General features: G+C 36.1%; 4 protein-coding genes and 4 pseudogenes across 13 annotated transcripts in view; 6 read left to right on the plus strand and 2 right to left on the minus strand.

Annotated features, from left to right (window-relative positions):
- LOC143571610 (cyprosin-like) overlaps positions 1 to 433 on the minus strand; it is a 6,786-nt gene extending 6,353 nt beyond the window's left edge. Inside the window, exon 1 of the mRNA XM_077056990.1 lies at positions 288 to 433. The gene's annotated coding sequence lies outside the window, so the exon portion shown is untranslated. The remainder of the gene's footprint in view (positions 1 to 287) is intronic.
- A 15,495-nt stretch (positions 434 to 15,928) lies between these two features.
- LOC143571605 (WRKY transcription factor 6-like) lies at positions 15,929 to 20,024 on the minus strand. The gene is made up of 5 exons (XM_077056986.1): positions 19,793 to 20,024; positions 19,593 to 19,697; positions 17,743 to 18,135; positions 17,009 to 17,122; positions 15,929 to 16,706 (listed from the first exon to the last, which is right to left on the minus strand). The coding sequence occupies exons 1-5, from the start codon at positions 19,958 to 19,960 to the stop codon at positions 16,080 to 16,082; spliced, it is 1,407 nt and encodes a 468-aa protein (XP_076913101.1). The 5' UTR covers positions 19,961 to 20,024; the 3' UTR covers positions 15,929 to 16,079.
- Positions 20,025 to 25,344: 5,320 nt separating this feature from the next.
- On the plus strand, positions 25,345 to 35,167 carry LOC143571615 (cellulose synthase-like protein H1; annotated as a pseudogene). The gene is made up of 9 exons (XR_013142123.1): positions 25,345 to 25,692; positions 25,856 to 26,187; positions 26,263 to 26,388; positions 27,414 to 27,515; positions 27,640 to 27,849; positions 28,029 to 28,140; positions 28,236 to 28,421; positions 28,550 to 28,987; positions 34,596 to 35,167. The product of XR_013142123.1 is annotated as a cellulose synthase-like protein H1 (transcript).
- A 3,211-nt stretch (positions 35,168 to 38,378) lies between these two features.
- On the plus strand, positions 38,379 to 76,642 carry LOC143571612 (cellulose synthase-like protein H1). The gene is made up of 9 exons (XM_077056991.1): positions 38,379 to 38,779; positions 38,958 to 39,288; positions 39,375 to 39,500; positions 42,738 to 42,842; positions 42,999 to 43,208; positions 43,481 to 43,592; positions 43,689 to 43,876; positions 44,139 to 45,383; positions 76,590 to 76,642. Exons 1-8 carry the CDS (start codon positions 38,505 to 38,507, stop codon positions 45,063 to 45,065), a joined length of 2,274 nt encoding a protein of 757 aa, XP_076913106.1. The 5' UTR covers positions 38,379 to 38,504; the 3' UTR covers positions 45,066 to 45,383; positions 76,590 to 76,642.
- Positions 51,301 to 65,746, plus strand: LOC143571624 (cellulose synthase-like protein H2; annotated as a pseudogene).
- LOC143571616 (cellulose synthase-like protein H1) lies at positions 72,188 to 76,509 on the plus strand (annotated as a pseudogene). Its single transcript, XR_013142124.1, has 8 exons — positions 72,188 to 72,624; positions 72,798 to 73,128; positions 73,222 to 73,332; positions 73,636 to 73,740; positions 73,890 to 74,099; positions 74,437 to 74,548; positions 74,642 to 74,829; positions 75,346 to 76,509. The product of XR_013142124.1 is annotated as a cellulose synthase-like protein H1 (transcript).
- An 8,239-nt stretch (positions 76,643 to 84,881) lies between the features above and the next one.
- Positions 84,882 to 96,653, plus strand: LOC143571613 (cellulose synthase-like protein H1). 7 transcript variants are annotated; one of them, XM_077056998.1, is made up of 8 exons: positions 84,882 to 85,159; positions 92,554 to 92,884; positions 93,096 to 93,224; positions 94,134 to 94,235; positions 94,382 to 94,591; positions 94,945 to 95,056; positions 95,153 to 95,340; positions 95,679 to 96,653. In XM_077056998.1, exons 1-8 carry the CDS (start codon positions 84,885 to 84,887, stop codon positions 96,588 to 96,590), a joined length of 2,259 nt encoding a protein of 752 aa, XP_076913113.1. In that variant the 5' UTR covers positions 84,882 to 84,884; the 3' UTR covers positions 96,591 to 96,653. The 7 variants fall into 7 exon arrangements, with proteins under 7 accessions (XP_076913113.1, XP_076913108.1, XP_076913110.1 ...); XM_077056993.1 differs by having other exon boundaries at positions 84,885 to 85,159; positions 93,096 to 93,239; positions 94,146 to 94,235; positions 95,150 to 95,340; XM_077056995.1 differs by having other exon boundaries at positions 84,885 to 85,159; positions 95,150 to 95,340.
- Positions 96,654 to 100,730: 4,077 nt separating this feature from the next.
- On the plus strand, positions 100,731 to 110,050 carry LOC143571625 (cellulose synthase-like protein H1; annotated as a pseudogene). Its single transcript, XR_013142128.1, has 8 exons — positions 100,731 to 101,056; positions 101,224 to 101,559; positions 101,648 to 101,773; positions 107,738 to 107,842; positions 107,992 to 108,204; positions 108,420 to 108,531; positions 108,629 to 108,816; positions 109,078 to 110,050. The product of XR_013142128.1 is annotated as a cellulose synthase-like protein H1 (transcript).
- The last annotated feature ends 2,027 nt before the right edge of the window (positions 110,051 to 112,077 follow it).

Genomic DNA, 112,077 nt, shown 5'->3' on the forward strand with positions numbered 1-112,077 from the left:
AATAAACACAATTCCTAATTAAGGTAACTTATCGCGAATTTCACACACGGAATACTATTTTCTACTAGACGGATCATACTAACAAGTTAATAACTGAATCAAAAATCAACTGCAAATGTAACGATAACCGAACCACATATTATAAATCAAGTAATCATAGCCGATTGATTGATAAACTTTATCGGCGATTGAAACGATCACTAACAGTTACCATCAGTTGAAACAAATTAAACAAAAGAGATGAGAAATAATAATAGTAATATGATAATATGAAGATGAAATCATACACAAATAGTGGATATCGAAGTGATCGGAGGCGATTGGTGAGAGTAGAATCGGTGTGACAGAACAATACTGAAAGCGTGTATGTTAAGAATTGGACAAAGGTGCAGAATAATAAAGCAGTTTTTGCAGTGCGCAGGTTAGTGGTTCCCCTTTTGTTTATATGCGTGTTTACGTAGGGCCCTTTCAGGTTATATGTGTTGTCAGTTACAGCCCTGTTGTTTTGCATTCATTTGTTTTTTTCTTTTCGGTTAATCACATCATTTTACTTTACGGTTTTCACCTTTATTTAAGGGGTTTGGCCGTTTGGTTTTAAACGAACTAAGTTTAAATCAAGTTAAGTTAAGTTAAGTTTAAATAAAGTAAGTTTGGAGGAGAACGAAACTTTCTTTACAAGGAGATGGATACCTTCTTTTTTTTACTGGGCAAGCAACTCGTTGTGTGAAAACAAAATTGTGAATTCCTAGTGGACAATCTATTTGGGACAAAGAGGACAATTTTTTGGTGTGATCACCCAGAATAATTTTGAATTAAGTTATTTAAACCAAAGTTTCATAATTAGTTTTCTTTTTCTTTTTGAACGGCCAAAAAGTTTTATATCTTAATCTTAAATATATATAAACGAAGGGTTAGGTTATTCTACGACGGGTAAAAAATTGAGAAGAATGAGAAAGATTTGTAACCACACAAAATATCTCCTAAAAAAAATCATAACTCAAAATTTAATAAAAAAATCAAAAGAAAGTAAAAGCACAAAAATGTTTTCATCGTTTTCATCGTTCTATCATTGTGTTATATTAATCATCAAATTCTAAGTATATAATTTACTATCTTACAACAATAATATTAAAATACAAAAAAATAAATAAATATTAACAACGAATAATGTAATACAACCACGTAATACGGAGGATAAAAGCTAGTAAATATATATAATGAGGGAGCTTTGTTCAACGCGCTATAATATGCCTAGAAAAGGGAATAATCGTGATGGTATTTATCGTTAATAACGTATTAAAAACAGAATAAGACTAGGAGTAACTTGTCTAAAGTTATGTATCACATGTGGATCTTATCTTGAATGGATTTTATTCTTTGCTTTCACGCTTAGTATATTTTCCATTAAAATATATTAAGAAAAACATATATAGCGTATATATAGAGGTATCAAAACCATGACATAACTCAATTAACAAACATGCCTAGTTTGGGTTGATACATGTACATATTCATGTTAACATGTTTTATAAGTTTAGCAGAAAACAGAATGTGATGACAAGAGTATAGTGATCACATTTGGCCACTTTAATTGTGATTGCGTAGTATAGTAAATAGTAGGTGTTGTATGTTGTAGATTAGATACTATAACCAAAGAAACAACAAAAGAAAGCTTGATTTGAATAGAGTACACATCTCTAGTACTACAATAGCAAAATAACCGAATTAATCAAACTGTAACGAATTAAGTGTCACATCATATGATTACTGATTATCAATGTCAGCCAACGAGTGATATAATTCAAATATAACACACATCATGTTTTTCATTTCCTACAACTAAACCTCAAGAACAAATACTTATGTTTTTTTCTTTACTTTAATCGAACTTGTAACACATTTGGTAAACGAAGGCCTAGAAATCTTAGCTCCGTCAAATCATCATTAACATCCTTATATTAACATGATAACACCCCCAAAACAGTTCGGTTCAGCCAAGATCATAGAAAGGGGTCGCCTAATAACTCAAGAATGATAAACGATAATTAAGGCACAACTTAGAAATAACCGACTTATATTATAACCAGAAAATATAACTCAAAAAACTGATTATAATAACTTTGGTAGTGATGGTGGTGATTGTTGTGTTTGTTGTTGATGTTGTTGTGTTGTTGTTGATGTTGTATCTAACACTAACTTTGTACATCTATTTATACTAGTAACCCAACTTGGTCGCCAAGCATAATATGTGGTCACCACTCAACTTGGCCACCAAGGTGAACTTAGGAAACAAGGTCAACTTGGCCAACAAGGTGAACTTTGCCACCAAGCATATAGAATGTTTCATAATACCCCTTAGACTTTAACCGACTTGTTAAAACCTCTTAGGCCCGGTTCACCAACTTGTGACCCGGAATAGAAATTAATCCAACATTCACCCCCCTAATTTCTGATTCGGATTAGAAAGGTCTTCAACTCCAAGTAACTCGCGCATCTCCGTGAACTTGATTCTTGCGAGTGCTTTAGTGAGGATATCAGCCCGTTGCTCTTTCCCGCTAATGTGCTCAACATCGACCTCGCTGTCATTGTAGCAATCTCGGATAAAATGAAAGCGAGACTTTATATACTTTGTTCGGTTGTGAAAAACCGGATTTTTCACAAGGGCTATTGCGGACGAGTTATCAACTTTCAACACAACTTTCTGCAACGCTTCTCCAGTCAACTCGCTCAACAACTCTCGGAGCCATACAGCTTGACACGCGGCTGCTGAAGCGGCCATGTACTCGGCTTCACACGATGAGAGTGCAACTGTCGCTTGCTTTTGTGAGCACCATGTAATTGGAGATTGCTCGTAATAAAACACGTGCCCCGTGGTACTTCTACCATCATCCTCATCTATGTTGTGACTACTATCACTATAACCTACAAGTCGTTTAGACCCATTCTTCCCGTACTTGATCCCGTAACTCGTCGTTTTCTTCAAATATCTCAATAGGTGTCGTATTGCCATACCATGAGATTCTCGTGGGCTTTGCATATATCGACTAACAATACCCACAGAGTATGCCATATCCGGACGAGTGTGTAATAAATACCGTAAGCAACCCACTACCTTTCGATACTCGGTTGCATCGAGTTCGATTTCATTCTCGGCTTTTGAGTATTTCACACCATGATCCATCGGAACTTGGGACGGATTACAGTTTTGCATACCGGTCTCCTTTAGAATCCTTTTGGCGTATCCTTCTTGTGTAATTACTATCCCATCCTCTTGTTGGACTACTTCGATTCCGAGATAGTTGGTCAATTTCCCGAGATCCGACATCTCAAACTTGGTCGCCATACCCTTTTTGAAATCGGAAATTATACTCGAGCTTGTACCTGTCACAAATAAATCATCCACATACACGGCTACGATCAAAAAATGTTTCTCATCCGTCTTTCGGTAAACCGATTGTTCCCTGGAACATTTTTGAAACTTCATGTCTCGTAGGATGTTATCGAGCTTTGTGTTCCAAGCTCGGGGAGCTTGCCTTAACCCGTACAAGGCCTTTGACAACTTGTAAACTTTTTCCTCCTCGCCTTTTTTCTCGTATCCTTCGGGTTGTGAAACGAACACGACTTCTTTCAATTCACCATGTAGAAAAGCCGTTTTTACATCAAGATGGTGGATTTCCCACCCGTTTGATGCAGCCAATGCGATTAGTAGCCGAACAGTCTCGATTCGGGCTATCGGAGCGAAAACATCATCAAAGTCAATCCCGGGTTGTTGCACGTAACCCTTTGCAACCAACCGAGCTTTGTACTTGTTTATCGTTCCATCCGCATTTCGTTTGATTTTGAACACCCACTTCAACCCGATACATTTTGTACCATTTGGAAGTTCAACTAACCTCCATGTTTCATTCTTGTTTATCGAATCGATCTCGGTATTTGTGACATCTGCCCCGATCCGACCCGACCCAGGTACCCGTTTCTCTGACCCTATCTCTTTCTTTTATGATTTAGTATTTATTTATACTTATACTTTATTTTTAATAATAATATATATATTTTCCTTCCCGCCTCTTTCTCTCTCTTTCTTTCCGCCGTCCCGTCCCTCTCCTTCTCTCTTTCCGCCTTCTTTTCCCTCTTGTCGCCGTCCCGCCCTTACGCCTTGTTTCCCTCTTTTTCTTCTAACTCTTTGCTTGTCCTTTGTTCCTTCCCGCCTAAGGTTGTCTGCGCAGCTCCACGCGCCAGACCCCTTACAAGGAAATCTGCGTAAAGACCACCTGTACAGCGATTCGCGAGACGAACTCTTCTCGCAACGCGCTAAGAATTGTAATTCTTCTCGCAGCGCGCTAAGAACGGTAGTTCTTCCCGCGACGCGCTAAGGATTTGTAGTTCTTCTCGCAGCGCGCTAAGAATCGTAGTTCATCCCTCGACGCGCGAAGAATTATAGTTCTTCCCGCGGCGCGCTAGGAATTTTAGTTCCTCCCGCGGCGCGCTAAGAAATGTGATTCTTCCCGCGACGCGTTAAGGTTGGTTCTGTCCGCCTTCGCGCTCGCGCACTTTTGCCTTAGCGCCTTAGCCTTCTCGCGCTAAACCTTTTGAGTTTTCTTCTGTTTAATCTAGCCGTTGCTTTTGAGTTGTCTTATCTTTTGAGCTGTTGACCTAATCTGCTTTATGTCTGAAAAGTTACTTTCAGCGCAGCATGCGCACCAACCCCATTGGTTGGCAGATAAAGTGACTGACATAATCTTTTGAGATCTGCTTTTGCCATGCTTGACCAGTAACTTTATCTGTCCTCTCCCATGCCTTTTTCTGGATCCTGTCAACCTTTTCCTCTTTTTCCCTGCTACCATATCTTTTGATATCTTTACTTTTCAGAACTTTCTACTGTTGATATCTTTTCTTTTACTTTTGGAGATCTTTTCTAGGGTTTGTGTCCCCTAGGGTTTGCCTATATATAGTACTATTTTCTTAACACTTCACACACTACACTTATTCTCTTCCTCCCTTTTTGCTCTCTGCCGTTGTTCTTCAGCCGCCTCCCTCCTCTCTTGCCTCCGTCTTCCTCCCTGTTCTGCCCTGCTTTTCCGGTAATATATATATATATAATAATTTACTTATTAATTATGCTAACTTATAATCAAGACTTAAAACCGATCGTTAAAACAATAATCTTTACTTATAGGTTAACTTGCTTGTTTGGTTCTTGCTTTATCTATCATCGCATCTTTATCAAGTGAGTAATCTCGTACCTAATCCCTTTTTGCTTTTAATGTTTTGGGATGTTCATGTGTTCATACAAACTTAGAGTCTTAAACTTGTTTATGAACTTTAGTCGCGCAGTATCCCATGTGTTGAGGACGTAGACTTGGCTGTTATTTGTATGTGTGGATCATTAACCGTCTTGTCGGTCTATTCCGCAGTTTTCATGGTACCATTAGATGAACACGGGAGAACTATCGTTTATGATTTTCTCTTTTGTTACACTTGCACAGTTAGTCTTGTTTGTGAGCTCAATTGTGAGCACTGGCAGTCTTGTCTCTTAGAGTTGGTCCCGATCTGATTACACCCTTGTTGAAACCCAGACATACACATGTTGCGCGCAGATTTATTGTTATCTATGTATTGTATTAAACTTGATTTCTCACCAACACGCAAGTGTTTGACGTTTATTTTAACACATGTTCAGGTTTGCAGTAGCTGTTTTGGAGCTTGTGGACACGTAGGAAGTTTTCTTTACTTTTGACCTAGATTAAAATGTATCAAGACAAGTTATTGCTGTTCGGATATTATGATTTATAATATATTGATTTATGTTGATTTATATTATTTGTGTTTGCTTTGCGCGTGCGCGAATGAATGTATTTATTAAATATTGACACCCAATAGTGTCACGAGTAATGAAACAATATGTGGCGCCCCGATGTATAATCCGCCTTTGGTCGGGGTGTTGCAGATTGGTATCAGAGCTCGTTGACTTTAGGATAGGTGGTTAGACGTAACGGCCTAGAATACCTAAGAGTCCCTTCTCGCGCATGAGAGAAATCTCATGTTTGCGCGCTTATTGTTAATTACTCGTTATTTATGAGTATGCTCGCGCTTGCGCAGTATATGATTTTATGTTTTATTCCGCGATATTTCGATTTTTGTGAATTTCGATTTTTATTGATTTTACTTACATATTCGTTTGTTGGGATTGAAAATCCGAAAAGTCATGGTGATACATGAATAGTTGATTTTCAATTTCCATTTACGATTATGTTCTGAGGTTGGAGACTTGAAAAGTCATGGTGATACATGAATTGTCAACCTCCAATACTCATTTTCTTGTATGTTTTATATTGAGGATTGAAAAGTCATGGTGATACATGAATCGTCAATCTCCAATACTCGTTTGCTCGTATATTTTAAATTGGGAATTCGGAAAGTCATGGTGATACATGAATTGTCGATTCTTGATTCGAATTTGTTACCTTTATTAAGTCTGCATTTAGGGTCATTTATTTTACTTTAACTTTTGACAGTAACTGACTCCGCGAAACCAAACTTTATGAGATTAAAACTTTGCGCTAAAACCAAGATATTAACTAAAATTAAAATTTTTATAGAATGCCTCCGCTATCTCGCCGATTTCAGAGAAGAGAAGCCTCGCGCATGCGTAGACAGCAACGTTCCCAGGAAATGGCCGCCGCGATAGCCCAAGCCTTGAGCCAAAACAATACCTCGAGTTATAACATTAAGTCCTTTAACGCGGGTAACCCTCCAAAGTTCACAGGTCTTGAAGGAGCCACCGTGATGCTCCAGTGGCTTGAGAAAATAGAAAACACTTTCCTCCATACCCAATGCCCCTCAGACAGACGAACCCTGTATGCTTCCAGTGTCCTGGAATCCAGAGCGCTTACATGGTGGAATGGAGTAGCTCATGCGCGTGGCGCAGAAGCTGCTTCCAGCATGCTCTGGGAGGAATTTAAGGAAATTCTTACGCGAGAATTCTGCCCTCCCAACGAAGTTAAGCGCCTGGAGGAGGAATTTTGGAATCTTAAGCAGTACAGTGGTGAAGCGCGCGAGTACGCGACGCGCTTCCATGAACTAAGCCTGCTTGTCCCTCACCTTGTTACCCCTTCCCGCCGAGCCATAGAGAAATTCCTTGGGGGTCTCCCCATGGAAATTCAAGATTCTGTATGGGCCAGAAACCCAGTTACCCTCTCTGACGCCATTGAGTTGGCCGCTGTGCTCAGCGACAACCATGTCAGAGCAGGAACCCTGTTCCTGCGGGGAACTGAGAAGACCAAACTCACCAAGACTGCCCCTGAACCAACAGAAACCAAACCTGAACCCTCAAACCGTAACAACCTCAAGCGCAGGCGCAAGGCCTATGCGCTTACCAACCCGCCCATTGTCCAGCAACCCATCTACCAACCTCCAGTTTACGCGCCTAACCCACTGTCAGCCTACCCAACTCCCCCTGTAGTTCACAACTATGCCCTAACCAATCCAGCACTCCCTGCCCCACCAACTAAGAAACCTTACACAGGAAACCATCCCTTCTGCCCAACCTGTAGATTTCACCACCCAACCCAAACCCCGTGTCGACTTTGTAACCGATGTGGCCGTACTGGTCACACTGCTGAGAACTGTAGAGTCCTTCCCACCAATCCAATTGCGCCAACACCACCAGTCTACCCGCAGAACCCACAATCAATCTACCAAAACCCACGACCCAGATCGTGCTTTAACTGCGGTGATCCCAGTCATTTCCGGAACGCGTGCCCGAGACTACAAGTGCAAATCACACAAGCGAATCCGGTGAACCAGATTTCGAACCAAGTGACGCGTGGACGAGCTTTTAATATAACCGCGCACCAAGCGCAAGCGAATAATGACGTAGTTAATGGTACATTTTTGCTTAACGGATTTTATGCTTCTATACTTTTTGATACTGGCGCCGATCGAAGTTTTATCTCTCGCGCCTTCGAGCAGAAGCTTGCGCGACCGCGCAACGATTTAAAAGAAAATTTTTCAGTTGAATTGGCTAATGGTGAAACTGTTTTAATAAACTCAGTGATTAAAGATTGCACGCTTAACCTTAACGAAAACGATTTTCTGATTGACCTCATCCCCATGCCTCTTGGAAGCTTTGATGTTATCATTGGTATGGACTGGCTCTCGAAGAATCGCGCCGAAGTTATTTGCGCCAAGAAATTGATTCGCATACCTCGAGAAAATGGTGATCTTCATATTTACGGCGAAAAACCCTCCAGTGGTCTTAAACTTATGTCTTGCGCCGAAGCCCAAAGACTCATGCGGAAGAAGTGTGTTGCATTCTTAGCCCATGTGGTTAAACCTGCTGAAGAGAAGAAGCTTCACGATATCCCTGTTGTGCGTGATTTCCCTGAAGTTTTTCCTGATGATCTTCCTGGTATCCCTCCCGCTCGTGAAGTCGAGTTTCGTATTGATCTTGTCCCTGGTGCTTCCCCCGTAGCTAAATCTCCTTACCGTCTTGCGCCCGCTGAGATGCAAGAATTGGCAAGCCAACTTCAAGAGTTGACTGCTAAAGGATTCATTCGCCCTAGCTCTTCGCCCTGGGGTGCTCCGGTGTTGTTCGTTAAAAAGAAAGATGGATCGTTTCGCATGTGTATTGATTACCGCGAGTTGAACAAACTCACCATTAAAAACCGGTATCCCTTACCGCGTATTGACGACCTCTTTGATCAACTCCAAGGTGCCTCTTGTTTCTCGAAGATTGATCTCCGCTCTGGTTATCACCAGTTGCGCATCCGCGATGAAGATGTTCCGAAGACTGCTTTTCGAACTCGTTATGGCCATTTTGAATTCTTGGTCATGTCCTTCGGTTTAACCAATGCACCCGCCGTTTTCATGGATCTAATGAATCGGGTGTGTAGGCCTTTCTTGGATAAATTCGTGATTGTGTTTATCGATGATGTTCTGGTGTATTCTAAGACCAAGGCCGAGCACGAGCAACATCTTCGGTTGGTGTTGCAAAAGCTTAGAGCTGAGCAACTCTATGCTAAGCTTTCCAAGTGTGAATTTTGGTCTGATGAAGTACAGTTTCTTGGTCATGTTGTAAACAAGATGGGTATTCATGTCGACCCATCCAAGATTGAAGCAATCAAGAACTGGTTTACGCCATCCTCTCCTTCCGAGATCCGTTCCTTTCTGGGCTTAGCTGGTTATTACCGGCGCTTCATTTCGAACTTCTCGAAGATCGCTTTGCCTTTAACAGCTCTAACGCACAAAGGTAAACCATATATTTGGGGCTCGAAGCAAGAAGAAGCCTTTCTAACGCTCAAGCGTTTGTTATGTGAAGCTCCTGTTCTTGCGCTACCTGAGGGTAATGATGATTTTGTCGTGTATTGCGATGCATCCAACCAAGGTCTCGGTTGTGTTCTTATGCAACGAGGCAAGGTTATCGCTTACGCATCAAGGCAACTTAAGGTTCATGAAAAGAATTATACAACTCACGATCTCGAACTTGGTGCAGTTGTTTTTGCCTTGAAGATCTGGAGACACTACCTTTATGGTACTAAGTGTATCCTCTACACTGACCATAAAAGCCTTCAGCATATCTTTGATCAAAAGGAACTTAACATGAGGCAACGCCGATGGAACGAACTCATCAGCGATTACGATTGTGAGATCCGGTATCATCCTGGTAAGGCTAATGTGGTAGCCGATGCGCTCAGCCGAAAACCCTGCCAGCTTAACTGTATTTTGCCGCGCACGCAGCTTCACTTCGCGCCGATTCAAAGCAACCTTGAATCGCGTATTCGTGACGCGCAGCGCGCATCCATCAGTAATGGTAACCTTCGCGCCGAGTTAGCGTGTGGCGCGGAAGCACTCTTTGTCCCTAATCTGAGTGGAATTCTCTGCTATCTTAATCGCATCTGGGTTCCCTTTGATGAGAATCTTCGCGCTGATATCCTGAGTGAAGCGCACAAATCTCGGTATTCTATTCATCCTGGCGCTGATAAGATGTACAAGGATTTGCGCATTACTTATTGGTGGCCCGGTATGAAAAAGGATATTGCTGTGTTCGTAGCTAAATGTCTGACTTGTTCTAAAGTGAAAGCTGAACACCAACGCCCATCTGGTTTGCTCGAACAACCAGAAATTCCTACGTGGAAATGGGAATGTGTAGCGATGGACTTTATTACCAAGTTACCTTTGACAGCAAGCAAACATGATAGCATTTGGGTAATAGTGGATCGTTTGACTAAGTCTGCTCACTTTCTGCCCATTCGTGAAAACTACCGTGTTGAGCAACTCGCGCAGCTTTATGTCAAGGAAATTGTCTGCCGCCATGGTACTCCTTTGAGCATCATATCCGATCGCGATGGCCGTTTTATATCTCGCTTTTGGAAATCTCTCCAATCTGCGCTAGGAACTCGCTTGGACATGAGTACGGCATATCATCCTCAGACTGACGGTCAGTCTGAGCGAACTATTCAGACTCTTGAGGACATGCTCCGATCTTGTGTTCTTGATTTTGGAGGTAATTGGGATTCACACCTGCCTTTGATCGAGTTCTCTTATAATAACAGCTATCATTCCAGTATTGGTATGGCCCCATTTGAAGCACTTTACGGTCGTAAGTGCCGCTCCCCGATTTGTTGGAGCGAAGTGGGTGAAACTCAAATCACAGGACCCGAACTTGTTCAAGAGACAACCGATAAAATCGCCAAGATCCGTGATCACCTGCTGACTGCCAGAAGCCGACAGAAGAGTTACGCAGATCGTAGGCGGAAGCCTCTCGAATTTCAAGTTGGTGATCTTGTTCTCCTCAAAGTGTCGCCCTGGAAAGGTGTTGTCCGCTTTGGGAAGAAAGGTAAGCTTGCTCCTCGATATGTTGGTCCATTCAAGATTCTCGCGCGTGTGGGAAAAGTTGCCTACAGACTTGACCTGCCGCCCGCGCTCAGTAATGTGCATCCAACGTTCCATGTATCCAATCTCAAGAAGTGTTTAGCTGACGAGAACCTTCACATTCCACTTGATGAAGTTCAAGTTGATGAAACTATGCATTTCGTTGAGAAGCCTGTTGAGATTATGGATCGCGAGGTTAAGCAAACCAAGCGCAGTCGTATCCCTATCGTGAAAGTTCGCTGGGAGTCCAAGCGCGGAGCCGAGTTTACATGGGAAAGGGAAGATCAAATGAAGATCAAGTACCCGCACCTGTTCTCTGCGCAACCTACTTCGAGATAAATTTTGGGACGAAATTTCTTAAAGTAGGGGAGACTGTGACATCTGCCCCGATCCGACCCGACCCAGGTACCCGTTTCTCTGACCCGATCTCTTTCTTTTATGATTTAGTATTTATTTATACTTATACTTTATTTTTAATAATAATATATATTTTCCTTCCCGCCTCTTTCTCTCTCTTTCTTTCCGCCGTCCCGTCCCTCTCCTTCTCTCTTTCCGCCTTCTTTTCCCTCTTGTCGCCGTCCCGCCCTTACGCCTTGTTTCCCTCTTTTTCTTCTAACTCTTTGCTTGTCCTTTGTTCCTTCCCGCCTAAGGTTGTCTGCGCAGCTCCACGCGCCAGACCCCTTACAAGGAAATCTGCGTAAAGACCACCTGTACAGCGATTCGCGAGACGAACTCTTCTCGCAGCGCGCTAAGAATTGTAATTCTTCTCGCAGCGCGCTAAGAACGGTAGTTCTTCCCGCGACGCGCTAAGGATTTGTAGTTCTTCTCGCAGCGCGCTAAGAATCGTAGTTCATCCCTCGACGCGCGAAGAATTATAGTTCTTCCCGCGGCGCGCTAGGAATTTTAGTTCCTCCCGCGGCGCGCTAAGAAATGTGATTCTTCCCGCGACGCGTTAAGGTTGGTTCTGTCCGCCTTCGCGCTCGCGCACTTTTGCCTTAGCGCCTTAGCCTTCTCGCGCTAAACCTTTTGAGTTTTCTTCTGTTTAATCTAGCCGTTGCTTTTGAGTTGTCTTATCTTTTGAGCTGTTGACCTAATCTGCTTTATGTCTGAAAAGTTACTTTCAGCGCAGCATGCGCACCAACCCCATTGGTTGGCAGATAAAGTGACTGACATAATCTTTTGAGATCTGCTTTTGCCATGCTTGACCAGTAACTTTATCTGTCCTCTCCCATGCCTTTTTCTGGATCCTGTCAACCTTTTCCTCTTTTTCCCTGCTACCATATCTTTTGATATCTTTACTTTTCAGAACTTTCTACTGTTGATATCTTTTCTTTTACTTTTGGAGATCTTTTCTAGGGTTTGTGTCCCCTAGGGTTTGCCTATATATAGTACTATTTTCTTAACACTTCACACACTACACTTATTCTCTTCCTCCCTTTTTGCTCTCTGCCGTTGTTCTTCAGCCGCCTCCCTCCTCTCTTGCCTCCGTCTTCCTCCCTGTTCTGCCCTGCTTTTCCGGTAATATATATATATATAATAATTTACTTATTAATTATGCTAACTTATAATCAAGACTTAAAACCGATCGTTAAAACAATAATCTTTACTTATAGGTTAACTTGCTTGTTTGGTTCTTGCTTTATCTATCATCGCATCTTTATCAAGTGAGTAATCTCGTACCTAATCCCTTTTTGCTTTTAATGTTTTGGGATGTTCATGTGTTCATACAAACTTAGAGTCTTAAACTTGTTTATGAACTTTAGTCGCGCAGTATCCCATGTGTTGAGGACGTAGACTTGGCTGTTATTTGTATGTGTGGATCATTAACCGTCTTGTCGGTCTATTCCGCAGTTTTCATGGTACCATTAGATGAACACGGGAGAACTATCGTTTATGATTTTCTCTTTTGTTACACTTGCACAGTTAGTCTTGTTTGTGAGCTCAATTGTGAGCACTGGCAGTCTTGTCTCTTAGAGTTGGTCCCGATCTGATTACACCCTTGTTGAAACCCAGACATACACATGTTGCGCGCAGATTTATTGTTATCTATGTATTGTATTAAACTTGATTTCTCACCAACACGCAAGTGTTTGACGTTTATTTTAACACATGTTCAGGTTTGCAGTAGCTGTTTTGGAGCTTGTGGACACGTAGGAAGTTTTCTTTACTTTTGACCTAGATTAAAATGTATCAAGACAAGTTATTGCTGTTCGGATATTATGATTTATAATATATTGATTTATGTTGATTTATATTATTTGTGTTTGCTTTGCGCGTGCGCGAATGAATGTATTTATTAAATATTGACACCCAATAGTGTCACGAGTAATGAAACAATATGTGGCGCCCCGATGTATAATCCGCCTTTGGTCGGGGTGTTGCAGTATTCATATCCCGAACCCATTCTTGGTTCGACTTAGCCTCAAAATAGCTACTCGGTTGACCACTTGCTGTGAGAAGCAATTGCTCATAGTCAGAGTCAATATGTAACACATAATCTTCTTATAATCTTCTTGGTAAAACCGAGACTCGGGTCGAACGTCTTAGACCCGTTTGGGCCTCATTATCACCCGAATGGACCTGTGACTCATTACTCGTCGACTGAACTTGAGAGCGGGTTGAGGAATTAGGCCCTATATGACTTGGTTCGGCTGAGTCGTTGGACTCGGGTTGAACCGATGATGTAGGTTCAGAGCTTGGGCTACCCGGGTTGCTTCTAGATGTTTCTTCAATAGTGGGTTCGATTTGACCAGATCCATTGTCAACCGCACCCCCCCCCCCCAAACAATAGAAAACATACCCGGCTCACAGTCATTCTTCTCGACTTTCTTTACCCAATTCCACCCTTTGTTTTCGTCAAACACAACGTCCCGACTAACAACAATTTTCCGGGTGTTCGGATCGAAGAGACGGTATGCTTTTGAACCCGTCTCCGACCCGAGATAAACGAGTTGTCTTGACCTATCATCAAGTTTCTTTAGATGTACACTATCAACTTTAGCATACGCCATGCACCCAAATACTCGAACGTGTTCAATAATCGGTTTCTTTTTCTTGAACCGTTCATATGGAGTTTGATCAACCGAGGCCCGGGTTGGGACCCGATTGATTAAAAAAGTTGAATGCCGGACCGCTTCTCCCCACATATAATTCGGTAATGCATCGCCTTTAGAATACTCCGTACCATCCCCATTAATTTTCGGTTTTGCCTTTCTACCACGCCATTTTGTTGTGGCGTGTACGGGGCGGTTAAATGCCGAATAATTCCACTTTCATCGCAGAACCGATTGAAATCACGTGAAGTGAATTCTCCTCCCCTATCGGTTCGGAGAGTTTTCATTGGTAAAACCGCCTCCGTCTCGATTAGGGCTTTAAACCTCTTAAAACTTTCAAACACTTCACCTTTTTCTTTCAATAAAAACGTCCGCGTATATCGTGAGTAATCGTCTATAATAACAAAGACATACATATTACCTGAGATAGTGGATGGGGTTATTGGACTGCACATGTCACCATGAACCAACTCCAAAGGTTGGAATGCTCTAAACGAAGATGTAGCCGGAAACGAACGCCTCGTTTGTTTACCCACCAAACACGATTCACACAACTGATTTTCGTGTTCAACATGTGGTAAACCTCGTACAAGATCCTTCTTAGCCATCGATTTCATTAACTCGAAATTGATGTGCCCAAGTCTTGCGTGCCAATGCCATGCATCATCTTCAATCTTTGATTGCAAACACACGAGAGCTCCAATTTTAATTCGTATTGTGTAGAGTTGGTTTTCGAATCTCTTGACCTTCATGAGTAACCTCCCGTTCTCATCGTATATGGTCAGAAGATCGTGTTTCATCCGAATGTCACATCCGGACTCCGTTGCTTGACCGAGACTTATTATATTATTTTTTAACTCCGGAATATAATAAATCTCGGTTAACAAGTCTTGGTCACCCGATTTTCCTTGGAAAAGAATTGAGCATTTTCCCTTGATTTGAACAAATGACCCATCTCCGAACTTAACCCTCCCGGTTATGTTCTCGTTTAACTCTAAAAAATACGACCGGTTTCCCGTCATATGATTACTTGCCCCATTATCCAAATACCATACATCATCTTCGACCCGCTCGGTCTCGTATTTCTTTGGTATTAGGTTTTGTTCATTTAAGAACACAACTTGATGCATATACGCCACATCATCAAAAATTTCATGGGCTTCGGTTTTGTTTGCTTCTTGACCATTTTGAACTCGGTCCGGGCAACCGGATGCAAAGTGACCAAACTGGTCACATTGGTAACATAAAATCTTTGACCGATCTTTCTTCACCCTTACTTTTCCCCGACTTGATGACCCTTGTTCGGTACTAGGGGTTCGGTATTGGCCATTGAAACGGCCTCGACCGCGACCTCGACCTCCTCGTCCTCGTCCCCCATTAAATTCAAAACTTCTATGACTTGATGAATCATATTTGTCGAATAAAAGTTTACCGTGGTCACCCCCTTGAATTTCTTCTTATCAGATTCGCTCCTCATAGGCTCGGAGTCGGCCTACAACATCTTCAAATCCCGTTTTATTGAGATCCATATGGAATGTTTCATAATACCTCTTAGACTTTAACCGACTTGTTAAAACCTCTTAGGCCCGGTTCACCGACTTGTGACCCGGAATAGAAATTAATCCAACAATAACAAGCTATACATTATCTGAAAACTTATAACCAAAGCCCTTCGATAATAGATTCAAGATCAACATATAGCAACCTACACAACAACTTCATAACATTAATATCAGTTCGGAGGTGACCACACATCATGGCATCATCTACCAAAAGAATAAGTTATAAATATTTATTAGCACGTCTGATACTTATCCTCACGCCTGAGTTTGGTCATACGGAGACCTTTCTCTCCGGCGGTGTTAAGTGTGTAGGATTTCGGTGAATTCCACATAGTGCCAACAATGGCAGTTGGTAAGACAATAAGACATCCTGCCTATAAAATTTTTTTATTGATTTTTTACCGGCATAATAGTTTTGTAAAAAGATGGATGGAAAAAGTGGTTTGAGTGCCTAATCCAAATTTCAAACAACAAACAATAAAAAAAAAGTGTTGTATAAAATAATAAACAAATGTATTTGAAAAAAAAAAGTCAAAACTAAACCCTCTTAGCCAGTGTTTAACTAATTGCCTTCAAAACTGGAGTAGTTGACTTAATTGTTGCCATGGCTATTGTCATTGCTAGTACTTGCACTGCCATTAATGTTGCTATTGCTATTATTGGTGTTACCACTGCTGCCACCATTAAGAACTGATGAAATAGCCGCCGCTAGAACCGCAGAGAAATTAGGATCAGCAGTGAGGGCCGTGACCGTATCAGCAAAAGCGCCTTGTGGCGCCCCTTGGTGGTGCAATGGTGGGACCGCAAGTCGTGAACCACCACCAGCCTCCATGCATTGTGACATTTGGAGCCCAGAGAATTTAGATTGGTTGTATAGTGCTAGTCCCTCATTTTGACCCGAAAAGTTTTGATTCTGGTGGTTTGAGAAAGGAACTGGGAATTGTAACGGGTTTGGAGTTTGGGTCATGTCTAAGGAGACGGTGGGGAAAGGGGCGGAGGCGGAAATGGTGGCCATGCTTGAAGCGCAAGAAAGGAAGGTTCTTCCTAAGAAATTTGAATTCATGAGGCCGTCCGAGCTAGGCATGGATCCGGAGAGTAGCATCCTGGCTGCGGAAGAGGTGGTGGAGGCCAATGCCATGGCGGCTGGCGGCAAAGGGTGGTTGTGAGTGCCTTCGTATGTGGTGATTAAGATCGTTCTATCTTCCGCACATCTTTGCACCTGCATCATACACCATTTTAATGAGATAATATCACGTAATAGTAACCAAGTTTTTTAAACTCTCACTAAAGTTAATCTAAAATGATATCACAAAATCTACGACAAATAAGAATGTTCAAAACGTTTGTGGCTCGCTCAAAAATAACTCGTTTACAACCGAGCTAATCTGTATATAAACAAGGAGCCTGACCTAAGGTCGGCTCAATTAATAAATGAGTCGAGTTTGAGCCCACTTGGCTTGGTTTGACTTGACTTGATTACAACCCTATGATAAAAGTATTAATATATCAATGCAATCGTACTTGTTTCCTAACCGGACAACCGGCGGCCATGGTGCACCGATAATACGCTCGTGGACACGGGTTTCCTTTTGCCATTTTTTGTCCATACTTCCTCCATTGACATCCATCAGCAATCTGAAAGATAAACCATGATAAGAAGCTAATTCAATAGTTAACAACTCTTATTTGTACAAATTGATTAATGACAAACAAGGTGAAAGTAGGGATGAGAGGGGTACCGAAAATACCAGTACCCAATTTCTGGAAAAGTGGGTACCGAATTTATCGGTACGATACCGGTTCGACATGATACCGATACGCATTACAAAAAGCCCATCTTTATATGGTAGTGGTACCATACTGGTACCGGTACCAAAAAACCAACAATAATGAATTTCTGGAAAAGTGGGTACCGAATTTATCGGCATGGTGGTGCTCGGTACCTTAAGCAAACTTCATTCCTTTTCGTTTTTTTTTAGAAAAAGACGCGTGAATCATTGATCATCATAATTTACACGTCTATTTATGTGTTCAAATTCAGTATTTAAGTCATAATTTTAATTTTGGATATCTGACAAATCTATCAAATAAATCCTAAATTGTAATTAACTAATTATACAATGTGATTGTGATGACGAGTATTCAAATATATAACATAGTTTAATGAGAATTCATCTTTGTGTTATTCTTTCTTATGTCAAACCATAAAACATCAAAAACAAACTGAATTTGATTAGTAATTCGTTAATATGTACCGTGGGAGCTTCAGATCGAGCTCGGACAGAAACTCTAGCCTTTCGAATGGTTGCTTCGGTAGCTTGATCAATGCTAGTGTTTGTGTTATTCTTGGAACAACTCAACCTTGGAACCTTATTCGATTCCGGTGGTGATCGTGGCTGTTCATCATGACTCTTCCCCTCGGACGACGATTGTGAATTGTCGTCGGTTTCAACTGCTGCTGGAGCCGCTAAGCTTAGATCCATAAATGATTTCGGCACTTCATCTCCATCGTTCGGTTGATTTTGTTGTACCATGGACACGAAATCCGTTTGTAGCTTGTTGTATTTGACAGTCATTTGACTCAAAGCTTCTCTCAGTTGTTGATTCTCCATGTTCATCCTTCCTAATTCAGCTTTAGCCACTGCTAACTACACAACACAACACAACACAACACAACACAATTCGAAATTTCAAATTCTATATACAGTATAAAATACGATTCAACGCACAAATGTGAATATATAGGTAAGCTCATTTTTCATTATTAATAACTTTTAGCAATGTAAACAAAAAATTAAATCGTTTGTGAGCTGCTCGAGATTAACTGGCTAAAAGTTCGAATCAAATCGAGCTTAAATAAGCTTGAGTCTAAAATTAATCTTGTTTAATAACGAGCCCGGGCTTCAGTCATTTTGATCACACTAAACAAGCCTATTGTTTATATAATCTTTATTTGATATTAGATACATGCATGTAACAAATATTATTATGTATACAATTATGGTAAATATAACTAAATAAAATTTATGTTGTATACAAAAGTCATGATTAGAATACAAAAATCTAATTATAAATGTATATAAACTAATCAATAAATAACTAGATGAGAGCCCACGTGATATGGCTGAGTGTGCACACAAATCCAGCATCGAACACGTAACCTCGGTGTCAGCACGTGCGGAACCTTGCAATGGTATGTGCGTAACCCTACGATGGTATATGCACAACGTGACATCGGGTGTGTAACCGGTGGTGGTAAGTGCGTCACACAACGCTTGTGCACGTGCAATCCGTTGTTGGTGCCTGTGTAACGCGTCATTATACACGTAACTGGTGCCAGTACCACCATTTTAATCCGAAATCTGTTCTGACCCGACACATTTCGATCTAAACCCGTATTAACTTAACCAGAACCAAATTAACCCTTTTTTGTATCGACCTGTTCCAATCCTAATCTGGTTTGTCCCATGACCCGAGCCCGCCTGACCTGCCTCGTACCCGTACTTAACATGTTAATTTTTTAAATTTTATAAAGTATAGTAATACCCTACTCATTTTAAAGAGGATAAAATGCTCGTTTTTATCGTGTATTTTTTTTAAAATATTGACGCGTGTAAGTATTATGGTCATTAAAAGTCGTGAGGATAGTTGGTTCAAAATAAAGGTTAAATTTGTAACTATTTAATAAATTAACAAAACTCGATTTGAAGTTGAAGGACCATTATTGTAACTATTTTTTAATGTATGGTGTTTAACCGTGCATGGGTGTATGGTTAAAAGACCATGTTACCCCTATATTTTCAAAATTTTATGTATTGTTGGTTGTATAATATGCAACAATAATGATACCTCTTAAAATTAAAATTTAAGAGTTCATACCCTCTTATATCTTAAATAGTATAGTATAGATATTGATAAAAAGCCAAGCACGTTAAAAATAGCTCAAAATTTAGAAACAAAGCTACAAAACAAGTCACCTTCAAGATTTAAAAATAAAGCTAGAAACAAGCCACGCCAAGCTCAAACTCGAATTCTAGTAAGTCAAACGATGGCCGGCCCGGCTCGTTTACACATCTAAATATAGTATCTAGTAATAGATAAGCACCTCATTTTTATGTCGCTTATCTTGAGATTTGGGAGATGTTTGGTCGTCAACAACAACCGACTCACGATCACTGCTTGTGTTTCCAGTCACAAGGTGCAAGCCAGTCTGTAACAACAATAATATATCAAAACACGTACAATAATAATTTAAATTCCAATATACTAAGACAATTCAATATTATTTAAATTACAACTACGTACGTTAATATGGTGATTGAATTCGGTGAGGACTGGAGAGTTGTGGCGATGGTGATCATGATCTTGGTGTTTTTTATCAGCGAAGAAATCGACTTCGTTAATGACGTGTTGTTTGTTGTTGAATTTGAGGTTGATTGGGAATTGAATGGTGGTAACAGGTGGTGAAGACATAATGGTTGATGGCGGTGGGTTTGTGTTTGTGTTGTAATCTGATGGATGAGATCTGAATCAAAGGAGAGTCCACACGATCACCATTTATGAACATAAGAGAGAGAGAGAGAGAGAAATCAAATCTCATAAGAGGCAGTGGACTCGGCAATTAAAAAGGGAAGTTGTGACTGATGACTGAAGAATACTTACAAATAAATATACATATCTAAAATAATAATAATAATAATAAATCACATAGGTAATTGATGCTTGCTACCTTTAATTAAATAAAAACAAACTTTAAATATAATGAGGGGTATTCTAGGAACACCATCATTTTTTGCTAAAAAAAACCAACAAATACATACGGAGGGCATATAGGCCCCAATATATGTCCCGTATAGCCCTATACGGGGACCAAATACGTCTCGTATAGCACTATACGGGACGAATAGATGGGTGTTTGGGATAGTAGGACCCTTATATAACTGGATTATCAAATTTAATATTATATTATGTACAACTAATCATTGTAGTGTTACTAAATTCTCTATTTATATTTCAAATTAATTTTGTATTAAACGTGTATAACATTTACAAATACCGGATGAGGATCAGTAAAAACACTATAATATTACGAGAATAAATTGAAAAAAAATCTAAAAGGTTATAATATTACTATTTTCTTTTTAATTTAAAGTTTTTAAGATTAAAAAAATATATGTTTTATTTTAGTTTTTTGTAATACTTTGTGTTAGGTTAAATGTCTTCAAATTATTGTATGGATATATGTGTTTATATAGATAGATAATTCTTTTTGGTAAAGAATTACTGAAATTGGAGTTTTTTTCCCCTTTGTGGACAAAATTATTTTCTTAGCATTAGACCAAGCAAATTCAATTTAAATAATAAAGAAACTAGAAAACCTAAGGAATTTATGGAGAAAGAAAAGGGCAGCACAATGGAAAATGACCACACAACTTGGATGTTTTGGATCTAATAGTTTTATTCAACGCGATAGTTTATAGGGAGTTTGTTCAATCAATTACAAAAGGTTATCCTGATGAAATTTCTATTTCAAATTTAATGTTATACAAATTTATAATATTTTTTTAAAATTTATACATTTTCATCCCATATTTGTTAAAAAAAATTGTCATTTTTATAAAATTTAAAAAATTATTTCATGTTATATTAATGTGGAAAGAAAATACTGTAAAATAGTTTATAGTCTCACATCCCACATACCCCATTTACTAAAGCGAGAAAGTCGTGTGCTACCTTTGTTTTTATCAAAGGCTCATTCAATTTGACCTTTACAAATAATTCTAGGAGCCTTTAGTTAAGATGTCTTACTTTTTTTTTAATTGTTTCAATAACTATTTGCACATATGGTCCATATAGTTTATTTAAATGCTTGATTCATATGTATTACAAAGATAAAAGATTGTTAAAGGCTTAAAGCAATTATCCGTCTATAGATCTATACAAGGTCAACCCTGAAAACTTAAATACCTTAGCCGAGTCAAAATAAAAACGGCATATTCTTACTTTTTAATCTTGTTGCTTTCACCATGCCACAAATTTTCTTTGAAACCATCTTTCAGCCCAGATAATCAAATATTGATTACCTTGGGCCTGCCCAAACATCAAAATATAATTCAGCCCTAGTTATTTTCTTTTTATTCCAACCGAGCTTATTCACCAAATAGTGAGTTAAATTAAGCCAACCTTTAATAAGCCCAATTTCTTTCAACTTTTGTTTCTCACACACAGCCCACTAACGACCAATTTTATACCAAGACTTAATTTTTGTATATTCATCCCAATACTTTCCGTATATGTTCTTAACATGTTTTCAATTTTGCGTAATAACTTCACACTCCTATTAGGGGTGTGCTCATTGTTTGGTTTCAAACCGGTTAAACCAAAGAACCAAACTTAAATTATTTAAAAATGAACCATACTATATATTAAGTTCTTTGTTCAGTTTTAAATTGATAAAAAATTTAGTTTTCAGTTCACTATTTTGTTTAAAAACCGTTTCAAACCGGATAATTATATGGTCATTTAAGTTTTGTCATTTGAATTCACTTCAAACCACAATTTAGAAGTAGAAGTTGTTCGAAGTAGTTTAATTTTCCTTAAAAAAATGAAAAATGAAAACACCTAACAACTAAGTTTATATTGTTCATTTTTATATTAAATTAAAAAAATCATTAAATAGAACTAGGATTCATACATGTTTTATTTAAGTAACTTATAAAACGATTAAAACAATAGAATAGTTTAACAATATTTGAAAACATAACTGTTTGTTATGAGGTAATGGAATGAGCTATGAAATGGAATAAGCGAAGGAATGAGAATGAACGGGGTAATAGAATGATTCATTACCATTCTATTGACATGTTTGTTTATCATGTGGGCCCGAAAAAACCATCAAAACAAAGTGACATTGTTAACCAAAACTCAATATAAAGATCTAAACCATTCTTCTTCTACAACCTTACAAACAATAAATCAATTCTAATTCAAACTCAAATAAACTATTTAAATAAAGTAAACTTTTTACTTTAACCCCTCCAATAGGATTAACTTCCAACCATGTACATCAAAATATAAAGTTTGAAGTTCAAGTTAAAATATATATCAAGTTTATTATATTTGTTAGGTTCACAAAGAACTTAATTTTATACAAAATAATCCAAGTTACTAGTTTATATAAGTTCTTCCAGAAACTAATAAATTAAAATTTTAAATAAAATAACTTTTTTTAACAACAAAATAAGAGTTACTATAGTAATAGTATATACATGTGTTTGACATGATTGGACTTTTGATGGGCCGTCAAAGCGTCGGTACCTCGCTTTCGTCCAAACTCGCGACCAAACATGACCAGAAGTAGGCCATGATTTTTTTTATCTTCACCTTAATTAAATTTAATTGTGTGGCCATAAAGAAAGCCGTGATTCTGATTCATCGTGAGATTTGTTACTTCTATACACTTCTATACGATGCTTTTGTCATGTTGTGGAGAGATTATTTTGGAGTTAATAAGAAAATATGGCTTCTAGAATGATGCTCTTCCTAGCTTGCGTTCAACATAGTGTTTTTTAGTATGATCTACTTATCTAGGTTTTTTTTGTCTCAAGATGCTAATATTTTGAGGTATTTGACTGAATGATCTCAGAAACTTATTGAACAAGAGATCAACGCTCAAGCTTGAAGCTAGTGATATAGATGGCTAGCAACATCTTCAGTGACAGATCCATAAGTTTTTATCAATGAAAGAAAATATTATTTCAAGTTTTTATACTTATTACCTAATTAATGGGCCAGTCAAAATAAGTCTAGTTATTAGAGTTTGGGTATAAACAATCATTTATTTACTTAATGATATTCCAAGTTTTTATACTTATTACCTAATTAATGATCATATGATGGATTTACAACATTTTCCTATCAAACATAAACGAGTATAAATTTTTGATTATCACAACAATATACCACAAAAAGGAAAAAAAAATAAAAATCACTTACAATCAATAAAAAAAAAAAGGAAAACACTTGTAAACCACAAAAACAATTCTAAACAAAAAAATTAGAAAATAAAGAACACAATCAAGTATTCCAGTTATAATAATAACATAGTATATTATCTTCTTAATGCAATTTACTTACGAATTACGATTATATCTAATGTAAGGTTAAATAACTAAGTTGTTTAAATCTCAAATCAATAAAAGTCTAATTTGTTCTTTTAATTGAATAAAAAGGGGTTGTTTAAAAAGTTTATTTAATCTTTAAATGACCATGTGTTTCATGACCACATGTTTTCGTACATAAATTTACTTTTCAAATGCAATGTCATCTTCTCCATCTATTTCTTGAGAGCTTTCACGGTAAAACAAAATAAAAAAACACTCAAGTCTCTTTTATTTTCTTCACCCTCTATCAGTTTCCTTCCCATATAAGGTGCTTCCTAAATATTTGAGAAGGGGCTTGCTAAAAGAAATCAAAGATTTTCTACTGTGAGACGAATCTCATTGGGGGTCTATACCCCACCAACACTTAGTTCCACCCCGATACATCTTATAATCAATTTTGTCTCAAGTATGTGTTGAATATACTTATTGATGTGTTGTACAACGAAGTGATTGTCAAAGAATTATGGGAGGCATTGGATTAAGTGTAAAACGAAAGATGTCGAGATCAAAGAATCTATGATTGCTCGTTTCTTAGACAATAAGATGATCGATTGATACAAAGATCGCCATCAGCCATCTTAAATGCTCAACGATATATAAAATATTTTAATGTTGATACAACTAATAGTATGTTTGTCAAATGCTTAAATACAAATGAACAAATGTCCATACACAATTCTTTCAAAATCTTGTATGTGATTAAAGACCACTCAATGAAGACAGAAATAATAATAATAAAAACTTTATGGTCAATATGTGGATTGACTAGAAATCGCTCGTCATATCTGCTTCAGTTATCTGCAAATAAGAAAAGGATAACTACGACCGCGATATCAACCCTTGTAATTCAAAATTGTGAGATCTACAACACAAGACACAACAAATCCACAATCAATATTAAGGTTGATCAGTGGCTAAACTTAAACTTTTAGTTGGAAATATTAGAAATTAAATGGACACATTGGCTATTGTAAAGCATTGTAGGCCTCAAAACCGGGTGGTGGGACATGACCAGACGTTGGGCTATGTAAAATTGGGCATGGGCCTTGCATTAGCATCAGTGGGGGTGGTGGGATCCAATAATTTGCCTAGTTAAGGGCATTCTTACAAGGAGCTAAATTGTCCTGCGGTTGTGATCCTCAGGCCCACCCACGTGCGTTGCGATCTCTTCCTCAAACTGATTATACGAAGGCAAAAAGGAGCGAACCCCTTGAATCAACAGTGGCAAATGGGAAGAAAAATGATGATGCTTTAATTTAGGGTTCAGGTAGAAAAGGCTATAATACCATAAAAGAATTTATACTATCAATATTTTTCAAGATTTCATTCACATAATAATCCCCTATATATAAGGCGGAACTACAAGGACAAATATATATGGTAAATACAATTACAGTTATAATCAAATATATACTCTAATAGTCCGGACTTATGAGGTCCATCAAGGTGGACGATATATATAATATTTTAACTTTTATTGGAGTTTGTGCAGGTTTGTTGTTGTTGAAGAAAATGAGTGTTTTTTAATAAGCTTGGAATTTTATATGTAGTTGACATGGCGATCGGTAGAGATTTGTTATTGTGGCACTCTAACAACACTTTTTTTGCGATCGTCATAGTACGGTGGAAGACTGGAAGTCCTTAGGTGTTTTAGTCACATTTTGGTATATCTTTTTGATTCTTGAAAATCCTCTATAAAAGATCATTTCAACACAACTTGACACGCCAAAAACACTCTAAAACACCATCCTTTATTGCTTTGATGCATTATGGCTATAAACACTCAAGACTCAACTTGTCTCCCTCTACAAGAGAAAATAGTCCATAACAACAACACAGCCAGGGCCATAGAGCTCATAATTCTTTCTCTTCTTGTCTCCTTGCTTGTTTACCGGTTCATTTCTTTCAATGACCAAACCCACTATATCCTATGGTTGCTCGCTACTATATGTGAGTCATGCTTCACTTTCATATGGATTCTATGTATATGTATCAAATGGAATCAATCCTCCATAAATACGTACCTGATAGACTCTTGAAAAGGTAAAGCGTATCTCAAAATTTATAATGTTGACGGTTCATAGGTTTTACAACGTTTAAAGATATATTTTAGTTCTTGAGTGCTTTATTGTGTGAAAAACAAAATTACTTGTATATTTAACGTTTCTTAATTTTTCTCTCATGTTTATGTTGCTAAATGTTTAAGGGTAAACGAATCTGAGTTTCCGGCAGTAGATATCTTTGTCACCACTGCGGATCCCATCCTAGAACCATGTATCATAACAATGAACACTGTTTTATCATTGTTAGCCGTGGATTACCCGACAAACAAGTTAGCTCTTTATCTTTCTGATGACGGGTGCTCACCGCTTACGTTTTATTCGCTTGTTGAGACCATAAAGTTTGCAAAACTTTGGGTACCTTTTTGCAAAAAAGTATAATATCCAAGTTAGAGCCCCGTTTCGGTACTTCACTCGAAACTCCACCCCTGTAGAACATGATTCTTTGGAGTTCCAATATCAACGGAAAAAGATGAAGGTAAACTAAATATTTTTCTATGATTAATTAGCACTGCACAAACTCACATGCTCTTTTATCTGCATGTGATTACAGAACGAATACGCCGATCTATACAACAAGATAGAGGTTGCAGCTCAAAGGCCATTCAGATGTGATCGTGATTCCGATTTTGTTGTTTTTTGTGACGTTAGCCGGTCGGAACACCCCACTATCATCAAGGTACCATGTCCAAGCATTACCTTTATCCCATTTGATAGCAAAATCCTGAATTTTTGATGTCATCCATATGTTTAATAAAACTCACCAGTGAGACAAAAATAGCATAAAAATGTCACTTGCTAGCTTTTTGGTGGTTCACAATAAAATTGCCAATTTTGATGTGATAATGCTAGTTTGTAAGAACTTAACATTATCTTCTAATATTTATATTTTTGTATAACAATATTAAAAAATAAAATTTTAAAGTGTTATAAGAAATATAAACAACCTGTAGAATACAAGCAAAGCCTAGCCTCTTACACGCCAATATCAAGAGATATTAAGGTTATTCGCCAGTACTAAGTGCTAATGGTACCTGGTCACGTGACCTCACTCTTACTCGCCACTATCAAACGAAATTAACCTTACTCGCCACTATCAAGAGAAATTAATCTTATTCGCCACTATCAAATACAAATAAGATTCTCTTACCTGACAACCATCTTACATTCTCTTACACACCTATACCAAATTTCTTATTCGCCACTATTAAAAACTACTACCCTATTTATGATTAAAAAACAAAGCCAACCCCCAAGTGATTAGGAATCTCATATATACCCCATTTCTAAAAAAAAAATTCTCTACCAAGCTCTAAGGTAATTGCCTTTTAAAGAAATCCTTAAGAGGTTACCAAACAACAACCCCTTAACCATGCTTAGATAAGAGTACTATTAGTTAGTACGAGAAGCCTGGTGTTATATGGTTGTTAAGCTAAATGTTAGAAAGAACAAAAATAATAAAACCCTCTGTTACTAAAAGATATTGAGAGCAGCTAGCTTTGCTATCATTTTTTTCTACATTTGACATATCATTGGCATTATACAAACAATTTCAGTTCTCCAATTAGCCGTTTATAAAATCATAGTCTTTTCAGGGACAATTTTAATTCCTATTGATGTGGATCATAGTGTTCTACCTAGGAATTATATTATAGGATAATTTTGTTTTTTTTCTATTTTTAAAAAAATTGCGAACTGCCGTAGGTTATATCAGAGAACACAGACTTACCACATGTAATATACATCTCAAGAGAAAAAAACACCAAGCATCATCATCATTACAAAGCTGGAGCTATGAATGTTTTGGTTAGTACATTTATATCTTTATTTACTAAAATCTCTTCCAGAATATGTGAGTGTATTAATTATAAAAAAAACTGACTCGCAAAGAAGATATTATTAATATGCATCTTAATTTTTAAGTGAGCAGGCTAGAGTGTCGGGAGTAATGACAAACACACCTCTGATGCTGAATTTAGATTGTGATATGTATGCAAACAATCCCCAAGTTTTTCTTCATGCCATGTGTGTGGTATTTCATTACAAGAATGATCCAGATTTTGGTTTTCTTCAATTCCCTCAAGCTTTTTATGACGGATTGAAGGACGACCCGTTTGGGAATCAGCTTGCTAATCTTTATGTGAGTATATTTAACTTCTTTAAGCTTTTGTTCTTAATATCCTGTTTTTCAAATTCTAGTACAAATATCTCACATGAAAATAAATAATCTCATTCACAACACGCACCCAAACACCTTCTAAATTCTTAAATAGCCATCAGAATTAATTAGTTCTAACCTTTTTGTTACATTTATATCAGTATTCATTAAATGGAATGTCATCTATTCAAGGGATGATATATGGAGGAACAAATTGTTTTCATAGACGAAAGGTTATCTATGGTTTATCTCCAAATGATAAATTGAAAGCCGGTATGCTCATTTAAACTTGTTTAGTTTTCTTCTTTTATTTCATGGAGTTGTATGCTCATGGTTAACTATTCACAACATTTTTTTTTGTTAAATAGAAAATATAAGAAATGAAGATCTACATAAAGTCTTTGGAAAGTCATTTGAATTCAGAGAATCAGCTGCTCGGATATTATTAGAATCGCAGGCAAAAACAGAAAATCGAACGAGTCCCTCTAGTTTAATTCAGGCCGCAATCGATGCAGCAGGCAGCAACTACGAGTATGGTACACATTGGGGAAAAAGGTAAAATAATTTTAGTGAATAAATATAATATCAGGTTCAGTCGGGCCGAGTCTGGTAGACTTACAAACATGAAAAAAGAAATATTCTAACTGTGATATTATTTAATTATCCTATAAATATATTTTTCAGGTTGGTTGGCTTTACGGGTCAGCAGCAGAAGATTTTCTCACAGGAATAAACATACATGCTAGAGGATGGAAATCCGTCTTTTGCTCACCAGAGCCGCTTGCCTTTCTTGGTTGTGCACCATCAACATATCAGAGTTCATTGACCCAACAAAAAAGATGGGCCATCGGGCTTCTTGAGGTCTTTTTCTCCAATAAAAACCCGATACTTCTTACTATAAAAGAAAACCTTTGGTTCCGACAAGCCCTTGCTTACTTATGGGTATGTATATGGGGAGTCCGATCCATTCCGGAGATATGTTACGCATCTCTTCCTGCATACTGTTTGATCACGGACTCACATTTCTTGCCCAAAGTCAACGAACGGGCTTTTATTATCCCTGTGGGTATTTTCGTCATATACTATGTTTATATTTTGTGGGAGTGTAAACGTCTGTTAGGTATTACGTGTACGCGGCTGACCCGAAAGGATCGGATAGGGTAACAGAAATCAATACAATACAACGGCTCGGGCCTTAAGAACTTAACGGTATTTCTAATTGATTTCTAAAACGAAATAAAAACGTGCAGCGGAAACAAACGAGAAGTATACTGAACTCGAATTAATTAACCCAAACAACCAAACTAAAACAGAATATAAATCAGAACCTGGATAAGTAAATTGCCCTTGATCCGAACTGAACACAGCAGCTTCCTTCTGATCGATGTTCTCAAATTGATTGTTGGCTTTGACTTTTAATTCAAGAAAGACAATTGATTTATAATATCAATTATTAATGATGATGGTGCATGCTCTCAATCTCACGTACAAAATAAAAAACCAATCACAAATGCAATATAATAATGTTAACGGCGGCAGTAGGTTATCACAAACAATAATATAATAAAGCAGTAAATATGACACGAGATTTACGTGGTTCGGTCACGATGTGTAACCTACGTCCACGGGCAACGAACATGGTCTCTTCTTTTATTGAGGTGCTCAAGAAATTACAAGATACAACATTGTTTATATAGGGAGGCTAACTAGGGTTTATTTCTTTCTCCATAAGTTACAAGAAATAATATAAAACGGGCCACTAAAGTTGAGTGGGTGGCCAACCCATTCAACCCTTCTAGTCTTCAACTGCCCAACCCAAGACGGGCCGGGGCTACACCCGTATTAAACACAACAATCTCCCACTTGGAGCCTCGGAACGTCTTCACTTGCTCCACATGTAAACACACCCGTACCTATAATCTTTTGTCTTCAATATAAACCATGTCTTCTACCTGTTCGTCGCCACATCCTCAACACTATTCCTGGAGACCAACTGAAGCTACACATAGCTTCAGTTTGTCCAAGGTCACAACCTTGGTAAACATATTCGCCGGATTCCTGTCTCCCCTAATGTTGTTCAACCGAATAGTCCCGTCACTGACTAAACCCCGAATGTAATGATAACGCATATGAATGTGCTTTTTTTTATCATGATACACAGGATTCTTGGCTAATTTCACAGCACTTTCATTATCGCAGCACAATGGATAATCTGTTTGTTCCCTGCCTAACTCCTCTAAGAAAGTCCTCAACCAAACAAGCTCTTTACTCGCTTCAGCAGCTGCCATATACTCAGCTTCTGTGGTTGAGAGTGCCACACTCTTTTGCAGTCTAGACTTCCAACAGATTGCAGTATCCCCCATAGTGAACACATATCCCGTAGTACTCTTATAAGTCTCCTTACATCCGCCCAAGTCAGCATCTGAAAACCCTTTAAGAATTGCATTCTTGCCTTTAAAGCATAACGCCATCTTTGAAGTTCCCTTTAGGTACCTAAGCAGCCACTTCACTGCTTCCCAATGTGCTTTCCCTGGATTTGACATGAACCTGCTAATAACTCCCACTGCGTGAGCGATATTAGGTCTCGTGCATACCATTGTATACATAAGACTACCCACTGCAGATGCATAAGGAATCTTTGCCATCTCTGCCTTTTCTCCATCAGTACTAGGAGACTGATCCTTAGAAAGTTTAATATGACTACCCATAGGTGTACTTCGAGTAGCGGTTTTCTCATCGCTCATGTTAAACTTCTCTAAAATCTTCCATATGTATTTCTCCTGAGATAAAGTTAGAGAACTGTCCTTCTTGTTTCTGGTGATGCTCATGCCAAGAATTTGCTTGGCTGGACCTAAATCTTTCATTTCAAATTCTTCAGACATCTGTCGCTTCAACTTATTAATCTCTGACATGTCTGAACCGGCAATCAACATATCATCTACATACAACAGTAGAATGATATAAGAATTGGCGAATTTCTTGAGATAACAACAGTGGTCCATCTCACATCTTTTGTATCCATTCCTGCCCATAAAATCATCAAACTTGATATACCACTGCCTGGGCGCCTGCTTCAACCCATAAAGACTCTTCTTTAACTTGCACACCATGCTTTCTTTACCAACTGTTTGAAACCCCTCTGGCTGTGCCATGTAGATATCCTCCTCAAGGTCACCATGCAGAAAAGCTGTCTTCACATCCAACTGCTCCAGATGTAAGTTTTCTGCAGCCACAATACTAAGCACCAGTCTGATTGTAGTCATTTTTACCACAGGGGAAAATATCTCATTATAATCAACCCCATGCTTTTGTTGGAACCCTTTCACTACCAATCGTGCTTTGTATCTCTTTGTATCATCACTTTCATCCTTGATCCTGAATACCCATCGGTTCTGAAGAGCTTTCATCCCGGCCGGAAGCTTTGTAAGAACCCAAGTCTCGTTCTTGTTAAGTGAATCCATCTCTTCTCTCATCGCTTTCTCCCACTGAGACGAGTCTTTCAAGCTCATTACTTCAGAGTAACACTGTGGTTCACCATTCTCTGTCAATAGAAGGTAATTAACAGAAGGAGAATATCTCTTAGGAGGTCTAATGGTTCTGGAAGACCTCCTAACCTCTAGCTGAGGTGTAATCATTTCTTGTTCTAGTGGAGACTGTTCAGTATTAGGCTATGAACTCCCACTGTCAGAGAAATCCTCAAATTCATCTGCATTTTCTTCCAAAACCTCTTCTGATGTTTCTGAGCTCTGACTATCAACCTTCTCACTTGAATCTTCAAACTCTACATGTTCTTTATCAACTTCTTGTGTGAATGACTTTCTATCTTTGTAAAGTCTTGCTTCATTAAAAACCGGATCACGAGCCCGACATACCTTTCTGGCCTCTGGATCCCAAAGCCTATAGCCCATCTTTGCGTCTCCATAGCTTATAAAAGTACACTTCTTTGCCTTAGGGTCAAGCTTGTCCCTCTCAGTATCTTTTATCCCAATGTAAGCATCACAACCGAACACTTTAAGATGTTTGAATTTAACCTCTTTTCCACTCCATACTTCCTCTGGAAGTCTGAATCCAAGAGGAACTGACGGTCCTCTATTTATAAGATATGCAGCAGTGTTGACTGCATCTGCCCAGAAGGTCTTTGGAAGCCCTGCATTTAACCTCATTGCACTAGCTCTTTCATTCAGTGTCCTATTAATTCTTTCGGCTACTCCATTCTGCTGTGGCGTACCGGGAACGGTATTAATCATCTTTATACCCCTCTCAGCACAGTAATTAACGAAGTCCTTGCTGATGTACTCCCCACCATTGTCAGACTTTAAACACTTCACTTTCAGATTCGTTTCCATCTCCACGGCTGCCCTCCATTTCTTAAAAATCTCAAATACCTCGAACTTGTTTTTGAGAAAATAGACCCATAGCTTTCGTGTAGCGTCATCAATGAAAGTAACGTAGTAGTTTGAGCCTCCTAATGATGATACTGGTGTTGGTCCATACACATCAGTATGAACGAGCTCAAGTTTCTTTGCTTTAAGTGTTTTTCCTGATTTTATGAAGGTGACCCGTTTCTTCTGCCAAGCACACAAGGTTCACAGAACCCTGTATCAAGTTCCACCTTTTTCAAATCAGGGAATTTTCCTTTCTCTGCCAGTATCTTCAAACCTTTCTCACTCATGTGGCCGAGTTGTTGATGCCACAAACATGATGGACTCGGTCCACTAGCCACTGAATTCACCTCTCCTGCTGAGATTTTTTCCATGTACAACGTACCCTTTTTCTTCCCACGAGCAATTACCAAGTTACATTTTATGACCTTCCATTGCCCTCCTCCGAAAGTAACACTATAACCTTCAACATCAAGCTGCCCAATAGAAATCAGCATCTTCCTTAACCCAGGAATTATTCTGACATCTTTCAGAGTCCATGTAGTTCCTAAAGAAGTCTTCAAGTCGATATCCCCCATCCCGGTAATATCTAGAGCCTCATTATTCGCCAAACGGACTTTACCAAAGTTTCCTGTTCTAACATTCATTAGGCTCTTTGTGCTAAACGTGGCATGGAAAGACGCACCAGAGTCCATGATCCAAGACTCAACTGTGTTCTCAACACAACAGACTAGGGCTTCATCATCTGAAACTTCATTTGTAGCAGCATTTACTTCCGAAGTAGATTTTACTTCCTTTTTCTGTTGAGGTGCTGGAGGGTTGGTACATTGACTTCTGAAATGCCCATTCTCCTGGCAATTCCAGCAGGTAATATCTTTTCTTGGTCTAGACTTGCTTCTTTTCCTAGATTTTGATCTACCCCTGTTGCCTCCTCTGTTCTTGCTTCTCCCTCTACCTTCAGCACTTAGCAAAGTGCTTGATGATTCTCCATTATTTCTCCTTCTAGAATCTTCATTCAAAATCAGGTCACGAACTTTGTTGAAAGTCAAGGCATCCGAACCAACTGAACTGGTGACTGCAGTGATTGTTCCTGACCAGCTGTCAGGTAATGAAGACAAAAGTAGGCAAGCTTGCAATTCATCATCAATCTTGAACTTCACAGATGATAAACGTCTCAGGTGAGAATTGAAGGTGTATATGTGTTCGGTAACAGAACCTCCCTCTTTCATGCGTGTGTTTACCAACTCCCGGATTAGGAACACCTTATTTGCAGATGATGGCTTCTCATACATGTTTGACAACGCCTCCATGATTCCACGCGCTGTGGTTTCGTCTAAGATGTTGTACGCCACGTTCATAGACAAGGAAAGCCTAATTGTTGACTTCGCCTTCTTGTCAATAGCTTTCCACTCATCTGTAATATTTTCTGGCGGTTCCTCCAAAGCCACATCTAGATCTTTCTGTATTAGCAAATCCGTGATTTGCATCTTCTACCATCCAAAGTTTTGTCCATCGAACTTCTCGATTTTCGTTTTACCCTCATCAGCCATAATACCGGAGATCAAAGAGTGAGAGCCAACACTGGCTCTGATACCACTTGTTAGGTATTACGTGTACGCGGCTGACCCGAAAGGATCGGATAGGGTAACAGAAATCAATACAATACAACGGCTCGGGCCTTAAGAACTTAACGGTATTTCTAATTGATTTCTAAAACGAAATAAAAACGTGCAGCGGAAACAAACGAGAAGTATACTGAACTCGAATTAATTAACCCAAACAACCAAACTAAAACAGAATATAAATTAGAACCTGGATAAGTAAATTGCCCTTGATCCGAACTGAACACAGCGGCTTCCTTCTGATCGATGTTCTCAAATTGATTGTTGGCTTTGACTTTTAATTCAAGAAAGACAATTGATTTATAATATCAATTATTAATGATGATGGTGCATGCTCTCAATCTCACGTACAAAATAAAAAACCAATCACAAATGCAATATAATAATGTTAACGGCGGCAGTAGGTTATCACAAACAATAATATAATAAAGCAGTAAATATGACACGAGATTTACGTGGTTCGGTCACGATGTGTAACCTACGTCCACGGGCAACGAACAGGGTCTCTTCTTTTATTGAGGTGCTCAAGAAATTACAAGATACAACATTGTTTATATAGGGAGGCTAACTAGGGTTTATTTCTTTCTCCATAAGTTACAAGAAATAATATAAAACGGGCCACTAAAGTTGAGTGGGTGGCCAACCCATTCAACCCTTCTAGTCTTCAACTGCCCAACCCAAGACGGGCCGGGGCTACACCCGTATTAAACCCAACAACGTCTAGGCGTGTCACTAAGTATGTGGTGGAATTTACAAAGAATGGGGAGAGTGACTGCTTTGACAACATGGTTATTTGGGTTTTTAACTTTGATGTTAAAGCTTATGGGTTTATCAAAAAACGTCTTTGAAGTGACCCAAAAGGAACACAAATCGACCAATGGTGATGTTAATTGTATTGGTGATAATGATGAAAAATATGATGGTAGGTTTACTTATGACAAGTCACCCGTGATCGTGCCAGGTGTTGTCATTTTATTAATCAACATAGTTGCGTTGGTCAGTGGCATGTTAAGATTATTAAAGGTGGACTATAGTGAACTTTGGATGGAGGTATTAGGACTAGGGTTAGGAGAAATGTTTTGTAGTATTTAGTTGTTTCTATGTTTTTGGGAGTTCTTCAAAGGGTTGTTTAGAAACGGGAAATATGGGATTCCATCATCGACGATCTGGAAATCGGTAGTCTTGGCTTTATTCTTTGTGCACTTATGTAGAAAATCTTCTCAAGAGTTTTAGATGATTCAATAGATGATAATTTATGATGAATAATTTAGTGTTTTTTTTATCGAACTGTAACATTGTTGCTATAAATAAAAATCTAGATTCTTGGAGTTCCGTCTATATGAAGCCAAATTACATACTATATAATAAGTAAACTTTGATGAATAGTGAATGCTTTTGATTGGTGCATGGATGCGGTGTGCGATTGGGGGAGGGGGTGGCTGCCCAATCAGTGGATGTCACCCGGCCGCTTCGACCCTAACAGTCTAACCTGCATTTTTGTTTTGTTTTACAAAGTGTTTGTTTGGGCCATTAATTAAAACAAAAGGAACAGTTAATTAACTATATATACTATTCTTCAGTCTACATACATCGCAAGATTGAGTTTATCTCCACTTTGGTGGGATGGTAAAGGCTTTGGCCTTTGGGTGAGAGGTTCAGGGTTCGATTCCTGACAATGGTGGTATATTGTAAATAGTAGGAGGAAAGCATTAACATTCAAAAAAAAAAAAAATTGAGTTTGGTTTTTATAAGATATATATACTTTAGCGTGATTTGAATTTCAATTTTGATGGTCCGCTTTTGTCCAAACATGCATGATCAGAAGTAGGCCACGGCTCTTTATCTTCATTCTTCACCTTTAATTTAATTGTGTGGTCATAAAGGATTCGTAACGAGGGTTATTGCTTCTAGACTTCTAGAAGATATTATTTTTGAATTTTATAAGAAAAATTGGATTTTAATAATCCCAACTTAATGCAGTTGACCAATAATAATTCCAACTTTAAAAATAGCTGTCACTGGTCCCAACTTTCACACTATTTGTTTTCATTGGACCTCCGTTAAAATTTTTTTAACGACGTTAACTTTTTCTCAAATTTCAAATTGATGTTTTAGGGCTTTTGATCGGAATGAGAATGCGAATCGATTGTTGTAAAACTTAACTTGAAATGATGCTTCAAACAACTTGATTTTTGTTAATTAGAAGTTTAAACACCAGAATTGAAGCATCCTTTGGTCGTTTGGACCACCTTTTAGAGGTAAGTTTTACATCAATCGACTCGTATTCTCATTCCGATCAAAAGCCCTAAAATATCCATTTGAAATTTGGAAAAAACTTAACGTCATTAAATTTTTTTTAACGGAGGTCCAATGAAAACAAATAGTATGAAAGTTGGGACCAGTGACAGCTATTTTCAAAGTTGAGATTATTATCGGCCAACTGCGTTAAATTGGGATTATTAAAATCCAATTTTCCTTTTTATAATATAATATTGTCCCGATTAGACATTAGATGATCACCATCACTCGGAACAACTTGCTACAACTGGTATAACCCATCGGTCGATCATTTCCCCAACTTTCTCCGCTCTCTCTTTGTCGCTAGATTGGCCGTCGTCCAAATGAGAATACATGGATCGAGATGGTAGGAATACCCAAAATCTTACTCCCTCTGTCCCATTATAAGTGTCCAGGTTTGAAAAACACAAAGTTTAAAATGGATTGAATGATTACTTTTTTTTCTTACCAAATGACAATAATGCCCTTAAAAAGTGGGTCGATTAACATTGTTTATTAATGTTAGTTGTGCGTGTTTAAGGGTAAACTTGAAAATTGGTTAATAAATTTTGAAAATGAACACTTGTAATGAGACAAATAAATAAGGAAATGTGGACACTTATAATGGGACGGAGGAAATATATATTTATGAAAAATGAATACCTCCAAATCATCATTAATGTTATAACCTCTCCCCTGAACGTACTCCAAGTGTATAAATCAACTAGCTAGAGACCGAGTAAATATCGAAATCGATCCAAAATCTTATAATAAGAGAAAAGGATAAGAAATTTTTATTATATGTTTACATGTGCATACCAACCTTAATACATATGTTTCTTTGTTCATTAATTGCACGTCACAAACAACCATGGGAACCAACCAACCTTTTAGTTTTCCATCGTGTTTTAGGACAATGAATATACCTTTACTAATGCTTGAATAATAATAATATCTGAAAGATATTCCCCAGTCGTCATGCCTTCATTCCCAAGTACTTCCAAGTTCCAACATATTAGGATCTAAGAACAAAACATAATTAGTTAAGAAACCTGAAATCTTGACTTGGAGTTGATAGATCGATACTCCATTTGTATTCACCTCCAAGGGTAAGAAGCCTTATATTAATTTAGTAAACCGTGTTCCTGAGTCTCTCATTTAATTAAGGAAGAGAAAGGAAAATAGAGGAATATATGAAAAAGTCATGTTTCAGAGATTTTTTAAAAAAAAGGAGGGGAGGGGAGGGGAGGGGAAATGAGAGGAAATGCTAGAAAATTTGAGCATATTATCATCCTTCCAAATTGAAAAGTTTAGAAGATAAAATATTTGTGTCTAGTTATAACTTCTATCAATTCTTAAATTACCCTTATATCTAACTCCATGTAATAGTTTACTTAAATGGCTTAATAGGAAAATGTATCTTTCGTTTCTTTTCCTCTTAACTATTGTGAGAGTTTCCTCTCTAGCGGTGAGTCTCATTTGTCTATATTTGTGTTTTAGAAAATGAATCATATGTTCTTTTAGTATTCCTACTAAGGCTTTATAAATAATTATTTTATTTAAATACAATAATGACAATTTTATGAAGGAATTTCTTGAAAAAAATTCTCAAAAAAGTCCATCTCAACAGAGAAACCATATTTGGTCCAAAAATTTTTAAGCTTCAAAAATTTTTTTTCCATAACTCATGAAGCCGTGACATTTAGGTTCGTGTCAATGGTTTTCGATAGCCAATAAAACGGAACACCTAAAATGTTTAATTTTCATTTATTTCATTTTTTTCATTAAACTCGGGAACACGAAATAAAATCACATATTTTCTTTCCCCTAGCTTTCTTTCATGTCATCATTCCCCTTCCTTCCCCTCCCCTCATTAAATGAGACTCGGGAACACATATAATTTTATTACCTGAACAAAAAATCATCTTTCAATAAAACTCAATAACGTGAATATTGAAATAACCTTTAAAAGCTTATATGGATAAAATCAAATAAAACCCGTCGTATATTTTATATTTACACTAAACAACCCAAAATATGACAGAAGAATTCATTTGAAAAAAAAATGATTAGTAACCAGACAAAATAACGCATACCCCACTTGATAGACATGATACGAAGATAGAAAAGTTGTGACTCTGGTGAAAAACTGATCATGACTCTAAACCATAAATATAATGACAACTATTTTATGTGATCGTCTTGCATTACGTGAAAGTCCTTTGGTATTTTAATCACATTTTACTACTTCCTTTTGACTCTTGGAGATTGTCTATATAAAGCTCATTTCAACAGAAATTGACGTGAACACACATAGATTCATCTAAAACATATTTGTTTATAGCTTTGATGTACTATGGCTATAAACACTCAAGACTCAAGCTGTCTTCCTCTACAAGAAAAGATAGACCATAGTAACAAGACGGCTCGGGCCATAGAGCTCGTAATTCTTTCTCTGCTCATCTCCATGCTTGTTTACCGGGTCGTTTCTTTCAAAGACCAAGATAACTCTGTCCCATGGTTGCTCGCTTTTCTATGCGAGTCGTGCTTCACTTTCATATGGATTCTTTGTGTCTCCATCAAATGGACTCCATGCAACACTAAAACATATCCTGCTCGACTCTTAGAAAGGTAAAACATATCCCAAATTTTTTAGTCCTTGCGGTTCTTAGGTTTTAGTATTTTTAAACGTTTATTTTATTATCGAGTGTTTAATAGCTTAAAAAATAAAAACAATTATAGTTACGGTTTATTTAAATTAAATGTTTCTTATCTTTCTCTCGTGTTTATGTGGCTAAACGCGTTTCAGGGTAAACGAATCTGAATTTCCAGCAGTAGACATCTTTGTCACCACTGCGGATCCCATCCTAGAACCATGTATCATAACAATGAACACTGTATTATCCTTGTTGGCGGTGGATTACCCGGCAAACAAGTTAGCTCTTTATCTTTCTGATGACGGGTGCTCACCGCTTACGTTTTATTCGCTTGTTGAGACCACAAAATTTGCAAAACTTTGGGTGCCTTTTTGCAAAAAGTATAATATCCAAGTTAGAGCCCCGTTTCGGTACTTCACTCCCGATTCCACCCCTTTAGAAGATGAATCTTTGGAGTTCCAACATGAATGGAAAAAGATGAAGGTACGTAACAAAATTTCTTTGATTTGGACTGTACATAATCTAGCTTAACTGTGCGTGCTCTTTTGTCTGCGTGTGTATGAATACAGAATGAATATGGTGATCTTTACAAGAAGATTGAGGTTGCCGCTCAGACGCCATTCACATGTGAACCTGATTCTGGGTTTGCTGATTTCCGTGATGTTAGCCGGTCAGACCATCCAGCTATTATCAAGGTAGTATATCCAGGGCCATTAGCCGTGGTGGACGCAGAAAATTTATTCATGGGGGACGAAAATTTTTAACGGTCATTTCGTTATCATTATATAATCACTTTTTCGGTTGAGTCTGGTTTGGTTCAAGTCTAGTCATATTAAAAAAATAGATAACTAAACTAATCTTCATAGAATGAACAAAAATACATCTAAAATAATTACAAATATATAACCAATAGTTAAATCATAAACTTTTAACCAGCCCGTATAATAATATGTCTTTAGCGATACAAAATAGATAAAAACTAAACTTTTAAAAATAAATTAAATAGCTAGATAAGTACAAATAAATAAAATAAAGATAAAATCAAAGCAAAATATAAGATTACTTTTAAGTTTTTATTATTATGATTAAAATAATAATAGAAATAATAGATTTTCAAATCAAATAATATGAAAAAAAAATAATAATAAGACCGTAAAGTTCAATAAAAAAACCTAAGATATTCAATAAACAATAAGTAAAGTGAAACACAGAAAACTTTAAAATTTACTATACAATATATGTTTAATATATTACTATACAATATATGTTTAATATGATAGATGAAGTACGTATTCGTAGTAACTATAGTAAACAAATAAATAAATTATATAGTAGTACTTTTCAATAGACTGACCCATATTTGACAAAACAACCGCCTATTGTTTCTCATCAATATACCATATTCTCCTGTTTTAGACCTTCTTTCTCGTTATCTCTTGATTTTTATTTCAACCATTGAACCAACTGCAGCGTCATAAGCCACCACTATTTTACCGGATTTTTTTTTCTGTTCAGATAGCAATTGTTTTCTTTCTTCTCTAACGATTTCAAAAGCTTAAAGAGGGCGATTGCAAATTTTACAGGGGACGCTCAGGATTTTCACATGTATGTAACACTAAAAGTAAAAAAATCAAGCGGGGCGGTTGCCCCCTTCCTTTGGCACTAGGTCCACCTCTGGTGCCGTCAGGAGGTGATACAAGGCTCAACCGCAGTCTAGGGCCCTTTGTCGGCGTGGCTATATATTTAAAAGAAGAAACTTATATATATATATATTAAAACAATAAGTGAACATGCTTTTTTTAAGTATAATTAACTTAAGCCTATTTATATATCTATCTATCTATTTATATAAATACCTACTAAAAAATTCTATGTGTCACTCTCTGCAGGGCCGGCCTAAGGGGTGCGCGAGTCGCACCCCTGGGTGGAGCATGTAAGTTTGGTGGGGTGGGGGGGGGGGACTTTTTTTATACATATATATGTTTGATATATAAAAGATCTTGAGTCAAATGACTTCGTCAATTAGTCGAATCGGCCGTTAATTTTGATGTTTAAAAATCACCGGAAAAATAGGTTCACCAGATAACTTTGCTGGAAAGTCTTGGTGGAGAAGATGAAACCAAAATCAAGTTTCAAGTAACGGCAAAAATAATTTATGCTCTTTATTCATAGTTAAAAATATTAGTTACATACCCACCCCTTTTAGTTTTGTTCTAGTTATATTTCACCCTTAACTTTTATTTTAACATATCATTTAAAATCCTTTAAACAATTTTAAAAAAATTGCGTATATATTAAAATAACTATATTAATCTTAATAAATTTTGTATTAATAACTCGTTTAAGTATTGAATTTTAGGGTTTCGGAAATTTGGGTATTACATTCATATTATATTTTTGTTATGCTTATTGTTATACGTTAATCGTCGGTTTATAATTAGTTTATATATTTCGTTATTCGTTAAGGCCTAGCTAGGGGCTTTTTGTTTCGGCTCGATCGAGGTATTTAAATCCTCGGAGACGGACCTGACTCTCTTGTTGCTCCTCACCCACTCTCAAGCCACCAATTGTTTGATTTGTTATTTGAGGTTTCTCACGCGTTGAGCCCAAATTTGCAGGCATGAGTTTCACCAAACCCGGATGGTCCTTAAATGGGCTATGACATATCATTTATTTGTGAAACCTTTTGACAATCTAACAATATTTTTTGCTGTTCATGTCTCACCATTGTCGACCTCCTCTCTATCTCATGCATCAACTGCCCCTTTTTCATAAGACATATATGTTCGTTAAGAAAAATCAACATGTTCGTTTCGTTTATGCTCGTTCATTAAAAATATAAAAAACCAACACATTTCAATTGAAAGAGCCCAAACGTTAAATAATATAATGAACACAACAACTTAATATACACATGTTTAAATCAAACCAAAAGTACACTAAAAAAATAAAACAAATCATTACATAATATAAAATATCAAAACAATTAAAAACAAAAATCTAAATAAACACCCGTAACCCAGGGGACAAAATATAAAATATCAAAATGATTATAAACAAAAATCTAAATAAACGCACGTTTTTTTTTGTTTTTCTATTGGGCATCCAAAATTAAACCAACACACCCGATCCTATTGATAGCAAGCAAAAATCTGAAATTTTGATGTCATCCATGTGTTTTGATAATTAGACAAAAATGTCAGGAAAGTCTCACCTGCAACCTTTTTGGTGGTTCACATTAAAATGAAAACTTTGATGTGATAATGCTGGTTTTGGTTGATTCGTAACGACAATCAATACCGTGACATGTCTTAGTCAAAGATAAGTTACAAAAAGGTAGGTAGTTAACATTCGGCTATTACAAAGCGATTACAATAAAGTGGCAGGCAAACGGCGAATATTCGTTAAGGATTATACGCTAAGCTTGTTGAAGACGATGATTACTTTTAGGATGGGAAGTTTACATCTGAGAAAAAGCAACCGAACTTGTGAACTCCAGCGGCAAAGACAATAATATTAGTTAGTATGAGAAGTCCGGTGTTGTATGTTTGTATAGCTAAATGGAAGAAAGAATAAAAATAATAATACCATCATCAATCCCTAAAAGATTGAAAATACCTTGCTTTGCTAGCAATTTAAATTTGACCTACTATTACGATTAAGATTATACTACAACTTAGCAGTTAAATTCATGGTTTTTTCACCTTCAAGATTATACTACAACATTAATTCTTATTGATGCATGTGGATAATTTTAATAACTAAAGGGTTAATTTCTTTTTTCCAAATGTCTTTGACGAATTCAAATTCACTCGAAATTTTCAGTGTTTGGTAAACACACCCTGGCTTAAATTGTTCAGCCAAGGATTTTTATTAAAGGATTGATTTTATTATTTCTTTTTCCATTTTACTAGAGTTGTTAATTGTTGTAGGTTATATCCGAGAACACCGACGAACTACCACATGTAATATACATCTCAAGAGAGAAAAACCCCAAACATCCTCATCATTACAAAGCTGGAGCTATGAATGTTTTGGTCAGTACACCTTAATTTATTTTTATTTACATAAAAACCCGTTCCAGAACATATATATAAGTCATGTATTAATAATAAAAAGTGTTTAACGAGCAAACAAGATATTATTAATATACATCTTGATATGTCTATCTATTTTTTTTAACTGGTGAGCAGGCTAGAGTGTCGAGTGTAATGACGAATGCACCCTTGATGCTGAATGTAGATTGTGATATGTATGCAAACAATCCACAAGTTTTTCTTCATGCAATGTGTGTGGTACTCCACTACAAGAATGATAAAGATTTTGGTTTTGTTCAATTCCCTCAAGCTTTTCATGATGGATTGAAGGACGATCCGTTTGGAACTCAGCTCGCTAATTTTTATGTGCGTATTTTTAACTTTAATAAGCTTTTGTTCTATATATTCTGTTTTTCCAGTTCTAGTCTAAAGAGATCTCACATGGATCTTACTTGAATTTCAAGTAATTAGTTCATTCGGACCATCAATTTCGTATAAGCTCCAAGAAAACTAATTCTTGAGAGTTGTACACATGTAAATAATGTCTTTAACCATCACTTCTTATTTGTTTCTGATGATTAAATACACATCCAAACACCCCCTAATTAGCTCTAATCTTTTTGTTACACGTGTACCAGTATATTATAAATGGAGTAGCAGGAATTCAAGGGACATTTTATATGGGATCAAATTGTTTTCATAGACGAAAGGTTATTTATGGTCTATCTACAAATGATAAGATAACATCTGGTAAGCTAACTAAAACTTGTTAATTTTCTTCTTTTATTAAGTGGGATTTCGTATTCACGTTATCTCTTAATATTTTATTTTTCTTTTGTTAAACAGAAAATATAAGAAATGAAGATCTACATAAAGTCTTTGGGAAGTCATTCGAATTGATAGAATCAACTGCTGAGATATTATCAGGAACAGATGTAAAAGTTGAATATCGAAAGAGCCCGTCTAATTTTATTGATGCAGCAATCGATGTTGCGGGCAGTAACTACGAGTATGGTACACATTGGGGCAAAAAGGTAAATGGATATTATTTAAGTCCAACTGGTCATGTTGAACCAGTCCGGATCCTGGTCGGGTTGGGCGGGGCATTTTACATGGTCTTACAAACACTTGTATTTTTTTCATTGAAACCGCTAAGTATATATGTATATATATATATATTGTTTATACAAGGCGTCAACATGTTGTCCTCCTTTAAAAGGCAAGAGAAGGGCTTTAAAGATAGTAAAATATTCCAATTGTGATACTACGGAAGCAGTTACATAAATTTCTTTTCAGGTTGGTTGGCTTTATGGATCTACAGCAGAAGATATGCTCACGGGAATTGGTATTCATGGTAGAGGATGGAGATCCGTTCTTTGTTTACCAGAACCACTTCCTTTTCTTGGTTGTGCACCATTAACATATCCGAGTTCGTTGACACAACAAAAAAGGTGGGCCATGGGGCTTCTTGAGATCTTATTCACCGATAAAAACGCGTTACTTCTTACTATAAAAGGAAAGCTTTGGTTTCGACAAGCTCTTGGTTACTTATGGGTATGTTTATGGGGAATCCGATCCATCCCTGAGATATGTTATGCATCACTTCCTGCATATTGTATCATCACAGGCTCACATTTCTTGCCAACATTCAATGAATGGGCTTTCATTATCTATGTGGGTATTTTCGTCATTTACAATGCTTATACTTTGTGGGAGTGTAAACGTATAGGTGTATCACTACGTATGTGGTGGAATTATCAAAAAATGGCGAGAGTGACTTCTTTGACAACATGGTTTTTTGGGTTTTTAACTATAATGCTAAAGATCATGGGTTTATCAAAAATTGTCTTTGAAGTAACACAAAAGGAACACAAGTCAAATTACGGTGATGGTATTGGTGCTAATGATGATGAAAATGATGGCAGGTTTACGTATGATAAGTCACCTGTGATTGTGCCAAGTGTTGTCATTATATTGGTCAACATGACCGTGTTGGTCAGTTGTGTGTTAAAATTATCGAAGGTAGACTATAATGAGATTTGGATGGAGATAATGGGATTGGGGTTAGGAGAGGTGTTTTGTAGTGTTTGGTTGTTAATATGCTTTTGGGAGTTCTTGAAGGGGTTGTTTGGGAACGGAAAATATGGGATTCCATCATCGACGATTTGGAAATCGGTAGTTTTGGCTTTGTTCTTTGTGCACTTATGTAGAAGATATTCCTAATCGTTTTAGGTTACTTGATACTTGATTTATTTATAATGAATTGTAGTTCTTGGATCAAAATGTATCGGTGTTTCTATTAATAAAAATATTGATTCCATCTGTGTTATATCTAATAAAGCCAAAAATATAAGAAGTTGCATTTGTGGTCTAGTGGTAGGATGATTGGGTTCTCCAATGAAGACCCAAGTTCGAATCTCACTGTGTCACTTTTGGGTTGATATTGGCAATGGAGGATTTGAGCTAGACTTTATACAAAGGTTGTCAGTTCGAACCCTGAGCCCATCTCGGTTTTCGTCCCACCGTGTGTTACGCCAGAGAGTTCTGCTCTTGTCGTGACACAACGACAGTTAAGTGGCGGCCGGCGATATGATTTCCCAGGGGAACATCCAAGCCAAACTCTGAAGCTAGCGTGGACCCGGTTAAGACAACATAGTCTGACCAAAGTGAGGCATCGAGGCTCTCCAAATTTGTAGAGTGCAGCAACCTAAATACAAGAAAGTAATCATTCTAAAAAAAATACAACATGTGTTTGAATAAGAATTTAAGAAGAATAAGAGTAGTCGGGAATTATATGTATCGGTCTTAAGCTAACAAAACGATCACTGTGCTTAATTATTTTGTTATTATTAATCATTTTATTTCTACAACCGAACAAAAACCCCTAGAGTTCTATATAGGTTTTCAAAAAAAAACGAGTAAAGTGTCATTTTCGTCCTTATGGTTTGGAAAATAATGCAAAATGTCACACCCCCATCTTAGGCCTAGGAGTGTGATCGACAGTTGGTACCATGTTTGTAAATAAATTAGAGTAGCGGGTTAATGTGGAAGTCTTATAAAACACGAGGATCGATATTATAAATATTTACATTAAAAAAAGACGAGACGAGAGTCTCGTTTAATATTTACTTGTTTATATGTTTTACAAAAACACCATATTTTAATATTCAAACAAAATTATCCGAGCCATCGGATTCTTGAGCCCTTCGTCCGTTAAGCTCTATTCTTGGTTACCTGCAAAATGTTATAAAATACGTCAGCAACGAATGCTGGTAAATATGCTGACGCAAAAATATTTTCTTTACTTAATCACCCCTCGAGACCACGTAAGCCTCGGCCCATCTTGGCTTAGGAATAATCAAGTTAAACAATCATCATAAACTCGAGTCTCTACACTAGGTCACCTCAGCAAAACACCGCAGCGTTTCGACATAACTTAGGTATCATAAATATACACATGGTCAGTCTCACTCGGACGTAACTTAGGTCCGGCCCATCGTGGCTGGAGGTCGTGACCAAGCGTGGTGCGATGTGCCCACCGCGTTCCACATATGTAAGGATCCAGAAAAACGTATACCACAGCCTGAGGGCTAGGCTTATACTCTTTTACAATGTTTTTAGAGACACGTAGCCTCATGTAAAGTTTTACCCATAACACGTTTGATTGTTTGAAAACAAGTTTATAAAAGTGGAGCATATTCACCTTTTCAATGGGATCGGCTTCCAACACCGTCCGTGAGTCTTTCTCTTGCTATCTCGCACCTATAGTACGAGTATAACTTTTGTTAGTCGGATACACGGTCCGGCGTAAGACCTTTAGTCTTATTTATCTCGATGAACCTTTAGTTCATTATCTCTTTTTACTTTAAAACCTTTAGTTAAAAAGTAGTCTTTATAAACCTTTAGTTTATTTATAAAAACCCTGCGTTTCTTCTCCTTTAAGAAACGTATTCCTTTCATTATTATTTAAGTATACCCATTATACTTTAAATAATATATTTTATAACAAAGAATAATCATATACATATATATACTCACATATATATTTTATTTTTCTTTTTCTTTATTTTCTTTGTTATATATTTCTTTGTTTATCGAGAATAACTTTGACTTGGGGTATTAAGCCCTTATAATATTTTATTATTATTTTATTCAGGCATTATGCCTACCTTTGTCGGCTCAATAAACCCTATTCACTCGGGCAGCACTTCGACTCTATTTCTTTATCAACGCTCGATTGATTAACCCTTTGCTTGAACACACGAATCGAACACCAACACTTCTCGGCACGCTCTTCGAGATGATCGTCGGGATGCCAAGACAGCACCTCCTTCTTGTTTATAATGTTGTCGGGGAGTGGCACGAATATCGAGGTATAGCACGCCTATCGACGAATCGGGACACGGTTATCGAGATGGACCGAGAGTCGGGTTCTCGGGGTTTTAGAGAGAAGTTAGAGAGAGAGAGAGTAGTGTGAGATTTGATATGATGGAATGAAATCCCGTGGCCGCTATTTATAGGCTTGATTTTGGTCCCCATCGCGGTACGCGATGGGTTACTTGGCAAGCCCGTCGCGTACCGCGACGTAGGCTTGCCGAGTCACTGCATGGCCTTACCACGTGTCAACACGTGGCATGCATCGTGCCACGTGGCGAACGTGTTGCCACGCTGTGACACGTGGCGGCAGATGGTGCCACCGTGTGCTACGTGGCATACGTGTTGCAACATGCAGACATCCCATCGCGGTACGCGATGGGAGTCTCTTCTGATCCATCTCGTAGCGCGATGGGTCAGGAAAAATAGAATTTACATTTTAGTCCTTCGAGTTTGGAATTTGGTAGGATTGTGTAACATCGTGAAAATTTCGAGTTTAAATTTTCAACTTTCCAAAGTATAGGGACTAAAATTGCCAAAATCCAAACTCGAGGGTTAAATTTGAAAATTTTGTTTTTCTGACCATTCGCGTAGCACGATAGATCAGAAGAGAGACCCATCGCGTACCGCGATGGGGTGTCTGACAGCGAGACGCGTGGCACGCCACGTGTCCACACGTGGCACACCGGTCGCCACGTGTCCCGACACGTGGCCACACGTGGCATGATGTCCACCACGTGTCAACACGTGGGCTATATCACGATACGCGACGGGTGCCTAGGAGCCCATCGCTTACCGCTATGGGATCCAAATTTTTGTCTATAAATAGCAACCTCCGGGATTTCATTTTCCACACCTCACAAATCAGTTCTCTCTCTCTAGAACATCTCTCTATAATACTAAAAACACATATTCGATCCACCTCGATAAGCGTGCTATAATTCCTCGATAAACGTGTCCCGATCCTCGATTTCCGTGTCGACGTTTCCTCGAAGTTCGTTCCACCCTCCACCCACATACGATCAAGAAGGCGTTTGTTGTAATGGCGAGGAGTCTCGAAAGGCGTGCCGACGAGTGTTGAAGTTGGCATGCTCAGAATTGTTCAAAACGATAAAGGAGACCAAGCGGCGTTGGAGTGCTGCTCAAGTTCCTAGGGTTTCCGAAACGCCAACAAGGTTAGGCGTAACGACAAAATATAATATTATATTATATTATATTAAAGGCTTAAGCCTTAAGTCGAGGTTATACTCGATACCTCGATAAAAGAAAAAGAAAGAAAACATAACAAAGAAATGAATGAAAGAATGAATGTTGGATGTTTTTAAATACGTATATATGTGTGTAAGTATATATGTATATTCTTTGTTATGAAATTATTATTTAAGCAATAATGAGTATTCTTAAATAATAAAATAAAAATCATACGTTTCTTAGAGAAGAAGAAACGTCGGGTTTCTATATAAACTAAAGGTTTATAAATTACTTTTAAACTGAAGGTTTTTAAGTAAAAGAAAATGAACTAAAGGTTCATCGAGGTTGAGATATAAAATAAGACTAAAGGTTTTAAGCCGGATTGTATATCCGACTAACAAATGTTTATACTCGTACTATAGGTGCGAGAAAAATAAGGGAAAGACCCTCGGACGGTGAGTGAAGCCGATCCCAAAGCGACAAGGTGAATACGCCCCCAAACTTTTATAAAATTATTTTCAAACGAGTCAAACATGTTATGTGAATACACCCTCAGGCTGTGGTATGCGTGTGTCTGGATCCTTACATAGGTGGTACTACGCGATGGGCACATCGCACCACCCTTGGTCGTAGGACGCTCTCCTGCAGGGAGTACGACCTTATGTGTATATTTACGGGTACTTAACTAAGTCGAACGCTGCGGTGTTTGCTGAGGTGACCTAGAGTAGAGGTTCGAATTATAATTGTGTTGTTTGACTTTGTTATTCCTAAGCCACGTTGGGCCGAGACAGGCGTAGTCTCGAGGGGTAATAAAGTAAAAGAAAATATTTATGCGTCAGCGTGTTCACCAGCATTCGTTGCTAACGTATTTTCTTACATTTTGCAGGTGAATAAGATTAGCGCTTGGAACGTCGAAGTGCTATACTTTAATCCGATGGCTCGGTTTTATTTTGTAAAACACTTAATATATTAAAATAGGTGGTTTGTAATTATAATGTTTTAATTAACAACTTAAACGGGTATTTTATAATCCCGCCTTTTGTTATATGTATATATTACATTTTGACCCTTAAAGTTTTATAAGACTTCCGCTTACAAACGTAACTCTGATTTATTTACACTTGTGGTACCAACATATGTGTCATGCTCCTAGGCCGTGTTTTGGGGTGTGACAAGGGTTGTCATCAGAGCCATCGATCTTAGCGAATTGGGTATCATAAAACAATACCCAAGCTTCGATCCAAGTATAGGAAATAATTGTTTATTTGTTTTAGGGATAAGATAGGCTGGTAACCTTTCTTTCCCTCTCCACATTTTAAACTACCCATAATATTAGATGTCATTCAAAGCTCATATAGAGAACTTTATACGCAAGGCCAAGGAAGCCGGAATCGCCGAACCTTACCCCGAAGACAACATGAGCGACGGTTATTATGAAGTATACTTCGACCAAGATGTGGAACATGATTTGACAAAACCCGTATATTACCCCGGAAGAAAACACTACCCAATAGACATTCCCAATAGTCCACCAAAACAAGGAAATGAGCCACCAAGACACTCAAGTTACCATCCACCAACAATACCGATGTATAATCCTCCGAAATATCGACATACCATCCAACAAAGATCGCCACTTACCAACCCTCGGAGATACCGCAATACTATCCAACCGGGTACCTACCAAACTCTCACCCATCCTCCGACTGGATGAAATACCTCTCTTATCAACAACAATGGCATACCGGAAGCTCCACTTTTAATGAAGTCAATTCCCAACCAAAAAACGGTGAAGGACCGTCCCGCAAACCTAGAATGAGGGTAATGATGCCCTGTGAAATTTTCCAGATGCCCCAAATAAACAATGAAACCACACAACCCATGGAGGAAGATGGACTGGAGGAAGAATAACCTGAAGAAGAAGAAGAACCTGAAGACGAAGAGGAGGACCCCGAAGAAGAGGAGAATCCTGAGGAAGAGTTGGAACCAGAAGAAGAGCATCCTGATAATCCTAATGAGATATCAATGGATGGATCACTCACTTCCCAAAATCCAAGCTACGGTTATGTTGATCCATATGTTCAATATCTTGAAAAACTCAAGAATCAAGCTTCATCAAGCTTCCCACCATTCCAAGGTGTGATCCCAACAGAAGAGGAACAAGCTGATGAGATCCGAGAGCAGAACCAAGCTGCCAAGACTTACCTTTACCTTGCATCCGACATGACTTACATTTCGTATCCAGAACCAAGGAATCACTATGAGATGGTGACATTGGGTTACCGTGACCCACCTCCACAGTATGGATACCCTAACGCAGTCCCGCAATAATATGAAGAACATTTGGATCGTGCTCTACATGAAACCGATGATTGGAGAAAGAAGGTGGATGAGGAAGAGAAGAAAAAGAAGGTGGGAGAACCACTCCTTCGTAAGTGCAACAAAATGACGAAGGTTGTGAAGAAGTTTTTGAAGGGTTGAAGATGATGTGTGTTATGTGAAGTTATGTGTAATATAGCTTGTATGATATGTGAAATATGTGTAATAAAGAACGTAGAAACATTCTTAAAATAAAGATAGGATAATCTATATATATCGTTGGAACGATATATACATGTTTGTGTATTATGAAATAAATATATATATCCTTGTGATATATATATATATATATATATATATGTGTGTGTGTGTGTGTGTAATAAAACATGTGTGTAATAAAAGAATTGTTGTTAAAATTTTCAGACTTAACTGAAAAAGAAAAAGAAAAATGTCTGAGCAAAGTAATAACAACGAGAATGCTCGAAAAGAGAAAGAAATAAAAGACAAAGGGAAAGGCCCCGAGAAAGAAAAATAAGAACTTATTCCCGATAAATATTTAAACCAAATACAAAATATGATTAAGAAAGCGGTTAGGGAAGAGTCTGATTTTAGATCTCAATCTCGACATTCTCAATCTAGACAAACCAAACATTCTCAATATGTTCACCCTTCAAAGTCCGTAAAATCCCGTCCAAAACCCTCTCATGACGAGGGTAGTGTTCATGAGTCAAACGCTGATGGAGGTGTTCGTCAGGAGTTCAAGAAACTCAAAATTAGTTGGTGTTCATTCAAAGACTTTAAATACTATGGACCAAAAGAGTTCCATGGTGATAAAGGAGCCATCGCGACTGTGTGGTCGCTCGAGGAAATGGAAACCATTGTGATTACAAGCAAGTGCTCCGATGAGGAGAAGATCCAATACTCTGCCCTTATGTTCAAAGGTGAAGCACTTGAGTGGTGGAATGCTCTGTTGATGAGCAAAGGGAGAGAATTGATGTATGGCCTGACTTGGGATGAGCTTAAAGCGTTGTTGATGGCAAAGTTTTGTCCCATGCACGAAACCGACCAAATCCAAACAAAATTCCTCAATCTTAAGGTCATAGGGACAAATATCCGAGAGTACAATACCAAGTTCCGTGAGTACTGTCGTCTTGTTCCCCAGTTGGTTAACCCTGAGTCCAGCAAAGTCACACGATACATTTGGGGATTACCGCGGGAAATCCGCGACATGGTAAGGTCACACTTACCACAAACCGCTGACTCTGCAATGGAGTTGGCTGGTTACTTGATGGGCGGCATGGTCTGCTTGCCTTATGTAACACGTTAGGATTATTTAGCTACTATGTTCACAGAAGCAATAACTGTAAATGCGCCAGAGCAATTAGGCAATATTAAAGTCCCTAAAAGGGCCAGTTATATCAGAGTCATTATGTTGGATAAATTTTCATGTAGTATACACAACAATCATAATTTCTTTATATTCATTTTATCAATTAACATTAACCTATTTTTGAGTTCATTTGCCTAGATTGTAGAGCAAGATCTGATAAGTAATAGTCAACAAATTGGGATTCATTTATCAACAGATTTTTTTCTTCCGTTTGAATTTATTTCAATAATTCTTTTAGTTGCGTTCCTAAGAAAAGGAATTTGTCCATTTTTCGGGGTCTCAAAGGAGCGTGGAAACACATAAGAACCCGATGACGTAGGTTCAAATCCTACAGAGCGTGATTCGGATCTTCTTCGATCGAATTCGGCTGAAACACTAACTGGAACTGGAACAGCAATCTTAATTTGACCTCCTGGATAAGGAGGAGGTCAAAAAATATTACTACCCCCCTTTACCACTTTATTCTGGAGTCGGGGGAGAGTGGAATTTTTTTTTTTTTTTACATTTGATTTTACAAAAGGGCATGCTGAATCATATATCTATCCATATATCGGGATAGATAGATTGACCATCACACCCGAGATCTTTGATAGTGGCGGTATCCACTCATATGGCCATGTTCTATTCGGAGGAATAAAATAAAATTGTATTTCGGAGAGATGGCTGAGTGGTTTACAAGGAAGAGGACAAGAAGGTTACAACAACAACAACTCAAGGAAGAACGAGTGGAGGAAACAATCGATTCAAAGGCAAGGGCGCAAATCAAAACCGATTAAATTCAAACGCCACACAATGCAAGACTTGTAGGAGGTATCAAAAAGGACGATGTAATTTCGCTCCACCTCCTAAAGTTTGTGAATCATGTAATCGTACGAGTCATGATGCTGCTAATTGCTGGAAGAAAAAGATGACTTGCTACAACTGCAAGGAAATGGGCCATTTGAGTTTTGAGTGCCAAAGAACAAACCCGCTGCTGGTGGTGCGGGTGGAAGTGGCAAAGATAAGAAAGGAAACGCTCGAGTCCTCGTACTCGACACAAAGAAGGCCGCTGACATGCCGGAAACCATCACCGGTACGTTTTAGTCAACGACACCTATGCTAGAGTCTTATTGGATTCTGGTGCCAATTTGAGTTTTATAGATTATAGTTTTTGTAGTCTATTAAACGAACCATTAAAAAAATTAGATAAAACTCTAAGCGTCGAGACTGCTAGTGGCGAAATCGTTAAGATCTCTGAAGCCCTTGAAAACGGAAAAATGCTTTTAGCTGGTTATATTCTGCCTATCTGTTTGTTAACCATGAGTCTGGCTGGTTTTGATATTGTAATTGATATGGATTGCTTATCCGATAACCATGCTCGTATCATCTGCAATAGCAAAACCGTTGAACTTCAAGCCCCTGATAAACGAACGATTCGAATTGAGGAGGATAAAGACGTTGGCCAAGTTAGCATAATCTCCATGATTAGGGCTAAAAAATGTTTGGATCAAGGATGTCTCGCATTCATGGCCTACGTCACTGAAGAATCCAAGCCAAAAGAAATCAAAGACGTTCTTATCGTTTCTGACTTTTCTGATGTCTTTCTTGATGAACTTCCCGGAATTCCTCCCGATCGCGAAGTAGAGTTTAGGATCGATCTCATTCCCGGTAATGCTCCGATTGCCAAAGCTCCGTATCGCTTAGCGCCAACTGAAATGAAAGAGTTGAAGAAACAACTCGATGAGCTTCTGGAGAAAGGCTTCATTCAGCCAAGTTCGTCACCTTGGGGAGCGCCAATTCTATTTGTTAAGAAGAAGGACAGATCCATGCGTATGTGTATTGATTATCATGCGTTAAACAAAGTCACAATAAAAAATCGTTACCCACTCCCTCGAATCGATGATCTTTTTGACCAACTTCAAGGTGCTAGCTTCTTTTCAAAAATCGATCTTCGTTCCGGCTATCACCAACTCAAAGTTCAATCTGAGGATATTCCAATGACTGCCTTTCGGACAAGGTATGGACATTATGAGTTCACGGTCATGCCGTTTGGACTTACTAATGCTCCAGCTGCGTTCATGGACATGATGAATCGCATTTGCAAGCCTTACTTGGATAAATTTGTTATCGTATTCATCGACGACATACTTATTTATTCTAAGTCAAAGGCTGATCATGAAGTCCACCTCCGAACTTTGCTTGAGATTCTTAGAACCGAGAAGTTGTACGCCAAATTCTCAAAATGCGAGTTCTGGTTGCACGAGGTACAATTTCTTGGTCATATCATTAACGTCAACGGTATTCAAGTGGACCCCGCTAAGATTGAAGCTATCTCTAAATGCGAGGTCCCAAAGTCGCCAACCGAGATCCGAAGTTTCTTAGGTTTGGCTGGCTATTACCGTAGGTTCATTGAAAACTTTTCTCATATCGCCGCTCCCCTAACCTCCTCAACTCGTAAGAATATCAGGTATGAATGGGGAGCAAAGCAACAAGAGGCGTTCGATATACTCAAACAAAAGCTTACCCAAGCTTCTATACTGGCTTTGCCAGAAGGTACCGACGATTTCATTGTCTTTAGTGATGCGTCCCATTCCGGTTTGGGATGTGTACTAATGCAACGAAAGAAAGTAATCGCCTACGCCTCTCGTCAACTTAAGGTGCACAAAAAGAACTATACGACTCACAATCTAGAGTTAGGCGCCATAATCTTTGCACTTAAGATATGGAGGCACTATCTCTATGGAGTAAGATTTACTATGTACACCGATCACAAAAGTTTAAAACACATCTTTGATCAAAAAGAGCTCAACATGCGCCAACGACGATGGATGGAAACTCTAAACGACTATGATTGTGAAATTGTTTATCATGAAGGTAAGGCCAACGTTGTGCCGGACGCCTTAAGGCGTAAAGAGCATGAAAAACCAAAAAGAGTCCGAGCGCTAAGGCTAGAACTCCAAATTGATCTTTTCGAACAAATCAAATCTGCTCAAACTCAAGCGATCAATGAGAATCAAATCTCCGATGAAAAACGTAATGGCACCATTGACTCGCTAGTCAAAGGTGACAATCGTATCCTTAGACTCGGTAATAGGATTTGGGTACCAATCATTGGAGACTTGCGTGAGAAAATTTTGAACGAAGCTCACAAATCTAAGTACAGGATGCATCCCGGGAGCGACAAAATGTACCACAATCTTAAAGAAAATTATTGGTGGAATGTAATGAAAAGGGATGTCGCTTCGCATGTTGCGAAATGTTTGACATGTTTGAAAGTCAAGGCAGAACACCAAAAGCCTTCGGTATTGTTTCAGCAACCCGAAATTCCCGTATGGAAGTGGGAGTTAATTACCATGGATTTCATTACCAAACTCCCGAAGACGACTCGACAACACAATGCAATATGGGTAATTGTGGATCGTTTAACAAAGTCCGCACACTTTATACCCATCAATGAGTCATATTTAATGGATAGACTAGCGCGTATTTATGTAAACAATATCGTTGCTTTCATGGAGTACCGTTGTCTATAATTTCAGATCGAGACAGTCGTTTTACGTCTCATTTTTGGAAAAGCTTCCAACAAGCTCTTGGTATGAATCTTAACCTTAGTACTGCCTATCATTCGCAAACTGATGGGCAAAGCGAAAGGACTATTCAAACGTTGGAAGACATGCTTCGGGCTTGTGTGATTGATTTAGGTGGAAGTTGGGATGACCACTTACCCCTAATGGAATTCTCGTACAATAATAGTTATCACAAAAGTATTCAAGCAGCACCATTTGAGGCGTTATATGGTCGTAAGTGTAGAACGCCCGTGTGTTGGTCTGAAACCGGAGATAACCAATTATCTGGACCCGAGATAGTCCAAGAAACCACCGACAAGATTCTCCAAATTCGAGAACGACTTAAGACGGCACGTGATCGCCAAAAGAGTTACGCCGATGTCCGTCGTAAGCCGTTAAAATTCAATGTCGGTGATAAAGTGTTATGAAAAGTCTCGCCTTGGAGAGGCGTTGTTCGTTTCGGTAAGAAAGGAAAGTTAAGTCCTCGATTCGTTGGACCTTTCGAGGTACTCGAACGAATCGGCACTGTTGCATACCGCTTGCGACTGCCCAAGAAAATGCAAGGGATACACGATGTATTCCATGTTTCGAATCTGCGAAAATGCTTGACCGATGAATCTTTGGCTATGCCATTAAAAGACGTTGAAATAAACGAGAATTTAAAATTTGTAGAACGTCCAATTCAAATTGAAGATTCGAAAACAAAGAAATTAAAAAGAAGAACAATGAAAATTGTGAAAGTTAAATGGGACTCGCGTAGAGGGCTCGAATATACATGGGAACTCGAATCGGAAATGAAAAAGAAATACCCCCACTTGTTCTTGTAAAGAAATCTCGAGGACGAGATTTATTTCAAGGTGGGGAGGATGTAACATCGTGAAAATTTCGAGTTTAAATTGTCAACTTTCCAAAGTATAAGGACTAAAATTGCCAAAATCCAAACTCGAGGGTTAAATTTGAAAATTCTGTTTTTCTGACCCATCGCGCTAAGCGATGGATCATAAGAGAGACCCATCGCGTACCGCGATGGGGTTTCTGACAGCGAGACGCGTGGCACGCCACGTGTCCACACGTGGCACACCGGTCGCCACGTGTCCCGACATGTGGCCACACGTGGCACGATGTCCGGCACGTGTCAACACATGGCACACCGTCTGCCACGTGTCAACACGTGGCAGACCTACGCTGTGACTCACCTGGGCTATATCGCGATACGCGACGAGGCCCAGTTACCCATCGCGTACCGCGATGGTATTCAAATTTTTGTCTATAAATAGCAACCTCCGGGATTTCATTTTCCACAATATTAGCAGGTGAACAATATTAGCGCTTGGAACGTCGAAGTGCTATACTTTAATCCGATGGCTCAGATTTATTTTGTAAAACACTTAACATATTAAAATAGGTGGTTTGTAATTATAATGTTTTAATTAATAACTTAAACGGGTATTTTATAATCCCGCCTTTTGTTATATGTGTATATTACATTTTGATCCTTAAAGTTTTATAAGACTTCCGCTTACAAACGTAACTCTGATTTATTTACACTTGTGGTACCAACATATGTGTCATGCTCCTAGGCCGTGTTTTGGGGTGTGACAGATTGGTCACTTGACTTTTGAAACTTGACATTTTTAGCCCGAAATTTACGTGATGTTACATCCTCCCCACTTTGAAATAAATCTCGTCCTCGAGATTGCTTCACGAGAATAAGTGGGGGGTATTTCTTTCTCATTTCGGATTCGAGTTCCCATGTGTATTCGGGTCCTCTTCGGGAATCCCATTTTACTTTCACGATTTTCAATGTTCGCCTTTTCAATTTCTTTAAATTTGAATCTTCGATTTGAGTTGGTCTTTCAATGAATTTTAAGTTCTCGTTAATTTCTACATCTTTTAATGGCATCGAAAGAGATTCGTCGGCTAGACACCTACGCAGATTCGAAACATGGAATACGTCGTGTATCCCTTGCATTTCCTCGGGCAGTCGCAAACGATATGCAACAGTGCCGATTCGTTCAAGTACCTAGAACGGTCCAACGAATCGAGGACTTAATTTTCCTTTCTTGCCGAAGCGAACGAAACCTTTCCATGGCCAGACCTTTAATAAGACTTTGTCACCAACATTAAATTCTAACGGCTTACGACGGACATCGGCATAACTCTTTTGGCGATCACGTGCCGTCTTAAGTCGTTCTCGGATTTGGAGAATCTTGTCGATGGTTTCTTGGACTATCTCAGGTCCAGACAATTGATTATCTCCGGTTTCAGACCAACACACAGGCGTTCTACACTTACGACCATATAATGCCTCGAATGGTGCGGCTTGAATACTTGTGTGATAGCTATTGTTATACGAAAATTCCATTAGAGGTAAGTGGTCATCCCAACTTCCACCTAAGTCTATCACACAAGCGCGGAGCATATCTTCCAACGTTTGAATTGTCCTTTCGCTCTGCCCATCAGTTTGTGGATGATAGGTGGTGCTAAGGTTTAACTTTGTGCCTAACGCTTGTTGGAAGCTTTTCCAAAAGTGAGATGTAAAGTGGCTGCCTCGATCAGAGATTATAGACAGCGGTACTCCATGCAAAGCAACAATGTTGTTCACATAAATACGCGCTAATCTATCCATTGAGTACGACTCATTGATAGGTATAAAATGAGCGGATTTGGTTAATCTATCGACAATCACCCAAATAGCATTATGTTGTCGAGTCATCTTTGAGAGTTTGGTTATGAAATCCATGGTTATTAACACCCACTTCCATACGGTAAGTTCGGGTTGCTGAAGCAGTCCCGAAGGCTTTTGGTGTTCAGCCTTAACTTTTAAACAAGTTAGACATTTCGCAACATGCGAAGCGATGTCCTTTTTCATCCCATTCCACCAGTAGTTTAGCTTGAGGTTTTGATACATTTTGTCACTACCGGGGTGCATCATGTACTTGGACTTATGGGCTTCATTCATAATCTTTTCACGCAAGTCCCCAACGATCGGCACCCAAATTCGATTTCCCATTCTAAGGATACCATCGTCACCTTTGACTAGCGAGTCAATAGTTCCGTTACGTTTTTCATCAGAGATCTTGTTTTCATTGATTGCTTGAGTTTGAGCAGATTTGATTTGGTCAATAAGATCGATTTGAAGTTCTAGCCTTAACGCTCGGACTCTTTTTGTTTTTTCGTGCTCTTTACGACTCAAGGCGTCAGCCACAAAGCTGGCTTTACCTTCGTAATAAACGATCTCACAGTCGTAGTCGTTAAGAGTTTCCATCCAGCGTCGTTGGCGCATATTAAGCTCTTTTTGATCGAAGATGTGTTTCAAGCTTTTATGATCAGTGTACACGATAAATCTTACTCCATAGAGATAGTGTCTCCATATCTTCAATGCAAAGATTATGGCACCTAACTCTAGATTGTGAGTCGTATAGTTTTTTTTGTGCACCTTAAGTTGACGAGAGGCGTAGGCGATTACTTTCTTTTGTTGCATTAGTACACATCCCAAACCGGAATGGGACGCATCACTAAAGACAACGAAATCTTCGGTACCTTCTGGCAAAGCCAATATGGTAGCTTGGGTAAGCTTTTGTTTGAGTATATCGAGCGCCTCTTGTTGCTTTGCTCCCCATTCAAACCTGATATTCTTACGAGTCAGAGAAGTTAGGGGAAGAGCGATTCGGGAAAAGTTTTCGATAAACCTACGGTAATAGCCGGCCAATCCCAAGAAACTTCGAATCTCGGTTGGCGACTTTGGGATCCCCCACTTAGAGATAGCTTCAATCTTAGCGGGGTCCACTTGAATGCCATTGACATTGATAATGTGACCAAGAAATTGCACCTCATGCAACCAGAACTCGCATTTCGAGAACTTAGAGTACAACTTCTCGGTGCTAAGGATTTCAATTAAGGTTCGAAGGTGGACTTCATGATCATCCTTAGACTTAGAGTAAATAAGTACGTCGTCGATGAAAACGATAACAAATTTATCCAAGTAAGGCTTACAGATACGATTCATCATGTCCATGAAGGCAGCTGGCGCATTAGTAAGTCCGAATGGCATAACGGTGAACTCATAATGACCATACCTTGTTCGAAAGGCGGTTTTCGGAATATCTTCGGATTTAACTTTAAGCTGGTGATAGCCGGAACCAAGATCAATTTTAGAAAAGAAGCTAGCACCTTGAAGTTGATCGAAGAGGTCATCGATTCGAGGAAGTGGATAACGGTTCTTGATTGTAACCTTGTTGAGAGCTCGGTAGTCGATGCACATACGCATGGATCCATCCTTCTTCTTGAAAAATAGTACGACGCTCCCCATGGTGATGAACTTGGTCGTATGAAACCTTTCTCGAGAAGCTCGTATAATTGTTTCTTCAGTTCTTTCATCTCGGTTGGCGTGAGGCGATACGGAGCTTTGGCGATCGGAGTAGTACCGGGAATAAGGAACGTCTTTGATTTCTTTGGGCTTTGATTCCTCGGGAGGATGCCAGGAAGTTCGTCAGGAAATACATCGGCATAATCGGAAACAACAGGAACGTCTTTGATTTCTTTGGGCTTTGATTCCTCGGTGACGTAGGCCATGAATGCTAATCCTTGATTTAAACATTTGTTAGCCCTTATCATGGAGATTAGGCTAATTTGGCCAGCGTCTTTATCCCCTTCAATTCGAATAATTCGTTTATCAGGGGCTTGAAGTTCAACAGTCTTGCTATTGCAGAGGATACGAGCATGGTTGTTGGATAACCAATCCATACCCAATACAACATCAAAACCAGCAAGAGTCATGGGTAGCAATTGAATAGGCAAAACATAACCGGCTAGTAAGATTTTTTCGTTTTCTAAGGCTTCGGTGATTTTAACGGATTCGCCATTAGCGGTCTAGACGTTTAGAGTTTTATTAAGTTTGATTAAAGGTTCGTTTAATAGACTACGAAATTTATAATCTATAAAACTTAAGTTGGCACCCGAATCAAACAAGACTCTAGCATAAGCATTGTTAACAAGGAACGTACCGGTAATAGTTTCCGGTGTGTCGGCCGCTTTCTTCGTATCAAGGACGAAGACTCTTGCATTGCCCTTCTTGGGCTCATTCTTTTGACCGCTACCACCCGCACCACCAGTCGTGGGCTTGTTCTTGGGACATTCGAAGCTAAGATGCCCCATCTCTTTGCAGTTTTAGCAGGCCATCTTCTTCTTCCAACAATCGGCCGTTGCATGGCCGGGTCTATTGCACGATTCACAGACTCGAGGAGTGAAGTTGCATTTACCCCTATGGTGTTTCTTACAAATTTTGCATTGTGGAACACTGGGGTTGAAGCTGGACCTTCGTTGGTCAACTCCTTTATCCTTGAAGCGGGTATCTCCTCCCTTCCTTGAGTCGTGTGTTGTTACGACTTTCTTATCCTCCTCCTTATTGCGGATCATTCCGCCCATCAAGTACCCAGCCAACTCCATCGCGGAGTCAGCGGTTTGTGGCAAGTGTGACCTCACCATGTCACGAATCTCTCGTGGTAATCCCCATATATAACGTGTGACTTTGCTGGACTCGGGGGTAACCAGCTGGGGAACCAAACGACAGTATTCGTGGAATTTTGTGTTGTACTCACGAAGGTTTGTTCCAATAACCTTGCGAGCCAAGAACTTAGTTTGAATTTGGTCCGTTTCATGCATCGGACAGATGAAACGGACCAAATTTCGACATTATCAATTCTTCGAACTCGTTCCAGGTCAAACTATACATCACCTCCCTTCCTCTACTCATAATTAACGTGTTCCACCACTCGAGCGCTTCGCCTTTGAACATCAGGGCGGAGTATTGAATTTTCTCTTCATCAGAACATTTGCTTGTAATCACTATCGTCTCCATCTCTTCAAGCCACCTTACGGTTGTGATGGCTCCCTTGTCACCATGGAATTCTTTTGGCCCATAGTACTTGAAATCTTTAAACGAACACCCACCGATCTTGAGTTTCTTAAATTCTTGTCTAACGCCTCCATCGGCATTCGACTCATGAACACTTTCTTCTAAATGAGATGGTTTCGGACGAGACTTAACAGATTTTTGGGAAGGGTGAACAGATTGGGAATGTTTTGTTTGTCTAGATTGGGATCGAAATTCAGATTCTTCCCTAACAGCCTTTTTGATCATTTGTTGGATTTGATTCATATATTTATCGGGGATTGGTTCCACTTGTTCTTTCTCAGGACCTTTCCCTTTCTCTTCTCGTTTCTCGGCTTCCTTTCGGGAAACCTCTCGGTTATCACTTTGTCTAAACATTCTTTATCTTTTATTCTTTTTATCTGAAATTTAACATATTTCTTTTCTTGATACACAATTTATTTATTTCACATACATATCATAAAGTGATATGTATATCATTTTACAACACACATATATATCGCTTAAGCGATATATAAAGTCCTATCCTTATTACATCGTATATTACACATAACATACAACTATGTTTACACATAAACTTCATTTCTTGAAAACATTCTATCATCATCATCCTCTCAATCCTTCATGAATTTCTTCACCACCTTGGTTAGCTTGTTGAATTTGCGAAGAAGCGTCTCTCCTATCTTCTTCTTTTTCTTTCCATCAAGATCACTTTTCTTCCTCAACTCATCCGTTTCTTGTAGAGCTCGATCCAAATGTTCCTCCTGGGATTGAGGTATGTCAGTAGGATACCCGTATCTTGGAGGTGGGTCGCGGTAACCCATCATCACAATGTCATAATGGTTCTTCGGGTTTAGATACGGAGATGTTGTCACATCGGAGGGATAGTTGAATAATGCATCGGCATCTTCATTTTTCTCACGAATCTCATTGGCCTATTCTTCAATGGACGGAATCTCACCTTGGTATGGTGGAAAGCTTAATGACGCCTTACCTTTGAGTTCATGGAGAAATTGCATATACGGGTCGACCGAACCAAAACTTGGGGTTGAGTGTTGTTCTTCCATTGATGTGGTTATTTCATTTGGATTGTCAGGATATTCCTCCTCAGGATCTGTTTCCTCTTCCAGTTCCTCTTCTGGTTCTTTTTCGGTCATTGCCGGCATGCTAATATTTTCGTATGGCATTGTCACTCTCATCTTAGGCTTATGAGATGGCCCTTCCTTGTTGATGTGGGAATCGGCAGAATCCATAGTTGAAGTGCCGGTATGCCTCCTTCGTTGATCAGAGTGGCATTGCATCCAGTCGGATGAGGGAGATTTTGGTTCCTCCTTGATTGGTAAGTTGGAGAGGAAAGCATACGAAGGATGAGGATTCGGTGGTAAGTGTGTTGATCCTCCGGATGGGTAATACGGTGGGATTTCAGTTGGTTGATAAGTCGGGATCTCGGTAGGATGATATGTCGGGACCTCGGATGGTTGATACATAGGTAGACTTGTTGGATGGTAGCTGGAATGCCTTGGTGCTTGGTACACTTGATGTGAAGTGTTATCTAGATGGTAGATTGGACTTGGATTGGGGTTTTGGTTACGTTCTTCGTTGGAATTGAATAATGATTCAAAATAGTCCTTACTCATAACGTCCTTTGGGAATTTGTAATACTTCCTTGCTCTTCTTGCTTCATTATCATAATATTCCATTAATTTCTCGAAAGACATCTTTGGTGGGTGGTTTAGAATGTAGAGAGGGAAAGAAAGGGTTACCAACCAATCTTATCCCTATTCAAATAAATAGCTAAATATTTCCTATGCTTAGATCGAAGCTTGGGTATGGTTTTATGATACCCAATTCACTAAGATCGATGGCTCTGATACCAACCTGTCACACCCCCATCTTAGGAAAGTCCGAGTTGTTACATCATGTGGTCGTGGGCTCTTATATGCGAGTTGTGGTTCACTTTTATATGGTTTCTCGGTATGTGTATCAAATGGAATCAATGCTCCACAAAGGCATACCCTGATCGGCTCTTAAAAAGGTAAAATTGATTTCAAACGTTGTTATCTTGAGTGTTCTTAGGTTTTGGTATGTTTAATGTAGATTGTGATATGTATGCAAACAATCCACAAGTGTTTCTTCATGCAATGTGTATGGTATTTGATTGCAAGAATGATCAAGATTGTGGTTTTTATGCATTTCCTCAAGCCTTTTATGATAGATTGAAGGACGAACCGTTTGGGAATCAGCTCGATAACTATTATGTGCGTATATTAATTTCTTTAAGCTTTTGTTTTTCTAATTCATGTGCATAGGATAGGTCTCACAATATAGCTAGAGAGGTACCGGTAAGCAACCAAATCACCAAACATGAAAATAAGTTTCTTATGATCAGGAGGGGGATTGTTGCATTTTTCGGTTTGGAACTGATTAATCGACTTAAAGTCGGAATAATTAGCTTTTCATGTTTGGTTGAACCTATAATTCTATTGATTATTTAAATAGACATCGGACTTTTATGAAAAAATGCACATCCAAACATCCTATTACTTCTCAAACAATCACGAGAATCAATGACCAGTTCTATCATTTTTGTCACATAATTTGTATCAGTATATAGATAATGGAGGAGCATCACTTCAAGGGCCTTTCTATGGAGGATCGAACTGTTTTCATAGACGAAAGGTTATCTATGGTTTATCTCCAAATGATGATATGGAAACTAGTATGCTAATTAAAAGTTGATTAATATTCCTATTTTATTATGTTGGATTGTGTACATATTCACGCTTAACTCCTCGTATTTTGTTTTGTTAAGTAGGAAATATTAGAAGCGAAGATCTACATAAAGTCTTTGGAAAATCATTTGAATTGAGAGAATCAGTTGCTCAGATATTATCAAGATCAAACTAAAAAGTAGAAGATCGAAAGAGTCCCTCTAGTTTAATCGAGGAAGCAACACGTCTTGCGAGCTGTAGCTATGAGTATGGCACATATTGAGGCAAAAAGGTAAAAGGGTATCAATGAATTTTACTAACACGTATATGTCACTCCATATCTTGAATTTTACTAACAATTTACGATTTAAATATGAACTATCATTCAGACATTCACTGTCACTCCATTTCTTGAATTTTACTAACAATTTACGATTTAAGAGGACTAGATGTCTCTTAGTCTAGCATAAATTCAACAAGAATAGGGTCTAAACTAAATAGGCTAAAACATTATAAAACATTTTAGTTATGATATTATTTTAATACATCCATAATCTACTTTCAGGTTGGTTGGCTTTATGGATCTGCGGCGGAAGACATCCTCACAGAAATCAATATCCATGGTAAAGGATGGAAATCTATCAATTGCTCAGCTGACCCACTTGCGTTTCTCGGTTGCGCACCATCAACATTCTCGAGTTCATTGACCCAACAAAAAATATGGGCTCACGGGTCCTTGAGATCTTATTCACCAATAAAAATCCGCTAGTTCTTACTATAAAAGGAAAGCTTTGGTTCCGACAAGCGCTTGCTTACTATTTGATATGTTTATGGGGAGCACGGTCAATTGTTGAAATATGTTATGCATCTCTTCATGCATATTCTATCTTAACGGGCTCACATTTCTTTCCAAGAATCAACGAATGGGTTTTTATTATCCATGTGGGTATTTTCTTCATTTATAACTCTTATGTTTTGTGGGAGTGTAAACGCCAAGGTTTATCACTACGTACATGGTGGAATTTACAAAGAATGGGGAGAGTGACTGCTATGACCGCATGGTTTTTTAGGTTTTTGATTGTGATGTTGAAGTTCATGGGTTTATCAAGAACCGTTTTTGAAATAACACAAAAGGAATACAAGTCGGGTTATGATAATGATGGAAAAAGTGTTGGTAGGTTTGCGTATGACAAGTCACTTATAATCGTGCGAGGTGTATTCATTTTATTTGTCAACATGGATGCGTTGATTAATGGCGTGTTAAAATTATTAAAGGTAGATTACGGTGAAATTTGGATAGAGGCATTAGAATTAGGGATAGGAGAGTTGTTTTGTAGTGATTTGATGTTACTATGTTTTTGGAATTCTTGAAAGGGTTGTTTGGGAACGGGAAATATGGGATTCCAACCTCTACGATTTGGAAATCGGGAGTTTTGCCTTTGCTCTTTGTGCACTTAGAAAAGATTTGGTTAACTGTTTAATATGATTTGATATGTGATTTATGTATGAATATTGTAATTATTGGGTCAAAATATAACATTGTTATTGTATAGGGATTTGAAACTAAAAGCGGGTGTTGTAATTTGCGATATGGGTTATAAACGGGTCCGTTATAGAGGCTTGTGATTTTTTAAATTCTTTTTGAATTATTTTAATATCTAGAAATTATAAAAATGCAAGATATTTTTAGAAAATAGTATTTTGAACCAATTAGAAGGGGAGTGTGAAAATTGTAAGTAGAGTTTTAATAGTATATAGGTAGATAACTAGATATATTAAAAAAATGGTATTGATTTTATTATTAACCAGGCAACGATAACAATTTCCCACCCCAACAAACAACTGCTACTATCTCCACCGCCACCAATGGTTCTGAATCTAATCCCAACAACAAACTTTAAACCATTAAACTGAAAGCCCACTTAGCGAATGCATCTTTAACACATGTACATGCAGGAAGTATAACCGAATGCCAATCATAGAGGCTCAGATCTGTAACTGAGGAATCAAAATGGCTGCAGAATCACGGTTGCAAAATCCATGACCATGCCATCCGGATCTTGCCTCGCCACTGTAAGACTCGACTCCTTTTATTAGACCGATCATCATAGCCCAGCCACGATACGACGCAAGATATAGAAGGTGTTTCACGTTGTAGCTCTGGCGCCGCCATAGACGGTCGTCTCCAACTCTCAAACAAATGAGAGAGAGTCGGTGAAGGCATACAAAAAAAGAACTAAGAGAAAGAAGTCAGAGTATAATTGTCAAAATAGCAGATGAGAACACGTAGCAACGGTTAGGGACACCTGCAATAAACCACCTAACCAAGATGACATTAGCAATGTACAAACACTTCAAGCATAAAACACAACCCAAATGCACAAAGTTAGAAGAGATTGTTATATTATAAATTAACATGCTATAACAAGTAAAAGAAAAGAACATTTTTTCACCTAAGCTAGGAAATGACTCATATATTTTTCTTTAAGTGAGGGTATTAGACGAATGTCTCCTAATGTGGTAAATTTATTCAGTAACTCATTTAAAAGTTTCCACTACTTGCTAGAAAAACCCATATAAGTAAATATGGAGTCATAAAAGACCCAATCGACCGAGTCGAATGCTTTTCAGAAATCCCCTTTAACCATACCAGAGGTGACCTTATATAGCCAAGGTGGGACCCGAGTAGCCGTTAGAGCTAGTGGTGCACAAAAAACTCGAATATGAAATCGGATCCGAAAAAAATACCAAGAACCGGTTTTTCTAATACTTGGGTTTTTAATACTCGAACTCGTGCCCGACCCTACCCGTAGTGTACAAATAGGGTATGCATTTCAGTACCAAAACCCGTACTCGGAACCGGACCCGATTTAGAACCGGTTCCATACCTAGAACCGGGTTTCTCCAATAGCTAAAACCGGGTTTTTCAAATACCGGATCTATACCCGAAAAATACCTAAAAAAATACCCGAAAATCCCATTGAAAAGTGCAACCCCTTAAAAAATCCGATCTATTCCCAAAAAACCTAGAAATAGGGTTTTTTCATTACCCGAAAATAGGGTATTCAAATACCCGGGTTTTTAATACCAGAACCCGTACCCGACCCTACCCGTAGGTACGGATAGGGTATGCATTTTGGCACTTAAACCCGAACCCGAACCGGACCCGATTTGTACCCGGTAATACCCAAAAACCCGAACCGGTTCCATACCCGAAACCGGGTTTTTCCAATACCCGAAACCTGTATTTCAAATACCCGTTGTATACCCAAAAATACCTTAAAAATACCCGAAAAACACCCTCTAAAAGTGCAAACTTTAAAGAATCCAATCTATACCCGAAAAAAAACCAGAAAAAACCCGTAAATAAGGTTTTTTCACTACCCAATAATAGGGTATTCAAATACCCGGTTTTAGAATCCCAGTTCTATACCCAACCCGAACCCGATGCATAGGGTATGGTTTTTAAAGACAATACCCGACCCGAACCCGACCCAATTATTACCAATACCCGGTCATACCCGTACCCGATCATACCGAACCAGAATATTTAAAACAACACGATTTATGCACCTCTACCTCTAGTTAGAGCATATCGGACTAGAAGTTAACAATCAGAAGCCTATAACTTGGCCAACCAAAAGCCGAAATTACTCAAGGAGCCCAATATGCAAACCGTAAAAGGATTATAAAATTGTATATTTTAAATTTAACACTTATCCACTCTATTTACTTTTACCACATGTTTGTCAAAGTTCTCAAGACCGGATGTACACGAGAATAAAGATAATAATGGCCAAAATATAAGGAATATAAGAAACGAGTTATGGTTGTCATTCCAAAGGATAAAAACATGCTTTACATTTATTTATATTGCTTGTTTGATAAGATATTACTTAATTGAAAAGAGGCAATTTAAAATAATTTTCTTAATATGAAACCATAAATATATAACAATGATATACTTAAAGAATAAAATTCTTATTTTAAAAAATAAAAGTACATAATAAAATCCAACATTTTTATCTTTAATTTGAATATAAAGTTGTTATATAAAAAGTAAAAATAAAAATATTTATATTAGAGATTGCACTTGGTGACTTTTAAGTTTTAAAGTTAAACACGGTACGTTAATTTAAATCAACATGGCCTTTTATTTTTGTGAGATGTTTAATTATTATACATTGTAGTTTATTTTTGTATAAATAATTTAATATATTTTAAATTTTTTTTTAATTATTACAAAATTAGTGATGTTTATTTCTGATACTAGTAGGGTGCCCGCGTGATGCTGTGGTGTCGGCAATTTGCAACGCGTGTTTTTTTAGTTTATCAATTCGCTTGTGATATATTGTATAAGTATTCTGTTAGTGATTATCACACACACGTTTCAGTGTGCATTCGTTTCCTATTGGTGCTGGTACATGCTCAGAACTGGCTCGGTCCATTAATGTATCTAGCCTCCTATTCAACAATCTTTGCTCAGAACCGGCCGGCAATACATTTTCAATGGGCTTCAACTGGAATGATCTTACACCACATGTTTACCTATGTTGTCTTGTAACACAGCTTTATCTGAGCCTTTTTTTTCTATTTCCCCTACAACCTACATTCACACGTTCTATTCATTTAAAACAATCGCACAAATCATAACCATGAAAGTCTAATACCATTTGAAGCCCCAACTGGCATAAATTTAAAGCTTTTGTCATACCTCAGCTTGTTTTCGAAGTATATAGACAACACTGAAATCCAACATGTCAGATGTGTTTGTTTGCTGCAAGCTTAAAGACTTTAACTATGAGCTTAATAGTAATAATAGTGTTACACTAAGTTTTTTTTTACAACATTTATCTTATCTTGTCCATACTTGGAGCAAGATCTTGCAGCTTCCTCACTTATTCGGGTTCATCTTATCTGTAAATATCCAAAAAGAAGTATTCAATTATCCAAAGAGTCAATTGGTCAACAAAAATATAAAATTATTGTTTGCAAGTCAACATGCCCATTTTAACTCGTACTAAAAATTACTTGTTTTGACCCAAATCTATATTGGCCCGTAATATAATTACTCATTGTGGCATAAACTCATTTTGACTCGACCATTGAATTATGTTGTTGTGACTGCAATTTCTAGTCTTGCCCATACTTCAATAATAAAGCTACCCATTTTCTCATATCCTCTTTGACCCTATAGACCACTGAAAATCCGAGTCATAAACTAATTGTTAAAACCAAGTTTTGTGATAGAGAATAAAAATAAAAACAAGCTAATCAATGAAGATATAAATTTGAACAAAAATATAGAAAACATAGTGAAACGGTTAGGATACCTCGAATCAAATCAGCTTACCTGCTTGGTTTCTGCAACATGCACTCGAGGCCGCCTATCTAAAAATAAATCGGTTAAATCTTTAAGTAAATAAAGTTTGTTGCAAAATTTTTTGTAAAGAAAACTCATCATTCTAAGCATCCAAATTTCACCATTTATATGTCGTAAGAAACAAACCGCATAAATCGACTTAGAAATCGTAAACAAAAAATTTTAAACCCAAATCAAGTTAAGAAATAAGTGATAGTTTTTACTTAAAAGGGCTTATTTTATATTTAGATGATTCACACCATATAATCTATACTATATAATAAATAAAAGTTTTCTCATGTCACATGTCATTCTCTTATGCATTATTATTCTTTCTTCCTGCTTCTCTCTCCTATTAATTATACATTAATTATAAACACTTTTTAAAGTTCATTTTATATATTTTTTGTTAAATGATTTCTCTAATTACTTTTACAAAACGTATTTTATATTTTTTAAAAATGTTAGGTTTATTTATAAAACATTTTTATAAACTGAACATTTTTATTATTCAACGGGTTCATTGTTAAAAGTACGTGGATCTTTAATTGAACCCGACCCACCTTCTTTTCATCTTTAACTATAATATCTTTCTTTCTATCCATATTTTGTCGATCAAAACCTTATCGATTCTTCTTTACTGTACATTCTTCAACTAATCGAACATTTTCTTCTATTGATGGTTGGCTCGCATTGTTTCGATTGTACCGTTTATGTTCTCATAATACTATTTTACTTTAGTTTCTACCATTTTTTTGGTGTATTATCTAATGTTGTATCGAAATAAGTATTTAGAGATTTGTGATTTATTTTTAAGTTTGTGAATAGTAGTTATAATTTAAATTTGTACTTACTTAATGTATTATTCAACCTTATTTATCAAAAGTGATCACTTATAAAATTTAAGTTGTCCAACCCGTGTAAGACATGGGCACATAACCTAGTGTATAAAATATATCTTAATAATATGAATATTATACACATAAATGTTGGTCATACCAATAATTTAAAGATGTCAAATATATTATCACTTCAAAAACATTACCCTTACACGCTACAAATACTGTTTGCAAGATGTTGAATGGTACCGACAACTGTTCATGATATAGAAATTCTTAACACTTTCCCATACTACCAAAATATTTATTCTGCTGTAAAAAAAACATTAAATATTTGTTTCTAATCGACATAATTAATAATACAACAAAAAATAAAGATAATGAAAGTGATAGTACCACATGTTTGTCAAAGTTCTCAAGACTGGATGGACACGAGAATAAAGATAATAATGACCAAAATATTGGGGAATATAAGAAACGAGTTATGGCTGTCATTCCAAAGGATAAGAACATGCTTTACATTTATTTATGTTGCTTGTTTGATAAGATATTACTTAATTGAAAAGAGGCAATGTTAAATAATTTTCTTAATATGAAACCATAAAATATATAACAATGATATGCTTAAAGAATAAAATTCTTATTTTAAAAAATAAAAGTACCTAATAAAATCCAACATTTTCATCTTTAATCTGAGTATAAAGTTGTTATATAAAAAGTAAAAATAAAAGCATTTATATCAGAGATTGCACTTGGTGACTTTTAAGTTTTAAAGTTAAACACGGTGCGTTAATTTAAATCAACATGGCCTTTTATTTTTGTGAGATGTTTAATTATTATACATTGTTGTTTATTTTTGTATAAATAATTTAATATATTTTAAATTTTGTTTTAATTATTACAAAATTAGTGATGTTTATTTCTGATATATTTTTTTTGTCATTTAACCTCCTAATCGCTTAAAACAATATTATTACACGAAAAGAATAAAATCATGATTTGATGATATAATTCTTTTCGAAAGAATGATGAAATATATAAATTTTAAGTTTAAAAATTGGTTAAACTAGTATGAGCCGAAAAACGTGAACACAAATTACCAAATTGTTGATTTTAAAAAGGTATACGAGGCATGATATGACACTAAGAGCATTCTCAATTCATTTCTTAAATTTTTGTGAGAGATGCAAATTATAGTGGTTGTTAATAGAGGAAAGAGAAAAAAACAATTTTTTTTTTGTAAATTTGGGAATATGTTGTTTGTTCCATTTATCTTTTAATATTTGTTGAAATTGGTTGCGGGTTATGGATAGATATAATCTGTAATGATAAAGATATAAAAAAATTATTTAATTAAACAAAAGAGATAAATATAGCGATTGTTGTTGTAGTTTTAAATATGGAGATGGGAAACGGGCTAAGAATGCTCTAAGGTGTCTTCCCACTTCAAATTATGCAAAATGTGGGCTATATGGTTTATATGTAGGAGTATGTTAGTTTGTCGATAAAAAAATAGTCTTAGCATAAATCCAGATTGTTTACTACATTACTTAGGCAAAATAAGTGGTGAAACTTGGACGAAAACACAGTGGGCTCAAAATTTCGAACGAAAACATGTAAATTTATACAATGTATAAACATCTTCGAATACAAACAAATAAGTTTACATTATTGAGCAAAAGGAGCGGGGGCCACCAATATACTTTTTTGACCATGGATAAAATCAGTTATGTTTTTTGTCTCCATATTTAATATGTGTGTGCATGCTTGTGTGTGACAGATATGCATCAAATAAAAGGTTTTACAAGAATCACATGAAGAAATCATATGTTGCTGAATTCACATTTTCGTCACATTTTGATGCCTCCATGGACTTTTGTGAATCCTCTATAATTCTCATTTCAACACAGCTTGACATATACCAACAACACAAATAGACTCTACAAAAGACCATTTAGCTTGGGTGCACTATGGCTACAAACTCGCAAGAACCAACCTGTCTCCCTCTACAAGAAAAACTAGTCCATAACAATAAGACGGCACGAGCCATAGAGGTCGTAATTCTTTCTTTTCTCATCTCCATGCTTGTTTATCGGGTTGTTTTTTTCAAAGACCAAAGTCACAATATTCCATGGTTGCCAGATCGACTCTTGAAAAGGTAAAACTAGAGCCTTCTTAGAGTTTAGGTCATTTAAGTGTATGTGTCAAGTTTTCTTGAATATATATATTGTTGTGCGTTTGAAAAACAAATGTTACATTTGTATTTATGAATTTACAACATAGTAAAGATTCATAAAATTTTTCATGTTTATGTGGCTAAACGTGTTTCAGGGTAAACGAATCTGAGTTTCTGGCAGTAGACATCTTTGTCACCACTGCGGATCCCATCCTGGAACCATGTATCATAACAATGAACACTGTATTATCCTTGTTGGCGGTGGATTACCCGGCAAACAAGTTAGCTCTTTATCTTTCTGATGACGGGTGCTCACCGCTTACGTTTTACTCGCTTGTTGAGACCACAAAATTTGCAAAACTTTGGGTACCTTTTTGCAAAAAGTATAATATCCAAGTCAGAGCTCCATTTCGGTACTTCACTCCAGACACCACGCCTTTAGAAGATGAATCTTTGGAGTTCCAACATGAATGGAAAACGATGAAGGTGTGTATAAATTTTCTTTGATTTGTACTGTACATAATCTAGCTTAACTGTGCATATTCATATGCTCTTTTGTCTGCGTGTGTATGAATACAGAATGAATATGGTGATCTTTACAAGAAGATTGAGGTTGCCGCTCAGACGCCATTCACATGTGAACCTGATTCTGGGTTTGCTGATTTCCGTGATGTTAGCAGAATTATCAAGGTACATATATCCAGGGCCGTCAGGAGGAGATACAAGGCTCAGCCACCGTCTAGGGCCCTTTGTCGGTGGGGCTATATTTTTAAAAGAAGAAACTTTTATGTGTATATATATTCACGAAAATACCTATATTCACGAAATTACTTATATTCACGAAATTGATCCATGAGATCGCATCCAAACATCTCGGAATCATCAATACATACCCAAATAATCATCGGTTCACCGAAAAAAACAGAATTTATTATTAAAGGATTAATTTCATTATTTCTTTTTCCATTTAACTAGAGTTGTTAACTATTGTAGGTTATATCAGAGAACACAGACGAACTACCACATGTAATATACATCTCAAGAGAGAAAAACCCCAAACATCCTCATCATTACAAAGCTGGAGCTATGAATGTTTTGGTTACTACACCTTAATTTATTTTTATTTACTTAAAAACCCGTTCCAGAACATTAAGTCATGTATTAATAATAAAAAGTGTTTAACGAGCAAACAAGATATTAGTAATATACATTTTGATGTCTATCTATCATTTTTAACTGATGAGCAGGCTAGAGTGTCGGGTGTAATGACAAATGCACCCTTGATGCTCAATGTAGATTGTGATATGTATGCAAACAATCCACAAGTGTTTCTTCATGCAATGTGTGTGGTACTCCATTACAAGAATGATAAAGATTTTGGTTTTGTTCAATTCCCTCAAGCTTTTCATGATGGATTGAAGGACGATCCATTTGGAAATCAGCTCGCTAATTTTTATGTACGTAAGTATTTTTAGCTTCGTTAAGCTTTTGATCTATATATTATGTTTTTCCAGTTCTAGTCTAAAGATCTCACATGAAAACAAATTTCTTGTAGCTTTACTTTGCAATATGCATTTTGGAACTTATAAATTATTATCTTACTTTAATTTCAACTAGTTAATTTTTAACATTCGGACCATCAATTTCATATAAGCTCCAAGAAAACTAATTCTTGAGAGTTGTACATAAGCAAACAATGTCTTCAACCATCACTTCTTATTTGTTTCTGATTATTAAATACACATCCAGACACTCCCTAATTAGCTCTAATCTTTTTTGTTACACGTGTACCAGTATATTTTTAATGGAGTAGCAGGAATTCAAGGGATATTTTACATTGGATCAAATTGTTTTCATAGACGAAAGGTTATCTATGGTCTATCTACAAATGATAAGATAACATCTGGTAAGCTAATTAAAACTTGTTAATTTTCTTCTTTAATTAAGTGGGAATTTGTATTCACGTTCTCTCTTAATATTTTTTTCTTGTGTTAAACAGAAAATATAAGAAATGAAGATCTACATAAAGTCTTTGGGAAGTCATTCGAATTGAGAGAATCAGCTGCTGAGATATTATCAGGAGCAGATGCAAAAGTTGAATATCGAATGAGCCCGTCTAGTTTAATTGAGGCAGCAATCGATGTTGTGGGCAGTAGCTACGAGTATGGTACACATTGGGGCAAAAAGGTAAATGGATATTAATGAAGTCAAACTGATCATGTTGAACCGGTCCGAATTCTGGTCCGGTTGGTCGGGCTGGGCGGGACATTTGACAAGGGCTTACAAACACTTATATTTTTTTCATTGAAACCACTAAGTATATACTCCATCCGTCCCTTTGAAAGTGTCTACATTTCCTTTTTAGTTTGTTACATTACAAATGTTCATTTTCAAACTTTATTAATTGATTTCCAATATTACCCTTAAAAGTGCAATCATTTAAACTTTTTTAAATTTTGCCTTTTTATATATGTCAAGGGCATTATAGTAATTTGTTAAGAAAAAAAATGCAATCATTCAAACTTTCTTAAATTTTTTGTTTTTCAAACAATGACACTTGAAATGAGACGGAGGAAGTATATAATTTTTTTTATACAAGGCGCCTACATGTCGTCCTCCTTTAAAAGACAAGAGAACGGCTTCAAAAATAGTAAAATATTCCAATGTGATATTACGGAAGCAGTTTCATAAATTTATTTCTAGGTTGGTTGGCTTTATGGATCTATAACAGAAGATATGCTCACGGGAATTGGTATTCATGGTAGAGGATGGAGATCCGTCCTTTGTTTACCAGACTCACCTCCTTTTCTTGGTTGTGCACCATTAACATATACGAGTTCGTTGACACAACAAAAAAGGTGGGCCATGGGGTTTCTTGAGATCTTATTCACCGATAAAAATCCGTTACTTCTTACTATAAAAGGAAATCTTTGGTTTCGACAAGCTCTTGGTTACTTATGGGTATGTTTATGGGGAATCCGATCCATCCTTGAGATATGTTATGCATCACTTCCTGCATATTGTATCATCATTGGCTCACATTTCTTGCCTACATTCAATGAATGGGCTTTCATTATCCCTGTGGGTATTTTCGTCATTTACAATGTTTATATTTTGTGGGAGTGTAAACGAATAGGTGTATCACTACGTATGTGGTGGAATTATCAAAGAATGGCGAGAGTGACTTCTTTGACAACATGGTTTTTCGGGTTTTTAACTATAATGCTAAAGATCATGGGTTTATCAAAAATTGTCTTTGAAGTAACACAAAAGGAACACAAGTCAAATTACGGTGATGGTATTGGTGCTAATGATGATGAAAATGATGGCAGGTTTACGTGTGACAAGTCACCTGTGGTTGTGCCAGGTATTGTCATTATATTGGTCAACATGACCGTGTTGTTCAGTTGTGTGTTAAGATTATCGAAGGTAGAGTATAATGAGATTTGAATGGAGACAATGGGATTGGGGTTAGGAGAGGTGTTTTGTAGTGTTTGGTTGATACTATGCTTTTGGGAGTTCTTGAAGGGGTTGTTTGGGAACGGAAAATATGAGATTCCATCATCGACGATTTGGAAATCGGTAGTTTTGGCTTTGTTCTTGGTGCACTTATGTAGAAGATATTCCTAATCGTTTTAGGTTACTTGATACTTGATTTATTTATAATGAATTGTAGTTCTTGGATCGAAATGTATCGGTGTTTCTATTAATAAAAATATTGATCCATGAGTGTTGTATCTAATAAAGCCAAATATATAAAAGTTGCATTTGTGGCCTATTAGTAGAAGGTTTGGGTTCTCCAGTGAAGACCCAAGTTCGAATCTCACTTGTGTCATTTTAGGGTGAATATTGACAATTGAGGATTTGAGCTAGGCCTTATATAAAGGTTGTCATTTCGAACATGAGCCCACCTCGGTTTTCGTCCCACCATATGTTATGCCAGAGAGTTCTGCTCTTGTAGTGGCACAATGACTGTCAAGTGACAGTCGGCGATATGGTTTCCCAGGGGAACACTCAAGCCAAACTCTGAAGCTAACGTGGACCCTGTTAAAACAACATAGTCTGATCAGAGTGGGGCATTGGGACTCTCCAAATTTGAATAGTGCAGTAGCCTAAATACAAGAAAGTCATCATTCTAAAAAAATACAACATTTGTTTGAATAATAATTTAGGAAGAATAATAGTCGGGAATTATATGTATCGGTCTCAAGCTAACAAAACGATCAGGAATTATATGTATCAGTCTCAAGCTAACAAAACGATCACTGTGCTTAATTATTTTATTATACTTTACTACTAGGGTATAGCCCGTGTTATACACAGGTGGAAAAACATATCAACAAACCATATAAATATAGACAACATATTCAACCAACACAAATATTTTTCGAGCAAGATGATACTTTTAGGTTGACAAAAGTAATAAACTAATTAATCTTTACACAATAGGGTATAGGAAATCAATAGGAAACTTTAAAAATATAACCAGCAAGTTACCAAGATTATTGTGCAAATTTCATAAATATTATAGAAATATGTTGATTTAAAAAACTTTTAATCAAAAGATGACAACAACTTCAATGGAATTGGTCTGCGAATGTTCAAATCATTGCTATTTAGCAATCCAAACAAACTACAAATGACAAATATCGTTATTAGATAAAAGTAACATATTCAAAAATATTAATAAAAATATATAGGAAGAAAAAACATACAGTAATTGTTATATAACTGTTTTTTATTCTTCAATTTCAAATAATTAGTCATTGATAAACACACAGCTAACATCCGAACCAAATAAATCTCTTTGTTAATTATTGATTGAAATAACATGAGTTTCATTTAAACATTAATAAATAAATAAAGATATATTTTATTATAAATTATTTTTTAATTAAACTTTTGTTTTATTTGGATTCAAAGAACTTTTAGTTAAATGTATTAAGTTAAATCGAAGCAATAAAGTTTAATTCAACTAATTTCACTAATTAATTATAATTAAAATAATATAAAGATAATTAAAATTAAACCGGTTAATTTAAATTTTATTACATAAAAGTTATTCCCTAATTAAACTTTTATTAAAGTGACTGCAATTTGCAGTAAATTATGTTTCAAACTCATTAACATCATTACTTTATTTAAAATCAATTTTATTATATATACATTAATCTTGACATTTATGCGTAATTAAAAATTATTCAAATATAAAAGATGGAAACTTTGTTGAGATTGGAGACATTTAAAAACTACAAAACAGTTGTCAAATTCGATTCTTAAAATCATAAATATATAAATGTATAAATGATTGGAATGTATCATTAAAATTAAAGATGATGAATATTTAGCATAAATAAGCAATTATAATGAATATCTAATATTTTTTAAATATAAATTTGAAATAAGTAATCAACAACACACTAACTTGGTCAGATAATTTAATGTGTATTTAATACAAAACATATTAGCTTTTTAGTATAATCAAAAATAAATTATTTAAATTTTCAGTATACATTCAATTTGTCATTTATGCTAAAAGATGGAAAGTTTGATTACATTGAATAGTATTAAAATCTACAAAAGATTGTTGCAAGAGACGTCAATTTTGGTTTTGTAAAAACAAAAATAAATAAATGTAAATATTATATATTGCTTTATTTAAAATCAATTTCATTATATATACATTAGTGAATATCTAATTACAAAATTGGTTAAATATAAAAGACTGGGTGTTTTTTATTTTCTATTTAGTTTATTATTTTATTTTTTTTACTTTAGCCGAAATAATTTAGACAAATAGGTAAATCTTGACATTTATGACTAATTAAAATTTGTTCAGATATAAAATATGGAAAGTTTATTGAGATCGGAGACTATTCAAAACCCACAAATGGGTGGTCAAAACTCGGTTCTTAAAAACAGAAATAAATAAATGTATAAATGATTTGAATGTATCATTAAATTAAAGATGATAAATATTTAGCATAAATAAGCAATTATGGTGAATATCTAAGATTTTTAAATATTAATTTTGAATAGATAATAAACAACATATTAAATTGGTCAAATAAATTAATGTGTATTTAATACATAACTTATTAACTTTTGAGTATAATCAAAAGTAAATTATTTAAATTTCCAGTATACATTAAATTTGTCATTTATACTAATTAAAATTTGGTCAAATATAAAAGATGGAAAGTTTGTTGAGATTGAATAGTACTAAAAACTACAAAAGATTGTTGCAATATTGGTCAATTTCATATTTTAAAAAACATAAATAAATATATGTAACTATTATTATAAAAAAACGTTTCATTTTTTTGGATGTTCAATAACTAATTGGTAAGACTTTCAAGATAAGATTCAAAAGTTCTAACACAGAAAAAATAAAGATTGCTATTCATATAAAAATGAATTAATTTAAATGATTTGTTTAAGCTCATAAAATAATAAATGATAGAAAATTAATAACTAAAATACATTCATAATGACCAAAACAAACACAATCAACCTACTCTCAGTCAAATACTTTTTTCAGGCAATTAGCCAATCTACCAAGTTCGGCAGCCATAAACTGAAATTATTAAAAATAAATTAATGTTAGATATACTGAACTATTAAAAAACAAATTAGTAAGAATTATCAATGGATGTAATCGGAATAATTATCATAATAATTCTGATAAGGAAATAAATTAACATTATTTCATATATATCAAAACATTCAACATGTCCACTGAATCTTGGAGTTTGATGTATAACCTATATAGATTATTGTAAAATTAGATTACAATTAAAAAGAATACAAAAAGCAAAGTGGAAAGAAATTGAAATGACAATGAAAATGAAAATAACGAATAATTTTTTGTATGACAATATATCTTACCAAACAATCCCTAATAAGAACTTCAAGAGAATTGTTATTCACATGGTCATCGTCAATATAACAACAACCACGTCCAGATCAACAACATCAAAGTTATCACCATCTGATTATATAAATATGAAACAAAAGTTAGCAACAACTAATATTATAAGTTTAAATAAAAGTGACTAATATATCGAATAAATACTTTACCAGAATGTTGTGTCCGGCTAATCGAAGCAATGGACGACTGATATGAAAACGGATTCATCTTGAAGCATAATATATCGTAAATTTAGAGAGAGGGAGAGAGAAATAAAAATGGATTTGAAGTGTTGAATGTTAAGGTTTATATAGTAGTTAGGGGTGATTTGGCATTAATAAAAAAGTAATATGTGACATAGAATCTATATGGCATCATATGTGGATGTCCTAATTAAATGACATGTGAATCATGTATTGCTTTAATAGTATTGTAAATTAATTATTTTATTCCTACAATTGAACAAAAATACCTTGAGACTATTCCCATTAGCAAACTAGTGTTAGTTTGAAACACTATTTAAAAATAAATAAAATTGAAAAATGCTTTAAAATTGGCCGAACCATTCGGAATATCAATCTAGTTTGCCCACCCAACTTGCAGCCACATGTCTCTATATTATTGGTTCTCATTTTAATTTATTTTTTCTTTTCTTTTCATACTAATTAATTTTAAGTCTAAAAATGTTTTCTTTAATAACTTTTAATTAATAAGTTTTAAAAAAAATCTAAAAACACAGTCTTGTTTAGTTTTTTTTGTGAACACACTAGTATAAATTTGTAAGGCCCCGTTACCGGTAGCCCTATTTTCGTGTTGGATTTACTCATAAACGCAGTTCTAAATATCAGAGTTAACTAAAACATTTACACGGAATATAAAACTTTCATAAAACATTACATAATTCATAACTTGTCTCAAAACATCCTTTGTCTTTCAACATTAAAGCATTAAAATTAAAACATCATAAGTCTTCAGATGCCAGACTCTTGTTCAATGCCACGTGTCTCCTCAAGCAAGCCGCCTCATCCTACTCACCTGCGTGCATACTAAAAGTCAGCTACGCTGAGTGAGTTCTAGTTAATCATACACTATACAATACACATAAACTTATATTCTTTCATTCATGCTTTCATACTTTCATACTTTCATACTTTCATTCTTTCATACTTTCATTCTTTCTTTTGTATTAACTTACTTTCATATCTTACGTTATAAAGAGCATTACGCCCTACATTCCTCGAGTATTATTAGGGCTCGGTACCCTCCTTCCTCGAGTATTATTAGGGCTCGGTACCCTCTTTCCACGAGTATTATTAGGACTCGGTTTCCCTCTTTCCACGAGTATTATTAGGGCTCGGTTTCCCTCTTTCCTCGAATATTAGTAGGGTTCGGTTCCCTAGTTCTCGAATATTAGTAGGGTTCGATTCCCTCTTCGTTACCATACAACCATATATCATACCTCGAGTATTATTAGGGCTCGGTACCCTTTTCGTAACCATACAACCATGCAACCGTCATTTCCTTCTTTTATTAACTTTATCACGTTCATACACATAAGCATACATATCATACTTACATTACACATAGCGTTACAACCTGACAGTACGTGCAATATCCGAAGATCGTTCACGTACCATCAAGCAATCATTCATACATTTCACATTATCCACCTAAGGCATACACTTATCTCTTAGGATAAGCGTATTAACAAACATATTGAGTATGCACACAGCCCCGAAAACATAACACATAAATGGGGCTAGAAACTCACCTGAACATGGTTACGTTCACCGTTAATCGTAATCCCTTTCTTCAGTTGTGCACGGCTGACTGTATAACAAGTATACGTATCAATTAACTATCACTTCTCATAATGTATTTCTATCTTTATATGACCCACAACGAACGGGGGTCCGGGGGCAGCACCCCTGGCAGCGGGGTCTAGGGGCGGCAGCCCCTAGCAGGGTCCAAGGGGCAGAGCCCCTGGCTGGGGTCGAGCTGCCAGGTCAGCTTGGAAAAATTTTATTTCCATTAACTGTCTTAACACATTTTTCATTAGATTTTTAATTTATTTTCTAAACGAACTTGACTTTATGCGAAGTTAAACCTTAGGCGAACTTAGCTTTAGGCGAAGTTATCAGGCGAACTTGGCTTTAGGCGAAGTTAAACCTCAGGCGAACTTAGCTCTAGGCGAAGTTATCAGGCGAACTTGGCTTTAGGCGAAGTTACCAGTTAGGCGAACTTGGCCTCAGGCGAAGTTACCAGTTGGGCGAACTTAGCTCTAGGCGAAGTTATCAGGCGAACTTGGCTTTAGGCGAAGTTACCAGTTAGGCGAACTTGGCCGTAAGCGAAGTTATCAATTAGGCGAACTTGGCCTCATGCGAAGTTATCGCTTTGAAGGCGAAGTTATCGCTTTGAAGGCGAAGTTGCCCAGTTGCAGGCGAAGTTGCCCAGATCAGCCACGGCTTTGATTTCTGTCCAGCATTTTGGGCAATTTTAACACCCTTGTAGCTCGACATCACCCACTACGTTTCCCAACCATTTTCGGTCGTATCTACACTATAAAACTTGGATCTTTAAACTTCAAAGATCAAGAATCATACCTTTTTGAGCTTGTTTGGATCTCGTTTACTTGTTTAATCACAACCAACGCTCTCTCTCTTTCTCTCTCCCGGATCTGTCCGTTCCTCTCCTCGGCCGGCCGGCGGTGTTTGGTGTGTGGTGTGTGTGTCTTGGAGTGTTAGAAAATAGATGGAATGAATGATGGTTTGGGGTTTTAGGGGATATTTATATCCCTTAAATCCCATGGACCTAAGGCCCATTCTCACTTAACCCATCTCAATTATTCCAAGTCCATGATCCGCTCCTTACTCGATATTAAATAATTAACGTGAAATCACTAAACATAACTTTCTTTATTCAACATTAAAATTTTATGATGTTACAAAATTTTATTAAAAAAACTTTAGATCGCAAAATAAAAATATTTAGGCAAAATTTTGGTGATGATGAATAATTATGTAGTTTTTATCATTTCTAAGTGTAATTTTATATTTAATGCTACAATTGTAATTTTGTTATCTACTTTATTTAAGTGTGTTTGGTGAATATAAATATTTTAAAAATATTTTTATATTAAATATATATTGTTTATTTTTAAATAAAGAAGTTATTTTTTATATTTCTAAACACTTTTAATAATTAAAACAACAATTATTAATAAAAAACAATTATAAAATTATATTTATTTAATAAAAAGTAATGAAGTTTGGTTTGCTAATGAGGGTGGAAAGTTTGGTTTGGTTGGATTGGGTTGGTGGAAGAGAGATAAATTAATTTTATAATAAAGATTGAGTTGGATTGATTTGTAAATGGGAATGGTCTGAGTTCTATACAGGTTTTCAAACAAAAGCACATCTTTTACGAGAAATCCCAAGAAATATTAGATTGGTATTGGTTTGGAAAGTCTAATGACATGAATTGACCAATCTCGTTACTCAAGAATTTAATAATTAATGAAATTAGTTGTGTTATATTGCAATATAATTAAAAAATGATGCATTTGTAATTGGTGTGGTGTGTAGATATATAGAATCACACAAGAACCAAAAAAGATTGGAAATACAAGGAGCAGGCTATGGTAGCGTTTGGTATGCAGAGGAATGACAGGGGAATGAAATGATTCATTACATGGGAATGAAGAAAATAATGTTTGGTTACTTAATGGAATGGAATAATCCATTACACATGGAATCTCATTCCATTAAAACTTTCTTCTCACCCCCTCTTCTTTTTATTCATTCCATTCCTCCCTCACCTTACTTTCTCAACACAACTACCATCGACACCACCACCACCTCCGCCACCGCCACCTGACCATAACTACCAGCGCTACCACCGCCACCTGACCATAACCACCATCACCAATGTCACTGCCTGACCACCACCACCTTCGCTGCCACCCTACCATCGCCATCACTACCAATGCTACTACCGCCGCCCCCACCACCACAACCACCCCGCCTAACCGCTACCACCACCATTTTCATCGCCGGAGCTACCACCACCGTCGCCATTTTAGTTTTTTTTTTTGTAAAAAAAATATATTTTGAGATAGAAATATTTTTATTTCTTTCATACAATTTTTTTGGATATCAAACAACATAAAGTAATTATTCATTTCATTTCATTTCCATAGGTTAACCAAACAAGACAAATGAATGGTGATGGTCCATTTCATTCCCTTGTTCATTTCATTCATTCTCCCATTCAATTCCATCTTTATTCCATTACTTCCAACCAAACATACCCTATGGGTATTCACGCATATCATCTTAAACATCATAATAATATTAATACTATTTTTTTAATCATCTTTTGTAATCAATTTGGTTACTCAAAAACGGGCAAATCAATTAGGTTACTCAAAAACGGGCATGGATGCATTACTTCCAGCCAAACATACCCTATGGGTATTCACGTATATCATCTTAAACATCATAATAATATTAATACTATTTTTTTAATCATATTTTGTAATCAATTTGGTTACTCAAAAACGGGCAAATCAATTTGGTTACTCAAAAACGGGCATAGATTAGATGTATGGATTCTTTTAGCAGCAAAATCTTCCACCTATAATTCTCATACTCTTACACTAGTAAGGATTTGAATTCATCATTTTATTTATGAATAGACATACATCTTACCATTTGATTGCTAGGTCATGGGTGTGTATATATATTATTAACTCCATATTTTCATTCTACAATGTAACCGGCGCAAGCATTAAAGTTCTTTCACGAATTAAGTCCGAGCCATCGCAACGCACGAAGTCTCTAACTTGTTCACTATAAAATGTATGTGTTGATTAATGTATTATTTTAGTTACGATGTTATTCATATTATATTTTAGAATAAATAATCATATATTCATTTAAGTCATTTATATTGTGTGTCTTTCTTTAATACGCTAATTATGCGTAATGTTTAAATGTTTTTTTTTTATTTTATAAAGAACATTATAAGAAAAATAAAAAGTGCTGGGAAATAAGATGATGATCGATGGATGTAACATTTCGATATGAAACCTAATTAATTTTATTTGGTTGAAGATAAAAATATCAAAAATCATAGTTTTAGATACGTATTCTAAGATATAAAAAATACACTGTGGAAGAAAATAAGTCCTTTTTTTAGATACGTATTCTAATATACGTAATATGGTCACATTATGCTTCTTTTTGAGTTTTGACTCTTGGAAATCCTCTATAAAAAGCTAATTTCAACACAACTTGACTTTGCCAAAAACACACACTGATTCTTGTGCACTATGGCTACAGACACTCAAGACTCAACTTGTCTCCCTCTACAAGAAAAACTAGTCCATAAGAACAAGATGGCCCGAGCCATAGAGCTCATGCTTCTTGTTTTTCTTGTCTCCCTGCTCGTTTATCGGGTAGATTTCTTCAAAGACCAAAACAACTATATTCTGTGGTTGCTCACTCTACTATGCGAGTCATGGTTCACTTTCATATGGATTCTTAGTATGTGTATCAAATGGAATCAATGTTTCACGAAAACATACCCCGATCGACTCTTAAAAAGGTAAAAGTGACCTTAAACTTTGTAATATTGAGCGTTCTTAAGTTTTAGTACGTTTAAAAGTAGGTTGAACAAGTAGAAAATAAATTTTCTTTTCATATTTATGATTTTACTACAAAATCAAAATTTAATCATTTTTATTTGTGTTTATTTGGCAAAATATGTTCTAGGTAAACCAATCTAAGTTTCCAGCAGTAGATATCTTTGTCACCTGATATCTTTGTCACCACTGAGGATCCCATCCTAGAACCATGCATCATAACAATGAACACCGTATTATCTTTGTTGGCAATAGATTATCCGGCTGACAAGTTAACTCTTTATCTTTCTGAGTTTCTGATGACGCATGCTCACCGCTTACGTTTTATTCACTTGGTGAGACCACAAAATTTGCAAAGGATCGGGTAACTTTTTGCAAAAGGTATAATATTAAAGTTAGAGCCCCGTTTCGGTACTTCACTCCAGAATCCACCCCTTTAGAAGATGATTCTTTGGAGTTCCAACATGAATGGGAAAGGATGAAGGTAGCCATTTGAAACATTTTAAAAATCAAGCCTTTTATTTAACTTGCACTGACTGGTGAATCTGTATGTGTATGATTATTACATAAGGAATATGGGTATCTTTACAATAAGTTGGAGCTTGCAACTCAGAGGCCATTCACATGTGATCGTGATTGGGATCTTGCTCTTTTCTGTGATATTGACGGGTTATAACTAATAGATTTTTGACATGTGATATTACAACCTATAATCAGGGCCGTCTCCGAGAAATTAAATACCTCGGCCGAAACGAAATAAAAAGGCCCATAGGCGTTAACGAGTAACGAAATGTATAAGTTAATTTTTTTCAAACGACGTTTAACGTTATTTTTTTATTTAGTTTTTAAACTTAGTTTGGGCCCAATAAATATAATGGATTATGGATAAAAAGGGCTTTGGGTCCAATATATTTAAGATGATTAAGATCCATACCTATTTAATATATAACTAGTAAGTGTGCCCGCGCGTTGCAGCGGGGACACAACACGGATTTAGTCGGTATGAGCTCGGTTTGGGGCGGAGATGCTACATGAATTTGATGGTATCGGTACGGTGCGTGACTATATCATAGTTTGCTATAGGCCAATGCAAGAGATCTTAGTAGAGGTTGAGTAAAAACAAGGCAAATGAGACAAAGAGAGTGAGAAATGATTAAGGTCAACATATGACAATTTGCAAGACGGTACCCGATTATGTTAACTTTTCAATCATATTGTGATATACTATAGAGTAACCTGTTAGTTTCGTTATTAGTTTATTTATTTTATTGTTTTGTTTAACTAAAGTTTTTTAGTTTATAGCATTGGTGTGTCATAAGCATTACATAATCAAATAACAATACTAATACTTAAAACAGTATTAGTATAGAGTAACCTGTTAGTTTCGTTATTAGTTTATTTATTTTATTGTTTTGTTTAACTAAAGTTTTTTAGTTTATAGCATTGGTGTGTCATAAGCATTACATAATCAAATAACAATACTAATACTTAAAACAGTTATATTAATAATACTAATACTAATAATTACAATGAAAATAATAATACAATATCATAAGTTGTAAATAATCAAAACACTATTAATAACAATTTTAACCAACAAAAACAACGTACATACACGTAACTAACAACATACACTTAACTAAATTTTAGTCACTAATAAGTATTATAAACAAATTGAAAACAACAGAAAATTTAAATATTCACAAATATGAAATAGTTTAATTAATATTCAAATAATGCATTCCGAGATATTTATGTTATTCCAAAACTTTTAATCACTATTGATATCTAATCAGTTTTGACCATCAAAAGGTCAACTATTGTAACCATTTCTACATTTCCACTATATCAAAGAAGTGAAAGTTGAGAAAAAAGTCAACTATGGCCGGTTGTTTATGAGAAAAATATATTCATAATGCTTAGTATTATTAGAAAATATAATAGTCTATTTTGGTACTTTTTTTTATTTTTTTTTGTAAAACAACCTATTTCAACCTACTATATTGGCTATAACATGTTTTGACCAATTTGATACCTTTAATTTTAAGACGGTCGCTTGTTGTGGAGGGACACGACAGGAATTTGGCTTATACGGCACGTCGATCTGAGTATTATACTTATGTTGCGTGTCACTTTAAGAGTGTTAAAAGAGTCGTGTTGTAGGTCCAACCCGAAAGTTTAAAACGAACCCAAACACGACCTAAACCCGAAAATTATAGCGGACATGTAAACCCGAACACAAACGTATACATGACTTGAACCGACTTGTTTGACATGAAAGGCTTTTTTTCTCAATATTTTTTATTGCTTTTAACATACTAATACTTTAAAATTACATTTTGACAACAAAAAAACTCGAATTACATAAATAAGAAATACATGTAATACAACCGACGACCAGTTTGGGTGGTTTCAAAGTCAATATGCAGGTTTCGCTTGCAGCCAAGACTTAAAATAAATTGGGTGAGGGGTATTTTAGGTCATCCCGATTCGACTGACATAGAAAAGTACCCATCTTGCCCTTAACTTTGGTGTTCAAGGTTTTCTATTTTTTACTTAATTTTGTATTACAGTTAATATGACAAACGCAAAGACCAGTTTGAGGCAGGGCCCATAAAATCCTATTGAATTACTTTCAAGCATTCTTGTGCAAGGTGTCTTGTTTTTACCGATCTAAAATTACCTCTTTGCCCTTTGTCATAGTTCCACATTATGTTGAAAGGTGTTATGTTCCTTTGTTTTTACACTCAGCAGACAACCAAGCAAAGACTCCATCAATACATACTACCTCAAAGCCTTGGGTATTTCAGTTGGCACGCTTGAGAATTTACATTATCAAAATTACATGACAAAAAACACACAAATATTATTAATAGAATAATACAAATAAAACAACTTCTAGTTCTGGTACACTTAAACATAAAGTAGTCAAATGCGATCTTTACGTTACAATAAAAGGAAGATAGCTTGTTATCAAACTTTGAGACGGCTTTATGAACCGATATTCCACAATATCGGTTACTAATCCTACCAATACAAATGCCTATGATTTTTGTTGAGCATGCTGATTCTTATGATTAACGATTGTTAAACAAACTCCTTTAACGCGGTCAACTACCTAACAAAAAAAATATTAGATATTTTATTGTGTCTGCTTGGGTTGATATTTAAATTGTTACACAAAATCAACCAGGTTTACCTTTGCTACTTGAACTTAAAGATCATCGGTATTGATCTCACTTGAAACGGGCCTCAACATGCAGATGAAGAACATATCTGGTTTTTTAAAAGCCACATTGTGCGGGTGCCCAAAAGCTATAACTTCCAAGAATTCAGTATCAATCTAAAACACGAATACAACTCATTTAATACTATTCTTTAATATGTTAATAACTTTTCTACAACAAAAAAATGCCTAGTTACATGAAATAATTGTACTTCGGTATAGATTTAAATCAGTTTCCATTTTAACTTTTAATTTTAGGATGAGGTACTCAAATCAATATAACTTTTGACATTAAGTGAGAAAACACATTTTCTAAAAGATTCAAAACCAAACAGTTCAAATTGGTCAACCTGCGACCCACCAGGTTTACATGAACACGCCTTGGTTAGCCAAACGTGTTCAAAGATCTACCCAAAACTGAAACAGCCTCGGCAATATCGGCATACTACTTTCGATCGACAAAGCATATTAAAAATTGAAATAATTATTAGACCATATTTTGGAGCAAAGTTACGAAGTCAAAAAAATGCAGAAGAATCGTTCGAAAACATCCGAGCGGCTAAATATTACTATTGTTAACTACAACTCTTCAATATGCTTTAACAGTTTTAATTTATTTCATAAAATGAGGAATAAAGATAAAAACACTAAGCACAAATCCTGAAAATTAAGAGATATAAAGAACAAAAAAGCGGTAAACGGAAAAAAATCAAGTAACAAATGTCATGGAACACCTCAATTGACACAAAAAACCAACTAAAGAATATCAAGGTCTGGTGCTTTTGACCTGAAATATCAAGATTCAAGATTCTCAGGGGGCAATGAACACCCACAAGGTGTAGTGAAAATTAGGTTAGGAAAAAATAAAAGAAAAATTGTGCAGCCAGGCTATACGCCATTCTCATTTAGAACAAAATTTAAAAAATGCGTATCACTATTAATTGTTACCGATAGACAAATCAAAACTTTTAATTTAAAAAGTTACCAGTTGTATCATATCCGATCCGATCCAATTCAAGCCAACACAAACAGCAACAACTGCATAAAAAAATACGTATCACCAATCATAACATGAATTAGCACAAAATATTTAAATCAAAACTGGCAGATGCTACTGTTTATTAAAAATTCTTTTGATTATGAGAATCATACAAAAGTAAAAGAAGCAAAGCATTATACATATTACAAAATTAACCTCTTGCAAGACCATGAATACATTGAAGCCATGCCGCTTCCTCTCATAACATTAAGCTTTTCAATTTTTTTTCAGAATTAAAATGTTCACTTAACTAATTCATCAAAACACAAATGTACAAAGATATGTATACCTCTAAAAGATACTGATGTTCAAGCTTCCGATTCGTACATATACAATAAATAACAGTCGTGAATGTACCTTCATAAACAAAATCGGAAACCCCCTAAATCAATTAACAGGCAATGATTAAAAACTAAATCGACATCATTCAGAACTCGCCTTATTCACTGGTGTTGACAGGAACAGGTTGTGGCTGGTGATGGCAATGAAAGAGGGCAGGAGCAGTGGTTATTAAAAAGGATCTTAAGGTAAATCAATCGTCGGTTTATTCATTGATGCGTTTATAACCGACAAAGCCTTCAATTCGTTGGGATGCTCCGACGCCTGAGTAATTAATAAACTGCTCCGATTTCAACAACGATACATGGGGTTTGCGAGTAGAAACTGGGAGGTTTAAAAGGCCTTGATTATGTATTAAGTGATTGTAACAGATGGTTTTAATGATTGTATTGAAGGCACTGGGTCGTTGTATTAAAATCGCCGGTATATGAACCTTCGAGGTATAGTGGCCGGAGGGCGTGAATGAGCATTTAATTCAATGGTGTCTCATGAGAGAGAACTTAGGAGCTGTCAGTATATAGATAAAGATTTGAAACTATGTATGAAAATATATATATATCAAAATTTTTGGCCCCCAAAATTTACGTGTCTCGGCCGGCCGCCCGGCTTGCCCTACCTAAGGTTCGGCCTTGCCTATAATGAAAGAACAATTCTATGAAGCTATGTTGTTTATAACGATGAAAGACTAATTCTAGGAAACTATGTCGGTTTTTGATAATTTTAAATCTCAACAATTTATTAGCATAATCCAATTACTATGATTTATTCCTAGTCTTCCTAAGAAACTATTTATTTTTAGGATAACTCTCCCCCACTTATTTAATCAATAATAGATTCATTATTCTAGTTACATGCAATATTTGAATGTTTGATATACATACTAGTCAGTTGCCCGCGCGATGCAGCGGTGTATGCGCAAACGCAACCGATGTTAGTACGTTTGTAACCTCGCAACGGTATGTGCGTAACCCGAAGGTGATACGCATTTAACGTGGCTTCGGACGTGTAACCAGTGCTAGTAAGCGGCTAAGCGCGTCACATAATGCCTATACGCGAGCAACCCGGTATGTATAAACAATATCATCCACGTAACTGATGCTTGAACGCGCTATTGGCGACAAGCAAGAAACAAAGATGAAATGTACAGTAATTTCAAAACCTAGTTCGTTTTGACCGACATGTTCTGACCCGAAAATGTTTTAACCTGAAGCCCGTTTTGACATGAACCCTTTCGATCTAAACTCATCCCGACGTGAACTAAATTAACCCTTTTTATATTAACATGTTCCAACCCTAACCCGTTCCAACACCATTAGTCGAACATGCCCGACCCGTTGTCGGTAATAACTGATCACGTAACATGTTAGTTTTTTAAAAATAATATACTATATCAATACTATACTCAATTAAAGAGAACAAAATGCTCGTTTTTATGATGTAATTTTTTAGAAAAATATTAACGTATGAAAAAGTTACGGCCGTTAAAAAGCCTTGGGGCAGGTGGTTTATAATTAGGGGGAAATGTGTAACTATTTAATATATTAACAAAACTTGATTGAAGTTGAAGGACCATTATTGTATATTATTTTGGAATAAGCAAAGACTATTTTACCCCTAAATTCTTAAAATTATATGCATTGCTACTTGTACTATATGCAACAAGAGTGGTACTTTTTAAAATTTAAGAGGTCCCTTACTCATATATTATACTTCTTCCGTCCCATTTTAAATTTCATGAGACCCAAACCACACAAATTAAGAAATGTTTGATCATTTTATTTTATGAGCTGTAAAATAACAATAATGTCTTTTAAGTTATTATGACTAAAAACCATTTTTCTTCCTTGGCTAAAAAATCCACTACTTTTTGGCTCTATTATATGTAATAGTAAGAGCACAATTGAAAATTAAATTTATATGTATAGAAATGACATTTAAATTGAGACAACCAAAAATAAAAAAAATGGATATTTAAAATGTGACGGAAGGAGATATAGTATAGATATAGATAAAAATATAAAAGAATAAGTGATGGAATGTGAAAACTAACATCAAGATGACAAGATGTAACCGTTAATTATCTTTAAAGTTTAATAAAATAAAATTATAAATGATGGAGAAAGCATATTCCGACTATGAAGTGTACCCACCTTACCCTTCGTTTTGTTTGTTTGGTTTCATTTTGATGTTTCTTTTTAAATGGAAAATCCTCATCAAAACTGATTTCCACACAACTTGACATATTATCACACATCGACTCTTCTAAATAACTATTCTTAATAGCTTTGGTGCACTATGGCTAAAAACACTCAAGACCCGACGTGTCTCCCTCTACAAGAAACAATAGTCCATAGCAATAAAACACCCCGGACCATAGAGCTCGTAATTCTTGCTTTTCTTGTCTCGATGCTGGTTTACCGGGGCGTTTTACACAAAGACCAAAACCACTATATCATGTGGTCGTTGGCTCTTATATGCGAGTCGTGGTTCACTTTTATATGGATTCTTTGTGTGTGTATCAAATGGAATCAATGCTCAACAAAGACATACCCTGATCGACTTTTAAAAAGGTAAAATTGATTTCAAACGTTGTTATCTTGAGTATTCGTAGGTTTTGGTATGTTTAAAGTAAATGTTTAATACTTGTTTGTTTTATTGTTTGAAAAAACACTACATGAATGTTTTATGATTTTACCATAAAATCAAAATGATATCTTTTTTTTTTTCTTTTTATGTGGCTAAATTTGTTTTAGGGTGGACGAATTTGAGTTTCCGGCAGTAGATGTCTTTGCCACCACCGCGGATCCCATCCTAGAACCGTGCATATTAACAATGAATACCGTATTATCCTTGTTGGCGGTGGATTATCCTACAGACAAGCTAGCTCTTTATCTATCAGATGACGCGTGTTCGCCGGTTACCTTTTACTCACTTGTAGAGACAACAAAATTTGCAAAACTTTGGTTACCTTTTTGCAAAAAGTATAATATCCAAGTTAGAGCCCCCTTTCGATACTTCACTTCCAAGTCCATCCAACTAGAAGATAATCCTTTGGAATTCCAGCATGAATTGAAAATGATCAAGGTAGTAAATTGGAATTTTTTAAAAGTAAATCTACTTTCTTTAATTATTTACTTCTAACTATAAAGTATTGCAAAATTTTAAATTTGTAAATTTTTGGGACCCAATGTGGGTGATGGAGTTTTCTTGGGGGTAAACTTTTGTTACATCAATGACTATTGCCTGACATTGAACAAGTTCACATGCTTATTTGTATTTATGTGTATGATTACAGAATGAATATGACAATCTTTGCAAGAAGATGGAGCTTGCATCTGATAAGAAGCCTTTCATTTGTGATCGTGATTCAGATTTTGTTGATTTTTGTGATGTTAATAGGTCAGACCATCCAGCTATCATCAAGGTACCATGTCCAACCGTTACCATAATCCCATTTACTGTTAACCAGTGGTGTCTTCGAAACCTGTTAAAACTTTTTAGGCCTTAAGTAAAAGGATATTTTTGTTGGGTTTAAATAATTAAAATTTTAAGTTGGCTTACTTAGTTCTGATTTGGGTTGCGCAAAATTTTTTTTTTGTAAAAAATAGACTTAAATGAGTTGAGTAATTGAGTTTAAACGTAAAAAAGAGATATTTTTTTTCATAAGAATATATATAATTTATTTATAAAAAATAATTCGGGCTTAGCAATGATAGCAAAAGTTTGAAAGTTTGATAAAAACGTCCAATGTGACAAAAAAAATATCAGAAACATTTTATTGGTTAGCTTTGATATTGATATGATGTGATAATGTAGTTTTGCTTGATTGCATAATGACAATCACTACCATGTCATGTCTGAGTTGAACTTGAGGAACAATATCGATGTAACACGCGAATCCTTTCTTTATCGTCACCTAATCTATTATTAACTAAAATCATTCGATATGCATATATATGTAGTGCGGGATTTGAACCCTCGCTATTTTGGTGGGTGAATACTAGAGTTAAAGCATGTATGGGTTGCAATAGTGCTGTCAATGAGAAGTGACACATTATATCTTTGTAAATCTAAACAAAAGAAAGAACACCAACAGTAAAATAGTTACTAAGTGATATTGAAGATAGCTTGCTTTGCTATCATTAAAGAAATACAACTACATCTGCACAGCATATATGGGCTTCAAGATTTATGTTGAGGGATTAACTTTTTCTTTTGCATATTATTAGATTTGGATTTTGGACAATTTTAAAGTGTTCTACCTAGGATTTTTATTAAAGGATTATTTTTATTTTTATTTTTTTAATTTTACAAGATTTGTTAATTGTTGTAGGTTATATCTGAGAACAGAGACCTACCGCAATTAATATACATCTCAAGAGAGAAAAACTCTAAACATCATCATCATTACAAAGCTGGAGCTATGAATGTTTTGGTTAGTACATTTTAATTTTATTTACTTGAAACTGTTCTAATATACATAAGCCTATTATTTATTAATTAAGGAGCAAAAACACAAAGTAATGATAGTATTAATATGCATCTTAATGTGTTAATCTATCTTTTTTAATTGGTGAGCAGACTCGAGTTTCAGGAGTGATGACAAATGCACCCCTGATGCTGAATGTAGATTGTGATATGTATGCAAACAATCCACAAGTTTTTTTTCATGCAATGTGTATGGTATTTGATTGCAAGAATGATCAAGATTGTGGTTTTTATGCATTTCCTCAAGCTTTTTATGATGGATTGAAGGATGACCCGTTTGGGAATCAGCTCGATAACTATTATGTGTGTATATTTAATTTATTTAAGCTTTTGCTTTTCTAATTCATGTGCATAGGATAGGCCTCCCAATTTAGTTAGAGAGGTACCGATAAGTAACCAAATCATCAAACATGAAAATAAGTTTCTTTTGAGGAGGGGGATTGTTGCATAATTCGGTTTGGAACTGATAATCCGATCGACTAAAAGTCAGAATAATTAGCTTTTCATGTTTGGTTTAACGTATAATTCCATTGATTATTTAAATAGATGTACATCGAGCTTCTAGGAAAAAAATGCACATCCAAATATCCTATTACTTCTAAAACAATCACTAGAATTAATCAGTTCAATCATTTTTGTCACATAATTTGTATCAGTATATAGATAATGGAGTAGCATCACTTCAAGGGCCTTTCTATGGAGGATCAAACTGTTTTCATAGACGAAAGGTTATCTATGGTTTATCTCCACATGATAATATGGAAACTGGTATGCTAATTAAAAGTTGTTTAATATTCCTATTTTATTATGTTGGATCGTGTACGTATTCATGCTTAACTCCTCGTATTTTCTTTTGTTAAGTAGGAAATATAAGAAGCGAAGATCTACATAAAGTCTTTGGAAAATCATTTGAATTGAGAGAATCAGTTGCTCAGATATTATCAAGATCAAACCAAAACGTAGAAGATCGAAAGAGTCCCTCTAGCTTAATCGAGGCAGCAACACGTGTTGCGAGTTGTAGCTATGAGTATTGTACACATTGGGGCAAAAAGGTAAAAGGGTATCAGTGAATTTTACTGACACTTATATGTCATTCCATATCTTGAATTTTACTAACAGTTAATGATTTAAATATGAATTATCATTAGCCTGCGTATGCTCATTAGTTAATCATTGTTGGATTCTTGAAACTCCGTCTATAATACATGTATATGTATTGTAGTATTTATCTCGATGAACCACTCGTTTATCTTTACATGGTATTAGAGTACTAGATGTCTCTTAGTCTAGCATAAGTTCAACAAGAATAGGGTATAAACTAAATAGGCTAAAACATTATAAAACATTTTAGTTATGATATTATTTTAATAAATCAATAATCTATTATCAGGTTGGTTGGCTTTATGGATCTGTGACAGAAGACATCCTCACAGGAATTAGTATCCATGGTAGAGGATGGAAATCTATCAATTGCTCAACTGACCCACTTGCGTTTCTCGGTTGCACACCATCAACATTCCCAAGCTCATTGGCCCAACAAAAAAGATGGGCTAACGGGGTTCTTGAGATCTTATTCACCGATAAAAATCCGTTATATCTTACTATAAAAGGAAAGCTTTGGTTCCGACAAGCACTTGCTTACTATTGGATATGTTTATGGGGACCACGATCAATTGTAGAAATATGTTATGCATCTCTTCCAGCATATTCTATCTTAACGGGCTCACATTTCTTGCCAAGAATCAACGAATGGGCTTTTATTATCCATGGGGGTATTTTCTTCATTTATAACTCTTATCTTTTGTGGGAGAGTAAACGTCAAGGTTTACCACTACGTAAATGGTGGAATTTACAAAGAATGGGGAGAGTGACTGCTATGACCGCATGGTTTTTTGGGTTTTTGACTATGATGTTGAAGCTCGTGGGTTTATCAAAACCCGTTTTTGAAATAACACGAAAGGAGTATAAGTCGGATTATGATAATGATGGAAAAAGTATTGGTAGGTTTACCTATGACAAGTCACCTGTAATCGTGCCAGGTGTCTTCATTCTATTTATCAACATGACTGCGTTGATTAATGGTGTGTTAAAGTTATTAAAGGTAGATTACATCGAAATTTGGATAGAGGCCTTAGAATTAGGGCTAGGGGAAATGTTTTGTAGTGTTTTGATGTTACTATGTTTTTGGGATTTCTTGAAAGGGTTGTGTGGAAACGGGAATTATGGGATTCCAACCTCTACGATTTGGAAATCGGTAGTTTTGGCTTTGCTCTTTGTGCCCTTAAGTAGAACATTTGCCTAATCGTTATATATGATTTGAATATTGTAATTCTTGGGTCAAAATATAATTGTTAGTTTGTTACTGTATATGGAATTGAAACTGAAAATGGGTGGTGCAATTTGCAACATGGGTTATAAACGGGCCCATTACAGAGGTATGTGATTTTTGAAATTCTTTTGAGTTATTTTAATACCGAGAAATTATAAGAATGCAAGATATTTTTGAAAATAGTATTTTGAACCAATAGAAAGGGAACGTGTGACAATAGTAAGTAGAGTTTTAATAGTATATAATTAGATAACTAGATATATTAAAAAATAGTATTGCTTTTATTGTTAACATGCTGTAACAAGTAAAAGAAAAAGAACATTTTTCAACTAGGAAAGTACGTACTCATCTAATTCGTCTTAGGTGAGAGTTTTTCATGGTTTGAAAGTGAATGTATCATGATGTGATGAATTCAGTAGCTCATTTGAAAGTTTGTTTTCCACTACTTGCTAGGAAAAGTGGAAAACCCATATGGTCAAAGTATGGAGTAATGAAAGACCCAATCGACCGAGTTGAATGCCTTTCGGAAATCCCCTGTAACCATACCCGAGATGACCTTATATAGCCAAGGTGGGACCCGAGTAGCAATTAGAGCATATCGGAGTTTCCAATTGTGGATTGGAGCAACCGTTAGAGAAGACAACGATTAAACAACAAGGCACCAGGCTGCATGCTTTCTATCGGACTAGAAATTAAGAATCAGCAATAGGAAGCCCATAACTTGGCCAACCAAAAGCCCAAATTACTCATAGAGCCCAATACGCAAAGAAGAAGTAAAAATCATTAGAACCATAAAAAAAGGATTATGCACTCTATTTAGTATTTGCTGTTGTCCACCGAATTCACATTCAACCCCTTATTTTTAAATTCAAAATTATATTAAAAATTATTATATTTTTCTTTTCTTTCAATTAAATAATAATTTTTATACCTTTATCATTACTTTTTCTCTTTCCTTCACTCGTAACCGCTTTCAAAATATATTAAAAAAATTTAAGATGTAAACAATAATTTTTTAAATATACAAAAAAGCTATCACGTTTTCTAAAATATAAAAACTTTTCACTCACATATTTGTCAAAGTTCTCATTCTCAAGACTGGATTTACACAAAAATAAAGATAACAATGAATATAAGAAACGAGTTATGGGTGTCATTCCAAAGGATAAACACGTGCTTTACATTTATTTATATTGCCTTTTTTATAAGATATTACTTAATTGAAAAGAGGCAGTTTTATATAATTTGCTTAATATAAAACTATAAAATATATGGGTAAAATTAAAATACAAAGGACAACAAATGAGAAGTGTGAGAAGCAATCTAATCTATTGATCTTAGATTTGGATGGTGGAGATTAATTCAAGAATAAAAATATATGAGAATGACATGAAGGTAATAACTCACTTATGAAGACTTTCCCTCTCCACATGCAAGGCACATGTCAATTCCCCCATCATTTTAAAACGTCTATAACTTTTTCATACGACATTTTTTCAGAATATTTTTTTATCATAATAACAAGCGTTTTTTTATCTTTAATATGAATATCATATTGTTATATAAAAATAAAAAAAAGTTGGTGGGTTTTTTTATATCGTGTTATTTGGTTGTCCATTGTGTTTTTAATTGGATTTTTCTATACACTGTGTTATAAATTTTGGCCATTGTGTTTTTCAATTGATACTCATATTAAAGATAAAAATTAACACAAAGATTACGTCATTGTGTCTTTCGTGCGTCATTGTGTCTTTGTGCTCAACATTTGTCTTTATACTTATCTTTGTGTTTTAGTCATTGTGTTCAATATTCACTTAATTTGAGAAAAATAGTATTATGTTGTCTGTGTATTACGTTCAAGGCATTGTGTAATATATAGATTCCATTGTGTTTTACATTTCAGGTCATTGTGTTATATGTATTTACCATTGTATCTTGCGTTTCAGGCCATTGTGTTATATTATTTACCATTGTGCTTTACGTTTCAGGCCATTGTGTTATATGTATTTACCATTATGTCTTACGTTTCAGGCCATTGTGTTATATTATTTACCATTGTGTCTTACGTTTCTGGCCATTGTGTTATATTATTTACCATTGTGTCTTACGTTTTAGGCCGTTGTGTTATATTATTTACTATTGTGTCTTACGAGTCTGGCCATTGTGTTATATGTATTTACCATTGTGTCTTACATTTCAGGCCATTGTGTTATATGTATTTACCATTGTGTCTTACGTTTCAGGCCATTGTGTTATATTTTTTTACCATTGTGTCTTACGTTTCAGGCCATTGTGTTGTTATATGTATTCATTATTGTGTTTTACGTTTCAGGTTATTGTGTAATATGCATTCATCATTGTGTATTATGTATTAGATAATTTATTGGTATTTTTCATTATATATACTATTACACAACGGTGTTATTAGTATTTAAAAAAACACAATGGCGAAAAAACACAATAACAAACAGAAAGACACAATGACGTAAAAAGACACAATGATACGCAAAAAGACACAATGACGTAAACTTTTTTTATTACTATGTAACAAAATTATACTCATATTAAAGGTAAAAAAACGCTTGTTATTATGGTGAATTTTATTTTTTTTAAAAATATCATATGAAAAAATTATAGACGTTTAAAAATGATTGGGGAATTAACATGTGACTTGCATGTGGAGAGAGAAAATGTGTAACATTACTTTTATAACTTTTATCCTTTGGTCCCTACTTGACACATGTCAATTAGTTATGGCTTGTCATCCTTCTTATTTTTATTCTTCTTTGTAGAATAACTTGACCTAAAATATATTACGAAGTTATATATAAAGAATAAAATTCTTATTTTAAAAGATAAAAGTACCTTATAAAATCCAACATTTTTATCTTTAATTTGAGTATAAAGTTATTATAGAAAATGTAAATAAAAACATTTATATTAGTAGTTTGAACTTGGTGACTTTTAAAGTTTTATGCACGGTGCGTTAATTTTGATCAACATGACCTTTTATTTTTGTGAGATGTTTAATTATTATATGCATTGTGGTTTATTTGTGTATAAATAATTTAATATATATATTAAATTCTGTTTTAAGTATCACAAAACTACTGATGTTTAATATTTCTGATATAAAATTTTTTTGTAATACATTTAACATAATCGCTTAAAACAATATTATTATACGAAAAGAATAAAATCATGATCTGATGATATAATTCTTTTCAAAATAATGATGAAATATATAACTTTTTTTAAGTTTAAAAATTGGTTAAACTAGTATGAGTCGAAAAACGTCAACACAAAATACCAAATTGTTGAGTTTGAAAAGGTATATGAGGCATGATGTGGCGTTAAGAGCATTTCTAATCCATCTCTTAAATTTTTGTGAGAGAGATTTATAAATAATAGGAAATGGTTGTGAGTAATTGTGAATTGATCAGAAGAGAGAAAAGACGATGATTTTTAATAAATTTGGAATAGGTTGTTCGCCTCATTTATTTTTTAATGTGTTGAAATTTGTTGTGAGTAGGGACAGACAAACTATAACGATAATGATAAAAAAATATTATTTAATTAAATATAAGAGAGAAATGTAACAATTTTTTGTTTAGTTTTAGAGATGGATATGCATGGGGACGGGCTGAGAATGCTCTAAGACGTCTCCCATGTATCCTAGAAGGTGGAGGATCCAAATTATGCAAAATATGGGCTAGATGGTTTATATGTAGGAGTATGTTAGTTTGTCAATAAAAAATAGGCAAAATCAGTGGTGAAATAACTGAACAAAAATACAAGGGGCTCAAAATTTTAGACGAAAACAGGTAAATTTATACAATACATAAGAAATTTTCAAATACAAACACGTAAATTTACACTATTAAACAAAAAGAGTGGTGGCCACCACCATACTTTTTTGCTCATGATAAAAATCAATTATGTTTTTGGCAAACATATTAAATATGTGTGTGACAGATATGCATCAAATAAAAGGTTTTACAAGAATCACATGAAGAAATCATATGTTGCTGAATTCACATTTTCGTCACATTTTGATGCCTCCATGGACTTTTGTGAATCCTCTATAATTCTCATTTCAACACAGCTTGACATATACCAACAACACAAATAGACTCAACAAAAGACCATTTAGCTTTCGTGCACTATGGTTACAAACTCCAAGAACCAACCTGTCTCCCTCTACAAGAAAAACTAGTCCATAACAATAAGACGGCACGGGCCATAGAGCTCGTAATTCTTTCTTTTCTCATCTCCATGCTTGTTTACCGGGTTGTTTTCTTCAAAGACCAAAGCCACTATATTCCATGGTTGCTCGCTTTTCTATGCGAGTTGTGCTTCACTTTCATATGGATTATTTGTATTTGTGTTAAGTGGAATCAATGCTCCACGAAAACGTATCCTGATCGACTCTTGAAAAGGTAAAACTTGAGTGTTCTTATGGTTTAGTTCGTTTAAGCGTATACGTGTCAACTTTTCTAGAATAAATTGTTTTTTGAAAAACAAAAGTTACATTTGTATTTATGAATTTACAATATAATAAAAATCTATAAAATTTTTCATGCTTATGTGGCTAAACATGTTTCAGGGTAAACGAATCTGAATTTCCAGCAGTAGACATCTATGTCACCACTACGGATCCCATCCTGGAACCATGCATCATAACAATGAACACCGTATTATCCTTGTTGGCCGTGGATTACCCGGAAAACAAGTTAGCTCTTTATCTTTCTGATGACGGGTGCTCACCTCTTATGTTTTATTCGCTTATTGAGACCACAAAATTTGCAAAACTTTGGGTGCCTTTTTGCAAAAAAAGTATAATATCCAAGTTAGAGCTCCATTTCGGTACTTCACTCCAGACATGACCACCCCTTTAGAAGATGAATCTTTGGAGTTCCAACACGAATGGAAAACGATGAAGGTCAGTAAACATTTTCTTTGATTTGCACTTACATAATCTATAAAATTTACAGATTTACATGCTCTTTTGTTTGTGTGTATGATTACAGAATGAATATGGCAATCTTTACAAGAGGATGGAGGTTGCAGCTCAGAGGTCGTTCGCATGTGATCGTGATTCGGATTATGCTGATTTCTGTGATGTGCACCGCTCATACCATCTAGCCATCATCAAGGTACACTCATTGGCTAGCTTTTCGGTGGTTAAAAAAATGGCAGCTTTGATGTGATAATGTAGGTTTGTTTGGTTGCATAAAGACACTCAATACCGTTTTGTTGTTGAAATAACAAATAAAGAAAAAAAAAGGAAGTTGGGATCAGCTACATCATGTCCCTAAAATAATTCTTTGACCACCTACAATCAAGATCGGAAGTTTGGGCTGGTTTCTAGGATCTGCTAATTGACAGCAATCCTCTTTATTGTATTTCCATGTTTAGTAAAATGCAAAAGGCTATAAATCCCTGAACATGTACCCATCGATATATACTGAAAAAAATACAAGTATCTATTCATCTTCTTTAGCATTGTCTCTGATTATCATTTTAACATGGTATCAGAGCAGTGTTTGTAATCCACGTTCGTTGCTCATCATTTACCAGACAATATGTCAGAATGTGACACCAACAGTTTGGCAATTCAGATTGCCAATCTCCTAAAGAATGGAGTTCAAACACAAACCCAAAACCAAGATCCCAAACCAAACCCTTCTGACCGCCTGAAACTTAACCTAAATCTCACAAGCCAAAACTATCCCCTATGGGCTCGTATGATACGAGTCGCTATAGGGGGGAAATCGAAACATTTTTTGAATCATCTCACCAACCAACCACCAGATCCGACTGATGAGAAATATGATCAGTGGGAGCAAGATGGCCTCGTCATTTTTTCCTGGTTCATTCAGAATATAGAACCAGCCCTCGCTAGTAACCTAACGGAGTTCCCAACAGCGAAATCGCTATGGGACGCTCTCGTGGTTACATATAGCAGCGGTAAAGACAAGCTTCAGACCTTCGATCTCCACGTTAAAGCAAACGAGTTCAAGCAGAATGGCGTACCGTTAGAAGAATTCTGGATCGTTATGCAAGGAATTTGGGGAGAAATCGAACGAAGAGATCCAAATCCCATGACGTGCCCTATCGATATCGCCACATACAACAAACTAAGGTCAGAAAGTAAGTTGTTCCAATTCCTAAATGCACTTGACCGGAAATATGATTCCCTAAAAAGGGAAATACTCCGGTGGGATCCCTTGCCGTCAGCCGAGGCAGCGTATGCAGCAGTTCGGAAAGAAACTGCTCATCAAAACATCTTAGGAGCTGCACAACAAGGGGTAACATCAGGAATAAGCACAACCATAGAAACCGATGGGGTAGGGCTCGTTCCAAAGGGTCGCCGGTCAGATCAGAAATACATTCCGACATCATCCCGGATTGACAAGACCAAGTTGAAATGCGACCACTGTGGCATGTCAAAGCATACGAAGGAGCAATGCTTCCGACTGGTGGGGTATCCCGAATGGTGGTCAGATGGCCATAAAAAGGGAAGAGAGGGCAAGGCTGCTGCCGCCATGGCCGGACAAGAGACCGGCAGCAGCAGCGACGGCGGAGGCGACCGTCCGAAACCCACCGGAAAAGAAGGGTCTTGCAATCTGGCGGCTGTGAAGGAAGAGAAAGGGGAAGGCATCGCAGGTATAGGGTTTGGGAATTACCCCCTAAACCCTCCACTTTCTAAAAGCTCTGTTTTAAACCCTCAATATTTCAATTATGAAATTCTGGATTTTTTAAATAAATCCCAAGTTCAAGAAATAACAAAAAATACCCCTCATATGTCTAATTCATTTAAAAGAGAAGGAAAAGAACCGTTTCATATAGGGGAAGCTAACATGGCGAAAAAAAATGGAGATAGTAATGATTCTTGGATATTTGACTGTGGTGCAACGGATACGATGACTTTTGAAATTTCCGATATGTGCACAATGTCAAATCCAAAAAAATCTCGAATTCATACAGCAAACAGAGAAGTTCTTCAAGTAAAGGGAGGAGGGACTATTCAAATTTCTCCTAACATGAAATTAAAAAACTGCCTCTACGTTCCCTCCTTGTCTCATAAATTGTTGCCTATTAGCCATGTTACTAAGGAACTAAAGTGCATAGTTCTAATGCATCACACTTTCTGTATTTTACAGGACATCAGGACGGGAACGATCATTGGGCGTGGTACTGAGCGTCAAGGGCTATACTACGTGGATGAAGTGACTCAACAAGGTACTGTGATGCTTACTCATGGATCTACGGATAGGGAGGCTTGGTTATGGCACCGAAGATTGGGTCATCCATCCACCGGTTACTTGCATCGTTTGTTTCCTAGTTTATTTCCTTCAAATAAAATGTTGAACTGTGAGACTTGTGTTTTGGCCAAGAGCCATAGACATACTTTTAAATCAAACGATACAAAGGTTGATTTTCCTTTCACTTTAATTCATTCTGATGTGTGGGGGCCATCGAAAATTGCGGGAGAACAAAATTTCCGGTATTTCCTATTGTTTATTGATGACTGCACACGTATGACTTGGACCTACCTCTTGAAAAATAAATCCGAAGTTTTCACAAAATTCACAAGCTTTTGTACCATGGTGAAAAACCAATTCAAGAGAGATATACAAATTCTCAGATCCGACAACGGAGGAGAATTTGTAAATAACTCTATGAAACAATTTTGCCAAGAAAAGGGAATAGTTCATCAGACCTCATGCGCCCACACTCCTGAACAAAATGGAGTTTCTGAAAGAAAAAACCGTTTTTTGTTAGAAATAACTCGTGCCCTTATGATTGAATCACAAGTTCCTCAATATTTCTGGCCAGAAGCTCTTACCACAGCAACCTATCTTGTAAATCGTCTTCCAACTAGAGCCCTCAATTTTAAAACCCCATTGCAAGTGTTATCTAAATTTCATAAACCCCCTTCTACTCTAGTTCTTGAACCTCGTGTTTTTGGATGTTCTGTCTTTGTCCATATACCCAAGATAGAACGTTCCAAACTCGACCCATGTGCTGAAAAATGTGTATTTGTGGGGTATGGGATCAATCAACAGGGCTATCGGTGTTATAGTCCAAAAAGACGTCATATGTTCACTACTATGAACTGTGACTTTCTTGAAACCGAGTATTTCTACAATACTCAACACACTGGTCAGGGGGGAAAGGAGTATAATGACACAGTGAGTTGGTTGAAGTGGATGCCATCATCTGATATTCTCAGTCACAGTACTGAGTCACCATCACAATCCACAACTTCAATGAATAGTACCACCAACAATGATCTTCCCAACCTGATGTCGGAGGTAAGTAACTCTCAAACTCAAAAAAATGTTGATTCTCTCACTATTGATTCTAATGTTGAAGCTACAGAAAATATTGAATCTCCAGTCTCATCTAACTATGAGGCTGAACAGATTCCATTACCCGATGAACAAGAGAATCCGGTTGAAGTTGAACCATCTTGTTATGTTCTACCTCCAAGAATCAATAGAGGCGTACATCCAAAAAGATATACCCCTGAGAAGGAAGTTCGGAGTTCAAGATATCCAATGGCAAACATCGCCAAAGGAAACTTATCAAAAGAAGCCCAGGCGTTTAACAAATCTCTATACTCTGAAGAGATTCCAACTTCCATAGAGCAAGCTCTAAACTCTAAACAATGGAGGGAGGCAATGGAAATTGAAATGGATGCATTAAATAAAAACAACACATGGGAAAAATGTGTTCTTCCTCCAGAAAAGAAACCAGTTGGGTGTCGATGGGTCTTTACTATAAAGCACAAGTCGGATGGAACCATTGAAAGATACAAAGCCAGATTGGTGGCAAAGGGATACACTCAAACATACGGAATTGACTATTCCGAGAAGTTTTCTTCTGTTGCTAAAATTGACACGATAAGGGTTCTTTTCTCAATAGCAGCCAACAAAGGATGGCCTCTCCATCAATTTGATGTAAAAAACGCATTCCTTCATGGAGAGCTTCAAGAAGAAGTTTATATGGAAGCCCGTCCTGGATTTTCAGATAAAAATTCCAATCCTGAAGAAGTATGCCGTTTGAAGAAATCCTTATATGGATTAAAACAGTCCCCTCGAGCCTGGTTTGGAAGATTTACTTTAGCCATGAAAAAATATGGTTTTAAACAAAGTAATGCTGATCATACTTTGTTTCTCAAGCAAAGAAATGGAGCTGTGACGTGTTTAATCATTTATGTTGATGATATGATAATCACTGGCAATGATGAAGAAGAAATTATAAGGTTAAAAACTAATCTGTTTGAGGAATTCGAAATGAAGGATCTGGGAAGGCTTAAATACTTCCTTGGAATCGAAGTATTAAGGTCCAAGCAAGGAATTTTTATTTGCCAAAAGAAATACGTTCTTGATCTACTGACAGAAACAGGGATGATTGATTGTAAACCTGTAGAGACTCCTATGATAATGAATCAAAAACTCTATATGGAAGAAGAAGCTGAGTTAGCTGACGAGGAAAAATACCAACGGGTAGTGGGAAAGCTGATCTACTTATCACACACTCGCCCTGACATTGCTTATGCAGTAGGAGTCGTAAGTCAATTCATGCACCAACCACAGGTTGCTCATATGGAAGCGGTATGGAGAATTGTCCGGTATCTCAAAGGAACACCTGGCCATGAAGTTTTGTTCAAAACAAATGGGCACTTAGAAACTCAAGTGTATACTGATGCTGACTGGGCAGGAGATAAAGGGAATCGGAGATCGACATCTGGTTATTTCACTTTCGTCGGTGGAAATCTTGTCACTTGGAGGAGTAAGAAACAAAAGGTGGTAGCTCTTTCAAGTGCTGAAGCAGAATTTCGAGGGATAGCACTAGGTCTGGCAGAGATATTGTGGATACGGAAGCTCCTGACTGAAATTGGGTATCCTCCATCAGAAACTAGCAGAATCATGTGCGACAACAAAGCAGCTATCCAGATTTCAGAAAACCCGGTTCAGCATGATCGTACAAAACATGTCGAGGTGGACAGACACTTCATCAAAGAGAAACTGGAAACGGGAATCATCGAACTCCCATTCGTTCGATCTGAAGATCAACTGGCAGATATTTTAACAAAGGCAGTTAATGGAAAGGTCTTTAATCACTGTCTTAACAAGTTGAGTATTAGAGATCCCACCACTCAACTTGAGGGGGAATGTTGAAATAACAAATAAAGAAAAAAAAAGGAAGTTGGGATCAGCTACATCATGTCCCTAAAATAATTCTTTGACCACCTACAATCAAGATCGGAAGTTTGGGCTGGTTTCTAGGATCTGCTAATTGACAGCAATCCTCTTTATTGTATTTCCATGTTTAGTAAAATGCAAAAGGCTATAAATCCCTGAACATGTACCCATTGATATATACTGAAAAAAATACAAGTATCTGTTCATCTTCTTTAGCATTGTCTCTGATTATCATTTTAACATTTGTGTCAGAGTCAAATATTAGGAACAAATACACTTTAGCCAAATATTGCTATGGCTAATTAACCATATAGGATTATGGGCAAACAATGCACAGAATGAGTCCTTAATGAATACCACATATGAGGGCCGACCCTGAGAATGAGTCCTTAAGTAAAATGGTTTTTATTTGGTTTAAACTTTAAACAATTAAATTTTTAAATGAGCATATTGGGTTGTACAAAAAAAACTTTTTATAAAAATGGGTTTAAATGAATTGGGTGATTAAGTTTATACATTAAGAATGCATATCTTTTTTCATATAATTTTTTGAAAAAATTTTCGGGCATACTTGTGTGATCGGGACGAGAGCCATTGCCCTTCCGTCCCCACCAACCCCCACCCATATATCCGCCTCTGCTATTCGAGATGGTGGTTAAACTTCATCATGTATCCCAAGCGAGTCCAACATTCTAACCTTATATACCGATGTGTACGTCTTAGACATTTTGGCTTTGAAAAATACGAGAACTCCATAGTTAAGCATGTTTGGTGGATGTCGTCTCGATCATGGTGACAATCTACAGTCTTATTATTGTTGACAATTGAAAATGTTTTACCTGGGATTTATATCATAGGATGAATTGTTTTTTGCATTTTACAAGATTTTATTAACTGTTGTAGGTTATATCAGAGAACACAGACGAACTACCACATGTAATATACATCTCAAGAGAGAAAAACCCCAAACATCCTCATCATTACAAAGCTGGAGCTATGAATGTTTTGGTTACTACACCTTAATTTATTTTTATTTACTTAAAAACCCGTTCCAGAACATTAAGTCGTGTATTAATAATAAAAAGTGTTTAACGAGCAAACAAGATATTAGTAATATACATTTTGATGTCTATCTATCATTTTTAACTGATGAGCAGGCTAGAGTGTCGGGTGTAATGACAAATGCACCCTTGATGCTGAATGTAGATTGTGATATGTATGCAAACAATCCACAAGTTTTTCTTCATGCAATGTGTATGGTATTTCATTACAAGAATCATGATCAAGATTGTGGTTTTGTTCAATTCCCTCAAGCTTTTTATGATGGATTGAAGGACGACCCTTTTGGGAATCAACTCGCTAATTATTATGTACGTATATTTTATTTCTTAATTAAGCTTCTGTTCTTCTAATTCTTGTACACAAAAATCAAATTACCATAGCTTATGTATGTATATTGCTATTGACTATATATATTCAAATAGCTAGACATCTTTAATGCAAAAAGTACATCCAAACACCCCCTTAATTCTTAAATAATCACAAGATTAAATTATTTCTAACCTTCTTGTCACATTTATATCAGTATCTTCTGAATGGAATGGCAGCACTTCAAGGGTCTTTTTATGCAGGATCAAATTGTTTTCATAGACGAAAAGTTATCTATGGTTCATCTCCAAATAATAAAATAAAAACCGGTATATATTCTAATTAAAACTTGTTTAATGTTTATCTTTTATTTTGTTGGATTGCATATTCATGTTTAACTCCCAAGTATTTTCTTTTGTTAAATAGGATATATAATAAATGAAAATCTGCATAAGTACTTTGGAAAATCTCTAGAATTCAGAAAATCAGCTGCTCAGATATTATCAGGAACAAATGCAAAAGTAGAAAATCGAAAGAGTCCATCTAGTTCAATCGAGGCAGCAATCCATGTTGCAGGCTGTAGCTATGAGTATGATACACATTGGGACAAAAAGGTAAAGAGTATTAGTGTATGTGGTGATCATTATAATACCATTAGCTAAGGCGCTAAGCCTTCTAGGGTTCTTAAAGCTCTGTTCATATAAACATTTAGTTTACATTATATTACAAATTTACAATATTTATCTTAATAAAACGCCTAAGTTACTTTGACATGGTAACAAAGCATTAGAAGATTGAGTAACCTTAAATAAGCTGTAAAGTAGTAATATTTCTCAATATTATGTTGTTTATTAAGTTCCACAATATATTTTTAGGTTGGTTGGCTTTATGGATCTGCAACAGAAGATATTCTCACAGGACTCGACATCCATGGTAGAGGATGGAAATCTGTTATTTGCTTACCGGACCCGTCAGCTTTTCTTGGTTGTGCACCATCAACATACCCTGGTTCATTGATCCAACAAAAAAGATGGGCCATTGGGCCTTTTGAGATCTTATTCACAAATAAAAATCCCTTAATTCTTACCATAAAAGGAAACCTTTGGTTCCGACAAGCCCTTGTTTACTTATACATGTGTTTATGGGGAGCCAGATCTATTCCCGAGGTTTGTTATGCATCTCTTCCTGCGTATTGTATCATCACTAGCTCACATTTCTTGCCCAAAATCAATGAATGGGCTTTCATTATCCCTGTGGGTATTTTCATCATATATAATGCTTATATTTTGTGGGAGTGTAAACGTCAAGGTATGTCACTACAAATGTGGTGGAACTTACAAAGAATGGGGAGAGTGACTACTTTGACAGCATGGTTATTCGGGTTTTTTAGTGTGATGTTCAAGCTCGTGGGTTTATCAAAACCCATCTTTGAAATAACACAAAAGGAACACAGGTCGAATGGTGGTGATGGTGGTACTGATGATAAGAATGCTCGTAGGTTTACTTATGACAAATCCATTGTGATTGTTCCCGGTATTGCCATTCTATTGGTTAATATCATTGTGTTGGTCATTGGTTTGTTAAGATTATTAAAGATAGACAACAGTGAAATTTGGATGGAGGTATTAAGGTTAGGGTTAGGAGAGATGTTTTGTAGTGTTTGGGTGCTACTTTGCTTTTCGGAGTTCTTGAAAGGCTTGTTTAGGACGGGGAAATATGGGATCCCATCCTCGAAAATTTGGAAATCAGGAGTTTTGGCTTTGTTTTTTGTGCACTTATGTAGAAAGTTTTCTTAATCGTTTCTGATCATTCAGTACATGAATATTGTTGTTCTTGGAGCGAAATGTTACATGTACGTATTGTAATAAAAAGATAGATCCTTGGAGTATCAAATCTATTATCTTTTTTGGATCATTCAGGAGTTTTACATTTGTTTACTGTTCCTTAAACTTAAATAACAAAACTATTCTTATCCAGGAATATAGTAAGTATATCATTCTTATATGTAACAAGACCTTAACTCAACTAGTTTCTCTTTAACGAACATCAAACATAAAGAAACTTTAGTTAAAAAGATAGCTAGTTTATTGTCACTGAATAGCGTGGCGCCGCCTCTTTTATTCTTGTGGTGGTTCTTTAAATAGTTATATATCTTAGCCACACTACTTGACACGATTTTTTTTGCAATGTATTATTCTTCGGTAGTAGATAATGTTGCGTAGTGGCAGATCCAGGGTCTTTCGTCAGTATGGGTAAAAAACATGTTAGGTTAGAATGGGTTAATTCAAGTTGCTCATAACGGTTCAGGTCAAAAGAAAAGTAGATTGATTTGTAGCAAAGTCCAAATTATGTAAGGATCTCTTTGCAGCAAATACCATCTAGAATTTTGCATACATACCAACATAAAATTTGATCTTTACCATGTTTTGTGTCTAATCATTTGTTGTTGTTGTAGTTCGCAAATCACAAGCTTCGCGTTTGATTTAGCATATGATATAAAAACAGCAGATGTAACAAGAATTCCAGCTCATGAAAAATTCATTTTTAAACAATAGGAACACCAAAAAGATCAATTAAATGTGTAAGGCAATCCTCATAGTTAACTTACGTGAGTTTGATGCACTAATAACATCTTTCAAAGTGAAACAAAGAAGCCATTAAATGATTAACTCCAGTAAATGTAAACAAATATATGACCACCATCATATTTCACATCAAATGGTCAAATAATTTTTAATACTATATTCCATAAAAAAATATTTTTAACAATGGAAAAGACATGAACCTTTCTTCATTTACATCAAAAACGTCCACCAGGAGTCCACTTCTAATAATATTGAAAATGATATATAAACAACCCATAGATAAATATCGAATCATTATACCTCACTAGTTATGGCGTGAATGAAACTGGCTAACGGTTCACACATACAACACAAAAAGACATGAAATGTGAAATACGCATTGCTTAGTGAAACAAAATAGGGAAAACACAAAATCTCAAAGTTTGTTAGCACTTAGCACATGTGTTCACTTTTGGAGCAATGTTGACTTGATAATGAGTGTGTTTGACTTTGACTTTTGATGGATAAATTTGAAATCACCAACGACTTGTTTTTCTTAAGAACATGTTCGGTCAAAAATGTTGAGATGCTTGAAAGTGTTTAAACAATATTGAAAGCTCTTTGGTTTTAATTTAGGGCGTTCAAAGTCGGATATCTGGAGTTTTAATTATTCGAACCTTTGATATTCAGACCTTTCGGATAGTGAATTGTAATATCCGGATCTTTCGGATAGTGAATTTCATTATCCGAATCTGAATCCAAATTTCGGATATCCAAAGTTTGGATCGGATAACGAACTGGATATCCGAATTAAAATCTGAAAAAAAATAACTACAAAAAAATCTATATAACTACTTTTAAAAAATGAAGGATATCTGTAATTTATCCGAAATATTCAAAAAATTATCCGAAATATCTGAAAAGTTATCAGAATTATTCGAAAATTATCGGAAAAATTATCCGAAATATCCAAAAATATCCGAAAATAATCCAAATTATCTGAAATTTATAAATATATTTATTATTTAATAACTAAAAAAATATTTCAGATAGTTCGGATATCCAAACTAACAGAAAATTTTAAAAATCACTATTTGAATCCAAATCCGAAAATTTGGATATCTGGGATTCAGATATTCGAAATTTTTCCGGATATTTCGAATACGGATTCGGATTTTTATTTAACACCCCTACTATTTAGGCATAGATAGGAGAACTTTTAGCAACTTCAGATAGTTCACTAACATCCTTAAAATCGGCCAAAGCTTGAATCAACAACTTCCAGTAACAAACATTTTCATTTTAAGAAAA

This window comes from Bidens hawaiensis, unplaced genomic scaffold (genome assembly GCF_021521415.1).
Source record: "Bidens hawaiensis isolate Kalapana, Puna unplaced genomic scaffold, B.hawaiensis_p1.1 tig00025445_1, whole genome shotgun sequence".
Lineage (NCBI taxonomy): Eukaryota > Viridiplantae > Streptophyta > Magnoliopsida > Asterales > Asteraceae > Bidens > Bidens hawaiensis.

Excerpts from the sequence above, each read along its gene's own strand:
- LOC143571605 (XM_077056986.1), bottom strand. The coding sequence starts at position 19,960 with ATGTCTTCACCACCTGTTACCACCATTCAATTCCCAATCAACCTCAAA. Across the intron at positions 19,698-19,792 it reads AATTCAATCACCATATTAAC|ACTGGCTTGCACCTTGTGAC; the intron begins GTACGTAGTTGT and ends TTGTTGTTACAG. Across the intron at positions 17,123-17,742 it reads CTCGATCTGAAGCTCCCACG|ATTGCTGATGGATGTCAATG; the intron begins GTACATATTAAC and ends TTTATCTTTCAG.
- LOC143571612 (XM_077056991.1), top strand. The coding sequence starts at position 38,505 with ATGGCTATAAACACTCAAGACTCAAGCTGTCTTCCTCTACAAGAAAAG. Across the intron at positions 39,289-39,374 it reads ATGAATGGAAAAAGATGAAG|AATGAATATGGTGATCTTTA; the intron begins GTACGTAACAAA and ends GTATGAATACAG. Across the intron at positions 43,593-43,688 it reads AAATGATAAGATAACATCTG|AAAATATAAGAAATGAAGAT; the intron begins GTAAGCTAACTA and ends TTTGTTAAACAG.
- LOC143571613 (XM_077056993.1), top strand. The coding sequence starts at position 84,885 with ATGGCTACAGACACTCAAGACTCAACTTGTCTCCCTCTACAAGAAAAA. Across the intron at positions 85,160-92,553 it reads CCCGATCGACTCTTAAAAAG|GGTGGACGAATTTGAGTTTC; the intron begins GTAAAAGTGACC and ends AATTTGTTTTAG. Across the intron at positions 92,885-93,095 it reads ATGAATTGAAAATGATCAAG|AATGAATATGACAATCTTTG; the intron begins GTAGTAAATTGG and ends GTATGATTACAG.